Raw genomic sequence first — 127,094 nt, forward strand, 5'->3', positions numbered from 1 at the left:
GTGTCGAGCAAACAGGAGAAACAACAACTACTACTACTTCACAGAGTTCAGTGATCCTGTCAAGATTACAGTGAGAGGTATGTCATGATTTTCCTCTACTTTGATTACATTGTAATCATAATTTTAATTTTTTATTTCAGCTGGAAACTCCTGGAAATTTGTACAAATTATTTTGATAGATGTTTATTTTCTGTACAAATAATTTTTCATTTGGGATCAACAGCAAAACCCAAACTGACTGTGAGAGTGAATCCTCAGAGCTCCGTCTACACTGGAGACACCGTCACTCTGAGCTGTGAGCTGCAGCAGGAGACTGGATGGGAGTTTCACTGGTACAAAAATAATCAGCTGTTACAGAATCTGAGCAGTGAACAAGAGAACACACTTAAAGTGACAGTGGATAATGCAGGAGAAACAGAGTACCGGTGTCGAGCAAACAGGATAAACAACAACTACTACTACTTCACAGAGTTCAGTGATCCTGTCAAGATTACAGTGAGAGGTATGTCATGATTTTTTCCTCTCCTTTGATTACGTTTGTTAGAGGTGTTATAATATTGCTTAATTATATTGTAATAATTGTAAATATTGCTTTATAATATATAGTTATTTCCTGTTTTTGTTATGTTCACATTAATCATAAAACACATATATTTCAAAGTATTTATCTTTTGTGGCTGGTGACATCCACTGCAACATTTTAAAAACATTTTATTTAATAAACAAAAACAAACAAACAACAAATATATTGATGATGAAAAATAGGTTGTTGATGATATGACTGTTTAAAGCTGCTATAATGTAAATGAGAACAAGAACTGCTTTGGCAGACATTCCTCAACAATAACCAAGGTTAAGTTGTGATCACATAACCCAGTGATCAAATTATAACTCTTGATTATCCTTTCAGGTTTGTTTGTGAATATTAGGTCTATCTGTGTCCTAGAGGTTTTAGCAATTCTTGTGGGTCCTTTAATTATCTGATTTTAAAAAATGCTTCTCTACAATAGTTTTCAGTTTTTTCCTCTTTAGTTTATCCTCCCAGTTAAAATTAAAATCACCCATAAGGATTATTTCTTTGTTATGGATACATTCCTTTAAAATATCTGCAAGTTGTTTATAAAATATATAATTTGCAGCGGGAGGTCTATACACACCTATGATATTAAATGACATTTGAGGAGATAAAATTATTTTTAGCTCTACGAGCTCCAAGTCATTGACGGAGTTAAACACAAGACGTTCACAATTATTATCACTTGTATTACACTTGTACCTGCCTCCAGCCCCATAATGTGACAAGAACAGGAACTAACTTGTTTTGCAGGCATTTCACAACAGTAACTGTTAATATAAATGGTTGAAAATTACACTGTGTCATTCAATAAATAATTAAACTGTAATCATTGGCACATGCTGTTAAAAATAATCGGGAAACAGTAAGTCTATAACAGTGTTAGACAGAGTGTTTTATTACTTAAACTATGTTAAAAGAAGAAAAAAATACACAATATACAGTACATCAAAAACCAGAAGTGAATGTGTGAGACATGTAAGAAATTATTTTCACAAATTGTTATAAAGTGTTAAGGATTAAATACAACTCTACTGTAATGAAAAAAACCTGCCCTATGCTGTAATTATAATTAGAAACTTTTCATTTCAGCTGGAAACTCTTGGAAATTTGTACAGTTTTTTGATAGATGTTTATTTTCTGTCCAAATAATTTTTCATTTCATACCAACAGGAAAACCCAAACTGACTGTGAGAGTGAATCCTCAGAGCTCCGTCTACACTGGAGACACCGTCACTCTGAGCTGTGAGCTGCAGCAGGAGACTGGATGGGAGTTTCACTGGTACAAAAATAATCAGTTACAGAATCTGAACAGTGAACAAGAGAACACACTTAAAGTGACAGTCGATAATGCAGGAGAAACAGAGTACCGGTGTCGGGCAAACAGGATAAACAACAGCTACTACTACTTCACAGAGTTCAGTGATCCTGTCAAGATTACAGTGAGAGGTATGTCATGACTTTTTCCTCTACTCTGATTACATTGTAATCATAATAATAATTTTTAAATTCAGCTGTAAACTCCTGGAAATTTGTACAAATTATTTTGATAGGTGTTTATTTTCTGTACAAATAATTTTTCATTTGGGATCAACAGCAAAACCCAAACTGACTGTGAGAGTGAATCCTCAGAGCTCCGTCTACACTGGAGACACCGTCACTCTGAGCTGTGAGCTGCAGCAGGAGACTGGATGGGAGTTTCACTGGTACAAAAATAATCAGCTGTTACAGAATCTTAGCAGAAAACAAGCAAACACACTTAAAGTGACAGTGGATAATGCAGGAGAAACAGAGTACCGGTGTCGGGCAAACAGGATAAACAACAACTACTACAACTTCACAGAGTTCAGTGATCCTGTCAAGATTACAGTGAGAGGTATGTTCAGATTTGATTACATTGTAATCATAATTATAATTTTTAATTTCAGCTGGAAACTCCTGGAAATTTGCACAAATTATTTTGATAGGTGTTTATTTTTTGTACAAATAATTTTTCATTTGGGATCAACAGCAAAACCCAAACCGACTGTGAGAGTGAATCCTCAGAGCTCCGTCTACACTGGAGACACCGTCACTCTGAGCTGTGAGCTGCAGCAGGAGACTGGATGGGGGTTTCTCTGGTACAGAAATAATCAGTTACAGAATCTGAGCAGTGAACAAGAGAACACACTTAAAGTGACAGTCGATAATGCAGGAGAAACAGAGTACCGGTGTCGGGCAAACAGGATAAACAACAACTACTACTACTTCACAGAGTTCAGTGATCCTGTCAATATTACAGTGAGAGGTATGTCATGACTTTTTTCTCTCCTTTGATTACGTTTGTTAGAGGTGTTATAATATTGCTTAATTATATTGTAATAATTGTAAATATTGCTTTATAATATATAGTTATTTCCTGTTTTTGTTATGTTCACATTAATCGTAAAACACATATATTTCAAAGTATTTATCTTTTGTGGCTGGTGACATCCACTGCAACATTTTAAAAACATTTTATTTAATAAACAAAAACAAACAACAAATATATTTATGCATTAAAGGAGTGAGAAAAATAGGTTGTTGATGATATGACTGTTTATAGCTGCTATAATGTAAGTGAGAACAAGAACTGCTTTTGCAGACATTCCTCAACAATAAATGTAACAATAAATGGATAGAAAGTACAGTAACTCAGCATAATTAGTATTTGTAACTATTAGTCAGTTCTTAGTTAGTCTTTGGTAGTGATACAGGGCTGTATAAAATTGTAAAATGTTTCTGTAAGATATCATGACTGCTGACAGATGATAGTTACACTGACTGTATCAGGTGAGTGTGTGAGGATTTCTGGAGACACATGAAAATTAGAGTCAGTTAGACATTAATGAAAAGCTTTATATTGTGAATTAAATAATTCTAGAAAATAAATATTTTGTATTTTCTGTGTAACAGAGAGACCACCGGCAGTACTGAGTGTATCTCCACAGAGCTGGCTGACTGAAGGAGACTCAGTGACTCTAAGCTGTGAGGTTACAGACTCCTCTACAGACTGGACATTCAGCTGGTACACAGTTGTTCCCTACAGAGACGGCTTAACTGGAATAAATAATAATGGTGGCTATAGCGTGTATGTGGAGCTCCTCTCAGACAGCAGCAGAGGATCTGGAGGCAAATACACTCTCAGTCCTGCTGCTCTTAATCACACAGGAGTTTATATGTGCAGAGGAGAGAGAGGAGAACCAGCCCTTCACTCACAGTACAGCAATCCACAGCCACTATGGATCACTGGTGAGGAAAATTAACTGTTGTGTTGAAGTGTAGAATAGAAAAGTGTGACTGTAACATAATATTAATGCAGCATTTATTTATCAATGTGTATAAGGGTTGATAAAGAGTCCTTAGTGCTGGTAGAGGATTATTGTCATGATTTTCCTTGTGATCCCCTGTAATTTTGTGATGTCTCCACTCCTTGTCATTGGGTAAGTATCCTGGATAACACAAAGGACTCAGGAGATAGTTGAGGATCTTTGTATAGAGGGATTTTATTTTATAAGTCAGAGCAGGTAAACATTGTGGATGTAACCATGTACATGGAGTGTCTCCAGAAAATGTTTTCTAAAGAGATATGAATAGGAGGTGCACTGTTCTGAGATTTTTTTCTTTTTCTTTTTTTTCCATGCTTGCCAACAATGCAAGAATATGGAAACTTCAGGTTTAAAATACAGATACAGCAATAGCTTATAATAACTCTGATATTTACTGTATATTTTACAGGTTTTTTTTTTAAATAAACTCTAGTACTAGAAGCAGATAATTGTAATAGATGAAATGTATTATAAAATATTTGCTCATATTTCCTGCTGACTCAAGGTTGGATCCACACACATGGAGTTTTTAAGAACAAGTCACAGGAAATGAGAACCAAAACAGTCACAAAATAATAGGCACAGGAACAAGTGTACCCCCAGTCACAGAAAAAAAACAGCGATATGTAAAAGATCTGTAACAGTCACAAAATTATGAACACGCACACAGTATTGTAACATGCACACAGACACCGCAGATAACCCAAACAGTACGCAAAAACAGTCACACATGCAAGGGTACTTCAGAAGCAATTCAGGAATATCAGAAGTAAACACAGTCAAAAATCAGAAAAATATTGTTCAATAAGCACAGCTTAGCAGAGCATATACCTCACAACGAGCAACTAAAACCAAGGGACATAAAAAGGATGAGAAACAAACACAACAGGTACACAAACTGAGAAATCTGGTGACTGAGGACGTGGGAGTGCTGATGGTTGCTGGAAGTTGGAGTCTGTGGTCCATGTTTGTCATCTCTGATCAATTCAGGGCCATAATGTTACATGCTGTGACACCCTGTTAATTCTGCAAGCAAAATACCTGAACATATATTTATAGTATAAAATAAATCATAATCCAGTACAGTCTCATTTGACTGATCTAACTGACTAATCATTTACAGTACAATCCTGTAAAATACCAGAGATTTTTGCTGCAAAATAAATATCACTTTACAGTTATTTCCTTGTGTTCTGCTCATTATTTTGAATGATTCATTTTTATTAACATGGCTCTTTTCTGTGTTTAAGGTGAATCTCCTCCAGTCTCTCTGATCATCAATCCCAGCAGAACTCAACACTTTACTAATGACTCTCTCTCACTGAGCTGTGAGGACCAGAGTAACTCTACTGGATGGACAGTGAGACGATACACACACAGTGAGAGAGTGTTAGATTGTTCACACTGGGGATCAGTTACAGGATCTACATGTAACATCAGCTTCCTCTCCACATCCTACACTGGAGTTTACTGGTGTGAGTCTGAATCTGGAGAAAACAGTAATCCTGTCCACATCACAGTGCATGGTGAGTCTTCATGTAGTGTGTTTAATGTTAAAGGAAAAGGAAAATGTTCTTAGGATTGAATACATGTACAGTATCTCACAAAAATTAGTACACCCCTCACATTTTTGTAAATATTTTAGTAATCTTTTCAAGTGACAACACTGAAGAAATGACCCTCTGCTCCAGTGTAAAGTAGTGAGTGTACAGCCTTTATAACAGTGTAAATTTGCTGTCCCCTCAAAATAACTCAACACACAGCCATTAATGTCTAAACCGTTGGCAACAAAAGTGACTACACCCCTAAGTGGAAATGTCCAAACTGGGTCCAAAGTATCAATATTTTGTGTGGCCACCATTATTTTCCAGCACTGCATTAACCCTCTTAGGCATGGAGTTCACCAGAGCTTCACAGGTTGCCACTGGAGTCCTCTTCCACTCCTGCATGATGACATCACACACTTGTCTTTGTACTCCTCACCTGGTTGCCGCCACACACACTTGACACCATCTGAACCAAATAAGTTTATCTTGGTCTCATCGGACCACAGGACATGGTTCCAGTAATCCGTGTCCTTAGTCTGCTTATCTTCAGCAAACTGTATGCAAGCTTTCTATGCTTTGTTGAGCATCATCTTTAGTAGAGGCTTCCTTCTGGGAGACAGCCATGCAGACCAATTTGATGCAGTGTGCGGTGTATGGTCTGAGCACTGACAGGCTGATCCCCCATCCCTTCAACCTGTGCAGCAATGCTGACAGCACTCATACATCTATTTCCCAAAGACAACCTCTGGAAATGACACTGAGCACGTGCACTCAACTTCTTTGGTGGACCATGGCGAGGCCTGTTCTGAGTGGAACCTGTCCTGTAAAACCACTGTATTGCCCACCATGCTGAAGCTCAGTTTCAGGGTCTTGGCAATCTTCTTATAGCCTAGGCCATCTTTATGTAGAGCAATAATTCTTTTTTTCAGATCCTCAGAGAGTTCTTTGCCATGAGGTGCCATGTTGAACTTCCAGTGACCAGTATGAGAGGGTGTGAGAGCGATAACACCAAATTTAACACACCTGCTCCCCATTCACACCTGAGACCTTGTAACACTAACGAGTCACATGACACCAGGGAGGGTAAATGGCTAATTGGACCCATTTTGGACGTTTCCACTTAGGGGTGTAGTCACTTTAGTTGCCAACAGTTTAGACATTAATGGCTGTGTGTTGAGTTATTTTGAGGGGACAGTAAATTTACACTGTTATACAGGCTGGACACTCACTACTTTACATTGGAGCAGAGTGTCATTTCTTCAGTGTTGTCACATGAAAAGTGTGAGATCTTTTGTGAGATACTGTATGTTAGTAGTAGACATTAGTTTTACTAGTACCAGTAAATGAGCATGGAATCTATTCAGTAGTCAATATTCATATATATCTGTACTGATGCATCCATAATTCAGTTGAATATTTTCTCATGAGGTGGCTTAGTGGTTAGCATGTTCGTCTCACACCTCCAGTGTCTGGGGTTCGAGTCTCACTCCCCCTCACTGTGTGTGTGGATTTTGCATGTTCTCCCCGTGCTTGGTGGGTTTCCTCCCACAGTCCAATGGCATGCTTCTAGGCTGATTGGAGTCTCTAAATTGCCCATAGTGTGTGTGTGTGCCCTGTGATGGGTTGGCAGTCTGTCCAACAACTCTCAGTCAAATGTGAGAAACCTTTTTAATAAATAATTTTTATTCGATTTTGTTTTTAATAACAAATATTTTATGTTTAATTGCTGAAATTCTGCTCTTTTTTCTCTTTAATCTCAGGTCCTAGTTCCAGTGGAACATTCAATGTTGTTATATTAGTACTGGCTGGGAGTTTGGGATTTTTGTTCATCGCTTTACTGATCTTATTGATCCTGCTGTTGTCCAACAAAAGAAAAAAAGGTCAGATAACTGCTTTATGTTATGTAGTATATAATGAGTGACAGGTAGCTTTATTTTGTTTCAGACATTTCCTCTTGCATTAGGAGATTTAACTATAGATTAACTCTATACAGTAAAGTACAGAAGTGTCTTGTAGAGATTAACACACTGCACTGTGTTCAGGTGAAGCTGCAGCTGAGAACAATAAAGCCACTTACACACAGGTGAAAAAGAAAAAGAAGACAAACAGGAACAATGGTAGAGTATTTTTAATGATTCAACATTGAATATATTAATAAATAAAGTCAGCAAATAACACGAAGTCTTCAGCACATAATTTCTTGCATCCACGCATCTGAGGTCATAATCTAGAGACTGATAATGACTGAAGTTGATTTATGACTGATGTATAAAAAAGCTAAAGATCATTGACTAGTTTTGTTTTTTAGCTTCTGCAGGAGCTGATGCTGATGTGACTTATGCTGAGATCCAAATAAAACCAAAGAAAAAAGCAAAGAGAATAAAAGGTAGAGCAAAATGATGTTTTGTCATGTTTTATAATAACGTCCCATTACAGCACATCCCAAAGTGGTTTAAAACAGCAGCTTCCTGTTTAATATTACAGCATGTACAGTATAAACAGTCATTCCCTTACCAGCCTCCTGAAGTGAATAAGACAAAATCTGCTGTCTGTCCTGTTACCGAGCATAAAGTCCTCTGTCTTGAAGATTGTCCCATGTCAGAAAATGTCCTGAATGTAACACAGTGCTCACACTGGAGACTCATTCTATAAATGTTAAATAAACTTCTTACACAAAAGTCCATATTACATGTTTATTGAATAATATCAACACATCCCCCTAAAGAAATTATAAGCTATTAGAACAAGCGCATTAATATAAACCTGATTTTCAGCTGCATTACTGTCAGAGCTGCTGTTATAGAAAATTAATCAACACCTTCTGACCAATCAGAATCCAGAATTAAACACTGCTCTAGTCTAAAGTATTATAACTGTGTATGATTTAATATCTAGATCATATTCTTTGTAATAATTTAAATGACTGTAATAATTCAGGAGATTAATTCATGATATCTGATTTCCACTAGAAAAGGCCAGTGTGGCTGATGATACTGTCTATTCAGCAGTGAAGCACAACATGGAGGTAAGACTCATGACATTTACAGCATAAATATTAAAAGACAAACCAAACACCATGAAGTAAGGAAGATTTGTAAAGCTGCATTAGGGAGATATTGTCACAGAATCTGTAAGAGTTCATCTATGTTTGTTTTGGAAGCTGTCTAGATAACTTTCCATCATTTCAGTCTACATGAACAGTTATGACATAGTTAACTATGAACATATAAATTACTGACATGAATAGTAACAGGAAATATCAGGAGAAATGGATTTATTGTCTCTTTCTTTCTCTCTGCAGTGAGCCATGTGTCTGTTCTGATGAAGCTACAGTTATCAGACAGATAGAAGGGAAACCTATAGATAGATAGATAGATAGATAGATAGATAGATAGATAGATAGATAGATAGATAGATAGATAGATAGATAGATAGATAGCTTTAAAAATCTCAATGGAAAATTCATACATTAAAGCTGCAGCAAAAGAATAGCATATGCTATATGAAATCGTCAAGAGTAATATAATAATGTAATCTGTAATATTATAAATATTAATAAAAATAAAATAAATATAACTGTATACACCAGTGTTAGTTGCAACAACAGATATGCAGCACAGTAGATATGATCATCCACAATCAGTGTAATAATCTGCATCAGTGTAATTATATAGTGATTAGCAGCAGTGCAGTAAACAGAATCCCACCAACAGAAGCCCAATGCACTTATTTAAGGAACAGACACAATAACATCCTGGTACAGTGATGAACTATTCTCCTGTACCGGTCCTTGCTGCAGCTGTTTGACCAATAAGTCATGGAGGGGATGTGATGCATTGTCCAGGATGGACATTAGTTTGTTTAGTGTTTTCTTTTCCACGATCAAATCAAAACAGTTGAGGGAGCATCCCAGTACAGAGCCAGTCTTCTTTATCAGTGTGTTCAGCTTCCTTGCTTCTCCGGCTCTAATGCTGCCTCCCCAGCATAATGCTGCAAAGAAGACAGCACTCACAACATCAGACTGGTAGAAGATCTCCAACATCTTACTGCAAACATTAAAGCATCTGATCTTCCTCAGAAAGTACAGTCTACTCATCCCCTTCCTGTACACAGCAGTAGAGTCTACTCATCCCCTTCCTGTACACAGCACTAGAGTCCACTCCTCCCCTTCCTGTACACAGCAGTAGAGTCTACTCTTCCCCTTCCTGTACACAGCAGTAGAGTCTACTCATCCCCTTCCTGTACACAGCAGTAGAGTCTACTCTTCCCCTTCCTGTACACAGCAGTAGAGTCTACTCATCCCCTTCCTGTACACAGCAGTAGAGTCTACTCATCCCCTTCCTGAACACAGCAGTAGAGTCTACTCATCCCCTTCCTGTACACAGCAGTAGAGTCTACTCATCCCCTTCCTGTACACAGCAGTAGAGTCTACTCATCCCCTTTCTGTATGCAGGAATATTTTTATTAATTTTTTACTTAATAACTTTTTTATTCTTTTTATACTCATTCTGTATATATACATGTGGCACATTTGCATATTTTAAAGCATTTAATTATATATAAGCATTATAATGCATATAATTCTTAATAAATATAATTTTATTAATGCACTTTTAACTGGATACATGCTATACAAATACAAGAAAAATAAGGTCAGAAACGAGAGTCTAAAATACAGATTTTTCTGTTACTCATAAACTAATTCCACTGAAAGTACATTAATTTATGTTTGTGGCTCATTTACATATTTTAATAAAAATGATTATTTTTCTTTTACTCATATACTTACACTTCAGTGCTTTTGGTTGGTTTTTGGAAACGTGAGTGAAGTCTGTAAGGCCGTCACTGTTTTCTAACAGAAAGTAAGTTAATCTTGTTGATGTACAAAACTTCACTGATGAACGAATTAAGATGAAAGTAAAGTTAACTGAGATGAAGAATTATTTACTTTTTTTGGCTCTGCAATATGCAGTCCTGGATCAGTGATGATGTCATATGATCTGTTGTTCTGCTTGTACACACACACACACACACACACACACACAAACACCTTCTGTTGCTTTTGAAAATTTTCTCTTTCTATATTATAAACATTTTTATTGTTCATATTTTTGTCTTTACAAATGACCTGATGCTTTGTAACTCATCTCACTGTGTTCATAAATGTCCTGATATGACTTTGTTTGTAGCTTAAATAATGTGTGTATTAAAGTTTTATGCATGCACAATACCTATTTTAATAAAGCATTGGAAATGGAATACAGATATTATGCATTCACAAAATCTCTGAAAATAAATCTGTGTACATGAGCTGGAAGAACATTATTCTAACTATCAATATATGGATTTAAAGACACGCCCACATTTCCATATATGGTACAAAGAAAAGTTTTTATCTTAACTTATTATTGTCCTTGCAGTTTACAGGGAAAATCTTGAGTGGATTTGGGGGAGATTCTGCTCCTTCTTGTACTTCTTGATTGCATTTTTATTATAATGTTTCTATTTAGTCTAAGTCATGTAGCTCACAAAAAAAAAAAAAATCAATAAAGAGGAGCAAATGTACATGATGAATTTACTCTAATGCTCTTAGACCTTGGCTAATCTTAATTACTCAGAAGGGTTTGCTGTGATTAAACCAGGAATCCACTAATTTAGAAATAATTCAAGGTTAGGGTTAGGGTAAGTTAAGACTGCTGAAAAACCACATTGAGTCTTCTGTGGAGTCCCAAATGTATAAATAGTCCCAGATGTATTATGGACTGTATAAAATACAGAAATCGTGAAATGTCCATAAACAATTATTAAACAAAGTGTGAAAATACTGCCTTTATAAATACGTTGCTTTCATGCGCGTGTCACTTCCGGCAGCACTGCACGAGCTCCCGGCGCCATCTAGCGGCTGTGTGCGGGACAACATTAAGATCTCAGCTATTTAAATAAGTTTGATAAAATATTCCTTTTCCACCTGCTGGTCTATAGATACAGAAAACCTGAGACATGTCTTTGTAATAGAGAGATCGGTGGATGTCTGGAACTGTGTTTACAGTGTGTTACTATTGATGTTTAAAGTAAAGAAGAGAGAACATTTATTTATTATTCCAAACATCAACATAAATCAGATTTGAACATAAAGTGTCATCTGATTTAAATGAATATTAAGTGATTATTAAACTTCAATATATCCATCAGATATTATTTCAGAAAAGCACAGCTGTATATAGGATTTATCTCCTTCCTGATACTGACTTATGACTGATAACTGATTTAATCTCTGTCTAAACTATAAACTATTTGTCCTGTTTCCTCTCAGACAAAGGAATCGATTCTACATTGCATTTATTTCTATAATCATTCATTTCCAGCACACTATAAACGCATGGCTTAGAAGTAAACAACAAACAACAAGTAGTTTAAAGAAACTTATAGGGGTAGTAGGTGTTTTTTTTATTATTTGTCCTGATCATTCTGAGGTTTATTATAAACACTTGTAGGGTTTGTGTCTGCACACACAATCATTAGTAGATCACGTAACCATAACATGTTCATTACAGAAATACTTGATAGCAGAAAAGTAACTTTTGTGTTTTATTCACTTTTCCTGATAAATCTCTGAACCACTCAAAGCACACAGCTTACCCACAGCATGTCCCATTAAACCTGCTGTGAGAAACCCCGGATTTCACTCCAATATACCATCATTCAACAGATAGAGGGCGCTGTGCACATTTATGGAGGAACTTAACAGGTACATTTAACATGTAACTTATTTACATATGCCTTATTGGGGTGTAATAAAAAAAGAAGAAATTTTCATGTGTGTGGGGATTAAAAACACTTTTTACCCTTTCCCACTTACATCAGGAATAGTACTATATGTATTAAAATAGTGAAATTATGTAAACTGTATAAAAAGATAAATCTGCCATTAAGCTATTAGTAATCCACGAGCTAAATCGTAAAACCATCAAAAACACACACAAAACATCTGTGAGAGTTAACACACCTGTACAGGTGTAGCAGAAAGGTGGAGGTCAATAAATGGAGGTCATTTGATTGTTCCTATTATAATAAAAAGTTATAATCTGCTGCAGGGACGAGACACACACTGAGAGCAGGTGAATATAACACATTTCAGCACATCAATATGGTGAAGTTAAAACTCTAGCCTTATACAAACATACACATTAAAACTGTCAGAAAGCCTGTCATAGGAACTAATGTTGTTTCCATACGTTCCAGTTTCAGTGTAGCGCACAGGAAGACAGGACTGTAAATGATCGTCTATGGTCATTATTAATGTTCTGTGTAATGTGTTTGTGTATTAATGTGAGTACACACCTGTCTATTCATCTGATATGTATTGTTGATGCAGATTTTTCCTGCTTTTTAAAGACTGCATTAGCATGCAGGATGTGAAGGAGCAAATCACTGGTTGGATCCCAGCCAACAGCAACAAGGTGGAGCCCATGTGGGCCCCATATGGGCTTGAAACATGGGTCCCAGATGGGTTTGTCCGTGGGTTCCATGTGGGCCCCATCTAAATTAGCCCATATGAATCCCACATATATTCTGACTTTGTGAAGCCCATGTGGTATATACAAGGGCCCATTATAAGTTTATCAGTGGGTACTGGACTGGCCCCACATGGGTGTGTGTGTGTGTGTGTATGTGTTTTGAGGCATCTTACCTGGACAGTATAATTATTTATATTCAAACAGTTTTGTGCTTAACTTATTTTTAATTTACCTGTGATTTTTACATTCTGGTGCTATCCCAAACATATTTTTTATATGTTACATATAACATATATAAGTGATAAAAGTAACGTCAGGATTTTACTTTGGTAAATGTCTAAATGTAAGAGTCTATAAAGAAAAAACATGAAAATGGTGAAATTTTTAAAAATCAGAAATCAAAATGCTGTAAAGGTTCTGTATATCAAATACTTTATTATCATCTTTATTATCTGACACATTCAATCAAAATTTTCAGGCTTTTGTAAAATGTTGAACATCAACATTAACAGTAAAAATAAAAGCCTAAATTAGATCTGTTCATCATATAAAGTCATAATGACTTTTCAGAAGACTTGGATTAAACTGCTGGATTCATTCTGATTCATTTTTGATCTCTTTACAAATATTCTGAAGCATCAGAATTTTGGGGGAATAAACTTTCAACAGAGGGACATAAATCTTGCAGATATCATTAAAAATAACTTAATTTGTGATCCAAAGATGAACGAAAGTCTTAAGGGTTTGGAAAGACATGAGGGTGAGTCAGTGATGACAGAATGTTCATTTTTGGGTGAACTGCCCCTTTTTTAGAAACATCGGTGCTCTTTTAATTGAACTACACACCCTGACAAAAGTCTTGTCGCCTATACAAGTTGTGGGAACAACAAGTAATAACTTGACTTCTAGTTGATCTTTTGGAATCAGAATTGGCTTATATGAAAGGCAAAGGCCTCGAGATTACATTTATTTTACCAAAATAAAATCTTATCATGCCGTGATTTTTAATTATTTAATTAGTACAGAAAGGCCAGACTTTACTTAGACAAAAGTCTTGTCACTTAACAGAAATAATGTACAGTACAGAACATAAAGTCATGGTGCAGTGGAAAGTGTAATCTAAGAGGCCTTTGCCTTTCATATAAGCCACTTCTGATTCCAAAAGATCAACTAGAAGTCAAGTTATTATTTGTTGTTCCTACAACTTGGATAGGCGACAAGACTTTTGTCAGGCTTTTGCACAGTGGGTACATGCATTAAAAGGGGAAATATCAAAAGGACAAGAGTGACAATTTGGGTGTACTGAAAGTGATCACAGCAATGTCCACTGATGGCAACAAGAAAACTAACTCTTCATCTAAACTATATAAGGACAAAAGTGACAGTTTGGGTGTAATGAAACAGATCATAGCAATGTCCAGTGATGTCCAAAGGGACAATGACTCTCCCTTTAAACTATATTTCTATATCATTTTATATATAGAGAGAGTCACCCAGGAAAAAATGTCTACTTTTTCTTTTCCTGAAGTGTATATACATTTTTGGTTGACGCTGTATATATGAATTGTGAAAATGAAGCCATATTGTAAAGAAATTAAAATAAAGGGGAAAGAGCCTCTAGTGGACATAGTCTAGTACTGCAGGAGTCAGGCCAAAACCATGTCCAGTCAATGGTCTTATAAATGTAAAAATGTATTGTGAGCCGTTAGAGTGTCACAAAATCATGAAACTAAGCAGAATTACTTTGAATAACCAGTTGTTCTTTCTATCTAAAAATTTTTAAAACATTAGGGCTTTCCACTGTTAAGATATAAGAACATTAATTTTTTTCATGTCCTCACAATAGCAACATCATTCAAAATATCATAAATTCCTTCACAATTTCACATCAGCCATGTCCTGACATTATTCTGACTGATTTTCAACCAAATCAGGTGAAAGTAAGGGAAAAGATTAGAGATTTCTAAAAGTGGCACACTTCCTGCTGCCAGTTGGTGGCACTATGAGTGACACTCACAGTAGTCATGTCCATGTGATCAGCTTTCCTCTCTTAACATAAATTTGAGGTTTGATGTACATGACACAATATACACCGAAGTTATTAGCCACTTCCTGTTTCCTTTTATTCACTATAAGTTTAAGGGCTCCTCACGGCTGAACCGTTCGAGATATCAAAAATCCCTTATTAACTTTAGATCCTCAATGTCTTCAGATCATATTGGACCCTGTTTGGTCAAAATCATACAAATCCCCTAAGAGGAGTATATCAAATTCCATTGGGTGCGTTTTTCAAACATCCCAAAATAACTGACTTCCTGTTAAGCAGATCCCATGACAGGTGGATGAACGTCATTTAGCTCAATGAGACCTAAATGTATACCGGCTCTCATGCATATACGTCTAAGTGTATATGAGCTGTGCAGCTATATTTCTGACAAAGTTCCAGGGGGCGCTGTGACAGCCCTGTGCCACATCCGGGGACCAGCCACACTGGACTTTCTCTTAAACATTTACACTCTCTATGTGAAATATTTTGGAACATTAGGCCTTTCCACTCGTAAGACATGAGAAGATTCATTTTCTTCTATTATGTTCTCATGTAAATCATCGCCATAGTAACACGATTCAAGGTATCAAATATTCCTTCACAGTTTCACATCAGCCATGTCTTGTCATTAACCTGACTGATTTTGAACCAAATCAGGTGAAAGTAAGGGAGAAAATATTAGAGATTTCAGAAAGTGACACACTTCCTGCTGCCAGTTGGTGGCGCTATGACCGAGACTCACAGTTGTCATATCAGTGTGATCAGCATTCAATGCTTAACATAATCCTGAGGTTTCATGTAGATCACTTAATGTACACAGAAGTTATAAGCCACTTCCTGTTTCGTTTAATTCGCCATAAATTTAAGGGCTTCTCATGGCTGAACCGTTTGAGAAATCAAAAATCCCTTCGCAATTTTGCATTATCAATGTCTTGAGATCATATTAGACTGGGTTTGGTGGTGATTGTATCAATGTCTTGAGATCATATTAGACTGGGTTTGGTGGTGACTGTATCAATGTCTTGAGATCATATTAGCCTGGGTTTGGTGGTGACTGTATCAATGTCTTGAGATCATATTAGACTGGGTTTGGTGGTGACTGTATCAATGTCTTGAGATCATATTAGACTGGGTTTGGTGGTGATTGTATCAATGTCTTGAGATCATATTAGCCTGGGTTTGGTGGTGATTGTATCAATGTCTTGAGATCATATTAGCCTGGGTTTGGTGGTGATTGTATCAATGTCTTGAGATCATATTAGCCTGGGTTTGGTGGCGGTTGTATCAATGTCTTGAGATCATATTAGCCTGGGTTTGGTGGTGATTGTATCAATGTCTTGAGATCATATTAGCCTGGGTTTGGTGGTGGTTGTATCAATGTCTTGAGATCATATTAGCCTGGGTTTGGTGGCGGTTGTATCAATGACTTGAGATCATATTAGCCTGGGTTGTATCAATTCCCTAGGAGGAGTATTTCAAATTCCATTGGGTGCGTTATGCTTTTTATTCTTCTTTGTACTTTAGGCACTGCTGTATTCCAGTAGTCGTTGCTTTTTATTTCCGTTTTGAGTCATTTGTTTTTTATACAGTTGGACTGTAATTAACTTCACAATTTTTAGTTAAACAAGATTTAATTAAAGTCTTTTTTTTTATTTTTTATTTTGCTCCCATCGACCACTGTCAATTTCCAAAAACAGCAGTCAGGTTAAAACCCAGCTAAAGAGAAACACTTGTGTTCTGGTGTATTCTTCCCTGTGTACATCTGGTTACATGTGTAAAACATATGACTGCTTCAGCAGATTGTTCCTGCTTTTTAAAGACTGCATTATCGTGCAGGATGTGAAGGAGCAAATCATTGGTTGGATGTATTGAAGAATCCACCCCTTACTAGTCAGGATTAAAACCATACAGCAGTTACCACTAGAGGGAGTCAAAGACATTTTAGTTTCACTTTTCAATCACTGACCACCACATACTGAGTTACTGTAGCCTTCCTGTCAGCTCCAAGCAGTCTGACCATTCTCCTCTGACCTCTCTCACCAACAAGGCTTTCTTTTTGTTTGTGTGATCTCTATAGACTGGTGTGTGTGTGTGTGTGTGATATTTTGCCTATTTACAACACTGTTACTCGGTGTGTTATTCTTTAATATAAATGATTTTAAAAAAAATAGCTTAAATTAAATTAAATTTAAATTAAATTAGCTTAGGTACACTATAACAGCAATATAAACATTATGCTATGACATTATGCCATGCCTTGAGGGGTCAGGGCTGTTCTGGTGGCACAAGGGGACATACACAGTATTAGGCAGGTGGTTTTAATGTTGTGGCTGATTAGTGTACATGTGTTCACTCTCTCTCTCTCTCTCTCTCTCTCTCTCTCTCTCTCTCTCTCTCTCTCTCTCTCTCTAAATTCAACTAAATTGAATTCAAATGAGCTTTCTGGCATGATAAATTGTACAGTGTATTGCCAAAGCATTTATAAGGGTCAGGAATGAAACCTGAACAAAGAACAAATGATAACATAAAATGTGAAGAAAAAAAAATAGTGGTGTGTGGGTGGGTCTCTTTTACTCTCTCATTCTGTCTCTCTCTCTCTCTGTCTCTCTCTCTTTCTCACAGGAAGTGGTAAAATGCTAAAGCTTTAACACACACCACTGCTCTGTCAGTCAGTCAGTCATTAGAGGGACAGGATGGAGCTCAGTCCACTCTCTGTGATGCTCTGTGAGTAAATGTTCTCTTTGTGTCTTCATTAGAGTGAGTGGTGGGGTATAAAGTTGTTAAGAGTACAAGTAGAGCAAGTTTAAAACACAGGGTTTAAATTATCTAATGAGTGTAAATGAGTCTGTATTGTGGGAATTTGTACCTGATGGTCTTCTTCTGGTGGTGTTTCCTGTATACAGAAAAGTTTTAGCAATACCATGTTAATGTTAAATAGAAATTGTTAGTAAATGCCTTATAACCATTAACCATAATTTCCATTTTTGTTACTCTTATGATCTGTGCAGGAAACAACTCAGTACAGCAAGTTCACTTAATACATATTAATACCAAACTAATGCACAGGCCTTTCTTAAATAATCCCTAATCATTATTTACTAATTACCACAATTATATTTTATGTTAGAAATAAGAGTAATAATGTGCAGAAACAAATACTTCTCATTAGTCCTGCACACACACAGAGCAGTGACAGTGTTAGAGGTCTGAGAGCAGAGAGCAGGTCGCTGGTGCAAATGTAGCTATTAAGAAGCGGATGTGTGAAAAAAGGGAGGGTGGTGTGTGAAGATGGATGTGTGAAAGCAATAACTATCTTTTTAACTCTTGATAATGTCTGTAAATGTAATTAAACATCACTGAACCCTTTTAAACCGAAAGCTGTCCAAACTGAAAAACAAAGAAATTATCTTATAATCTACAGTAACATTTTTGTTACTATTATGGTCTGTACTGGAAGCATCTCAGTGCAATGAGTTCTTTGTAATACACACTAACTTCAAACTATTATCTTGTTTTATTTACTTATTTGTGTCAAATCTATCAAAGAATTATGCAGAAATAAACACTTCCCAATAGCCTTGTACACTGACACACACAGGGCAGTGACAGTTTTATAGGCCTGATGACAGAGACATGTCCGCAGTTGTGGTTTAACTTCTTTTTAATTCAGTGCTGTGTATTCAGCAGTGAAGAATTGGAGGAGGTGTGAAGATGAAAATATTTGCAGGTTGCATGCATTCAAGTTGTTGATGCCATATTCTGAGTCTACCACCTGCATCATGCAGTAAAATCAAGATGCATTAGATCAGATGTCCAGTTTACAAATGGTCAGTTTGGGTGAGCCTGTGTCTACTCTGGGCTTGGATTCCTTTTCTTGTCTGACAGGAGTGAGCTTCTGCTGTTGTGGCCTATCCAAATCAATTCAGTTTTAATGGACATCATTTCAAAGCAGCTTTACAGAATATAAGAAAAATAGAACAAAATGTTCAAGATTTAATATTAGACTTACTTTTATTTGTATTTATCCCTAATGAGCAAGCCTGAGCCATCTGTCCACCTCAAAGTTCCATATTTTGTACATTATGAGATGTGTTTCTGCTTAAAGTGTGTCTGTTTGAGATATGCTGTATTTGACTATAGGTTGCAACATCCAGCCTCTTACTAGGAAAATTAATAGAAACCCCCATTCCAGTAGTTTATCTTGTTATGACTGAATTGTTACATGCATAATAATAAATCAACCTAACAATAAATCATCCTAAGTGAACCAGAATTTTACCAAAACCATGCAACTACAGTCCAAAAATTGCAGTAAGCCAAATGATAAAAGTTATGTTTTCACTAAACCTATAACACACAACTTTATTATTAATCTGCTGCATAGCCCAGCTGTTAGTAAAAACAGTTTCAGCAGACAGTAAAGTAGGAATAATTTTATGATTCATGAATATCAGCTTCACTTCACTTCACTTCACTTCACTTCACTCTAACACACTGTTTAAGATATCCCACAAACAACTGACTGTTTTCATATATTCCAAAAATAATGTTTTAATGTTCTAATGTACTAAAAGTGAGAAATGTTAAATAAAATAAAGAGTAAACTAAAAATTTAAGTTAACATGAAATATGAGGTATAATACTTTTTAAAAATAATAATTAAACAATAATAAATATTGTGCTAGCTATGCAAATTTAACTAGCACAATAAAATATAACGTAAAAATAACAGAATAAACGCATAAACAGCGCCCTCTGCTAGGCATGCTATATCATCACAGATCATGAAATGCAGAGCTCAACACACACATACACACACACACACACACACACACACACACACACACACACACACACAGGACTTTGGTTTAATATCTGCTTCATATTTGGTTATTTTGTGCAATAAAGTGAAAATTAACCTATTAATTATTTAGAGGTTAAAATGTTAAAACCTATTTATTATTTAGAGAGGTACAGATTTCCTAAATAAGATTTAATCTTGTGGGTTCTACGTGTCTAAAATTTGCTGTTTTCATTACCACATTACCATATTTTACATATTCATGTTCTGTTTCTGTTTTGTTCTTAGTGCTGATTTCACTTATACCAGTGGCCCAGGCTCAAGGTGATTTATATATAGTTTATCTTTTATATTGTCTGCAGATTTTATTTTTTTTGGTGCTGAGAAGGTTGTGTACAATTTATTAATTTGTTCCTTGTTTATTAATGCAGTTTTTATATTTCTAATCAATGGATGGCTGCAACATCAGATTTAAATAAATAGTTTTACACTCAAATAGTTTTATGCTGCTTAAATGTCTTAATATATTAAATATAAAACAGAAAGTTTAATGACTGCAGCACAAGAGAGCAACTGACATAACTAGTGCTAAATAAAATGCTCCACGATGCCCCTGATTTCTTAATATTAAGCAGGTTACACATATCAAGAATCAAGTATCAAGTATCAGTATAAAGAAGTAACAAAAACATGTACTCATACTCACTCTATCCAAGATGGCGCCAGTGAGGTTGGCCGCCGTCACGACTGCTCCAACCCCTTTTTCTTTGTTGTTGTTTTTTAAGTTAACCTATGTGTTTAATGGCATCTGTTTAATGGTGAACAGTAGCTGGTGCAACAGCGCAAGCATTGTTCCTCTCACATGCTCCTGCACACCCAACCTGGAACTACTGACCATCAAATGTCATCCTTTTTACCTTCCTCGGGAGTTTACACCGGTCATAGTCAGCGCCATTTATATTCTGCCTCAGGCGGACATGGACACTGCTTTATGCGAGCTGTATGAAGCACTCACACAGCACCAGATTCAGCACCGGGAGGCTGTGCTTATTGTGGTGGGGGACTTTAACAGCGCCAACCTCAAACGCACAGCGCCAAACTTTTATCAGCACATCAGCTGCCCCACCAGGGGTGAAAGGACACTGGACCACTGCTACACAACAGTTAAAGACGGCTACAAGGCACAATCTCACCCACCGTTTGGGAAATCCGACCACGCCACCATCTTCCTCATGCCAAAATATAAACAACGGCTCAAGCAGAAAGTTCTGGCTCAGAGGGAGGTTTCACGTTGGACGGACCTACAGGATGCTCTGGATGATGCAGACTGGGACATGTTCTGGTGCAGCTCTGATGACATCGATGTGTTTACGGAAGCGGTTGTGAGATTCATCGGGAAACTAGCAGATGATACTGTGCAGAAAAACACCATCAGAACGTTTCCCAGTCAGAAGCCATGGGTGGATAAGACCATCCGCGGCGCTCTGAGATCTCACACCACTGCCTACAATGCGAGACTTGCTTTGGGTGACATGACCTCATTCAAGGCTGCGTCATACAACGTGTGGAAAGCGGTGAAGGAGGTGAAGCAACACTACGGGAGGAAAGTGGAGTCACAGCTCCAACAGAGTGACTCTAGGAGCCCGTGGCAGGGATAAAGGACAAGAACAGACTTTAAAGCACCAACATCCAGTAAGATGAATGCGGAAGTGTCTCTGGCAGACGAAGTGAACACCTTCTACGCTCACTTCGAGGCTGAAGCTAACGACGCTAAAGCTAATGCTACAGCTAATGCTAATGGCTGTAGACAGGAAGAGAATGCCAACACCAATGCGTTCATCATCTCTGAGCATGACATGAGGAGAGCCTTCAGGAGAGTGAACACCAGGAAAGCAGCAGGACCAGACGGAATCTCAGGTCAAATCCTCAGAGCCTGCGTTGACCAGCTAGCACCAGTGTTCACAGACACATTCAACCTCTCCTTAACCCAATCGGCAACCCCCACGTGCTTCAAAGAGTCCATCATTGTTCCTGTCTCGAAGAAACCCCATCCTGCTTCCCTCAACGACTACCGCCCTATAGCCATGACCTCAGTAGTGATGAAGTGCTTTGAGCAGCTGGTCAGATACTTCATCATCGCTTCACTACCAGACACCCTGGATCTATTACAATTCGCCTACTGCCTGAACCGCTCAACCGACGATGCCATTTCCCACGTCCTTCACACATCACTCACTCACCTGGACACTAGGAAGGGGAATTATGTTAGAATGCTGTTTGTTGACTACAGTTCAGTGTTTAACACTATAATCCCCTCCACACTCACCACCAAGCTGGAGCACCTGGGGCTCAGCCCATCTCTTTGTCAGTGGATCTCCAATTTCCTAACTGGTAGACCACAGGCAGTAAGGATGGGCAGACATGTCTAAGCCTCACTCACCCTCAGCACTGGAGCCCCCCAGGGTTGTGTTCTGAGCCCCCTGCTGTACTCTTTGTACACATATGCCTGCATGGCCACTACCAACTCCACCAACATTATCAAGTTTGCTGACGACACTATTGTGGTTGGATTGATCTTCAACAACAATGAGACAGCCTACCTGGATGAGATTAAGACTCTGGAGAACTGGTGCCAGAGGAACCTCCACTTTAACGTCAGCAAGACTAAGGAGCTGATAGTGGACTTCAGCAAAAAGCAGGAGAGGAACTACCAGACCCCTGTGATCAACAACAGCCCAGAGTGGACAGCTTCAGATACCTTGGTGTTCACATCACGCAGGAACTGTCATGGTCCTGCCACATCAACACTGTGGTGAAGAAGGCCCGATAGCATCTCTTCAACCTCAGATGCTTGAGAGACTTTAGACTGCCTGCTAAGGTGCTAAGGAACTTTTATTCCTGCACCATAGATAGCATCCTGATGGGAAACATCCCCACCTGGTTTGCGAACAGCACCATGCAGGACAGATGAGTTCTTCAGAGGGTGGTGCGATTAGCTGAGCGCATCATCCATACCAAGCTCCCTGACCTGCACTCAATCTACAACAAGCAGTGCTGGACCAAGGCCAGGAAGATCGTGAAGGACCTCAGCCACCCCAACAATGGACTTTTCTCACTGTTGAGGTCAGGGAAGCGCTTCTGCTCCCTGAAGGCCAACACTGAGAGACTGAGGAGAAGCTTCTTCCCGCAGGCTATACGGTCTCTCAATCAGAACCTCACATAGGACTCAACTGATTAGACCTACTATGCTCCTACACACGTGTTGGAATGCCAACCGACCACAGCCGACATTTGCACATTACAGGACTGTGGCACACAATAAACACACAAATGTACATTTGCACATTTCAAGACTGTGAACACAATACAAACACATAAACATACATGTTGCACAGTCTGCTCCTGTTTACATACAAAGAGGACTTATGCACATTTGCACTTTAAAGATGGACAATACCATTGCTCTCATCACCTCATCACCTTATTCCACTTCGTGACCACCCCGTACTGCTGCTGTCTGCACCTTGGACACCTTGGACACTATTGCAGACTACACACTTCACTTTATATAATTTTGCAAAATTTTGTACTGCTACTGTCTGCACCTTGGACACTATTGCACACTACACACTATTCACTTTAAATAATTTTATATAATTTTGCACAGTTATTGTATTTTACACTTCCTATATATATATATTCTATTTAATATACATATTCTATATGCATATATATCATAGCTTACTTTATTTATATTTATTATATTTTATTCTATTTTTATTCTGTTTTATTTTTTACCTACTGTGAACTTGTTGTTTTTATATTTTATATTTCGTATTTTTAGTATCATTCGTATTCTTATATTTTGTATTTTTATATTTTGCCCTTGTCTTTTTTTTCTGTCCTTATTCCTTTTCCTTTTCCTTTTTCAAGGGTCAAAACAGTCGTGTCAGCATTTCACTGCATATCATACTGTGTACGATTATGTACGTGACTAATTAAATTTGAATTTGAATTCACTCTAAACATGATATTAGTAGTGTAGACTTGGGAATGACTTTATGTAAGGTTTATTAACAACAGAATGTTTTATAGGGAGTCCTAAAGCTGTGGTGTCCATAATCCCTGATACACACGTGTTCATTGGAGAGACTGTTACTCTCAGATGTGACATACAGGGAGGAGGAGACACTCAGTGGACATACAGATGGAAGAAAAATAATTACAGATTCACAGAGGGAGGAGAGAGATTCTCCACAGACAGCACAATGCAGGAGTTCAAAATCTCGTCTGTTAATGACTCTGACAGTGGTACCTACACCTGCAGAGGACATGGGAGAGACTCTCAGAGCTCAGAGATCAGTGATGCTGTTACACTGACTGTATCAGGTGAGTCTGTGAATGTTTTTATTTTCTTATGTTTAATTTTATTATGTTCTTATTTAATATGTTAACATTATATTTTAGGGTTCAGGTTTCAAGCTGTCAGTAACTGAGTCCTCATTTCTTTAATGTTGACTTTCACTTCCCTGTCTAGTAGACACCAATTTCTTTCAAAAGTATCAACATCATGTTTGTTTCTTTTTCAGTAGCATCTGGGTTTTAAATTAAATTTGTAGTGTAATTGTTGTGGGTCAATTTGATTAAAAGAACACAGTGAACAATAAGAAAGAAGGTTGTAAATCTCACCTTGTGTTGGCTCTGCCATTATCTGATATATTAGAAGATAATTTGAGGCATTGGAATTATAAGGTTTTATCTAAGAATCAGCATCATCCACATGAGTCTCTGTCTCATCAACTGAGGTAGAAATCCCTCACAGTATTTAAATATGAGCCTCATTATTTCTTCACTTGACTTATGTCTGTTCTCAGTAACACTGCTGAGGAAATAATCCCTGATTCATTTCTGTCCTGTTGGCTATATTTCTAGTTATTAATGTGTTTGGTGTTTGTGACCATGGAAATAAAGGGGAGTGGTAACCCAGGATGCACTGAAAGGAGGGGGTGAGCCCAGTGGAAGAGTGAATGAGTCAGTTCTGTGCATATTCTGTCCATGGGAGGAATTCACTCCATGTGTGTTGTTTCCAGCTACATTAGGATTAGAGTGGACCAGTTGCTCTACTTGCCCACATGATTGAGGGTGGTAGCTAGAGGTGAGGCTGATGTTAATGTTAAGGTGACCACAGAAGGTCCTCCACACTAAAGATGTAAACTGTGCCTCTTGGTCCAAGCAATGTCCTCCAGAAGACCATATATCCTAATTATGGTTGGAATAGGACCTCAGCTGTCTTCTTGGCTGTGGGCATCCCTTTCAGGGGAATGAGGTGGCATGACTTGTAGAAGTGGCAGGGGCAGCTAGCATGGTGTACAGGTTTGAGAGCATCAGCCTTGGTGTTTCAGTGGCTGGGTGGAATGTGACAGTGAGCTGGAAACTGGTGAAAAACAAGGCCCATCTGGCTTGATGGGGATTTAGTGTCCTAGTGTGTTTAATGTATTTTAAATATGTATGATGTCAATGACATGAAATGGTGTTCTACTTTCTCAAGCTAATACTGCCACTCCTCCAGTGTGGCCTTAATAGACAATAGTCCCTTGTTTCCCACATCGTAATTTGCTTTTGCCAGGGTTAGTGTGCATGAGAAATACACACACAGAAACAGTTTACACAGGGTGCCATGATGGGTGCCTGCAGTTGGACATGTCAACCTTGACTACTAAAGGTCAGGCTGTTTCAGCACAGGGGTGGTGGTGAATCATTCCTTGAGGTTGTCAACACAGCCTTGCACAGCCTTGTTCCCCTGGAGCTTTTTGGGTTTCCCCCTTATCAGTGAAGTCAGTGAAGTGGTGACAATGGTATAGCTCCAAATTAATATTTGTTGAAAGATCACAAACCACAGGAAATGCTGCTGTTCCTTGATGGTAGTGGGCTCTGGCCAGTGGGTGACTGCATTTACCTTATTTTGGTCAATCTCCATCTCCTGGGAGCTGATGATGTAGCCCAGAAACAATGTGGAAATATGTCTATGTTCCAGGGCAGATAGGACTTATACTTATTGAGTTTAGGCCCCAGTGGTCAATGCACGGGCGTAGACCACTATGCTTTTTCTCAATTTTTTCTAAAAGTCTTCTGTTATCTGCAAAAATTGTGTGAGCCCTCCTCCCTGTTTTAATGATGATGTTATGCATAGGAGCATCGCAGACATTTTGACCACCACTATCTAAACTGAATCAAATCCTTAAAAAAAGTCAGACTTAGCTAGAGAGATTTGAAATATTTTCAGACCTTCTTTGACATGGAGGCGGGGTTAGAATTCATATGTGGATATTCATTAGTAAATCCACAGAAGAATAAGCAAGTAATTCAATATGGTAGACGAGAAATATAGTCGGAGAAGACAGGCACAAAATCGTAAATACCAGAGACAGTCAGAGTAGTAAACAAATACAAAACACAATATCCAAACTCATCACCAGTAAAGCACCAAGGTAAATAACATGGAAAAAAGGTCAATAACAAGGAAAGCAAACGATAATCAATGGCTTGGAAATGCAGCAATAATTAACAATACTTTGCACTGTAAGTACTGTGAGCATGGCTTATAAAGTCTGTGAACCCAAAAGTGACTCTGAGGGTGGAGCCGCTCAATATTTGGGCAATGGCTCTCTCTGGTGGTTTGGTGATGGTGGTGCAGATGGTGATGCTACAGAACCCTCCTCTCTAGGGACACCTCCAGGTGTTCTTCTCCTTGGGCATCCTTTCCTTCTAGGTGCGGGTCTGTTGGGATGTGTTTGATGGAACTCCCTTATAAGTGAGTGATCTAGAATGTCCTCCGACCACACCCAAAACCTTTCCTCTGGGGGATTAGCCCTTCCAGTCTACTAGATACTGGAGATGTCTTCCTCTTCTCCGGGAGTCAAGAATGATATGCACCAAATAAGCTTGCCAACCCCTCAATTTCCAAAGGTGGAGGCGGTGGGGGAGGTGACATTATTAGCATCTGTTGTGGAGTGAACTGGTTTAAGGAGGGATGCATGGAATGTGGGGGAGATACAGTATGTTAGAGGTAGCTGGAGGTGATAAGAAACTGGGTTTACCTGGCGTATAATTTTAAATAGTCCTATGAACCTTAGGCTCAGTTTGTTGCAGGGTAACTTTAATCAGATTCTTAGTGGATAGCCATATGAGCTGACCTGGATGGTACTGCAGGTGGGAGCATTGGTGGCAATTTGCCTGTGTCTCCTGCCACCTGACTGACGTCTGAAGTCATACATGGGCTCCCATACTTCCCTGCTGCACTGGAACCATTCGTCTACCACCGGTACATCAAATGGATCTCCTGACCATGGGAACAGAGGGGACTGGTAGCCCATAATGCACTAAAACATCATGAGATCCGTGGGTGATTGTGTCAAAGAGTTCTGTGTGTACTTTGCCCATGGTAGGAACTCATTCCACCTGTGTTGCTCCTGGCTGCAGTGGGTCCGTAGGCAGCATCCCAGCTCCTGAATAAGGCATTCTGCCTGCCCGTCCCACTGTGGATGATAGCCTGATGTCAAGCTTATGTTGATGTTTAAGCTGTTGCAGAAGGCTCTCCACACCCTTGATGTGAAATGTACCCCGTTGTCTTACACAATGTCAAAATGGTATTCCATAGACACAAAATACATGGTTGACGAGTTCTTTAGTTACTTCCATTGCTGTGTGGAGGCCCTTAAGGAGTATCAGCTTGCATGATCTGAAGAATCAGTTGACTTCTACCAAAACTGAGGTATAGCCCTGGGAAGTGGGGAGGTCAGTGACCAGGGTCCAGTGCAACATGTGACCAGGGTCACTGTGTTATGGGTAGGGGCTTGAGCAGACCTGCCGAGATTCTGGATTGAGCGCAGACTGTGCATGCTTGCACAAATTTCCTGACATCTGCTGAGAGTGTGGGCCACCAGAATGTGCTTTGTACCAGGCTGGTGGTCCTGTTTATGCCCAGGTGTCTGGAACTAGGAGTTGTGTGTAGCCTTGGAATAGTCCTCATTCTCAGACTTGTCGGTACAAGGAGATGCAAGGTACAAGGTTCCTGGCTCTTATTGATAAGGGCATCAGCTTTTCTGTTCTTTGTTCCGGGTTGGTACATTACCGTGAAGTTAAATCTTGTGAAAAACAGTGCCCACTGGGGCTGGCGAGGGTTATTTTGCATACTTGATGTATTCCAAATTCTGCAGGACGGTGATTACTAGGAATTTCCAGCGTGCCCAATTTTCTAACTTTGACCTTGGTATTGTTCATCTCCACCCCTTCTTCGCTGATCATGTACCCCAGGAAGGTAATTGTTGTTTGGTGGAAGGGACACTTCTCAGCTTTTATAAAGAGTTGCTGCTTGAGTAAATGGGATAACACTTTATGGACATGGGTTATGTGCTGTTTAATAATGTTGGAATAGATTAAGATATCGTCAATGTATGCAATCACATACACATTTAAAAAGTCTCTAAAGATTTCTGTGATGAGTGATTGGAATACTTCTGGAGCATTAGTCAACCCATACGGCATAACTAAGTATTCATAGTGTCCACACATGGTCATAAATGGCGTCTTCCATTCACTCTCCTCTCAGATCTGTATGAGGTGATATGCACTCTTGCCATATATGCCATCTATGCCATCTTTTTTCTGAACGAAGAAAAATCCTGCTGCAGCCAGAGATGTGGAGGGTTGTTTAAAACTGGCAGAGAGAGCCTTTTCAACATAGTCCTCCATGACGTAAGTTTCTGGGAAAGAGAGAGGGTAAATAATGCTTTTGGGGGGTGTAGTATTGAAGCGGAGTTTGATGGCCCAGTACCATGGCCTGTGTGGCGGGAGCCTCCTGGTTGGATGCCTCCTGGAGGTCCTGGGGAACATGGTCCTCTTGGGTAGGAGCAGGGTTCTCTATTGATGTGGCATGCAAGGAAAACATGGAGGTTTGGAACAGTTGGCAGTAAATAATATTAACTGCCAAACCGGAATCTATCAGGGTTGAGCATTACTTATCTGAACTGGTAACATCAGATTAAATGGACAAGGATTGAGGCTCACCTTAGTAGCCCATGAGGATGTTTCTGGACAGGTATGGCAACGGTGTCCTACGGTGTCCACAGTAGAAACATAACTGGAGCCTCAGCCGATGTTGGTGTTCCTTGTTAGAGGCTTGGGGGTAGGTTCTCTGTGACACAAGAGAACAAGTTGACTGTCTGGAGTCCTCGTACAGATTGCCCAGGAGGATGGTTAGTGTGAAATACTGAGAGAGAGAGAGAGAGAGAGAGATCTCCTGATCCTGCTTTAAGACCCACCTTGTTCCATCTGCTCTGAACAGCCAGGGTTCATAATTTAACAAAATACTCAGCTACAGATTAAGACCATTGACAAAGCTGGAGTAATTGCATGGAGATGTCTTTTCCTCTCACAGGATACTCAGAAACTTTGTGCACTAGCTTAGAGAAATGGCTGAACAAAGTTCAAACATGATTGTCTGATTCCCAAACTGCTGTAGCCCAATCCAGAGATCTCCTGGTGAAGACATTTATGTATTGTCGTAGAATCCTCTTGGTAAGTGTCTGGTTGGTGAGTGAAAAAAATACCTTTCACTGGTGTAGTAAACTCTTACACTGGTCAGCCGCTGGCGGAGCATGCAAGGCCTGGGGTAAACAGGAATTAGCAGCCTGTAGCATGGCTAGCAGGCCATTAGTGCCTTGGCCTGGTGTGCAACCAAAGACTGTAATTCTGTGATATCCTCTGGATTCACGTCAGGTGAAGTATTCTGTGATGTGGAGGCGGGGATAGAATCCACATGCAGATATTTATTAGTAAATCCGCAGAAGAATAAGCAAGTAAGAAATCACAATCGTAAATACCAGAAAGACAGTCAGCATGGTAAACAAAAACAATCCAAAAAACAGTACCAAATAATATCCAAACTCAGCAACGGTAATGCACAGAAACAAGCTCAATAACACAGAGAGCAAATGATAATCAATGGCTTGGAATTGCAGCAATAACTAACAATACTTCACAATGATAGTAGTGTGAGCATGGCTTATAAAGTCTGTGAACCCCGAAGTGATTGTGAGGGTCAAGCCGCTCAATATTCGGGCAAAGGCTCTCTCTGGCGGTTTGCTGAGGGTGAAACAGATGGTGATGCCACACCTGCATTTATCCCTGTCTTTCTCATAAAGTGGTTCGGTACACAACAAAGCAAGATTAGAAAGTAACCTATTAGAAATCAGACATGTTAAAGCCTGTTTGGCTGTTTTCTAGAATTTTTCTAGTCCACACAGATATACATTAATTAGTATATTTATAGTATTACCTAAATGAAAAAAAAAAACATTTGCAATATTTCAACTGACATGTGCAGTGACCCTCTAAAGGAAGATAAATAATGAACTATCAACTGTGTGTCTTTTCTGTGACTTTAAGATGAAAAACTCCAAAGTGTAAAGTCAAGGCTTCACCGTCATTTCTTTGCTCATTTTTTAATACAATGCATATATATACACTACCAGTCAAAAGTTTGGACACATCTTCTAATTCCATGGTCTTTCTTGATGTTTATTTCTTTCTACATTCTAAAACAATGCTGAAGGCGGCCAAAATACACAATAATGTCCTTTGAACAGTTGATATTGAGATATGTCTGCTACCGACGCTCTGTAAAGTCGTCATAACGGTTGAGGTGCTGTTAATTGGTGATTTCTGAGGCTGGTAACTCTAAATGAACTTCCCCTCTGTGCAGCAGAGGTAAATTTTGGTCTTGTTTTCCTGGGATGGTCTTCATGTGAGCCAGTTTCATCATGGTGCTTGATGGGTTTTGCAAATGCACTTGACAATACTGTTCTTGCAAGAACTATTCCAGAACTCCTGACCTTCGTGTCTTAAAATAACAACTGACTGTTTTTTGTTGTCATTACATATGTATTACTTAAGTCATATTTCATAGTCATTATTTCATAGTTTTGAAATCTCCAGTATTGGTCTAGAATGTAGAAAATAAATCCCTAAACAAAAAACATTGAATTAAAAGGTGTGACTTTTGACTGGTAGTATACATACTGAATTTTTATAGATACAACCATACAACTGTAACATCTTATATCAAATGTTAAATATAAATGTTTGTTTTAGACACAAAGCATCTGTTAGACACAGTGAATCTACTGCTTATTTATAAAGTAAAATGCAACTCTGAAATGTTCATTTCATACCAACAGCAAAACCCAAACCGACTGTGAGAGTGAATCCTCAGAGCTTCGTCTACACTGGAGACACCGTCACTCTGAGCTGTGAGCTGCAGCAGGGGACTGGATGGGGGTTTCAGTGGAACAAAAATAATCAGCGATTATGGAACCTGCACAGTGAACAAGAAAACACACTTAAAGTGACAGTCGATAATGCAGGAGAAACAGAGTACCAGTGTCGAGCAGACAGGAGAAACTACTACACCTACTATTTCTTTGGCTACTACTATTCCACAGAATTCAGTGATCCTGTCAAGATTACAGTGAAAGGTATATCATGATTTTTTTGTCTTTTCAACACAGGTTTGGTAGTAGAGGAAAGAAAAAATATTTTAGTTCATTTTTGTTCCAAAATGTTCAACATAATCTTGAAAAACTTATATTTAAATGAATTTGTCATTTGTGGCATGTGAGATCCAATGCAAATATTTAAAAACTTAAAAACTAAAAATTTTATTTAAAAAAAATTAAAAATAGATGTAAAGCTATAACTTTGTAATTATTACTCAGTTCTTAGTTGGTCTTTTGTAGTTTAACAGGGCTGTATAAAATTGTAAAATGACTGCTGACAGATTATAGTTACACTGACTGTAATAGGTGAGTGTGAGGATTTCTGGATACAAATGATATTGTACATTTAGATATTCATAAAAACCTGTGTATTGAATAAAAACAAATAAAAAATAATAATTGTATTTCCTGTGTAACAGAGAGACCACAAGCAGTACTGAGTGTATCTCCACAGAGCTGGCTGACTGAAGGAGACTCAGTGACTCTAAGCTGTGAGGTTACAGACTCCTCTACAGACTGGACATTCAGCTGGTACACAGTTGTTCCCTACAGAGACGGCTTAACTGGAATAAATAATAATGGTGGCTATAGCGTGTATGTGGAGCTCCTCTCAGACAGCAGCAGAGGATCTGGAGGCAACTACACTCTCAGTCCTGCTGCTCTTAAACACACAGGAGTTTATATGTGCAGAGGAGAGAGAGGAGAACCAGCCCTTCACTCACAGTACAGCAATCCACAGCCACTATGGATCACTGGTGAGGAAAATTAACTGTTAAAGTGTAAAATATATATATTAACCTAGCATTAGTCCCACGCAATTGCAGCGTCCGACATTTTGTAGCAGATCATTCGATCTGCATGATTTGGCACAGGTTTTACACCAGATGCCCTTCCTGTCGCAACCCTCCCATTTTTATCCAGGCTTGGGACTGGCACTGAGAGTCAACTCTTTAGTGGCTGGGCTGGTGCCCTGCCCAGGAATCGAACCCAGGCCGTGGGAAAGAGAGTGCAGGATCCTGCTGCTGGACCACCCAGAGACCTTAAAGTGTAGAATATAAAAGTGTGAATGTAAGATCAGATTAATGCAACATTTATTTGTTCATATGTATAAGGTAGTTAAAGAGCCCTAAGTTCTGGTAGAGGATAATTTTCATGATTTTCCTTGTGTTCTCCTGAATTTTTTGATGTCTCCACCCCTTGTTATTGAGAATTTTTTCTGATACAGATTATGCCATTGTATCCCACTACTTCAAACCATGGCACTGCTCTAATAGACGAATCATTTTGAACAAATATTTTGCTGTTATAAATAATGCACTTATCCTGCTTATCTCTTAGTCATTTCATCGTGGTCTGCCTCATTATATTGCAAGTTTCCTTTTTATCTTTTTTATTTATATGGCTCTTTTCTGTTTTTAAGGTGAATCTCCTCCAGTCTCTCTGATCATCAAACCCAGCAGGACTCAACACTTTACTAAAGACTCTCTTTCACTTAGCTGTGAGGACCAGAGTAACTCTACTGGATGGACAGTGAGACGATACACACACAGTGAGAGAGTGTTAGATTGTTCACACTGGGGATCAGTTACAGGATCTACATGTAACATCAGCTTCCTCTCCACATCCTACACTGGAGTTTACTGGTGTGAGTCTGAATCTGGAGAAAACAGTAATCCTGTCCACATCACAGTGCATGGTGAGTCTTCATGTAGTGTGTGTAATGTTAAAGGAAAAGAAAAATGTTCTGAGTATGAATACATGTATGCTAGTAGTAGATACCAGTTTAACTAGTACCAGTAAATGTGCATGGAATCAAATCATTATTCAATATTCATATATATCTATCCTGATATATTCATAATTCAGTTGAATGTTTTCTCATGAGCTAGTGTATGCAGTTTTCTGCAGACTTGAATTAAATACCTGCAGACTCCACAGGTTTAGAGGGTTTTAAGTTATATACAGATAAATTAGAGCACTTTTATTTATTATCTACAGACACATCATAGTGTGTGGATTTCCTTGTTTGTGATTTTCTGTGTTCTAGATGGTGATGTGATCCTGGAGAGTCCTGTCCATCCTGTGACTGAGGGACATCCTCTGACTCTACGCTGTTTATATCACAACCCAAACCCCTCAAACCTCCGAGCTGATTTCTATAAAGATGGATCAGTTCTCCAGAACCAGACTACAGGAGAGATGATCATCCAAACTGTCTCAAAGTCAGATGAAGGTTTCTACCACTGTAAACACCCAGAGAGAGGAGAGTCACCCAAAAGCTGGATCTCAGTCACACGTGAGAAATCATTTGAAAATGTATTTTTATTTTCTTTTCAATAACAGATATTCTATGTTTAATTGGTGATATTCTGCTCTTTTTCTCTCCTCCATCTCAGGTCATAGATCCAGTGGTTTAACAGTAGGACTGGTTGTGGGTTTGGGATTTTTTTTCATCGCTTTACTGATCTTAGTGATCCTGCTGTGGTCCTGCAAAAGAAAAAAAGGTCTAATAACTGCTTTAGCTGTTTTATGTAGAATATAACCAGAAGTTCTAAAAAATAAAGCACATTTTGATGCAGTGGCAGACTGGGACAATAATTCAGGCCAGGAATTTGACTCAATCCCAGGCTACCTTTGTTGCTGCCATCACGGCCACCCTATTCATGTAATCCACCAGACTGTTAATCTTGTAGGCTAACCCTATTAGTTGATGTAACAGGTACCAGACCAATTATAAATGAATAAATAGGCTTAAATGAACCCTCAAAATCTCACTAGGAATACATCATCTATACTACCACACCACAAATATAAAATTGGCTTACACTTTTAAAAAAGGGATAAAAAGAAATACACATATATATATATATATATTATGTATTTCCAGTGATCATGTACGGTATATCAAAAGTATCAGAAACACAAACACAAACTTAACAAAACCTACGACAGTGTACCAGATAACAATGTTCACTCAGTGGAATAAAAACAGACCAGTAAGAGTAAACAATAAGTGATTAGCACTAGTAAATGAATCAAAATCTGTGGACTAAGGACGGGCAAAATAATCAAATAGATTATCAGAGACTTTCACTGTCTCTTTCATCTTTCCCTGAATCTCTCCCTCTCTCTCTCTGCACATCTTGTTGCTCTGTAATAGGAAATAAACACGTTCAGTAATCTATACTTATATTAATTTTGCAGCCATTAACTGTTATTCTAGAGCATATTCAAGTGCACACTCTTAAGTCACTCTCGCGGTACTTTGACGTTATATACTAGCTCGGTCTGCGTGGCGCCACTTCAAGTCAAGGTGATTGCTGCAAGGCGGCAGGCCAGAATGACCGCCAGGCCACCGGGAAATGTCCCGGTGCTCCCGATGGCCATTCCCCCCGTTTTGATGCATTACATAATCATGGACAATAACTAAAGGTTTTCTTGATGAATTCATAACTAAAAGTGTTGATGAAAAGATCTTATTTGGAATATTTCATTATTATAAAGGAATAAAGTCAATATTATTCTGTGAGATATCATCCTGATTACAGTGCAAGAAACAGTTTAAATACAGTGTAGACTCTGAAGTAAATAATAATTATTTACACATACTAAATATAGAAATATTAACTGTAATGTAACAAATACTACATAGTCATATTACACATCAATATTTTTATAAACACATAACATGCTATAAAGTGATATTTAGAGCAAAATTCTATTTTAAGAAAAAGCAAAATAATATGACTGAAGTGCTAATGCAAGTTAAGAGCAAATTCAGTGTAATGAAAATATAAATTTCTAACAAAAAAATCGAATAGTTTTGAATACTATTTAAATCCAAAGATATCCTATATTTAAATCCTATATATCATGTTACACATATTGTTATTGCATTCATAATTAATATTTGTTTTTTGTTTTTTTATTTCTATTGTATAGGTGACCTTTTGTACACACTCTGTTTATTATGCTGTAATCAGGCCTGTGTAAAATAGAAATATAAAATGTTTTGGTCACTATTTACACAATGTTCAGATGTAGAATCTCTCTCTCTGTAGAAAAGCAGCAGAAAACCAATCAGACATCAGATCAGAATCAGATCCGGTCAGGAGCTGAAGACTCTCATTCAGGACACACACCACTTCAGGCTGGTCAGACACTGTCTCAATGACTGTTTATATCTACATTCGTTCTTCTAAAATCTTTTTAGTTTTTTTTTTTTTGTATTGTTCTGAGGACTTCTTTAAATTGTTTTCTGTAGAAAGTGCTATCTATGCCAATGTGGATGATGTGACTATCTATGCCAATGAGTTGTGCAGGAGTGGAAAAGGTAACTTTATTTCATTCCAGACATTTCCTCTTACATTAGGAGATTTAACTATAGATTAACTCTATACAGTAAAGTACAGAAGTGTCTTGTAGAGACTAAAACAGGTCTCAAAGAAAAAGAAGGCAAACAGGAACAATGGTATAGTGTTTTTAATGCTGGGACATTTCATGGTTACATTTAAAAACAAAATAAGCAAATAACAATTCTGTCTTCAGCACATTTAATCATTTGTTATATTAACAATCTGCATCCAAGCATCTGATAAGCTACAATTTAGATCAGACGAGTCAGTTCTAGCACTATTCTATATGTATTCTATCACTAATCATTAAAAACTTATCACACACTGTTAAGATACCACATGCTGAATGATAAATGAAGATCTACTCTAAAAAAGCAGCTAGGTGTCAGTGTAGTTTTGGCAAGAGACTGATAATGACTGATGTATATGTTGATGAGTTATGGAAATTTAGATCCTGTTATCATTTGTGTTACAGCACATACAGTATAAACAGTCATTCCCTCACCAGACTTTTTTCTCTTAAAGTGAATAATACAAAATCTGTTATCTCTCCTGTTACCGAGCATAAAGTCCTCTGTCATGAAAATTTTCCCATGTCAGAAAATGTCACAGTGCTAACACTGGAGACTCCTTCCATAAATGTTAAATTAATGTATTTTAGTTATGTATGATTTCATATCTAGATCATTTTCTGTGTAATAATTTAAATTGGACTGAAGTTGAAATATTTCAGGAGATTAATTCATGATATCTGATTTCCACTAGAAAAGGCCAGTGTGACTGATGATACTGTCTACACAGAGCTAAAGCGCAACATGGAGGTAAGACTAATGACATTTACAGCATAAATCTTAAAAGACAAACCAAACACCATGGAGTAAGAAAGATTTTAAAAAGGTGCCTTAAGTAGATTTTGTTATCTAGCAGTTACAGTATCCATGTACACAAAACCCAGCTCACAGAATCTGTAAGAGTTCATCCATGTTTGTTTGGAAGCTGTCTAGATAATTTTCCATCATCCCAGTCTACTTGGACAGTTATGGCAGAGTTAACTATAAACAAAATACTGACACAGAAAATTACCTGAATAACTGATTTGTTTCCTCGGTCACTGATTCCACAAGTTAACTAGTTTCTAACATCAGTGACAGCAATATCAGGAGAAATGTATTTATGAATGTATTTATTGTCTCTTTCTTTCTCTCTGCAGTGAGCCATGTGTCTGTTCTGATGAAGCTACAGTTATCAAACAGATAGAAGGAAAACCTATAGATAGATAGATAGATAGATAGATAGATAGATAGATAGATAGATAGATAGATAGATTTTACACATTAATTTACACATTATAGCTGCAGAAAAAGAATAATATATGTTTAATATTATAAGAAATGATCAAGAGGAATAAAATATTCTATATTTGCTATATTGTCTATATAATATTATAAATTAAAATAATTGCATACATCAGTGCAAGTAGTAACAAGAGATATGTAGCAAGGTAGATATGACAATAAGCCACAATAATCTGCATCAGTGTAATTATATAGTGATTAGCAGCAGTGCAGTAAACAGAATCCCACCAACAGAAGCCCAATGCACTTATTTAAGGAACAGACACAATAACATCCTGGTACAGTGATGAACTATTCTCCTGTACCGGTCCTTGCTGCAGCTGTTTGACCAATAAGTCATGGAGGGGATGTGATGCATTGTCCAGGATGGACATTAGTTTGTTTAGTGTCTTCTTTTCCACGATCAAATCAAAACAGTTGAGGGAGCATCCCAGTACAGAGCCAGTCTTCTTTATCAGTGTGTTCAGCTTCCTTGCTTCTCCGGCTCTAATGCTGCCTCCCCAGCATAATGCTGCAAAGAAGACAGCACTCACAACATCAGACTGGTAGAAGATCTCCAACATCTTACTGCAAACATTAAAGCATCTGATCTTCCTCAGAAAGTACAGTCTACTCATCCCCTTCCTGTACACAGCAGTAGAGTCTACTCATCCCCTTCCTGTACACAGCAGTAGAGTCTACTCATCCCCTTCCTGTACACAGCAGTAGAGTCTACTCATCCCCTTCCTGTACACAGCAGTAGAGTCTACTCATCCACTTCCTGTACACAGCAGTAGAGTCTACTCATCCACTTCCTGTACACAGCAGTAGAGTCTACTTCTTGTTGATGTACAAAACTTCACTGATGAACGAATTAAGATGAAAGTAAAGTTAACTGAGATGAAGAATTATTTACTTTTATTTGATTCTGCTGTATGCAGTCCTGGATCAGTGATGATGTCATATGATCTGTTGTTCTGCTTGTACACACACACACACTTGCTTTTTCAAAATTTTAATTGTTCATATTTTTGTCTTTACAAATGACCTGATGCTTTGTAACTCATCTCACTGTGTTCATAAATGTCCTGATATGACTTTGTTTGTAGCTTAAATAATGTTTGTATTAAAGTTTTATGCATGCACAATACCTATTTTAATAAAGCATTGGAAATGGAATACAGATATTATGCATTCACAAAATCTCTGAAAGTAAATCAGTGTACATGAGCTGGAAGAACATTATTCTAATTATCAATATATGGATTTGAAGACACGCCCACATTTCCTTATATGGTATGAAGAACAGGTTTTATCTTAACTTGTTATTGTCCTTGTAGTTCTCTGGGAAATTATTGAGCACTCCTCTAATGCTGTTGCTCTGAGGCTGAATGTTCTGGTGGACTTGGGGGAGCAGCTGCTCCTTCTTGTACTTCTTGATTGCATAATCATCATAATGCTTCTATGTTTTTAAGTCATGTAGCTGACAGAAAAAAATCAGCAAGAGGAAACAAATTCATGTGATGAATTTACTCTGGTGTTCCTAGACCTTAGTTAGTCCTGATGATCACTCATAAGGGTTTGCTGTGATTAAACCAGGAATCTACAAAAGTTAAATTTTTAGGGTGTTTAGACTGCTAGAAAAAAAACATGGAGTGAGGGCTCTGGAGGCTGAATCCCATCTGTATAAGTAATGGATGAGTGGATACTGGATAATTAGTCCATAAGTGACATTCTGAGTCCGGAGTATGATTTCCATTAAGACATTATTTATTGTATAAAGACAAGAAGAAATAACGAAGGAAAGATAAAGAAATCATGAAATGTCCTTAAACAATGCAACTACAAAATACTGTGTTATTAAATTTAATTCATTAAAATTAAATATATTTAAGTTTAAAAATAAATTTATTTAATGCATATGCCGCTACCGGCAGCATTGCACGAGGTCACAGCGCCATCTAGCGGCTGTGTGCAGGACAAGCTTAGCATCTCTATTTAAAGAAGTTTATAATAAAATAAAATAATCACTTTCCACCTGATACCTAGAGATACAGAGCACCCGAGACACATCTTTATAAAATAGAGATCGGTGGATGTCTGAAACTGTCATGTTTACAGTGCGTTACTATTGATGTTTAAAGTAAAGAACAGAGAATATTATAAAGTGACATCTAATTGAAATGAATGTTGTTTAAGTGATTATTAAACTGAAGGTTGTTCAGTGATAATGTATAATTTAATAAATTATGTATAAATCTATGTGGATAATATCAGGATTAAAACCATACAGCAGTTACCACTAGAGGGAGTCAAAGGCATTTTAGTTTCACTTTTTAGTCACTGACCACCACATACTGAGTTACACAGAGAAACAGCTTTTACAGTGAGAGTCTTAACAGTCTTGATGCGAAAAATAAGACTGTCCAGTGTTGACGTCCATGGTCATTGTGGACATCTTTCCAACGGCTTATAACTTCAGACTCATTTTAGATGTCAGTTATACTGCTTCTGGACCAAATAAACATTCTCACACTGCATTCAGTTAAAACTCACTTTTGTTTCAATGTACTTTCAATTTGTACTTGCAAAGCAACTCTACAGACACTGTGTGTATAAAACAATGAACAAAAAAAACAATCCTCTTGCTGTGAGATTTAATACACACACACAAACACACACACACACACACATATATACACACATGTATACATACATATACAATAATGCATACAGTACCAGTTAAAAGTTTGGAATTTGGACACACCTTCTCCTTCAGTGAATTTTTCTTTATTTTTATTATTTTCAACATTGTATATTAATACTTCAAACTATAAAAGAACACATGAATTATGTAGCAAACAAAAACAGTGTTCAACACTTTTAGATTTTCTAAAGTAGCTGACAGCTTGGCACACTCATTGCATTCTCTCATCAGATTCACAGCGTAGTCACCTGGCAGGGTTTTTAATTCACAGGTGTGTCTTCATGAATACATTTGTGACATTTCTTGCCTTCTTACTGTGTTTAGAGCATCAGTTATCTTGAGAAGAGGGAGGGTGTGTACAGAGTCTATAGCCCTATTAGTGCTACTACAACTACTGTACAAAATGTTATGGCAAGAAAGATTCAGTTAAATAAAGAGAAAAGACGGTCCATCATTACTTTAAGAAATGAAGGTCAGTCAATCTGAAAAATCTCAAGAACGTTGAATGTATCCCTCTTAGTGCAGTCACCAAAACCAGCAAATGCTATAATGAAACTGGCTCTCATGAGGACAGTCCAAGGAAAGGAAGACCAAGAGCTACCTCTGCTACCAAGAAGAAGTTTATTAGAATTACCAGCCTCAGAAACTGCCGAAATACAGCACCTCAGTTTACAGCCCACATAAATGCTTCTTGGGGATCAAGTAGCAGACATATTTAAACCTCCACTGTTCAGAGAAGACTGTAGGAGTCAGTCCATCATGGTTGTATTATGGCAAAGAAACTATTACTTCGGAAGAACCACATGCAGAAGAGACTTGCTTGGGCCAAGAAACACAAGGTCTGGACATAAGATCAGTGGAGAACCCTCCTTTAGTCTGATGAGTCCAAGTTTGAGATTTTTGATTCTAACCACCATATCTTTGTTAGACGTAGAGAGGGTGAACAGACAATTCCTGAATATGTGAAGCATGGGGGAGGAGGTGTGATGGTATGGGGGTGATTTGCTGGTGACACTGTTGGTGACTTAGTCAAAATTGAGGGCACAATTAACCAGCATGGCTACCACAGCATTTTGCAGTGACATGCCATCCCATCTGGTTTGCTTTTAGTGAGGCCATCATTTGTTTTTCAGTAGGACAATAACAACAAACATACCACTAGATAAGAGGTATTTGTCCAAGAAAGGGAGTGATGAACTGCTGCATCAGATGACCTGAGCTCCACACTCACCTGATCTAAACCCAACTGAGGTGGTTTGTGATGAGTTGGACCAGAGAGTGAAGGAAGAGCAGCCAACAAGTCCTCAACACCTCTGAGAATTCTTTCAAGATTGTTGGAAAACCAATCCAGGAGACTACCTGAGTCTGGCTGAGAGAATGCCAAGAGTGTACAAAGCTGCAATCAAAGCAAAAGGTGGCTACTTTAAAGAATCAAAAATATTAAAAAACATATTCTGGGTTATTTAACACGTTTTTGTTGACTACATAATTTCATAATTGTACTGTCAATTTCAGTATCTTCAGGATTAAAATACAATGCTGAATACAGTGAAGAGGAAAATAAACATTGAACAAGAAGGTGTGTTAAAAGTTTTGACTAGTAGTGTATAAATATTTACACAAAATCTGTATTTTGTCAGAGGAGCACATTCAACTCAGAACAAAAGAGACAAAAACTAATGTTCAGGAAATCTTAATGTTTAATTAATGTTTATTTAATTACAAAGTGAATCGGTAGAGAATGATGGTGTGTGTGTGTGTGTGTGTGTGTGTGTGTGAATAGTATTATAACTGAATAGTCCAGTATACTTAAATACTCAAGCCAAAGGGTGAATGTCATACGAGACTGCTGTAAAGATTCTTCTCCTGTCCTTCATCAAGGTCCTTGAAAACTTTCAAGTCTCTACACTAGCTGATCTCTGTGGATAAAGACAAACCAATATGGAGCACATGTAGTGATGAAGAAACACTAAAGGAATATTTATCTTGATAGAGCAATGACATGACATGAGTTTATGAGTAATGTAAATCATAAGACTACACACTCCCACCATATGAACAGTAATTACACTGCTTTACACACAGATAAACATGTTTCCAACATCACACACCTGATGGTCTACTGCTTGTGGATGTCCTCCTCCTCACCTGTGTCCTCTTCAGCCTCACTGTCTGGTGCTTCTGACTTTACTTCCTGTTCTGTGCCCTTACTTTAATAACCTTCCACTAACAAATCCTCTGGCTTTCCGTCCACTTTCTCTTGCTGTTTCTCTTCCTTTTCTGATGCATCTGTCTTGACATCTGGATCATCAAGCACTGCCTCATCATTCTTTTTATTTTTGTGGAGAAAAGGACATAATTTCCACTTTTCTGTTCATGTAGAGCAAAAATGCACACCATTTCACCCCGAACATTAACTTAATACCGTTGTTAGCTTACCTGCGAGCTAATTTGTGTTAGCGGTAGCCTTTGCGTTTACATTTGATATTTATGAAGTGAAACCGAAACTAAATTTATAGCATAACATCAGCTAACCTGCTTGTAACGTGCTAGCTAGCTAACCTGTTAGCTCGACGTGTTAGTTGCCTAGCGCTTAGTTATTTAGACAAAGCTTGTTCAGTCTCTTCTGCTAACGTTACAGTTGTGAGGATTTTCTTCTGCTGTGGCAGTTTTCAAAAGTAATGCCGGTGTTGTGTCCAACTCTGTTTGGGGATCTGTTTCCCCCTAGCCCCGCCCCCGGACATACTTTCTTCCAGAAGTCTACAATATAAAGCTAACACTAAGTACATTTATAATCGGAACTTAGTTGATCTTACCTTAAGTGTCTTCAACTATCTGGATGAGTTGTGACTTTTGTCTTGCTGTAACACGGTCCTGACAAGAGCAGAACATCACATGGACTACAAGCAGGAGACTCGAGCATGGAGGGGAACCGCTGCTTGATCTAAACTGCGCATGCGCGATTTTTTGGACAGCTAGGTACGGCAACTCCACTTGGACAAACTCGCTAAGTGGTAGAAATTTTTTTTTTAGGTATGTTTACATTTGCTGCCTATTTATTTCCTCCCAAATTCAGTGAATAAACGTTTTGTGAACAATTGCCATAGCATCAAACTATTTGCCCAGTACCCAGTAACAGCAATATAACCATATGGCATCTATGGAACTAAATTGACTGTTCACATGTTAAATTCCTGCCCCTGTCTTACACATCCCCAGACATTCAAAAAACTCCTGCCCAGATGTTTGAATATTGAACTGCATATCTACATACAAGAGGGGTTATAGCCAGACATTGTGGTGGGTCTTTTTGTCTGTCTCTCTGTCTCTGTCTCTGTCTCTGTCTCTGTCTCTGTCTCTGTCTCTGTCTCTCTCTCTCTCTACTAGATCACAGGAAGTGGTAAAGTGGTAAGGCTTTAACACACACCTCTGCTCTGTCAGTCAGTCAGTCATTAGAGGGACAGGATGGAGCTCAGTCCACTCTCTGTGATGCTCTGTGAGTAAATGTTCTCTTTGTGTCTTCATTAGAGTGAGTGGTGGGGTATAAAGTTGTTCATCTGCAGTCTGAATGTCCTGAGTGATGATCTTATTGTGTGATTAGGACATTGTGTGTACTTCAGCATGACTGCTCAGGTGGATCAGTGTCTCCATATCTGTTATGAGAAGGGTTTAGTTTGATGTGTAACTACTCTCAGTAACTATGATAGTTCAACAGGTAAGAGTACAAGTAGATTAAAACACAGGGTTAAATTGAAATCTGTACCTGATGGTCGTTTTCTGGTGTTGTTTCCTGTATACAGAAAGCTTTTTACAAAACATTGTTAGCATCAACAAGACTTACTGAGAAATGACTTATAACCTACATTTCCATTTTTGTTATTATTATGGTATGTACAGGGAAATATGTTCACTCTAATACACATTAATACAAAACTAACACACAGCACATTAAAACAAATAATAATCACACAATAACTTTAAACTAATTATTAATAAGTTTTATTTCCATGTTAAAAATAAGAGTAACAATTGTGTAGAAACAAACAGTTAGTCCTGCACACACAGAGCAGTGACTGTGTTAGAGGCCTGAGAACAGAGAGCAGGTCGCGGATGTGGTTTATTTTCATGTAGTGGTGGAAATTTAGTTGTTAAAGGGGGAGGGGGGGTGAAGATAGATGTGTGATAACAACAAACTTTTTATTTTTTAACTGTTGATAAGGGGATCAATTGAACTCCATCAGCATTTGAAGCTAGAGTCTCCACAGCTAAGTCAGTTAGAGACAAAACAACGATTCAGACTGATAAGATTTTAGAACATACCTTCACTGGCCATTTTATTAGGAATACATTAGGAATACTATTACTGTTTGGATTATTTATTCACATTGAGAATAAAATACACCATTTGAATAGTAATCCATGATTCACTGTATGAGTAATAATTCATCATCCACAGCAACATTTTCATGGTCACAAGCTGCAGTGGTCACACATGCCAGGAATACTGTCCATATGAGGCATAATTGTTTTACTACTTTTTTAGTTTTACAACTTATTTGCACTACTTCACCCGCTGTTATAATGTTTCAACCGCTGCTAAGTTTACTTCTTATCTGCACTACTTCAACTGCTGCTACTGCATTTTTGCACAATCCACATTGTCATGTTGCTATATATATGTTAACAAACATATATGTAATTAGATACATGGTTTTTACAGTTTCTCAAGTTTGCATATCACCTTTGTTCCCCTTTGTTTCATTGCGCATATTTTTTCAGCGTTATGTGTCCTGCCTTGTGTTGCTGGGTTTTTTTTTTGTACTTCCTGTTTTTTGCATGTCTTGTCTTTGCACTGTTTGCACCTGATTGCACGTTACACTTTATGTAGCCAGGACAAACTTCTGTCCTAGCTCTGTATTGTTGTTTCTGTTAGTAACTATATGTTGTTTATTGTCTACTGTATGTAGCACCAGGGTACTGGAGAAACGTTGTTTCATTTCACTATGTACTGCGTCAGCTATATGTGGTTGAAATGACAATAAAAGCATCTTGGCTTGAATTGATTTAATTAAATAAAATGAAGTTATGAGTGGGGAATGCTCATGAAGCAGATTGTGTTATCTCTTCAAAAAAATTTAACAAGAATATATTGAGGTGCTCAGGATCACAAGTGATTTTATTCATGTGAGAAAAACCTAAAAATATAGGAGCTGTGTTGTGTCTCACAGAATCATTAATCCATCTACAGGAAACACTTTATTCTAGTTATGGTTGTTGTGAATCTGAAGCCTTGTCCTGGAGACACCCAGGAGCACATCAAGGCCATCCACATTCAGGAAGAAATGTGAAACTTCAAACAGAGAAAATACTTTATAACCACAGTAACATTATTGTTACTATTATGGTCTTTACTGTGAAGAATCTCAGTGCAATATTCATTCTAATACACATTAACATCAAATTTGTCTAATATTATTTACTTATTTGTGTGAAATCTATCAAAGCATTATACAGAAATAAACACTTCTCATTAGTCTTGTACACTGATACACACAGAGCAATGACAGATTTAGAAGAGTGAGAACAAGACAAGGTGACAGTTGTGGTTTAGCTCGTGTTGTCTTTTTTTTTAATTCAGTGCTGTGTGTTCAGCAGTGAAGAAGGGGAGGAGGTGTGAAGCTGTACATATTTGCTTGTTGCATGCATTTAAGTTGTTGATGCTAAATTCTGTGGCTACCATATGCATCATGTAGTAAAAATCAAGGTGCCTTTGACCAGATGTCCAATTTTAAAATGGTCACTTTGGATGAGCTTGTGTCCAATCTGGGCTTGAATTCCTTTTCTTGTCTGACAGGAGCGATCTGCTGTTGTGGTTTATTCACTTCAAAGTTCTATGTTTTGTCCATTCTGAGATGCATTTCTGCTTAAAGTGTGTCTGCATTTTACTATGTTGTAACTTCCAGCCTCTTATCAGGAAAAGCAATAGAAACCCATTTCCTGTAGTTAAAAGGCCTCTTCTTATGATTGAATTCCTATATGTGTAATACATTAAATTACACTCAGTGAAACAAAATTTTAGCAAAACCATGCAACATTGATAAAATAAGTTTTCATTTCCAAACCAATAACCCCCTTCAAAAAATGGATTAGTCCATTATTTGTCCATTATTTGTGTAATGATCCTATTTGAGTTGCCAGTTCATTCTACATGTTTAATAGATGTCTCATGTTTTCTTGGATGCAGGCCTGACCTCATATGACTTGCTGGTATCTGCTGCAAATGTCTTGATGCCAGATACCACAAAACACCTTCATAGGTCTTGTGGAGTTCATGCTTTGAGGGTTCAGAGCTTTACTGCCACAAGGGGGATACACACAATATTAGGCAGGTGGTTATGGCTGATTAGTTTACAAATCTCCATCCTTCCTCTTTTTCTCTTTTGCTCTCTCTCTCTCTGTGAGAACACAGGAAGTGGTAAAGTGGTAAGGCTTTAACACACGCCTCTGCTGTGTCAGTCAGTCAGTCATTAGAGGGACAGGATGGAGCTCAGTCCACTCTCTGTGATGCTCTGTGAGTAAATGTTCTCTTTGTGTCTTCATTAGAGTGAGTGGTGGGGTATAAAGTTGTTCATCTGCAGTCTGAATGTCCTGAGTGATGATCTTATTGTGTGATTAGGACATTGTGTGTACTTCAGCAGGACTGTTCAGGTGGATCAGTGTCTCCATATCTGTTATGAGAAGGGTTTAGTTTGATGTGTATCTACTCTCAGTAACTATGATAGTTCAACAGGTAAGAGTAGAAGTAGAGCGTGTTTAAAACACAGGGTTTAAATCATCTTATAAGATTAAGAGTCTGTATTGTTGGGATCTTCACCCAGTGTTTTCTGTATACAGAAAGGTTTTAATAAACTCAAAAGCCTTATAATTTCCAGAAATACTTTTGATACTATTATGGTCTGTGCCTGGAAACATCTCAATACAGCAGGTTCAGTCTAATACACACTAATACCAAGTGCAATCAGGGATCAATATTTACCAATTACCATTAATTATTCTTTCAGTGCTAAAAATAAGATCAATAATTGTGCAGAAACAAACACTTCTCATTAGTCCTGTACACACAGAGCAGTGACCATGTTAGAGGCCTGAGAGCAAAGAGCAGGTCACAGATGTGGTTTATTATCTATTTTCATGTAGTGGTAGAAATTCAGCTGTAAAAAAGTGGAGGAGGTGTGAAGATGGATGTGCAATAACTAACTTTTAAACTGCTGATAATGTGGGTAAATTTAAATACACTGACATCATTGAACTCGTTACAGCCAAAAACTGTCCAAACTGAAAATGACCATTTGAAGCTAGAGTCTCCACAGCCAGTCGGAGACAAACAAATTATTCAGTATGATAAGATTTCAGAGCATACCCTCACTGGCCACTTCATTAATAGGAATGCTCCACTCCAGATTTTTCCAGCCGATATCATCTACAGATTCTTTGTCATTGCGTTCGGCTGATATCTACCCTGATGTTCAGGCTTTCTATAAATTAAATGTAAGCTTTTTTTGACTGTTAGACTTAACCTCTTTTTTCATACAAAGTAATGCCACAGATGGGGAGTCAAAACTGGATCAAGAAACTTTACACAGTGTGTTTTTTATTGTTTGGTGTTTTTTTTTTAGCATAGCTGTAATTGATGGCTAATCTGAGAGCTAGTAGCCATTGGTTGTTTTTAGTATTCACCATATGTCTTGCGGTGGCTCTCTCAGGTAGGCCACAAGAACGGACTCAAGTGCAGGACGCCAGACAGGAGTTAGGTAAGGAAGTTTAATAAGGGCAAAAGGGGAAACACAGTTCCAGCTAGCAGTGGGTGGCAGGCAGCATATAAACACAATATCCCAGAGAGCAAAAGGTGCACAAAGTAGCTGAATCTCCAATACTTGCACAGAAGTCCTAAATCCATAGAAGTAGCTGAATTTACACACAGTATTCCACATGTGGGGCAAAAATCCAAAGTACATACACAAATATTTGCATTCAGAAGAGTTCAGAAAAATCCACAGTATGCAGTGAAACCAAGTAGCAAAGTTTATTGGCTATAATCCATGCTAGTGGCAACCATACCAGGCAAGAGATATATGGAACATACAGAGGGCAAAAATCCAAATGGGCAAAATCGGAGAAGCAAAAACTGGAAAACAGTCAAACGTCATCTGGAAGATTAGCTCGGAAAAGTATCCACAATTCGGGGGAAACAATGTAGCAAGGTTTATGAGCTAAATTCAAGAAACATACCAGGCAAAAATATACAGAACATCCATGGGGAAAATATCCAAAGAAGATAAATCAGAGTGGCAAAACCAGGAAAACAGGCATGGATCAAAAACAAGGAAAAAGGCTAGAGTGAAATACGGCGGGATGACTCACAGAGACTCAGGGAAACTGTTGAGACCATCTGGCAGTGAGCGAGAGATGGGAGCATCCTTAAATAGCGTAAAAGAGTTTAAGAAGAAAGCATCTGACCTGGAAGTGCATGATCCAAGCTGGCAGATGACCTGGAAGTGCTTGCCACAACAGGACAGGGTGAGGTGAAATGTGACAGGCTTGTGCAGAATCAGGTTTTTCGTATTAAATCCTTTGGCCAACATTTATCCATGTGATATGTCTTTTTAGACGGCAAATGGAAAATTTTCCCTTGTTTCTCGAGAGGTCATAGCAACTCCTGGTGTTGATCTGACTGTGCCACTAAACTTTGATATCATCATATGTACATCCTTACATGTTACGTAATCAACTTGTGATCTTTTAGAAAAGAAATAGCCTTTATTTGTCACATATACATTACAGCACAGTGAAATTCTTTCTTCGCATATCTTTGGAGGTTGGGGTCAGAGTGCAGGGTCAGCCATGATACAGTGCCCCTGGAGCAGAGAGGGTTAAGGGCCTTGCTCAAGGGCCCAACAGGGGCAACTTGGTGGTGCTGGGGCTTGAACCCTCCATCTTCCAGTCAATGACCCAGAGCCTTAACCACTTGAGCCACCACCGATCTGTGGCTGATAGATCAGAGCATCCCTATTTAGTAAGAAATATTATATTACTAGAACTGTCAGGATGGTTGTACATGTCCCTGTCAGAACACTAGGGGGCTTTCTGGCATTGTGTTTTCTGTGTCATGTAGTTTGTTTTGTTTTGTGTTTTCACGTGTTTGCCCTGCCTAATTCTTATTAATTCTTATACCGGTTGTGTTGCATTTGCTTTTTGTTTTGCTGGGTCCTCGTCGTAATAAACACTTACACAGAAAACAACAGGGAGGAAACACAACAACAGCAACACAAAACAGATAAGGCACATAATGAGGACAAAAAACAAATGCAACACAACCAGTATAAATAGGGAAAATACCCTACTAAATACTATTTGTTATGAAGATGCCCTCTATCACAATAGTCACGTCTACCAGATCGTCCTCAGCCATGGGATTATGGATCACAAGCAACTTCATGGTTGAATGCTTGACTCCAATAATGTCTAACCACATGCTGTAAATGAGAAAATTGTTAGTCCATGATGTCTATAAACACCTTGTGTAGATCAATCATTTTGTAACTTACCGGAGAGACTTGGAAGAGCTCTTGTTAGGTCTCCCCTAGGTCCTCAGTGAGACAGCAGACCACTGCATCCCTTTTTTTCTCAATACTCTGAGACTGTAAGGAGATGCATTTTAATGACCAGCCTTGGTTCTACAATTGAGTGTTTGCACTTTTGAGACAAAAGTTAAACACAAACCTACCTCATTTACTGTGTTTCAATATGTCCAACCATTTTAATGTTGTGAAGCTACATATTTTGCACAGCCAATTAATTTGTAATAATGTAGCACTCCCACTGCCATAATATTCCTCAATTTAGAGTTTCCTAATATTCCTACCACTATCATAATATTCCTCAGTTTTTCAGTGTTGAGTTTAGATGAGTTTACCTAAACAGTCAAAGGCAGGCAAATTCACCTCATGCAGACAAATGAGTCCAAATCATACAGATAGGAAAGTCCAATTCCTACGGACAGACACATTCACACTGGTATATACATTTAAAATTGTAACACTTCATTTAACATTTCAACAAAACATTATAATAATTCTTTATTATAGACACACATATGGCATTGACCGAATCATAATTCATGGCTGTACTTCTTAAAGTCAGTCATATAAATGTCACAAAAGGAAAATGTTTACAGAATTTAGAAATTAGCGACAACCACAAATTGTATGATAGATAAAATTAAATAACTTGCCGTTTGCTTTCATGATATGATAGATAGCATGTTAGAAGGGTATCTTACTTTCCGCCCAGAAGCTTAACAAATGTAGTCCACTTCCACAGTCCCAGTGTGATCATCTGGTTTTATATACCTATAACATTTACAGGTTTGGAAAGAGGAGACTGGAGGAAGACTGGATGAGCTCAACGAAAAGTATAAATTTTTTAATTAAAACTTTTCAGTTTTATTTTCGATTTTCACACAAAGCACACATACAGCTCTCAGCTTTCACTTCTCCCAACTTTTGTTGTTGACTATATAAGAGACCACTGCCACATCTCCAGATTTGAACCCTATTGAAAACCTCTGGAATGTCATCAAGTGGAAGATGGATGGTCACAAACCTTCAAGCAAAGCTGAGCTGTTTGCTTTTTTGCAAAAAGAGTGGTATAAGGTTGGTATAAAGTGGTATAAACCCAACAGCAATGTGAGAAACTGGTGGAGAGCATGGAGCCAAAACACATGCAAATCGGGGTTATTCCACCAAATACTGATTTCTTAATGTTATTTAGCCGAAGCATTAACCCAATTTGTTTACAAATTATTTGCATTTTGTTTTATTTGAGTTATTAAAGCTCTGCAAATACTGCATGATCTTGGGTTATTTTGATGTGTTGTCATTTCCTTTAAATATACACTCTAAATAACAATAGTTATATATTGAATTTTTTGGAGAAATATTGTCAGCAGTTCACAAAAAATGAAACAAAACTGTTCATCTCACCAATACATGAACCTGTAAGAAACAAATATAAGAAAAGTATTATTTTGCAGTGGTCTCTTATTTTTTCCAGAGCTGTAAGAGAGTAAAAGTTATTAATAGGATAAGCCACAGGTGCATGATCTCAACCATTTACCTTCCTCAGCTCATTTCTCCATTCACAAAACGGTGCTCAACCACACCCCCACTTCCACAGTCCCAGATCAAATATTATTCCTCTTCAGTAATAATAATAATCGGCTGCTTATTTGATAAAGTGAAATAAAGACCTTATGAGCACAACAGTGACCTTTGTATAAATCATTGTAGCTTTTGTTTATTTATTATTTAGAGAGATTAAAATGTATTTCTTACAGATGGTAGTTTAGATTTCCTGAATAACATTTAATCTTGTGGGGTATGGGTGCCTAAAATGTGCTGTTTTCATTAACAGACTGAATATTTTCATGTTCTGTTTCTGTTTCCTTTTTAGTGCTGATTTCACTTATACCAGTGTCCCAGGCTCAAGGTGATTTATATATAGTTTATCCTTTATATTGTCTGCATATCTGATTTGTTTTGGAGCTGAGAGGTTTGTGTAAAATGTGTAAATTTGTGCCTTGTTTATAAATGCAGTTTTTCTAGCTCAAATCAAAGGAAGTAACATGAACTCTTTTAATATTTTATGTTTTATATAGATTAGTTTTCTGCTCTTAGTAAATTCACCCAGTTATTTACTTTGCCTTAAGATAAGGCTGGGATGACCAACAAACCCTCAGATGTCAATAGATACTGTAGTTTTACACTCATAATTTTACACTGCTTAAATGTCTTAACATATTAAATATAAAACTGCACAAGTTTAATGACAGCAGCACAAGAGAGTAACTGACATAACTAGTGCTAAATAAAATGCTCCATGATGCCCCTGATTTCTTAATATTAAGCAGGTTACACATATCAGTATCAACAAGTAACAAAAACATGTACTCATACTCACTCTAAACATGATATTAGTAGTGTAGACTTGGGAATGACTTTATGTAAGGTTTATTAATAACAGAATGTTTTATAGGGAGTCCTAAAGCTGTGGTGTCCATAACGCCTGATACACATGTGTTCATTGGAGAGATTGTTACTCTCAGATGTGACATACGGGGAGGAGGAGACACTCAGTGGACCTACAGCTGGGAGAAAAATAATAACAGAGCCTTCACAGACAGCACAAAGCAGGAGTTCATATTCCAGTCTGTTAAACACTCCGTCAGTGGTACCTACACCTGCAGAGGACATGGGAGAGACTCTCAAAGCTCAGAGATCAGTGATGCTGTTACACTGACTGTATCAGGTGAGTCTGTGGGTGTTTTTATTTTTATTTAATATTTTAACATTATTTTTAATTTTTTTCAACACAAGAATGATCATAATCATGTCTTTCTCAGTAACATCTAGGTTTTATATTAAGATTGAAGTATAATTGTGGTGAGTCAGTCTGATTAATAGAACAAAGTGAACATTAAAAAAGAAAATCTCACCTTGTGTTGGCTCTGCCATTATTTGATTTATCATAAGATACTTTGAGGCAATTGGAATATTAAAATCTTGAGCGATTTTCAGAAAATATTTTTACAAAATCTTTCAGATTTTGAGAGATTTTGATAATCAGCATCATCCACATCAGTCTCTGTCTCATTACCTGATGTAGAAATCCCTCACAGCATTTAAATACGAGCCTCATTATCTTCTCTTCACTTGACTAATGTCTCTTTACACAAACACCACTAGGGAAATAATCCCTGATTCACTTCAGTGCTGTTGGTTATATTTCCATTTATTAATGTCTTCATCTCAGTGTATAACTTTGTCTGCTAAACTGAATTGATTAGACTTGTCAATTTCTATTTAACTGTCCAAAATTTGTGCTGTGTTAAAATGGCTCAGTACACAACAAGGCAAGATTATGTCTCTTTTGTGTCTTTAAGGCAAATGAAAAAGTCCTCTGGGATGGTTTTATTTATCATAATTTTGCCCATTATTAAGCAAATGCAGATATGTTCAAATGGTGGTGCATGATTTGTGCAGGATCCATGAAATAAAGTCAGCAAATACAGTGATTCTACACTTCAATCCAATTATAAGTTTTGTTGCATAGAAAATGTACTAAATACCAGCCGTGTAAGAAAACATACAACTATAACATTTATAGTGACTCAGCTGTGAGGGCAGAACACAGACACACCAGAGACAAGGATTGTGAATAAAAAGTTTCAATTTTATTGAATAAATACAGCTTATATACTGAGTGAAGGTGAGAAAATAAAGTGTCAGCAATTATCTTGGTCAGTGAAGTGCTCAGTTATTTGCACTGTTTGGCAGTGAGGACCAGTAATGAGGCAGTACTCAGGAGATTGGTGAGGAGCTTCATCTACCTCAGCGGTTTTGCAAATGAGAATCATAAACGCTGGTTAGTTCGTGTGCCAATCGATCCCTTACTTCCTTGGAAGCACCGCAACCCATGCAGCTCTTTCTTTCTCCAGGAGGATGTACAAATGAAGCCTCTGTTCTGATTGGTCAGTAAATTCTTGGCGCGCTTCTGCTGCCCCGCTCACCGGTCATGTGCTTCTTAGCTGTCCACAACATCGAGAGTGCTGAACTAGTGCTGTCCTTTCAGCACCTGGGCAGCAGTAGCACAAGGAGCGATAAAATGCCACTGATATGCAGTAGTGCAGGCTCTGCCGTCACACATTTTAAATTAAATGTTAAATATTAATGTTTGTTTTACACACAAAACATCTGTTAGACACAGATATTCTAAAAAGCAGCTCTGACTCCTTCATCATTTCATACCAACAGCAAAACCCAAAGCGACTGTGAGAGTGAATCCTCAGAGCTCTGTCTACACTGGAGACACCGTCACTCTGAGCTGTGAGCTGCAGCATGGAACTGGATGGGGGTTTCTCTGGCACAGAAATAAACAGCGGTTACAGAATCTGAACAGTGAACAAGAGAACACACTTAAAGTGACAGTCGATAATGCAGGAGAAACAGAGTACAAGTGTAAGGCACGCAGAGGAAACTACACAAAGCACGGCTACTATTACACAGAGCTCAGTGATCTTGTCAAGATTAAAGCGAGAGGTATGCCATGATTTATCTATCTATCTATCTATCTATCTATCTATCTATCTATCTATCTATCTATCTATCTATCTATCTATCTATCTATCTATCTATCTATCTATCTATCTATCTATCTATCTATCTATCTATCTATCTATCTATCTAAGAGAGAAATGTAACGGATATTTGGGACACGTCTTGTCTCCACCCGTCATTGGTTGTTGTTCTAATGTGTCTGGATTACACTCACCTTTTTTCAGTTTCACCCTTGATTTGTCTGTATTACCCCTGTGTGTTTATTCTGCCACAGCGCTGATCTAGTGTTTGTTTTTTGCTTCATTTCTGTGACAGTCTTATATAGATTCTTTATGCTAGGTTAATAAATGAACTTCTACATTTGTATCTGCCTCCAGTCCCATAATGTGACAAGAGCAGGAAGTAAACTTGTTTTGCAGACATTCCACAACAGTAAATGTGACTATAAATGGATGAAAAGTACAGTGTGTCATTCATTAATAAATTTAATTGTAATCATTGGCACATGCTGTTATGGGAAAGTAATCTGTACTTCAGGGTTCAGTACATACAAAACCAGAAGTCATCAATCTGATAGAAATGTAAGAAAATATCTTCACTTCATTACAGTATAAACACAACTATTTTGTTTATGTCTGCAAACTGTTGGTGAAAACTGTTAAGCACAAATATACTGTAATTAAAATTATACAATATTACACAAACCTGTCCCATGCTGCAATATATATATATATATTTGTTTAATGATTTTTCATTTCATTTACATTTACATTTCTGGCATTTGGTAGACACGGTTATCCAGAGCTTTGATTTCATTTACCTGTTGGAACTATATAAACTATAGCGTATGTGAGTCATACTGAAACTGTTTTATTAATGAAGCCTTATTTTTTAAGGGGTGGGGGAGTATGGCTATGCAGTTTAGATCTATAGTTACACTGATCTAACTACACATTATTAATATTTTATCCATAGTTAAAATTTGTCACTATTACTCCATCCATAGTTGGGCTTCTGTAGTTAAACAGGGCTGTGTAAAATTGTGCTTGTGTAAGAAACCATGATGCCTCATGCTCATCTACAATTGTGGCTGCTTCTTTTTTACTGCACAACCCTGTTCTATTTTCTTCTACCAGTGACATAATTACATGTGCAAATCATCAGTCCCATAAAGATTACAGCCTAGACTGTCCAGTAGAGTTTAACTGGATCTAGATGTAGTGTTAATATTAAATCAAACATTTAAGAGTTAAAGTTAACAGATCTCACAGTTTATGAAGATGAAACGTACACTATATTGCCAAAAGTATTCGCTCACCTGCCTTGACTCGCATATGAACTTAAGTGACACCCCATTCCTAATCCATAGGATTCAATATGACGTCGGTCCACCCTTTGCAGCTATAACAGCTTCAACTCTTCTGGGAAGGCTGTCCACAAGGTTTAGGAGTGTGTTTATGGGAATTTTTGACCATTCTTCCAGAAGCGCATTTGTGAGGTCACACACTGATGTTGGACGAGAAGGCCTGGCTCTCAGTCTCCGCTCTAATTCATCCCAAAGGTGTTCTATCGGGTTGAGGTCAGGACTCTGTGCAGGCCAGTCAAGTTCATCCACACCAGACTCTGTCATCCATGTCTTTATGGACCTTGCTTTGGTCACTGGTGCACAGTCATGTTGGAAGAGGAAGGGGCCAGCTCCAAACTGTTCCCACAAAGTTGGGAGCATGGAATTGTCCAAAATGTCTTGGTATGCTGAAGCATTCAGAGTTCCTTTCACTGGAACTAAGGGGCCAAGCCCAGCTCCTGAAAAACAACCCCACACCATAATCCCCCCTCCACCAAACTTTACACTTGGCACAATGCAGTCAGACAAGTACCGTTCTCCTGGCAACCGCCAAACCCAGACTCGTCCATCAGATTGCCAGATGGAGAAGCGCGATTCGTCACTCCAGAGAACGCGTCTCCACTGCTCTAGAGTCCAGTGGCGGCGTGCTTTACACCACTGCATCCGACGCTTTGCATTGCACTTGGTGATGTATGGCTTGGATGCAGCTGCTCGGCCATGGAAACCCATTCCATGAAGCTCTCTGCGCACTGTTCTTGAGCTAATCTGAAGGCCACATGAAGTTTGGAGGTCTGTAGCGATTGACTCTGCAGAAAGTTGGCGACCTCTTCGCACTATGCGCCTCAGCATCCGCTGACCCCGCTCTGTCAGTTTACGTGGCCTACCACTTCGTGGCTGAGTTGCTGTCGTTCCCAAACACTTCCACGTTCTTATAATACAGCTGACAGTTGACTGTGGAATATTTAGGAGCGAGGAAATTTCACGACTGGATTTGTTGCACAGGTGGCATCCTATCACAGTTCCACGCTGGAATTCACTGAGCTCCTGAGAGCGACCCATTCTTTCACAAATGTTTGTAAAAACAGTCTGCATGCCTAGGTGATTGATTTTATACACCTGTGGCCATGGAAGTGATTGGAACACCTGATTCTGATTATTTGGATGGGTGAGCGAATACTTTTGGCAATATAGTGTATCTGTAAATTAGCTGATAGGGTTAATAAGTAGAAACTATTCCACTATTCCTATATTATCACTGTAAACCCTGACAACAAATTCATCTTGACAATTTAGATGCTGTATTATTTTTCCACAGCAAGACCTAAACCAGTGGCATCCATAAATCCTGATAATCAGGTGTTGAGTGGAGAGACCGTCACTCTGAGATGTGACATACAGGATGAAAGTGTCTCTAGCTGGCAGTACAGCTGGTATAAAGATGCTTCACACAGTCCCGTCAGTAGTGGACAGGTGTACAGAATCAGTGGTGTTGAAGTGACCCACACAGGTAAATACACCTGTAGAGGAGCAGAGAGAGGAGGTTCACGCTCCTCACACTCCAGTGATGCTGTTACACTGACTGTATCAGGTGAGTGTGAAAATGTGCAATTAGACATTCATGAAAAGCTTCTTACTGTGTATCAAATGAATCTAGAAAAAATCATCTTGTACTTCCTGATTAACAGAGAGACCACGGGCAGTACTGAGTGTATCTCCACAGAGCTGGCTGACTGAAGGAGACTCAGTGACCCTAAGCTGTGAGGTTACAGACTCCTCTACAGACTGGACATTCAGCTGGTACACAGTTGTTCCCTACAGAGACGGCTTAACTGGAATAAATAATAATGGTGGCTATAGCGTGTATGTGGAGCTCCTCTCAGACAGCAGCAGAGGATCTGGAGGCAAATACACTCTCAGTCCTGCTGCTCTTAAACACACAGGAGTTTATATGTGCAGAGGAGAGAGAGGAGAACCAGCCCTTCACTCACAGTACAGCAATCCACAGCCACTATGGATCACTGGTGAGGAAAATTAACTGTTGTGTTGAAGTGTAGAATAGAAAAGTGTGAATGTAAGATCAGATTAATGCAGCTATTATTTTATGTATACATCAGTTAAATAGTCCTCAGTGCTGGTAGAGGATTATTTTCAGGATGTTCTTCGTGTTCCCCTGTATGTTTTCTGATGTCTCCACCCCTTGTCATTGGCTATTTTTTCTTGTTAACATACAGAAAACAAAAATTAAATATACAGTCAATTCCTTTGTTCTGCCTTATTATATTGCATATTTTCTCTTTATTTGTCATTTACATGGCTCTTTTCTGTGTTTAAGGTGAATCTCCTCCAGTCTCTCTGATCATCAATCCCAGCAGAACTCAACACTTTACTAAAGACTCTCTCTCACTGAGCTGTGAGGACCAGAGTAACTCTACTGGATGGACAGTGAGGCGATACACACACAGTGAGAGAGTGTTAGATTGTTCACACTGGGGATCAGTTACAGGATCTACATGTAACATCAGCTTCCTCTCCACATCCTACACTGGAGTTTACTGGTGTGAGTCTGAATCTGGAGAAAACAGTAATCCTGTCCACATCACAGTGCATGGTGAGTCTTCATGTAGTGTGTTTAATGTTAAAGGAAAAGAGAAATGTTCTGAGTATGAATACATGTATGTTAGTAGTAGACATTAGTTTTACTAGTACCAGTAAATAAGCATGGAATTGAATCAATACTCAATAATCATGTATATCTGTACTGATGTATCCATAATTCAGTTGAATTTTTTCTCATGAGCTAGTGTAGGCAGTTTTCTACAGACTTGAATTAAATACCTGCAGACTCCACAGGTTTAGAGGGTTTTAAGTTATATACAGATAAATGCGAGAACTTTTATTTATTATCTACAGACACATCATAGTGTGTGGATTTCCTTCTTTGTGATGTTCTGTGTTCTAGATGGTGATGTGATCCTGGAGAGTCCTGTCCATCCTGTGACTGAGGGACATCCTCTGACTCTACGCTGTTTATATCACAACCCAAATCCCTCAAACCTCCGAGCTGATTTCTATAAAGATGGATCAGTTCTCCAGAACCAGACTACAGGAGAGATGATCATCCAAACTGTCTCAAAGTCAGATGAAGGTTTCTACCACTGTAAACACCCAGAGAGAGGAGAGTCACCCAAAAGCTGGATCTCAGTCAGACGTGAGAAATCATTTAAATATTAATTTAAATACAACTGTTATTTAATGGGTGAAAATGAATTCATTTGTACTGCAGATTGAGCTAAAACATACAAACAGTTCAGCATGAATAAACCATGATCATTATTTTATTCTGCTTCAGGTCCATCAGGTGTAGAAGCTCCATTCTCAGTGCTCATGCTGATCTGTAGTGTGGTGACGGTCTCTCCGTATCTGCTGGTGACCATCATTCTGCTGCTCATATGTTACAGAGCTCGAGGTAAGAACTCTTTCAGTAAGTCTCTACACTTCACATAATGAGCATCATGACTTTAATTATTGTGAGAAAAACATTGACAGGAGCTACTGGGACAGTTCCTTGCCAGACCACCAGAGGAGTGAGCCAAAGTTCATCTATAAAAAGAGGATGCATTTACTGAAAAAATAGTGTCAGAGTTTCTTTGTTGTTTATGGTTTTGTGTTGATTTTAAATAATTCTGATTTCTCATTTTAATATCCTGCTGTTATTTTCTCAGTATCTTATAGACACCCTCACTGTTCTGAATGGATTTGTTTAGCTAAAGCCTGTAAACCTCCTCATGAGGTGAAAGTGATCATGTGTGTAGTGTTCAATAAGCCCTACATCCAGCTTTGTATGCAATATAAAAACAAGTTTATTGACTGTTATCTGAAATATGGAGTGAAATATGGTGTTGAACTAATATTGTGTTTTCTCAGTATTAGTTCTACCTCTACTGTATTTGTACTGCTGTGTTTTATTTTATTTCTTTGTAAGATTTTCTCTAGTTAAATAATGAGAAGTAGACTTAAAATGTAATGTAGTCATTTATTAGATTTTTCAGCTGTGTGAACTTTAATTGTAGTTGTTTGAGGAGATTTATGGATGAAATGTTTGATCAATTAAATAAATACATCATTATCAGTTCACTGCTGCTATATTGTTGTCTTTTCATTGTCTCATAATGTTTCTTGTCTCCTGCTGTAACATTATTAATCCCATGGAGGAAATTCCAAAGTTTTATCTTAAAGACAGATAACTCGATCCTGCAGTATTATTCAGTGTCAGTAGAGGATCTCAGTGCAGTAAAGGTCAGGAGTAAATGAGGAATCAAACAGAAGTGTTATTACTCTTTCTGCATGTCTACACACTGGTACACTGATGTACAGGACTAACACAACACTGAAAACCAATCAGGAAATCAACATAACTAGGTGTCTGCAGTGAAGAACACACACTTCCTCTAAGGAAAAACTAACATGAAAATAATTCTTGATTATTTTACTGTATTAATTAACATTAAATCCTGTTTGTTACTCTGAGACCATGCTACACCGACAGCAGCCAGCAGAGGGCAGCAGTGGTGCACACAGTGATAGCAGGAGAACAAATTACAGACTTCTCCAGGATGATTAACCTGGATTTCCTGAACCTGTCCAGCAGTATACTTAAGACCAGACTTTGACACAGCCCTTTGCTACACCTTTGTAGAGGAGTGACAGATATGTTATGTTGGTGAAGACTCTCTGTACAAGAATGATGACTCAGCTGTAATAAAATATCAGAACAAGGATGTTTATTTACAGTGTCTGTGATGTACAAATAGTCCAAAAGTGAACCACAATATCTTAATATATAATAAAAAAGAGAATAATATACACCTTCCAAACAGAGATCTGTTATGAGCCAATCAGAAAAGATTTGTGTAGGGAAGAGACTGGTGTGAGAATAATGTGCTCCAGAACTGTGTAGAGTGTTGAAAAGTGCTGAAATGAGTTAAAATAAGGATTTCTTTGAGAATATTTCCATGTATCCAGTTACTAAACCATAAGTAAAGACTTTAGACTCGTTGTTACGAGCGGACGTCATTAACTGGGACTCCAGGTCACTGGTGTTTAGTCAAGTAGCTTTTATTGTCATTTGAAGCACATACAGCTGGTACAGTACACAGTAACATGAAACAACGTTCCTCCAGGACCATGGTGCTACATAAAACACACAACTACAGGAGACAACACAGAACTAAGTTCACTACACAGACCTACACAGTACTACATAAAGTGCATGTGTGTAAACAGTGCAAGACAGTACAGTACAGTACAATAACTGACCAGGGACAGTGCAGCACTGACCACTACACAGTTTTGTAATGAATAAAGTGCAATAGTAAAATGCTGTGGATGTAAACACAATACACAGTTAACAGAAAAACAGATCATTGCGTTTTGTTATAGTGCAAATTGTCCAAAAATTATGAAAACAATCAAAATTAACTCACGCTGCAGTCGATAACAAACAAATAAATACCAATCCCTCTCTCTCTCACTGCTGCATGATTAAGGAGATCTGAAGCATGTTGTTTGATCATTTCCTCGGCTGTGTCTTTGCTCCATTTCATTACTGCAGCTGCAAAAGAGGATATTTCATAAATGTAAACAATAATAAACATTTTGCAATGCTACTGTACATGTCTGGTCCTGAAACACTTCCAGTGTCGTCATTTTTAAATCACAGATCTTTTTTCCATGTACAGATCACAGAGATATAGCCACAAACTCGTATATACACTGATCAGGTATAACATGGTGAGCAGTGAGAGGTGAAGTGAATAAGACTGATGATCTCCTCATCATGGCACCTGTTAGTGGGGGGGATATATTAGGCAGCAAGTGAACATTTTGTCCTCAAAGTGGATGTTAGAAGCAGGAGAAATGGACAGGATTTAAGCGAATTTGACCAAAAGGGCCAAATTGTGATGGCTAGACCGCTGGATCAGAGCATCTCCAAAACTACAGCTCTTGGGGTGTTCCTGGTCTGCAGTGGTCAGTATCTATCAAAAGTAAGGCTGAAACGATTCCTCGAGTAACTTGACTAATTCGAATACAAAAAAAAACCACTGAGGCAAATTAGTTGCCTCGAAACTTTTAGTCCATTTATTGTAGCTACACTACAATTCATTTCACACTAAAACAGACAGAAAACTCTGTAGAGTGTGATTACTGTAAGACTGAACTGGTGTACCACAGCACTACAAGGTCCATACTTCAACATCTCAACACGGTGAAGTTAGTGTGATATTCGGATATTAGACATCCGGAAGCGGTATTTTAGGGACCGTCGACAAATAAAAATCAGTGAAGACATATTTTGGGATAACAAGAGGTGTACCTCGTGGAGGTTTCCGGTTAGATTATTTTGGTACTAGTTTTGGGTCACATGACCTAGAAGGTATTGAAGTGATAGTGATTTTTTTTTAATTAAAAAACAAATAATTCCAAATTACTATCTATTAAGTTATTATTAATAAATTAACAAAAGCAGCATGCAATGACGCATGGCATATGTAAATTTAAGAAGAAATTAGGGCACGTAGCCAGGTAAGTAACAAGTACCACATTTCAGTCGTACAGAAATTTGTAGACGGTCCCTAAAATACCGCTTCTGAATGTCTGTCTAATGTCCGAATATCAAACTAACTTCACCGTGTTAATCTCTCATTCACACACAGTCCCCGCTTTAAGCCCACGGAGTAGACACAAGCTTCACACTTCACTTAGATCAATATGAACGTTCACAAATTAAGGCCGGTATAAATGTATGTGGATTGTAGGTACATGTAGTGACTATTTAAGATCATAAATCAGTATGGTGGCTAGTTATGATGTCCCTAATTTAGCCACGTTTTGTGAAAGCCTAAGCGTCATTCATTTTGATAGCCTCACTCTCTCTCTCTGTCACACACACACACACACCAGTATGTAGAGAGACATTTAAGAGGGTTTATTCAACAAATAACTAATTTCATGTTACAGAAAAATGTGTTAAGTAATTTGATGTGTATGGACTCTTGTTCTTCTTCCAAGTTTCCTTCCTGTCCACTAATTTTTGCCTCTTACAAAAACCACAAAGTCTTCCAGGAGGACAGTAAAGGCTTATGTCCTGCTTGAGCTGTAGTTAGACTGAAACATCAAAATTAGGCTGGACAACATAAATGCAATGTTTAGGTATTATTATTATTAGTATTTTGTTTTAGGTTGTACTATTTTTAGCTTCTTTTGAAGTAATTAAGTGTTTTTTATTTATATATTTGTATTTGCATTTTGAATGACAATTAGATGCACTAAATAGGTTTAGATTTTATTTTCATTTTTGTAAACAGGAAACAACTTAGTTGTTCATTTTAAGAGACCTGTCTTATTTTCTCTTACATATTTAGTATTCCTCTTTAATAAAGAAAAAGTACTTTTTATCCGATTACTTGATTAATCGATGGAATAATCGGTAGAATACTCGATTACTAAAATAATCGATATCTGTAGCCCTAATCAAAAGTGGAACAGGGAAAAGGAAGGAACAGTGGTGAACCGGCGACAGGGTCATGGGCGGTCAAGGCTCATTGATGCACGTGGGGAGAGAAGGCTGACCCGTGTGATCCGATCCAACAGACGAGCTACTGTTCCTCAAACTGCTGAAGAAGTTAATGCTGGTTCTGATAGAAAGGGGTCAGAATACACAGTGCATCACAGTTTGTTGTGTATGGGGATGCATGGCCACAGACCAGTCAGGGTGCCCATGCTGACCCCTGTGCACCACTGAACGCATCCAACAATGAGCATCAGATCTCGACCACGGAGCAATGGAAGAAGGTGTCCTGGTCAGATGAATCACATTTTCTTTTACATCACATGGATGGGAAGGTGTGTGTGCGTTGCTTACCTGGGGAACACATAGCACCAGGATGCACTATGGGAAAAGTAAAGCCAGCGGTGGTCAGTGCAGATACATCCACACGTGTATATCAGGGCTGGACATTAACGCTTGTCTGGGGCACGTGGTTTAATTTCATACTAATGTCATAAGTACCATGGAATATTTTCCAATATTTAACAAGAGTAGTTTTGCAGTGTAAATACATTCATGTACTGCTAATTCATCTCCAGATTTCTCACTTCACTGCTGAAATCCAGGAATCACCTTGTGGGTTTTTTTTTTGGAATCTAAAGACTTTTCTTAGTTAGTTCCAGGTTTAAGAGAGAATCCAAACACTGAACAACACAGTCTTAATTTGAATGTTGATATTTTTAATCACATGATAAATAAATGATATCAGTATCAATTAGTACTGGTCCTGACTGACTCACCCGAGTTAAATGATCCGATTCCGCATATTAACTCATGATTCATGAGTCCGAGGTCTAAATTAACCCCATTCTTATTTTTTTGTGAAACAATTCAGAACATTATATATTATACTTTAACATTAATGCAGTTATTAAACATATCAGAGAAAAAAGAAGTTAGAAAGAAACAAATGAACAAATGTGCTTCCAGGGGAACGAGAGAGACAGAGAGAGAGAGAAAATTCAGCTGATTCTCAGTGGACTCGTGGAGTCGGGTTATAGACCGATTCAGCTGATTCTCAGTGGACTCGTGGAGTCGGGTTATAGACCGATTCAGCTGATTCTCAGTGGACTCGTGGAGTCGGGTTATAGACCGATTCAGCTGATTCTCAGTGGACTCGTGGAGTCGGGTTATAGACCGATTCAGCTGATTCTCAGTGGACTCGTGGAGTCGGGTTATAGACCGATTCAGCTGATTCTCAGTGGACCCGTGGAGTCGGGTTATAGACTGATTCAGCTGATTCTCAGTGGACTCGTGGAGTCGGGTTATAGACCGATTCAGCTGAGAATCTTACGTTTAGTCTCAGCACCTCCAAAGTGCATGATTCTTAAATGCTGATTAATAGATAATATTAAGTTATAGTTATACTTTTTGCAAATTTAGCATTTTTGTTCAGTATTTAAGATATTTATTTTTATTCCATTTGGATACTTTTACTTTTAACATATTTCATTTTTGGTTAATATAACTGATTTGCACATTTTTATATTTGTGATAAAGTTTTCTGTGTGTGTGTGTGTGTGTGTGTGTGTGTGGCACTGGTATGGTAAGTCTTGATTCTTTACTCATTAAATTATTATAGTGTATAATCACCTGCATTAATCCCACCATTCAATCACTATATATATTTCCCAGCATGATTAGAGTTTGTACAGGAAACGAGGGCTATTAAAGAATCACTGAATCACTGATTCGATTCATTTCAGTGAGTGACTCAACGAGACCCGAGTCTTTAAAAAGAATCGTTTTTACTACCGCTAGTCCGCAACAACTAACCGGAAACCTCCAAGCACCAAACACGTCACTTCCGTAAACCCAATAATAACCGTTTAAATAGTCTCTATGTGTAAAAACACCTGTATTCATACACCAAGTCCACATATTAGTATAAAATATCAAGGTTTGAATCCCTTGTACACAACTGTACTCTAACCTGCTGCGACACGCTGCTCTGACCAAAAGAGGACAAAATTAAAACATCTATCCAACAGCTAGCTTTGTCCCATCATGGTAACTAGCTACCGTTAGCTAAACGCTGGTTTCAGTCAGAGTTAGCGTTAGGAGCTAACCGGGCATTACTTTAGAAAACTGCCATAGCAGAAGAAAATATTCCCAACTGTAACGGTGCCGTTAGCTCGTTTCTGCTTGATTTAACATGACCGTCATGTAGGACGGCTAACGTGCTAGCTAGCTAACCTAGCACCAACATTTGTAGCTAGCTAACATTAGCCCTAATGCTAGCTCGACGTGTTAGTTGCCTAGCGCTTAGTTATTTAGACAAAGCTTGTTCAGTCTCTTCTGCTAACGTTACAGTTGTGAGGATTTTCTTCTGCTGTGGCAGTTTTCAAAAGTAATGCCGGTGTTGTGTCCAACTCTGTTTGGGGATCTGTTTCCCCCTAGCCCCGCCCCCGGACATACTTTCTTCCAGAAGTCTACAATATAAAGCTAACACTAAGTACATTTATAATCGGAACTTAGTTGATCTTACCTTAAGTGTCTTCAACTATCTGGATGAGTTGTGACTTTTGTCTTGCTGTAACACGGTCCTGACAAGAGCAGAACATCACATGGACTACAAGCAGGAGACTCGAGCATGGAGGGGAACCGCTGTCTGATCTGAACTGCGCATGCGCGAGGGACCGCTATATACGGCAATTCTACTTTCACGAACTCGATAGTTATGATTACATTTTCATAGGAGGATGGCATTGACTAGGTTTTTATTTTTTAATTTAGTTTTTGAAAGATTCAAGAACAATTGTCAAAGAATCAAACAACTTGGACAGTACACTATAACAGCAATATGAACATTATGCTATGACAGACAACCACACACCACAACTGACAATAACAATATTTGAAATAAATTGATTGTTCATATTTCTAATTCATGCACCTGTTGTACTCGTCCCTAGACATAAAAACAAATAAAAAAACTCCTATCCAGACAGTCAAATACCAAACCAATTATCTACACTCAAGAGGGGACATAGTCAGACATTGTGGTGGGTGTGTCTCTCTCTCTCTCTCTCTCTCTCTCTCTCTCGCTCTCTCTCTCTCTCTCTATTAGAAAACAGGAAGTGGTAAAGTGCTAAAGCTTTAACTCACACTTCTGCTCTGTCAGTCAGTCAGTCATTAGAGGGACAGGATGGAGCTCAGTCCACTCTCTGTGATGCTCTGTGAGTAAATGTTCTCTTTGTGTCTTCATTAGAGTGAGTGGTGGGGTATAAAGTTGTTCATCTGCAGTCTGAATGTCCTGAGTGATGATCTTATTGTGTGATTAGGACATTGTGTGTACTTCAGCATGACTGCTCAGGTGTATTGTGTATTGTTGGAATCTGTACCTGATGGTCATCTTCTGCTGGTGTTTGCTGTATACAGAAAGGTTTTAACAAAACCATGTTAGCTTTAACTAGACTAGAGAAAATGCGTTATAACCTACATTTCCATTTTTATTACTATTATAGTCTGTGCAGGAAAACATGTTCACTCTAATACACACTAATTCCAAACTAATGACCAGACCATTTTTAAAAAATAATCACAAATCTTTATTATTTTTATGTTAAAAATAAGGGCAATAATTGTGCAGAAACAAACACTTCTCATTAGTCCTGTACACACAGAGCAGTGACCATGTTAGAGGCCTGAGAGCAGAGAGCAGGGAGCGGATGTGGTTTATTTTCTATTTTCTTTTAGTCATGCGATTTCAGCTGTGAAACAGAGGAGGAGGTGTGAAGATGGACGTGTGAAAGCAACAACTAACTTTTAAATGTTGATAACAGATAGATTTAACTCCACTGACATCATCAAACTCTTTTAAAGTCAAAAGCAGTCAGTTGGAGACAAAACAACTATTCAGAGTGATAAGATGTAAGAAGATGCCATCACTGGCCATTTTATTAGGAACGCTATACTATCACTGTTACTGGGATATAAATAAATATTCTTATTTAAAAGGTTAGGAGATTTCATACTTTTTGCTATTCATCATCATGTGAAGCAATTTTTCAGATAGGAAGCTACAGTGGTCGTCTATGCCAGGAATATTGTTTATACAATTAATGATAATGAATTTATAAGTTATCTTTAGAAAAATTGTAAAAAGAACATATTGCGGTGCTCAGGTTTGCTCAGGACTACTAGTGATGCTCCCCAAAATGAGAAGAACCTAAAAACATGCAAGCTGTGCTGTGATCAACTCATATAATCATTAAACAATCTTCAGGGTTCATTTCATTTTATTTATGGTTAATGAATCTGAAGTCTGTCCTGGGGACATTAACATGTGAAACTTTGAAGCATCTCAGTGACCTTTTAAGATGAAAATATTTGCACATTGCATGCATTTAAGTTGTTGATGTGATGCTTATTTCTGAGCCTATAACCTGCATCATGCAGTAAAAATTAAGATGCATTAGACCCATTGTCCAGTTTTCAAATTGTCAATTTGTGTGAGGCTGTGTCCAGTCTGGGCTTTGCTTCCTTTTCTTGTCTGACAGCAGTGATCTTCTGCGGTTGTGGTCTATCCAAAGTTCCATATTTTCTGCATTCTGAGATTCTTTTATTCAGTGCTCTTTTGAGGAGCAGAGGTACTAGCATGTGGTAGTGAAGCGGAAGGTTCCAGAAGGACAAAGACAGAACTTAACTTACTGCCCTGAACATGCCCCATGATACTCAACCTGAGCTCCACGAGGGTGAGGAGCGCTTGCTGCCACCTGATTGATTGATAGTGTTAGAGGCCTGCGGTGGGCCGTCAGGGCCAGCAAGGCCTTCTCTACTGGCCTAAACAGCAGTGATCTGAATCACTGACTTGCATTTTAATATATTTAATATATTTTTCCATGAATGTGTATTAAATTATTCCCGATATTCTATTCTCTACATTTCATAGCTTTTCTCTCGTTGTGCTGCTCCCAGTAGTGTATATTTATGATAAGAGTATTTATCCGATCATATTTCAGCCAGTGGCTGACATCATGTGTTGCCAGGGTGAAAGAAATCTGCCTTAAGGCCTTCAGAATCAATAGTGCAGACGCCCGGAGCTTAAAATAAGTGGCAATGAAATTGTTACATTAACCAATAAGATTTCGAGTTGGCGTCACTGGGGCCATCTAGCAGGCATACGATTACGTCAGCAATTTCCCGTCCTTTGATTGGATAACTGGAGTAGTCAGAGGCAGTGAACCGCACAAACTAAATAAAGTATATATATTTTAACTCACATCTGTATGGCTGACAGAGGAGAAGAAATTGATTTGGTCACAGACATCCTTACAAATGCATTTTCAAGGTAGACTGTAATAAAATGGACTATTCCTTGTGAGGTGTGAAATACTGTAGCCTAATTTCTTTTTTACTTTGCTATTTAATGATTGAATAGTATCTATTGTCGTAGCGTCATAATGATGGTATAGAGGTGGATTAATTCAGGAAGGACACCAGTGAAGGCCTAGGTGTGAAATGCACGGCCCACCACTGGAGGCCTGAGAGGGCAGAGAGCAGGTCACTGGTGCAAATTCACCCGTGAAGAAGGGTGTCTGGGGGGTGAGGGAGGTGAAGTGTGAAGATGTACGTGTGAAAGCAGTCGTTAACTTTTAACTTCTGATAATGTGCTTAAATTTAACTCCACTGACATCACTGAAATCTTTAAAGACACACTGAAAATCACCATTTACAGTCAGAGACACAGCAGAGTCAGCTGGAGACAAACCAGTTGTTCAGTGTGATAATATTTCTGATCATACCCTCACTGGCCACTTTATTAGGGTTATTATTATCTATTATCCTATTACTGGAACACTATACTATTATCATTACTGGTTATATTATATATGGGCAATAAGGATACTATGATACTATTACAAAAGAATACACAATATGAATAATGAGTCTTATTTAAAAATTCAGGTTTCGTCATTTTTGCTACTCATCATCCTCAGAAACTTTTTCCTGGTCAGAAGCTGCAGTACTCGCCTATAGAATGAATTTAAGTTGGGAATGCTGGTGCAGCAGGTTGTGTTATCTCTAAAAAGAAAGTGTAAAAAGAATATATTGTGGTGCTCAGGTTTGCTCTGGACCACTAGTGATGTTCCTCACATGAGAAGAAGGTGCTGTGCTGTGATCAACTTCAGGAAACATTTTATACTGGTTAAGGTAACATTTTTGTTATGGTCTGTACTGTGAAGCATCTCAGTGTAATAAGTTCATTCTAATACACACTAACGTCAAACTATTGTCTAGTCTTATTTGGGTCAAATTTATCAAAGAATTATTCAAAAATTAACACTTCTCATTAGCCTTTTACACTGACACACACAGGGCAGTGACAGTTGTGGTTTAGCTTCTTTTTCTCTGTTCAGCAGTGAAGAAGGGGAGGAGGTGTGAAGCTGGATGTGTTAAAGCAATAACTGACTTCTCAAGATGAAAATATTTGCATGTTGCATGCATTCAATATGTTTATGACATCTTGTCCAGTTCTTCTTCTTTCGGCTTTTCCCTTCAGGGGTCGCCACAGCGAATCATCTCTCTCCACCTATCCCTATCTTCTGCATCCTCAACACTTGCACCCACTAGCTTTATATCCTCGTTTATTACATCCATATACCTCCTCTTTGAATTCCTCTTTGCCTCCTGCTTGGCACTAGCAATTCCACTGCTGCCTCTCCTAGACACTTCCAGACCTCCACCTGGATGTCGTCAGGACCAACTGCCTTTCCACTTTTTATCCTCTTCAAAGCCTTCCTGACTTCATCTACTTTCTGTTCCACAGAGTTCACCCCTTCTACTCTTTTTTTCAATCTCATTTTACTCGTTCATCAGCTCTTAATGTACTCCTTCCATCTCCTCTGTACACTCTCCTCACTTATGAGCACCTTTCCATCTCTATCCTTAATAACTCTAACTTGCTGCACATCCTTCCCATCTTGATCCCTCTGCCTAGCTAACCTGTACAAGTCCTTCTCTCCTTCTCTAGTGTCTAACCTAGTGTACAACTCATCATACGCCTTCTGCTTGGCCTTAGACACCTCCCTCTTCACTCTGCGCTGTAACTTGTATACCTGTCTATTCTCTTCCTCTGAATACTATCCTGAACTTCCTCATTCCACCACCAAGTCTCCTTATCTTCTTTCCTCCCTCCAGATGACACACCCAGCATCTTTCTTCCTGTCTCCCTGATCACTGCTGTAGTTTCCCAGTCATCTGGCAGCACTACCTGACCACCCAGAGCCTGCCTCAACTTCTGTCTAAATTCCTCACAACATTCCTCCTTTTTCAGCTTCCACCACTTGGTTTTCTTCTCTATCTCTATCTTTGACCTCTTCTTCTTACAGACCATCAAAGTCATCCTACACACCACCATCCTATGCTGTCTGGCTACACTCTCTCCCACTACCACTTTACAGTCACTAATCTCTTTCAGATTGCCTCTTCTACACAGTTGTTTATGACAAATTCTGAGGCTGCCACCTGCATCATGCAGTAAAAATCAAGATGCATTAGACCAGATGTCCAGTATTCAAATGGTCAGTTTGGGTGAGCCTGTGTCCACTTTGGGCTTGGATTCCTTTTCCTGTCTGACAGGAGTGATCTTCTGCTGTTGTAGTCAAATCGCCTCAAAGTTCCATGTTTTGTGCATTCTGAGATTCTTCTTAAAGAGGCTGTATGACATATGCTGCATTCAGGAGGCTGGGTGGAAGGCAAAAAAAGTGGTCTTTTATTCAGTGCACTTTTGGGTAAAGGGCAGCGGAGGGATAGAAGGCACATTGAGGAGCAGAGGTGCTAGCATGCAGGCAAAAATAGAACTTGACCGCCCGAGCATGATAAGCCCCATGATATTCTCACTGTAGCTCCAACAGGAGAAGAAGCTCTTGCTGCCTGACTGGCTGCCTGTTTGGCTCTCTTCTGCCACCCTGTCCTGCAGCCTCGCTAACTCCTGCTTTCCTCAGTGAGGCTGTTGAAATTGTTCTGTTCTTTCAGCACTCATGCAGTAGAGAGGAGCATTTTTCTGCTGCTTGTGGGCAGCGGTGTGGGCACGGCCTTCACTATATAGAAAGGTTTAAACAAAACCATGTGAACATTAACTAAAAATTCAGAGAAAATGTCTTATAACCTACATTTCCATTTTTGTTACTATTATGGTCTGTACAGAGATGTTCACTATAATACACCTTAATACTAAACTAATGCACAGAACATTTTTTAAAAAAATGAATCACAAGCCATGAATTACAAATGATCAGTAATTATTATTTCCATGTGAAAAATAAGAACAATATTTTTATGCAGAAACAAGCACTTCTCATTAGTCCTGTACACACAGTACACACAGTGATAGTGTTAGAGGTTGTGTTAAAAAGAAATTGTAAAAAGAATATATTGGGGTGATCAGGTTTGCTCTGGAACACTAGTGATGTTCCTCACATGAGAAGATAGCACTGTTCTGTGATCCACTTCAGGAAACTTTTAATGCTGGTTATGGTTGCAGGAACTCTAGAGCTTATACTGGAGAATATACTTTATAACCTACAGTAATATGTTTGTCACTATTATGGTCTGTACTGTGAAGCACCTCAGTGTGATAATGTCATTCTAATACACACTGTTGTTTAGTTTTATTCACTTATTTGGGTCAAATTTATCAAAGAATTCTGCAGAATAAACACTTCTAATTAGCCTTTTATACTGACACACACAGGGCAGTGACAGCTTTAGAGGCCAGAGATTGGCGGTTGTGGTTTAGCTTCTTTTTTTATCTGTTCAACAGTAAAGAATGCTGAGCCCCATGATATTCACCCAGAAGCTCAAGGAGGGTGAGGAGCTCTTGCCACTGCCTGATTGGCTCTCTCCTTACGCCCTGTCCTGCAGCCTCACTAACTAATTCACACTAATTCACACTAATACCAAACTATTGTCTAGTTTTATTTACTAATTTGAGGCAAATTTATCAAAGATTTATGCAGAAATAAACACTTCTCATTAACCTTATACTCTGACACACACAGGGCAGTGACAGTTTTAGAGGCCTGAGGACAGAAACAAGTTGGCAGTTGTGGTCTAGCTTCTTTTTTCTCTGTTCAGCAGTGAGGAAGGGGAGGAGGTGTGAAGCTGCATGTGTTAAAGCACTAACTGACTTTTCAAGATGAAAATATTTGCATGTTGCATGCATTCAAGATTTTTATGATAAATTCGGAGCCTACCACCTGCATCATGCAGTAAAAATCCAGATGCATTAGACCAGATGTCGAGTTTTCAAATTGTCAGTTTGGGTGAGTCTGTGTCCACTCTGGGCTTGGATTCCTTTCCTTGTCTGACAGGATCCTTGGTGGAGATCATCAAGAGCACCAATTTGAGAGCGTCCTGAGCAGCTGCATCACTGCCTGGTTTGGGAACTGCATCGTCTTGGATCGCAAGACCCTTCAGCAGATAGTGAGGACAGCTGAAATGATAATAAGAGTTTCTCTTCCCTCTATCACAGACATTTACACTGCACGCTGCATCTGCAAAGCTAACAGCATTGTGGCTGACCCCACACACCCCTCACACACACTCTTACACACCCCACACACCCCTCACACACACTCTTACACACCCCACACTCCCCTCACACACACTCTTACACACCCCTCACACACACTCTTCACCCTCCTGCCATCTGGAAAGAGGTACCGGACCATTCGGACCCTCACAACCAGACTGTGTAACAGTTTCTTTCCTCAAGCCATCAGGGTCCTCAACACCCAGGACTGAACTGTTCTACACTCTCACACACACAAACCCAGGACTGAACTGTTCTACACTCTCACACACACAAACCCAGGACTGAACTGTTCTACACTCTCTCACACACACAAACCCAGGACTGAACTGTTCTACACTCTCACACACACACACCCAGGACTGAACTGTTCTACACTCTCACACACACAAACCCAGGACTGAACTGTTCTACACTCTCTCACACACACACACTTAGGACTGAACTGTTCTACACTCTCTCACACACACACACTCAGGACTGAACTGTTCTACACTCTCTCTCACACACACACTTAGGACTGAACTGTTCTACACTCTCTCACACACACACACTCAGGACTGAACTGTTCTACACTCTCTCACACACACACACTTAGGACTGAACTGTTCTACACTCTCTCACACACACACTCAGGACTGAACTGTTCTACACTCTCTCACACACACACACTCAGGACTGAACTGTTCTACACTCTCTCACACACACACACTCAGGACTGAACTGTTCTACACTCTCTCACTCACACACACACTCAGGACTGAACTGTTCTACACTCTCTCACACACACACACCCAGGACTGAACTGTTCTACACTCTCTCACACACACACACTTAGGACTGAGCTGTTCTACACTCACACACACACACACACACACACACACACTCAGGACTGAACTGTTCTACACTCTCTCACACACACACACTTAGGACTGAACTGTTCTACACTCTCACACACACACACACACACACACACTTAGGACTGAACTGTTCTACACTCTCACACACACACACACACACACACACTTAGGACTGAACTGTTCTACACTCTCACACACACACACACACACACACACACACTCAGGACTGAACTGTTCTACACTCTCTCACACACACACACTTAGGACTGAGCTGTTCTACACTCACACACACACACACACACACACACACACTCAGGACTGAACTGTTCTACACTCTCTCACACACACACACTTAGGACTGAACTGTTCTACACTCTCACACACACACACACACACACACACTTAGGACTGAACTGTTCTACACTCTCACACACACACACACACACACACACTTAGGACTGAACTGTTCTACACTCTCACACACACACACACACACACACTCAGGACTGAACTGTTCTACACTCTCACACACACACACACACACACACACACACACTCAGGACTGAACTGTTCTATACTCTCTCTCTCACACACACACACACACACACACACTCAGGACTGAACTGTTCTACACTCTCACACACACACACACACTTAGGACTGAACTGTTCTACACTCTCTCACACACACACACTTAGGACTGAACTGTTCTACACTCTCTCACACACACACACCCAGGACTGAACTGTTCTACACTCTCTCACACACACACACACACACACACACACACACTCAGGACTGAACTGTTCTACACTCTCTCACACACACACACACACACACACACACACACACACTCAGGACTGAACTGTATACAACTCTCTGTCTCTCACACACATCACTCTCTTTCTTGACTGTGTGGATGCACACACACACACACACACACTCAGGACTGAACTGTTCTACACACTCTCTCTCACACACACACACACACACACACACACACACACACACACATAATTTATATTGTTCATTACTTATTGCACTACCTCCACCTGTCATCTGCTGCTATAGTTGTATTTATGTTTATTTCTATTTGCTGTTGTATTTTTGCACAATATTTTTTTTTACATCATTTCATTTTATCTTATTTTATTTCACTTACATTCCATTACACATGTTCTTTTCTTTCTTTTCGGCACGAAGTGTCCTGTGTTCTTTTGTGTTGTCTTTCTTGTATTTATTGTCTTTTGCACTGTCTTGTCTATGCTCTGTTTGCACCTAGCTGCACACTGTGCACTTTACGTGGCTAAGACAAACTTCTGTCCTAGCTCTGTGGTGTTTGTTGTTTTGTGTTGAACTCTTTGTTGTTGTATGTTTATGTAGCACCAGGTCCTGGAGAAATGTTGTTTCATTTCACTATGTACTGCGTCAGCTATATGTGCTTGAAATAACAATAAAGCTTCTTGAATCTTGAATCTTGAGGAGTGATCTTCTGCTGTTGTGGTCTATCTGACTCAAAGTTCCATGTTTTGTACATTCTGAGATTCTGCTTAAAGAGTGGCTGTTTGAGATATGCTGCATGCAGGAGGCTGGGTGGAGTGCAAAAACAATGTTTTTTTATTCAGTGCACTTTTGGCCTAAGGGTAGTGGAGTGAACTGCACCTGCTCCATGATACTCTCACTGAATCTCCAGGAGGCAGAGGAGCTCTTGCCCCTGCCTGTTTGTCTCTCTTCTGCTGCCCCGCCATGCAGCCTCACTAACTCTTTAATACCAAACTAATGCACAGCACATTTTCAAAAAAATAATCACAAATCCTGATTTACTAAACATGACTAGTTATTATCTCCATGTTAAAAATAAGGGCAATAATTGTGCAGAAACAAACACTTCTCATTAGTCCTGTCCACAGACAGAGCAGTGACACTCTTAGGGGCCTGAGAGCAGAGAGCAGTTTGAGGATTTGGTTTATTTTCTATTTTAATGCAGTGGTGCAAATTCAGCTGTGAAGAAGTGGAGGAGGTGTGAAGATGGACGTGTGAAAGCAATCAATAACTTTTAACTTTTTAACTGTTGATAATGTGGATAAATTTAATACCACTGACATAACTGACAATCCTTTAAAGTCATAACTTGTATATATAGGCATTGAGGATAAAATACACCATATGAATTATTATTCACCCATTCAGTTTACTGGTTCTTCCCTCTCGAGGACCATGTGGAGGATCATGTGGAAATCCAGTGGAGGCTTGTGGTGCATTCCCATAAGTGCCAAAGATAAGGAGGCACTGTGTGAAATATATGGGGCTATGAGCTGCAGAGTGCTGACCCTGATGGACTGTTTATTATCGCCAGAGACTTCATATATTTCTCTTCTAATGAATGAGTATCAAAAACCTAACCTAAACCTAACCATAAACTGAAGCCTAACCCCACACTGTCTATCTCTGTATGGAGGGGAACCACTGGTCAATTTCTCCCACTACGGAGTCTTTTGGTGATCCAGAACTCACCTGTAAGTGAGAAAGGAAAAGGGGTCTGATATTATAAGCTAGAAGGTCAGTGATGAGTTGGGTCACTGTCCTCATTCACTGTTTTACCCAGGTGTATATTTGGTGCTGATATCCAGGTAGAAATGTCATCTGTCATTAGCTCCAACCTCACTTTCAAGTAAAGTTTCTAAGATGAATTAGGTGAATTAGGATTCCTTCAGTCCATTCTTCCCTCAGTGTCCATAACTCAAAGTTCTGTTGTCCACAGTTTACTCTTCATGTTGTCTGGTGTCCAACATACCTCCAGACCATCCCTAAAACAAGATTCTTAACCTAAAACAACCTATAAATTGGTCCTCTGTCCTAATGGACTCTTTTAATTCTCTCTCTTTGTGATGTTACTGACTTTAGTTATTATAATGGACTTTCCATAACCAGCCGCAAAATATCACCTACAGTGCAAAAACTGCAATAAGCCAATGGATAAAAATGACATTTTCACTAAACCTTTAAAACATAACTACATATGTTACTAATCCTCTGTATGACCCAGTGGTCAATAATTTTGTAGCAGCAATTTTATGATTCATCATTAATCAGCATCAAACACTCAAACACACTTTTTCATATATCTGAACAAGCAGACTAATATTCCAAAATACAACAAAGCAAAACAAAGAAAATGGAAAATGATAATTAATAAATAAATAAATAAATAAATAAATAAATAAATAAATAGGGCTGATTGTCTGAAGTTTCGTATTAAAAATGAAATTTAAGTGCACATGAATTAAGACTTATAATTAAAAAAAAAAATACTAAAACATTATTTGGCAATTATGCAAATTTAGTTAGCACATAAAAAAATTAATGAATAGAATTTTAATTGGCCCTAAAATAATAAAATAATGCTGGTTTTATTTGTACTGATCAAGTGAATCTTAATCCACTGACTACAAGATGCATTACATTTAAGAAAGGCACCTGAGCTAGCCTCTATTTGTCTCCACATTCACACACATCTTCTAAAAAGAAAAAGAACAGCACCGTCTGCTGGGTCTCCTGTAGCATCACAGATCAGGAAATACAGAAGTCGATACACACACACACACACACACACACACACAAACACACATACACACACACACACACATACACACACACACACACACACACACACACATACACACACACACACACACACAAACACACATACACACAAACACACATACATCCACACACACACACACACACACACACACACTCTCATATACAAGCCAGAAACACTCTGGCCATTCTACTCAGACCTCTCTCAGCAGGGCATTTATCTTTTCTGCATTAGTTCATTAATTTTCTGTAATTAATGAACTAATGCATAACTATTATTTTTAACTTATTTTAAAATAATCACTAATCATTTTATTATTTACTAATTATCAATAATTATTATTTTCATATTAAATATAAGTGCAATAATTGTTTCTGGGAGCCGTTCTCTGGTGCAAATTCAGCTGTGAAGAAGCGAGGTGTGAAGTTGGTGTGAAGAACTTCTATCTTTACTGGTCACTTTATTAGGAACACTTTACTGGAACACTATACTCTTACTATTACTGGGTATATTATACTATGACTATACTGTTATTGTACATTCTACCACATCCCAAAGGTTGTGATCAGATTCAGATCTGGTGACTGTGGAGGCCACTGAAATACACTGAACTCATTGTTTTCTTCATGGCATGAGTTTGCAAGGACTTTGTGCTTTGTTATATGGTGCAGTATAACGCTGGAGTTAGCTGTAAATTTTGTTCATAAATGGATCAAACTTCAAACAATGTCTGACTGGTATTAAGGGATGAAAAGTGTATCAAGAAAACATTCCTAGACCGCCACGAGCAGCCTGAACTGTTCACATGCAGGTTGGTGTCATGGATTCATGCTGTAGACACTAAATCCTGATCATCTACATCATGGTACAGAAATCATGATTCATCAGACCAGACATTCTGTTTCTAATCTTCAATTCTACAATTTCCATCAGCCACTTAGACAAGCTCATACTGAACCATTACTATCACAGTGCAGGTGTAAGATAAATAGATTAGCCTGTAATTAACTGAGCGCTTAAGTACAGAAATGATGATATTAGTTAGAATTGCAGAATTTTCTCCTTCATGGTCCTGACTTTAGGTGGACAGGAGATAAACAGTAAAGTGGAACCACTAAATGAGAAAATGGACCAGAATCTCTTACTCCAACAAGAGAGTACAGACCTTTAATAACATCCAACTTATTAACATATTTATGTCATGTTCTGTTTCTGTTTCCTTTTTAGTGCTGATTTCACTTATACCAGTGGCCCAGGCTCAAGGTGATTTATATATAGTTTATCCTTTATATTGTCTGGAGATTTGCAGTTAAGTTTGTAAATGCAGTTTATAAATGCAGTAAATTGTTTTATTGTCAAAAGATTTTATGCTGCTTAAATGTCAAATATAAAACAGCACAAGTAGTACTAAATAAAATGCTCCATGATGCCCCTGGTTTCTTAATATTAAGCAGGTTACACATATCAGTATCAACAAGTAACAAAAACATGTACTCATACTCACTCTAAACATGATATTAGTAGTGTAGACTTGGGAATGACTTTATGTAAGGTTTATTAATAACAGAATGTTTTATAGGGAGTCCTAAAGCTGTGGTGTCCATAAAGCCTGATACACATGTGTTCATTGGAGAGATTGTTACTGTTAGATGTGACATACAGGGAGGAGGAGACACTCAGGGGACTTACAGCTGGAAGCTAATTAATAGTGAAAATGGAAGAGAGAGATTCTCCACAGACAACACAAAGCAGGTCGTCAAAATCCAGTCTGTTAAAGACAGTGGTACCTACACCTGCAGTATAAAGGGGAGAGACTCTCAGAGCTCAGAGATCAGTGATGCTGTTACACTGACTGTATCAGGTGAGTGTGTGTGTGTTTATTTCTTATTTAATATGTTAACATTATTTATTAGGATTCAGATTTTCCTAGAAGACATTGAAATTATAAGGTTTAATCTGAAAATTCAGTACTTTTGAGAGTTTTTGATGATCAGCATCATCCACATCAGTCTCTGTCTCATCACCTGAGGTAGAAATCCCTCACAGCATTTAAATACATGCCTCATTATCTTCTCTTTACTTGACTGATGTCTGTTTACACAAACACCACTGTGGAAATGATCCCTGATTCACTTCTGTTCTGTTGGCTATATTTCTATTAATGTATTTGAATTAAGTCATTTAAATATTTAATAACTTGTAAAATTTTATAAAATGTATAAGCACTCCCCTGTTTTAATGATGATGTGATGCACAGGAGCATCCAGTTGTAGAAATTTCTAATGAATTTTTCTAGTCTGCTTCATATACATTCATTAACTAGCATAATAATAGAATTACTTAGATTTTTTTTAAAAAAGCCAAAAGTCAGATAGAATAAACTTTCAAATATCTGAACTGTCATGTGAAGTGATCCTCTAAACGGAGATAAATAATAAATAATTAATAATAATAATAATAATAATAATAATAATAATAATAATAATAATAATAATAAATAAACTCTCAACTGTGTGTCTCTTCTGTGTCTTTAAGGAGAATGAAAAAGTCCTCTGTCATGGTTTTACTATATGAATAATATTTTTGATCATTTGAATCATTTTAGGGAATTGCAGATATGTTCAGATGGTGGTGAGAATACATAAAATAAAATCTAAAAAACACAAAACACTTCAATTCAATCATGAACTTTGTTCCATAGAAAATAAACTGACTACCAGCCGTGTAAGAAAACATACAACTGTAACATCTGGTATCAAATATTAAATATAAATGTTTGTTTTAGACACAAAGCATCTGTTAGACACAGTGAATCTACTGCTTATGTTGTAAAGTGAAAAGCAGCTCTGACTCCTTCATCATTTCATACCAACAGCAAAACCCAAAGCGACTGTGAGAGTGAATCCTCAGAGCTCCGTCTACACTGGAGACACCGTCACTCTGAGCTGTGAGCTGCAGCAGGGGACTGGATGGGTGTTTGACTGGTACAAAAAAAATCAGAAACAGAATCTGAACAGTGAACAAGAGAACACACTTAAAGTGACAGTCGATAATGCAGGAGAAACAGAATACCAGTGTCGGGCATCTAGGCTGAACTTCGACGACTACGGTGACACTCGCTACTACTACACAGACCTCAGTGATCCGGTCAAGATTACTGTGAGCGGTATGTCATGATTTTTTCCTCTTTTTGGCACGGAAGGGGTAAGAAAAAATATTGCTTAATTATTGCACTTCCTTTTTTTTCCAGAATGTTCAAGATTATCTTGAAATACATGTTCAAAAGTATTTAAACGTATTTCCATCGGCCAGCACAGCGCCGCTTTAAGTCGAACACACCTATACACACACTCACACACCACGTGACTAACATACACACCTATACACACACTCACACACCACGTGACTAACATACACACCTATACACACACTCACACACCACGTGACTAACATACACACCTATACACACTCACACACCACGTGACTAACATACACACCTATACACACACTCACACACCACGTGACTAACATACACACCTATACACACACTCACACACCACGTGACTAACATACACACCTATACACACACTCACACACCACGTGACTAACATACACACCTATACACACACTCACACACCACGTGACTAACATACACACCTATACACACACTCACACACCACGTGACTAACATACACACCTATACACACACTCACACACCACGTGACTAACATACACACCTATACACACACTCACACACCACGTGACTAACATACACACCTATACACACACTCACACACCACGTGACTAACATACACACCTATACACACACTCACACACCACGTGACTAACATACACACCTATACACACACTCACACACCACGTGACTAACATACACACCTATACACACTCACACACCACGTGACTAACATACACACCTATACACACTCACACACCACGTGACTAACATACACACCTATACACACACTCACACACCACGTGACTAACATACACACCTATACACACTCACACACCACGTGACTAACATACACACCTATACACACACTCACACACCACGTGACTAACATACACACCTATACACACACTCACACACCACGTGACTAACATACACACCTATACACACACTCACACACCACGTGACTAACAAACACACCTATACACACACTCACACACCACGTGACTAACATACACACCTATACACACTCACACACCACGTGACTAACATACACACCTATACACACTCGCACACCACGTGACTAACATACACACCTATACACACACTCGCACACCACGTGACTAACATACACACCTATACACACACACACACACCACGTGACTAACATACACACCTATACACACACTCACACACCACGTGACTAACATACACACCTATACACACTCACACACCGCGTGACTAACATACACACCTATACACACTCACACACCACGTGACTAACATACACACCTATACACACACTCACACACCACGTGACTAACATACACACCTATACACACACTCACACACCACGTGACTAACACACACACCTATACACACACACACTCACACACCACGTGACTAACATACACACTTATACACGCACACTCACACACCACGTGACTAACACACACACCTATACACACACACACTCACACACCATGTGACTAAAATACACACCTATACACACTCACACACCATGTGACTAACATACACACCTATACACACACTCACACACCACGTGACTAACATACACACCTATACACACACTCACACACCACGTGACTAACATACACACCTATACACACACTCACACACCACGTGACTAACATACACACCTATACACACTCACACACCACGTGACTAACATACACACCTATACACACTCACACACCACGTGACTAACATACACACCTATACACACACTCACACACCACGTGACTAACATACACACCTATACACACACTCACACACCACGTGACTAACATACACACCTATACACACACACTCACACACCACATGACTAACATACACACCTATACACACACTCACACACCACGTGACTAACATACACACCTATACACACACTCACACACCACGTGACTAACATACACACCTATACACACACTCACACACCACGTGACTAACATACACACCTATACACACACTCACACACCACGTGACTAACATACACACCTATACACACACTCACACACCACGTGACTAACATACACACCTATACACACACTCACACACCACGTGACTAACATACACACCTATACACACACTCACACACCACGTGACTAACATACACACCTATACACACTCACACACCACGTGACTAACATACACACCTATACACACACTCACACACCACGTGACTAACATACACACCTATACACACACTCACACACCACGTGACTAACATACACACCTATACACACACTCACACACCACGTGACTAACATACACACCTATACACACACTCACACACCACGTGACTAACATACACACCTATACACACACTCACACACCACGTGACTAACATACACACCTATACACACACTCACACACCACGTGACTAACATACACACCTATACACACTCACACACCATGTGACTAACATACACACCTATACACACTCACACACCACGTGACTAACACACACCTATACACACACTCACACACCATGTAACTAACATACACACCTATACACACACTCACACACCACGTGACTAACATACACACCTATACACACACACTCACACACCACGTGACTAACATACACACCTATACACACTCACACACCATGTGACTAACATACACACCTATACACACACTCACACACCACGTGACTAACATACACACCTATACACACACACTCACACACCATGTGACTAAAATACACACCTATACACACTCACACACCATGTGACTAACATACACACCTATACACACACACTCACACACCATGTAACTAACATACACACCTATACACACACTCACACACCACGTGACTAACATACACACCTATACACACACACTCACACACCATGTGACTAACATACACACCTATACACACACTCACACACCACGTGACTAACATACACACCTATACACACACACTCACACACCATGTGACTAACATACACACCTATACACACACTCACACACCATGTGACTAACATACACACCTATACACACTCACACACCACGTGACTAACATACACACCTATACACACACTCACACACCACGTGACTAACATACACACCTATACACACACACTCACACACCACGTGACTAACATACACACCTATACACACACTCACACACCATGTGACTAACATACACACCTATACACACACTCACACACCACGTGACTAACATACACACCTATACACACACACTCACACACCACGTGACTAACATACACACCTATACACACTCACACACCATGTGACTAACATACACACCTATACACACACACTCACACACCATGTAACTAACATACACACCTATACACACTCACACACCATGTAACTAACATACACACCTATACACACACACTCACACACCACGTGACTAACATACACACCTATACACACTCACACACCAAGTGACTAACATACACACCTACACACACTCACACACCATGTGACTAACATACACACCTATACACACACACACAGCATGTGACTAACATACACACCTATACACACTCACACACCACGTGACTAACACACACCTATACACACACTCACACACCACGTGACTAACATACACACCTATACACACACACTCACACACCATGTAACTAACATACACACCTATACACACACTCACACACCACGTGACTAACATACACACCTATACACACACACTCACACACCATGTAACTAACATACACACCTATACACACACACTCACACACCACGTGACTAACATACACACCTATACACACTCACACACCACGTGACTAACATACACACCTATACACACACACTCACACACCATGTAACTAACATACACACCTATACACACACTCACACACCACGTGACTAACATACACACCTATACACACACACTCACACACCATGTAACTAACATACACACCTATACACACACTCACACACCACGTGACTAACATACACACCTATACACACACACTCACACACCATGTAACTAACATACACACCTATACACACACTCACACACCATGTAACTAACATACACACCTATACACACACACTCACACACCATGTGACTAACATACACACCTATACACACACACTCACACACCATGTAACTAACATACACACCTATACACACACACTCACACACCATGTAACTAACATACACACCTATACACACACTCACACACCACGTGACTAACATACACACCTATACACACACTCACACACCACGTGACTAACATACACACCTATACACACACTCACACACCATGTGACTAACATACACAAATATACACACACTCACACACCATGTGACTAACATACACACCTATACACACACTCACACACCACGTGACTAACATACACACCTATACACACACTCACACACCATGTGACTAACATACACACCTATACATACTCACACACCACGTGACTAACATACACACCTATACACACACTCACACACCACGTGACTAACATACACACCTATACACACACTCACACACCATGTGACTGACATACACAAATATACACACACTCACACACCATGTGACTAACATACACACCTATACATACTCACACACCACGTGACTAACATACACACCTATACACACACTCACACACCACGTGACTAACATACACACCTATACACACACTCACACACCACGTGACTAACATACACACCTATACACACACTCACACACCATGTGACTAACATACACACCTATACACACACTCACACACCACGTGACTAACATACACACCTATACACACACTCACACACCACGTGACTAACATACACACCTATACACACACACTCACACACCATGTGACTAACATACACACCTATACACACACTCACACACCACGTGACTAACATACACACCTATACACACACACTCACACACCATGTGACTAACATACACACCTATACACACACACTCACACACCACGTGACTAACATACACACCTATACACACACACTCACACACCATGTGACTAACATACACACCTATACACACACTCACACACCACGTGACTAACATACACACCTATACACACTCACACACCACGTGACTAACATACACACCTATACACACACACTCACACACCATGTGACTAAAATACACACCTATACACACTCACACACCATGTGACTAACATACACACCTATACACACACTCACACACCACGTGACTAACATACACACCTATACACACTCACACACCACGTGACTAACATACACACCTATACACACACTCACACACCACGTGACTAACATACACACCTATACACACACACTCACACACCATGTAACTAACATACACACCTATACACACACACTCACACACCATGTAACTAACATACACACCTATACACACTCACACACCATGTGACTAACATACACACCTATACACACTCACACACCACGTGCCTAACATACACACCTATACACACTCACACAGCATGTGACTAACATACACACCTATACACACACTCACACACCACGTGACTAACACACACCTATACACACACTCACACACCATGTAACTAACATACACACTTATACACACACTCACACACCACGTGACTAACACACACCTATACACACACTCACACACCATGTAACTAACATACACACTTATACACACACTCACACACCATGTAACTAACATACACACCTATACACACTCACACACCACGTGACTAACATACACACCTATACACACTCACACACCATGTGACTAAAACACGTTACAGCCCTTGAGCACAACAGCAACAAAACAAAATCTGTCAGAAATCACAACAATCTTATTATTCAGATAAAATTCTAACTTTTAACTTTTAATGTTAACACAGTTTATAAAAGTCGGCTAATAAATGTATTTTGTGTTAAAACGGAGGTCCACTGTCTCTGATTCTGAAAACCCCTGACATATAGGACCCTTTAGAATATTATTCCATACCCAATATGTAGAAAAACCTTAAATTAAATCATCCTAAAGATAGATGTCAATAAAATCTAAACTGTTAAAGCACTAAGACATTACAGTCTGAACATCATGACTTTCTATTATTCAACTAATGCAGTATTTAAGTTAAAATACAGACATGACTTAGGGGAACAATGGACCAGAACAGACTCCATCATTCAGCTGTTCTGTCTATTAATAAAGGAATTCTCAGCACTAGAAATACTAGTATGGAAACTGACCGTTTTACTCAAGTCCAGTCTCGGAGATACTCTCTGATGATTCCACCCTCAAAGAAATAGGATAGAAAAGTCACCAAGAACATGAAGTAGACAAGATACAAGCAGCAGGAGAGATGAGAGAATGAGAGATGAGAGAACAATAAGAGAAGAGAAGAGAAGAGAAGAGAAGAGAAGAGAAGAGAAGAGAAGAGAAGAGAAGAGAAGAGAAGAGAAGAGAAGAGAAGAGAAGAGAAGAGAAGAGAAGAGAGGCTGTAAAAAATAAATAAACAAACAAAGAATAATCCATACAGTAGTGCAGCATAAATGAGGAATGAAATGAGGTGCAGTATAATATAGATTATTGTAAAATAATAATAATAATAAAGGATCTGCATGACACTGCTCCACACACAAGCTGTAACAGAGATAATATTGCATGGTATACCTGTGAGAGAGAAAATGTAATGAATTTAATGAACTCCATTTTTAGTAGAAAGACTCTGAAATGATGGGAGGAGTCAGAAAAAAGATTGAATGAAATTTTCTAAAGTTGCATACTGTTTGTGTTCATTATTAAACAATATTACATAAAAATACTCTTACAAAACGTGTTATTCTTGCTTAGCCCCTCTCCCTAATTAGCCCCTGATGTTTCAGGCTCCGCCCCTGATGTTTTCAAATCCTAGAAACGCCCCTGGGTCCAGCTGTAGCAGTCCAATCAGTAGTCCAACACCTTATCCACTAATGACCACATCCCACATGAAGTGACCACATTAAGAATCATACTTACAAAATGTAAAATAATATGAATAAATAAATAAATAAATAAATAAATAAATAATGTAAAGTTTTAATGGCAAAATTAATTAATTAATGACAAAAACAAAAAGAACACATAGCTAATACCTGGTTAATCTCCTCCACCAGGTTACAAAGAATCAAGGGATTCCTCTTCTGCATTAATTTCAAAGATGAAAAGTATTTACATAATTCCTTTGAAAAACATAGAAGTTTATTTCATTTTCAGACATCTGTTCTGCACAACGCACCGTACAACCTCTTTCTGCATTAATGTCTCCCTCGTTTTGTTAAACCGTATTTGTATATATGTGTATTTGTTTGTTTCTATGTGTTATTGTTCTAGTCCCCGTACACCACGTTTTTCTTTTTACACTGTGTTACGTGTTTCAACTACAGCACACACACACACACACACACACACACACACACATCAACCAATGTTTTTAAGCCCTTGTTTTCCTTATTCGCTACATTCCTCCTGCTTCTCTCCTTCTTTCCCACTATTCCCTTGGCTTCAGTACATGTATAAAACTCATAAATTTGTGTACAGTTTATGGAGAATCGCAGAATTTTTCGGCAGTCTGAGTAGAAATGTTAAAGCCCCCCTAAAAATGGCCTAGTGATGCCCATGCATCTGTAATCATCTGTTCTGAAAGCATCATCTGTGAGTGTTTGGAACCTCATGCTATATGTTGTGGTATAATTTCAGTAGCCATGTCTCTGGAAAATGGTAAATCAGGCATCAATGTCCAAATCGGTATTCGACCAGACTTTAGGAGCGAATTAAGGTCGAAAACCGAGGTACCACTGTATTATCATTAATGCATCAATTAATAACACAGTGCTTACACCTGTTAACATATATGGCCCAAACAATGAACATCCATCTGTTATTCATAACCTATTTTCTCTATTATGTGACTCAACAAACATCATCAATGCTCGTGACTTCAACACTGTTATAAACCCCAAAATCGACCACTCAGGTTCCTCTGATAACACAAGAAATTGGCACTCTTCTGAAATAATAAAACAATATATGTATCACCATGGACTCAATGACAGTTGGAGAATAAATAACCCCACGTCTAGAGAATACACTTACTGTTCCCCACTCCATCAGACTTTTTCCCAAATTGATCTTTTCCTCATTAGCAACTCATTCACCCAACATGTAACTGAAACCATAATTCATCATTAATCATAATCAGTGACCATGCCCCTATATCCCTCACACTAAACATCCACACTCATATTAAACCCTGCACAATAAATAAACTTTTATAAAATGCAATTTGAGAGTATTATACACAGAAAAACCCAAATGATCATTCAACAACTTAAATATGAACAGTTCCAGTATAGCAACAGAACAGGTAAATACACTATATTGCCAAAAGTATTCGCTCACCCATCCAAATAATCAGAATCAGGTGTTCCAATCACTTCCATGGCCACAGGTGTATAAAATCAAGCACCTAGGCATGCAGACTGTTTTTACAAACATTTGTGAAAGAATGGGTCGCTCTCAGGAGCTCAGTGAATTCCAGCGTGGAACTGTGATAGGATGCCACCTGTGCAACAAATCCAGTCGTGAAATTTCCTCGCTCCTAAATATTCCACAGTCAACTGTCAGCTGTATTATAAGAACGTGGAAGTGTTTGGGAACAACAGCAACTCAGCCACGAAGTGGTAGGCCACGTAAACTGACCGAGGGGGGTCAGCGGATGCTGAGGCGCATAGTGCGAAGAGGTCGCCAACTTTCTGCAGAGTCAATCGCTACAGACCTCCAAACTTCATGTGGCCTTCAGATTAGCTCAAGAACAGTGCGCAGAGAGCTTCATGGAATGGGTTTCCATGGCCGAGCAGCTGCATCCAAGCCATACATCACCAAGTCCAATACAAAGCGTCGGATGCAGTGGTGTAAAGCACGCCGCCACTGGACTCTAGAGCAGTGGAGACGCGTTCTCTGGAGTGACGAATCGCGCTTCTCCATCTGGCAATCTGATGGACGAGTCTGGGTTTGGCGGTTGCCAGGAGAACGGTACTTGTCTGACTGCATTGTGCCAAGTGTAAAGTTTGGTGGAGGGGGGATTATGGTGTGGGGTTGTTTTTCAGGAGCTGGGCTTGGCCCCTTAGTTCCAGTGAAAGGAACTCTGAATGCTTCAGCATACCAAGACATTTTGGACAATTCCATGCTCCCAACTTTGTGGGAACAGTTTGGAGCTGGCCCCTTCCTCTTCCAACATGACTGTGCACCAGTGCACAAAGCAAGGTCCATAAAGACATGGATGACAGAGTCTGGTGTGGAGGAACTTGACTGGCCTGCACAGAGTCCTGACCTCAACCCGATAGAACACCTTTGGGATGAATTAGAGCGGAGACTGAGAGCCAGGCCTTCTCGTCCAACATCAGTGTGTGACCTCACAAATGCGCTTCTGGAAGAATGGTCAAAAATTCCCATAAACACACTCCTAAACCTTGTGGACAGCCTTCCCAGAAGAATTGAAGCTGTTATAGCTGCAAAGGGTGGACCAACGTCATATTGAACCCTATGGATTAAGAATGGGATGTCACTTAAGTTCATATGCGAGTCAAGGCAGGTGAGCGAATACTTTTGGCAATATAGTGTATATAGCAAATCAACTACAACATAAAAAATAAAGCAATTATTCCATCCATAATAAACTCTACATGTGAAATGTTCCACAATTCACAGGATATTAATGCTGTATTTCAAAACTTCTACAGTGACCTATACTCCTCTGATCACAGTGTTATTCAGTCAGATATAGACCTCTTTCTAAACAACCTTAAACTGCCAACACTATCCCAAGAACATGAACTCCATAAAGCACTAAATAAAATGCCCAATAACAAATCACCTGGACCCGGTGGTTAATCCACCCAGACCAAACAGGATTCATCAAAAACTGGAACCCCTCAGACAATGTCTGCAGACTAGGGGGCAAGGATCGGGTGGGGCAAGCACACGTGCAAACACAACATAAAGAAAAACACATGGAACATAAAGAAACCCTGTCAGACCGCCCTCTGGTGTTCAGGCAGGGAACTGTCCAGCAGTCCATGACATGCACTTCACCAAGGGTCACAATAATCACAAATGGGGTCACCTCACAGAGTTTCACACTTCATCTGGGAACCAGACAAGGATGCCCATTCTCCCCATCCTTATTTGTCATCTTTATAGAACCACTAGCAGCAGCCATACAGCAAAACATCAAAATTAAAGGAATTCAGGATACAAATTAACAACATAAAATAAATCTTCATGCATACTTTTACAGGACCCCTACAATTCACTAAAGGAAACATTTAACATTATTAACTCATTTTCCAAAATATCAAACTACACTATAAACTTGATTAAATCAACTACACTCCCACTATCTGAGCAGGTTTGGGATTCTGCAGCTCAGGAATCCCCCCTCCCATTTCATATAGGCAACATTAAAATATTTAGGTATTAATATTTCCCAAAGGCTGTCAGAGCTTTTTAATCTCAACTACACTCCTCTGTTAAAAAAAGACAGAAGAGGATCTCAGACATTGGACCAACCTTCCACTTTCACTCATTGGATGAGTCGCCACAGTTAAAATGAAGATTTCAGCACAAATAAACTACCTGTTTTCAATGATTCCCACAACTCCCACGAAAAATTGGTTTAAACCACCTGACTCACTAACATCTCTTTTTTACTGGAAAAACAAGAAACCTAAAATTTCTCCATCTACATTACAACAGAAAAAATCACAAGGTGGCCTTGAAGCACCAAATTTTCAACACTACTTTCTAGCAACACAACTACAATACTTAGTCAGATGGATTCAAAAGGATAATTTCAACAACTCATGGATAGACCTAGAACAAAATCAATGTAAATGTATTTCAGTCGCTGTCACTTTCATGCTGTAATAAATAAAAACAATTAACTATTTCATGAATATTTCATCAACTCTGACAGCATGGTGGAAAGCTCACAAGATTACCAAATTAACAGTAACACTATGTAGATACACCCCTATCTGGCACAATCCTGACTTTCTACTACACAATACCCCAGTCTACTTTCCAACATGGCACCATAAAGGAATCACCCACCTTCACCACCTATCTGAGAATAACCAATTTCTATCATTTAAGACACTAATGGAGAAGTATGGAGTTGGGGGAGAACAGTTCCTCCAATACCAACAACTCAAATCCATAATTAAATAGAAAATTAATATAACTAATATCCCACTACAGCCTTCCAAATTAACTGATGAGATTATGAACATCACAAGCTCATAGAAACTACTATCTAAACTCTATAAAATAACATCCAATAAAGGCACTATGACAACAATCCCAATGGCAAAATGGGAAAAAGATCTTACTTTCTCCCCCAACTCCAACTTTTGGATAGAAATCTCTAACAATATATTCTCTATGACCAGCAACACAAATTAACAACTCATACAATACAAGACTATCCACAGAATCCATGTCACCCAAACTAAAATGTTTAAAATGGGTTTAACCGACACAGACACCTGTTCACAGTGCACCTCAGGTACCATAGACAATTACTTCCACTCCACTTGGGCATGTAAACCAGTTCACTCCCTCTGGGTAGAGGTAACAGAGAAACTCTCCACCATCCTGAGCTGCAGAATCCCCACATCCCCATCTCTCTGTTTGCTCGGAAACATCTCAGAAGGTGACTATCTCCCAGTTAAATACAGAAACCCACTAAAGAAAATCATTCTTCTTAACTGGAAAACTAAAAACTTATTACATATCAGTCACTAGATTAATCTTCTTACAGAACACATAACTATAGAAAAAATAACTGCTACATACCATACAAAAGCCACATACATCCCCACACACATCCCTGCAAATTCCTAAAAACAAACTAATATATTTATTTATTAATTTATTTAATTATTTGTACTTATCTACCATTAGTATCACCTGTCACTATCATCTAAACAAAAGGGTTTTTTGTTCGTTTGTTTGTTTAATTTATTATTGGAACAGGAGGGGTTTCAGTGTTGGCCACAACTGCATTTCTCGACAGTGTTGCCCAAATAAACAAGCTCCCTCCTTAGGGTTGGGGAGTGGTTTAGGAGGGTAACAAGTGATGGGCCAGCCCTCACCTGTAGGGGTTGAGAGCGACTCAGAGTGGGAGAATGTTGGTCAGGCTCAACCAAAGAAATGAAAAAAGGTAACCTATACCTAGCTGGACCACCCTGGAGCCCCCTTGAATAAACACCAAGAAAAAAAAAATTATAAGGTGAGGGCAGGCTAAATTTGAGTTATATATTTACGTCCTTTATTTATTTATTTATTTATTTATTTATTTATTTATTTATTTATTTATTTTCCCCTTTCTTCCTGTATTCTTTTGTCCCTCTTGCTCTCCTTCCTTTTATTATTATTATTATTATTATTATTATTATTATTATTATTATTATTATTATTATTATTATTGTTTTTTTCTCTTTCTGTGTCCTCCCTCTTTGCTACCTCCTTTCTCTTTTCCAGAAACAACCCCTCCACTCATTACCACGGTGTGCTTATGCAAACAAACACACACACTGTACACTGGTAACTCAAGTCCTGTCTTCTCATCATTTGTTCTTCTATTTGTTGTTTTGTTTGTCTGCAATGTACTGTATTTTGTTGTGAAATTAAAAAAATCTAAAGAAATCTAAGAAAAAAAAACAAAAAACAACAACCCAAAAAAATTTTAAAAGAAGAATAATTACACTGATTGCTATGTCATCTTTTACAATAATGCCAACAATCACTTTTTTCTTTTTTTTTGCAAAAGCATAGAGATTTCTAAATTTAGGAAATAACCAGTAATGTGAATCTTTTCAAAGTGTACAGGCAAATCTATATCAGAATAAATGTTTCAAAAAGGATATATACATAGGCCTAATTATGGTATTGTGAAAATTTGAGCTAGTGAGATCATGTTCACATTCACCAGAAGCTCTGGAATATGAGGAGAAACATTACTATGATGTAAATTGTATGGCATTTGAACTAGATTGTGGGATTGTTTTAATAACACTGTCTTACAGTGCCCATTATTTAAATTGTGAACAAAAAGATTGATAAGATATTTCCAGTTTTATCTAAAAGGTGCATTTACTTTGGTAAAATAAATATTTGCTCTTATATAACACATATCTACAATTCCATAATTGGGTGTTATGGGTAGAGAAATTACTAATATTATCCATGTGTGTTTATTCTTCCACATCCCTGATCTAGTGTTTGTTTTTGCTTTGTTTCTGTGTCACATTTTTTATAGTTTATTTTTCTCTGTGAATAAATGAACTGAAAAAAAAAAACAAAAACATGAAATTGTACAAAACCTGCCCTATGCTGTAATCATAATTATAATTTTTCATTTCAGCTGGAAACTCTTGGAAATTTAATTAAAAAATAAATATTTTATTTTCTGTCCAAATAAATTTTCATTTCATACCAACAGGAAAACCCAAACTGACTGTGAGAGTGAATCCTCAGAGCTCCGTCTACACTGGAGACACCGTCACTCTGAGCTGTGAGCTGCAGCAGGAGACTGGATGGGAGTTTCACTGGTACAGAAATAATCAGTTACAGAATCTGAGCAGAAAACAAGCAAACACACTTAAAGTGACAGTGGATAATGCAGGAGAAACAGAGTACCGGTGTCGAGCAAACAGGAGAAACAACAACTACTACTACTTCACAGAGTTCAGTGATCCTGTCAAGATTACAGTGAGAGGTATGTCATGATTTTCCTCTACTTTGATTACATTGTAATCATAATTTTAATTTTTTATTTCAGCTGGAAACTCCTGGAAATTTGTACAAATTATTTTGATAGATGTTTATTTTCTGTACAAATAATTTTTCATTTGGGATCAACAGCAAAACCCAAACTGACTGTGAGAGTGAATCCTCAGAGCTCCGTCTACACTGGAGACACCGTCACTCTGAGCTGTGAGCTGCAGCAGGAGACTGGATGGGAGTTTCACTGGTACAAAAATAATCAGCTGTTACAGAATCTGAGCAGTGAACAAGAGAACACACTTAAAGTGACAGTGGATAATGCAGGAGAAACAGAGTACCGGTGTCGAGCAAACAGGATAAACAACAACTACTACTACTTCACAGAGTTCAGTGATCCTGTCAAGATTACAGTGAGAGGTATGTCATGATTTTTTCCTCTCCTTTGATTACGTTTGTTAGAGGTGTTATAATATTGCTTAATTATATTGTAATAATTGTAAATATTGCTTTATAATATATAGTTATTTCCTGTTTTTGTTATGTTCACATTAATCATAAAACACATATATTTCAAAGTATTTATCTTTTGTGGCTGGTGACATCCACTGCAACATTTTAAAAACATTTTATTTAATAAACAAAAACAAACAAACAACAAATATATTGATGATGAAAAATAGGTTGTTGATGATATGACTGTTTAAAGCTGCTATAATGTAAATGAGAACAAGAACTGCTTTGGCAGACATTCCTCAACAATAACCAAGGTTAAGTTGTGATCACATAACCCAGTGATCAAATTATAACTCTTGATTATCCTTTCAGGTTTGTTTGTGAATATTAGGTCTATCTGTGTCCTAGAGGTTTTAGCAATTCTTGTGGGTCCTTTAATTATCTGATTTTAAAAAATGCTTCTCTACAATAGTTTTCAGTTTTTTCCTCTTTAGTTTATCCTCCCAGTTAAAATTAAAATCACCCATAAGGATTATTTCTTTGTTATGGATACATTCCTTTAAAATATCTGCAAGTTGTTTATAAAATATATAATTTGCAGCGGGAGGTCTATACACACCTATGATATTAAATGACATTTGAGGAGATAAAATTATTTTTAGCTCTACGAGCTCCAAGTCATTGACGGAGTTAAACACAAGACGTTCACAATTATTATCACTTGTATTACACTTGTACCTGCCTCCAGCCCCATAATGTGACAAGAACAGGAACTAACTTGTTTTGCAGGCATTTCACAACAGTAACTGTTAATATAAATGGTTGAAAATTACACTGTGTCATTCAATAAATAATTAAACTGTAATCATTGGCACATGCTGTTAAAAATAATCGGGAAACAGTAAGTCTATAACAGTGTTAGACAGAGTGTTTTATTACTTAAACTATGTTAAAAGAAGAAAAAAAAAATACACAATATACAGTACATCAAAAACCAGAAGTGAATGTGTGAGACATGTAAGAAATTATTTTCACAAATTGTTATAAAGTGTTAAGGATTAAATACAACTCTACTGTAATGAAAAAAACCTGCCCTATGCTGTAATTATAATTAGAAACTTTTCATTTCAGCTGGAAACTCTTGGAAATTTGTACAGTTTTTTGATAGATGTTTATTTTCTGTCCAAATAATTTTTCATTTCATACCAACAGGAAAACCCAAACTGACTGTGAGAGTGAATCCTCAGAGCTCCGTCTACACTGGAGACACCGTCACTCTGAGCTGTGAGCTGCAGCAGGAGACTGGATGGGAGTTTCACTGGTACAAAAATAATCAGTTACAGAATCTGAACAGTGAACAAGAGAACACACTTAAAGTGACAGTCGATAATGCAGGAGAAACAGAGTACCGGTGTCGGGCAAACAGGATAAACAACAGCTACTACTACTTCACAGAGTTCAGTGATCCTGTCAAGATTACAGTGAGAGGTATGTCATGACTTTTTCCTCTACTCTGATTACATTGTAATCATAATAATAATTTTTAAATTCAGCTGTAAACTCCTGGAAATTTGTACAAATTATTTTGATAGGTGTTTATTTTCTGTACAAATAATTTTTCATTTGGGATCAACAGCAAAACCCAAACTGACTGTGAGAGTGAATCCTCAGAGCTCCGTCTACACTGGAGACACCGTCACTCTGAGCTGTGAGCTGCAGCAGGAGACTGGATGGGAGTTTCACTGGTACAAAAATAATCAGCTGTTACAGAATCTTAGCAGAAAACAAGCAAACACACTTAACGTGACAGTGGATAATGCAGGAGAAACAGAGTACCGGTGTTGGGCAAACAGGATAAACAACAACTACTACAACTTCACAGAGTTCAGTGATCCTGTCAAGATTACAGTGAGAGGTATGTTCAGATTTGATTACATTGTAATCATAATTATAATTTTTAATTTCAGCTGGAAACTCCTGGAAATTTGCACAAATTATTTTGATAGGTGTTTATTTTTTGTACAAATAATTTTTCATTTGGGATCAACAGCAAAACCCAAACCGACTGTGAGAGTGAATCCTCAGAGCTCCGTCTACACTGGAGACACCGTCACTCTGAGCTGTGAGCTGCAGCAGGAGACTGGATGGGGGTTTCGCTGGTACAGAAATAATCAGTTACAGAATCTGAGCAGGGAACAAGAGAACACACTTAAAGTGACAGTCGATAATGCAGGAGAAACAGAGTACCGGTGTCGGGCAAACAGGAGAAACAACAACTACTACTACTTCACAGAGTTCAGTGATCCTGTCAATATTACAGTGAGAGGTATGTCATGATTTTTTTCTCTCCTTTGATTACGTTTGTTAGAGGTGTTATAATATTGCTTAATTATATTGTAATAATTGTAAATATTGCTTTATAATATATAGTTATTTCCTGTTTTTGTTATGTTCACATTAATCGTAAAACACATATATTTCAAAGTATTTATCTTTTGTGGCTGGTGACATCCACTGCAACATTTTAAAAACATTTTATTTAATAAACAAAAACAAACAACAAATATATTTATGCATTAAAGGAGTGAGAAAAATAGGTTGTTGATGATATGACTGTTTATAGCTGCTATAATGTAAGTGAGAACAAGAACTGCTTTTGCAGACATTCCTCAACAATAAATGTAACAATAAATGGATAGAAAGTACAGTAACTCAGCATAATTAGTATTTGTAACTATTAGTCAGTTCTTAGTTAGTCTTTGGTAGTGATACAGGGCTGTATAAAATTGTAAAATGTTTCTGTAAGATATCATGACTGCTGACAGATGATAGTTACACTGACTGTATCAGGTGAGTGTGTGAGGATTTCTGGAGACACATGAAAATTAGAGTCAGTTAGACATTAATGAAAAGCTTTATATTGTGAATTAAATAATTCTAGAAAATAAATATTTTGTATTTTCTGTGTAACAGAGAGACCACAGGCAGTAGTGAGTGTATCTCCACAGAGCTGGCTGACTGAAGGAGACTCAGTGACTCTAAGCTGTGAGGTTACAGACTCCTCTACAGACTGGACATTCAGCTGGTACACAGTTGTTCCCTACAGAGACGGCTTAACTGGAATAAATAATAATGGTGGCTATAGCGTGTATGTGGAGCTCCTCTCAGACAGCAGCAGAGGATCTGGAGGCAAATACACTCTCAGTCCTGCTGCTCTTAAACACACAGGAGTTTATATGTGCAGAGGAGAGAGAGGAGAACCAGCCCTTCACTCACAGTACAGCAATCCACAGCCACTATGGATCACTGGTGAGGAAAATTAACTGTTGTGTTGAAGTGTAGAATAGAAAAGTGTGACTGTAACATAATATTAATGCAGCATTTATTTATCAATGTGTATAAGGGTTGATAAAGAGTCCTTAGTGCTGGTAGAGGATTATTGTCATGATTTTCCTTGTGATCCCCTGTAATTTTGTGATGTCTCCACTCCTTGTCATTGGGTAAGTATCCTGGATAACACAAAGGACTCAGGAGATAGTTGAGGATCTTTGTATAGAGGGATTTTATTTTATAAGTCAGAGCAGGTAAACATTGTGGATGTAACCATGTACATGGAGTGCCTCCAGAAAATGTTTTCTAAAGAGATATGAATAGGAGTGTGCACTGTTCTGAGATTTTTTTCTTTTTTCTTTTTTTTTCCATGCTTGCCAACAATGCAAGAATATGGAAACTTCAGGTTTAAAATACAGATACAGCAATAGCTTATAATAACTCTGATATTTACTGTATATTTTACAGGTTTTTTTTTTAAATAAACTCTAGTACTAGAAGCAGATAATTGTAATAGATGAAATGTATTATAAAATATTTGCTCATATTTCCTGCTGACTCAAGGTTGGATCCACACACATGGAGTTTTTAAGAACAAGTCACAGGAAATGAGAACCAAAACAGTCACAAAATAATAGGCACAGGAACAAGTGTACCCCCAGTCACAGAAAAAAAACAGCGATATGTAAAAGATCTGTAACAGTCACAAAATTATGAACACGCACACAGTATTGTAACATGCACACAGACACCGCAGATAACCCAAACAGTACGCAAAAACAGTCACACATGCAAGGGTACTTCAGAAGCAATTCAGGAATATCAGAAGTAAACACAGTCAAAAATCAGAAAAATATTGTTCAATAAGCACAGCTTAGCAGAGCATATACCTCACAACGAGCAACTAAAACCAAGGGACATAAAAAGGATGAGAAACAAACACAACAGGTACACATACTGAGAAATCTGGTGACTGAGGACGTGGGAGTGCTGATGGTTGCTGGAAGTTGGAGTCTGTGGTCCATGTTTGTCATCTCTGATCAATTCAGGGCCATAATGTTACATGCTGTGACACCCTGTTAATTCTGCAAGCAAAATACCTGAACATATATTTATAGTATAAAATAAATCATAATCCAGTACAGTCTCATTTGACTGATCTAACTGACTAATCATTTACAGTACAATCCTGTAAAATACCAGAGATTTTTGCTGCAAAATAAATATCACTTTACGGTTATTTCCTTGTGTTCTGCTCATTATTTTGAATGATTCATTTTTATTAACATGGCTCTTTTCTGTGTTTAAGGTGAATCTCCTCCAGTCTCTCTGATCATCAATCCCAGCAGAACTCAACACTTTACTAATGACTCTCTCTCACTGAGCTGTGAGGACCAGAGTAACTCTACTGGATGGACAGTGAGACGATACACACACAGTGAGAGAGTGTTAGATTGTTCACACTGGGGATCAGTTACAGGATCTACATGTAACATCAGCTTCCTCTCCACATCCTACACTGGAGTTTACTGGTGTGAGTCTGAATCTGGAGAAAACAGTAATCCTGTCCACATCACAGTGCATGGTGAGTCTTCATGTAGTGTGTTTAATGTTAAAGGAAAAGGAAAATGTTCTTAGGATTGAATACATGTACAGTATCTCACAAAAATTAGTACACCCCTCACATTTTTGTAAATATTTTAGTATATCTTTTCAAGTGACAACACTGAAGAAATGACCCTCTGCTCCAATGTAAAGTAGTGAGTGTACAGCCTGTATAACAGTGTAAATTTGCTGTCCCCTCAAAATAACTCAACACACAGCCATTAATGTCTAAACCGTTGGCAACAAAAGTGAGTGCACTCCTAAGTGGAAACGTCCAAACTGGGTCCAAAGTATCAATATTTTGTGTGGCCACCATTATTTTCCAGCACTGCATTAACCCTCTTGGGCAAGGAGTTCACCAGAGCTTCACAGGTTGCCACTGGAGTCCTCTTCCACTCCTGCATGATGACATCACACACTTGTCTTTGTACTCCTCACCTGGTTGCCGCCACACACGCTTGACACCATCTGAACCAAATAAGTTTATCTTGGTCTCATCGGACCACAGGACATGGTTCCAGTAATCCATGTCCTTAGTCTGCTTATCTTCAGCAAACTGTATGCAAGCTTTCTATGCTTTGTTGAGCATCATCTTTAGTAGAGGCTTCCTTCTGGGAGACAGCCATGCAGACCAATTTGATGCAGTGTGCGGTGTATGGTCTGAGCACTGACAGGCTGATCCCCCATCCCTTCAACCTGTGCAGCAATGCTGACAGCACTCATACATCTATTTCCCAAAGACAACCTCTGGAAATGACACTGAGCACGTGCACTCAACTTCTTTGGTGGACCATGGCGAGGCCTGTTCTGAGTGGAACCTGTCCTGTAAAACCACTGTATTGCCCACCATGCTGCAGCTCAGTTTCAGGGTCTTGGCAATCTTCTTATAGCCTAGGCCATCTTTATGTAGAGCAACAATTCTTTTTTTCAGATCCTCAGAGAGTTCTTTGCCATGAGGTGCCATGTTGAACTTCCAGTGACCAGTATGAGAGACTGTGAGAGTGATAACACCAAATTTAACACACCTGCTCCCCATTCACACCTGAGACCTTGTAACACTAACGAGTCACATGACACCAGGGAGGGTAAATGGCTAATTGGACCCATTTTGGACGTTTCCACTTAGGGGTGTAGTCACTTTAGTTGCCAACAGTTTAGACATTAATGGCTGTGTGTTGAGTTATTTTGAGGGGACAGCAAATTTACACTGTTATACAGGCTGGACACTCACTACTTTACATTGGAGCAGAGTGTCATTTCTTCAGTGTTGTCACATGAAAAGATGTGAGGGGTGTACTCACTTTTGTGAGATACTGTATGTTAGTAGTAGACATTAGTTTTACTAGTACCAGTAAATGAGCATGGAATCTATTCAGTAGTCAATATTCATATATATCTGTACTGATGCATCCGTAATTCAGTTGAATATTTTCTCATGAGGTGGCTTAGTGGTTAGCATGTTCGTCTCACACCTCCAGTGTCTGGGGTTCGAGTCTCACTCCCCCTCACTGTGTGTGTGGAGTTTGCATGTTCTCCCCGTGCTTGGTGGGTTTCCTCCCACAGTCCAATGGCATGCTTCTAGGCTGATTGGAGTCTCTAAATTGCCCATAGTGTGTGTGTGCCCTGTGATGGGTTGGCAGTCTGTCCAACAACTCTCAGTCAGATGTGAGAAGCCTTTTTAATAAATAATTTTTATTCGTTTTTGTTTTTAATAACAAATATTTTATGTTTAATTGCTGAAATTCTGCTCTTTTTTCTCTTTAATCTCAGGTCCTAGTTCCAGTGGAGCATTCAATGTTGTTATATTAGTACTGGCTGGGAGTTTGGGATTTTTGTTCATCGCTTTACTGATCTTATTGATCCTGCTGTTGTCCAACAAAAGAAAAAAAGGTCAGATAACTGCTTTAGCTATGTTATGTAGTATATAATGAGTGACAGGTAGCTTTATTTTGTTTCAGACATTTCCTCTTGCATTAGGAGATTTAACTATAGATTAACTCTATACAGTAAAGTACAGAAGTGTCTTGTAGAGATTAACACACTGCACTGTGTTCAGGTGAAGCTGCAGCTGAGAACAATAAAGCCACTTACACACAGGTGAAAAAGAAAAAGAAGACAAACAGGAACAATGGTAGAGTATTTTTAATGATTCAACATTGAATATATTAATAAATAAATTCAGCAAATAACACTTGAAGTCTTCAGCACATAATTTCTTATATGAACAAATTGCATCCACGCATCTGAGGTCATAATCTAGAGACTGATAATGACTGAAGTTGATTTATGACTGATGTATAAAAAAGCTAAAGATCATTGACTAGTTTTGTTTTTTAGCTTCTGCAGGAGCTGATGCTGATGTGACTTATGCTGAGATCCAAATAAAACCAAAGAAAAAAGCAAAGAGAATAAAAGGTAGAGCAAAATGATGTTTTATCATGTTTTATAATGATGTCCCATTACAGCACATCCCAAAGTGGTTTAAAACAGCAGCTTCCTGTTTAATATTACAGCATGTACAGTATAAACAGTCATTCCCTTACCAGCCTCCTGAAGTGAATAAGACAAAATCTGATATCTGTCCTGTTACCGAGCATAAAGTCCTCTGTCTTGAAGATTTTCCTGTGTCAGAAAATGTCCTGAATGTAACACAGTGCTCACACTGGAGACTCCTTCTATAAATGTTAAATAAACTTCTTACACAAAAGTCCAAATTACATGTTTATTGAATAATATCAACACATCCCCCTAAAGAAATTATAAGCTATTAGAACAAGCGCATTAATATAAACCTGATTTTCAGCTGCATTACTGTCAGAGCTGCTGTTATAGAAAATTAATCAACACCTTCTGACCAATCAGAATTCAGAATTAAACACTGCTCTAGTCTAAAGTATTATAATTGTGTATGATTTAATATCTAGATCATATTCTTTGTAATAATTTAAATGACTGTAATAATTCAGGAGATTAATTCACGATATCTGATTTCCACTAGAAAAGGCCAGTGTGGCTGATGATACTGTCTATTCAGCAGTGAAGCACAACATGGAGGTAAGACTCATGACATTTACAGCATAAATATTAAAAGACAAACCAAACACCATGAAGTAAGAAAGATTTTAAAAGCTGCATTAGAGAGATATTGTCACAGAATCTGTAAGAATTTGGAAGCTGTCTAGATAACTTTCCATCATTTCAGTCTACAAGAACAAATATGACATAGTTAACTATGAACATATAAATTACTGACATGTATAGTAACAGGAAATATCAGGAGAAATGTATTTATACATGTGTTTATTGTCTCTTTCTTTCTCTCTGCAGTGAGCCATGTGTCTGTTCTGATGAAGCTACAGTTATCAAACAGATAGAAGGAAAACCTATAGATAGATAGATAGATAGATAGATAGATAGATAGATAGATAGATAGATAGATAGATAGATAGATAGATAGATAGATAGATAGATAGATAGCGTTAAAAATCTCAATGGAAAATGCATACATTAAAGCTGCAGCAAAAGAATAGCATATGCTATATGAAATCGTCAAGAGTAATATAATAATGTAATCTGTAATATAATAAACATTAATAAAAATAAAATAAATATAACTGTATACACCAGTGTTAGTTGCAACAACTGATATGCAGCAAAGTAGATATGATCATCCACAATAATCTGCATCAGTGTAATTATATAGTGATTAGCAGCAGTGCAGTAAACAGAATCCCACCAACAGAAGCCCAATGCACTTATTTAAGGAACAGACACAATAACATCCTGGTACAGTGATGAACTATTCTCCTGTACCGGTCCTTGCTGCAGCTGTTTGACCAATAAGTCATGGAGGGGATGTGATGCATTGTCCAGGATGGACATTAGTTTGTTTAGTGACTTCTTTTCCACGATCACATCAAAACAGTTGAGGGAGCATCCCAGTACAGAGCCAGTCTTCTTTATCAGTGTGTTCAGCTTCCTTGCTTCTCCGGCTCTAATGCTGCCTCCCCAGCATAATGCTGCAAAGAAGACAGCACTCACAACATCAGACTGGTAGAAGATCTCCAACATCTTACTGCAAACATTAAAGCATCTGAGCTTCCTCAGAAAGCACAGTCTACTCATCCCCTTCCTGTACACAGCAGTAGAGTCTACTCATCCCCTTCCTGTACACAGCAGTAGAGTCTACTCATCCCCTTCCTGTACACAACAGTAGAGTCTACTCATCCCCTTCCTGTACACAACAGTAGAGTCTACTCATCCCCTTCCTATACACAGCAGTAGAGTCTACTCATCCCCTTCCTGTACACAGCAGTAGAGTCTACTCATCCCCTTCCTATACACAGCAGTAGAGTCTACTCATCCCCTTCCTGTACACAGCAGTAGAGTCTACTCATCCCCTTCCTGTACACAGCAGTAGAGTCTACTCATCCCCTTCCTGTACACAGCACTAGAGTCTACTCATCCCCTTCCTGTACACAGCACTAGAGTCTACTCATCCCCTTCCTGTACACAGCAGTAGAGTCTACTCATCCCCTTCCTGTACACAGCACTAGAGTCCACTCCTCCCCTTCCTGCACACAGCAGTAGAGTCTACTCTTCCCCTTCCTGTACACAGCACTAGAGTCCACTCCTCCCCTTCCTGTACACAGCAGTAGAGTCTACTCATCCCCTTCCTGTACACAGCAGTAGAGTCTACTCATCCCCTTCCTGTACACAGCAGTAGAGTCTACTCATCCCCTTTCTGTATACAGCAGTAGAGTCTACTTATCCCCTTCCTGTACACAGCAGTAGAGTCTACTCATCCCCTTCCTGTACACAGCAGTAGAGTCTACTCATCCCCTTCCTGTACACAGCAGTAGAGTCTATTCATCCCCTTCCTGTACACAGCAGTAGAGTCTACTCATCCCCTTCCTGTACACAGGAGTAGAGTCTACTCATCCCCTTCCTGTACACAGGAGTAGAGTCTACTCATCCCCTTCCTGTACACAGGAGTAGAGTCTACTCATCCCCTTTCTGTATGCAGGAATATTTTTATTAATTTTTTACTTAATAACTTTTTTATTCTTTTTATACTCATTCTGTATATATACATGTGGCACATTTGCATATTTTAAAGCATTTAATTATATATAAGCATTATAATGCATATAATTCTTAATAAATATAATTGTATTAATGCACTTTCACCTGGATACATGCTATACAAGTACAAGAAAAATAAGGTCAGAAACGAGAGTCTAAAATACAGATTTTTCTGTTACTCATATACTAATTCCAGTGAAAGTACATTAATTTATGTTTGTGGCTCATTTACATATTTTAATAAAAATGATTATTTTTCTTTTACTCATATACTTACACTTCAGTGCTTTTGGTTGGTTTTTGGAAACGTGAGTGAAGTCTGTAAGGCCGTCACTGATTTCTAACAGAAAGTAAGTTAATCTTGTTGATGTACAAAACTTCACTGATGAACGAATTAAGATGAAAGTAAAGTTAACTGAGATGAAGAATTATTTACTTTTTTTGGCTCTGCAATATGCAGTTCTGGATCAGTGATGATGTCATATGATCTGTTGTTCTGCTTGTACACACACACACACACACACACACACACACACACACACACACAAACACCTTCTGTTGCTTTTGAAAATTTTCTCTTTCTATATTATAAACATTTTTATTGTTCAAATTTTTGTCTTTACAAATGACCTGATGCTTTGTAACTCATCTCACTGTGTTCATAATGTTCTGATATGACTTTGTTTGTAGCTTAAATAATGTGTGTATTAAAGTTTTATGCATGCACAATACCTATTTTAATAAAGCATTGGAAATGGAATACAGATATTATGCATTCACAAAATCTCTGAAAGTAAATCTGTGTACATGAGCTGGAAGAACATTATTCTAACTATCAATATATGGATTTAAAGACACGCCCACATTTCCATATATGGTACAAAGAAAAGTTTTTATCTTAACTTATTATTGTCCTTGCAGTTTACAGGGAAAATCTTGAGTGGATTTGGGGGAGATTCTGCTCCTTCTTGTACTTCTTGATTGCATTTTTATTATAATGTTTCTATTTAGTCTAAGTCATGTAGCTCACAAAAAAAAAAAAATCAATAAAGAGGAGCAAATGTACATGATGAATTTACTCTAATGCTCTTAGACCTTGGCTAATCTTGATATTTACTCAGAAGGGTTTGCTGTGATTAAACCAGGAATCCACCAATTTAGAAATAATTCAAGGTTAGGGTTAGGGTAAGTTAAGACTGCTGAAAAACCACATTGAGTCTTCTGTGGAGTCCCAAATGTATAAATAGTCCCAGATGCATTATGGACTGTATAAATACAGAAATCGTGAAATGTCCATAAACAATTATTAAACAAAGTGTGAAAATACTGCCTTTATAAATACGTTGCTTTCATGCACGTGTCACTTCCGGCAGCACTGCACGAGCTCCCGGCGCCATCTAGCGGCTGTGTGCGGGACAACATTAACATCTCAGCTATTTAAATAAGTTTGATAAATATTCCTTTTCCACCTGCTGGTCTATAGATACAGAAAACCTGAGACATGTCTTTGTAATAGAGAGATCGGTGGATGTCTGGAACTGTGTTTACAGTGTGTTACTATTGATGTTTAAAGTAAAGAAGAGAGAACATTTATTTATTATTCTAAACATCAACATAAATCAGATTTGAACATAAAGTGTCATCTGATTTAAATGAATGTTAAGTGATTATTAAACTTCAATATATCCATCAGATATTATTTCAGGAAAGCACAGCTGTATATAGGATTTATCTCCTTCCTGATACTGACTTATGACTGATAACTGATTTAATCTCTGTCTAAACTATAAACTATTTGTCCTGTTTCCTCTCAGACAAAGGAATCGATTCTACATTGCATTTATTTCTATAATCATTCATTTCCAGCACACTATAAACGCATGGCTTAGAAGTAAACAACAAACAACAAGTAGTTTAAAGAAACTTATAGGGGTAGTAGGTGTTTTTTTTATTATTTGTCCTGATCATTCTGAGGTTTATTATAAACACTTGTAGGGTTTGTGTCTGCACACACAATCATTAGTAGATCACGTAACCATAACGTGTTCATTACAGAAATACTTGATAGCAGAAAAGTAACTTTTGTGTTTTATTCACTTTTCCTGATAAATCTCTGAACCACTCAAAGCACACAGCTTACCCACAGCATGTCCCATTAAACCTGCTGTGAGAAACCCCGGATTTCACTCCAATATACCATCATTCAACAGATAGAGGGCGCTGTGCACATTTATGTAGGAACTTTACAGGTACATTTAACATGTAACTTATTTACATATGCCTTATTGGGGTGTAATAAAAAACACTTTTTACCCTTTCCCACTTACATCAGGAATAGTACTATATGTATTAAAATAGTGAAATTATGTAAACTGTATAAAAAGATAAATCCTCCATTAAGCTATTAGTAATCCACGAGCTAAATCGTAAAACCATCAAAAACACACACAAAACATCTGTGAGAGTTAACACACCTGTACAGGTGTAGCAGAAAGGTGGAGGTCAATAAATGGACTCATTTGATTGTTCCTATTATAATAAAGAGAAGTTATAATCTGCTGCACGGACGAGACACACACTGAGAGCAGGTGAATATAACACATTTCAACACATCAATATGGTGAAGTTAAAACTCTAGCCTTATACAAACATACACATTAAAACTGTCAGAAAGCCTGTCATAGGAACTAATGTTGTTTCCATACGTTCCAGTTTCAGTGTAGCGCACAGGAAGACAGGACTGTAAATGATCGTCTATGGTCATTATTAATGTTCTGTGTAATGTGTTTGTGTATTAATGTGAGTACACACCTGTCTATTCATCTGATATGTATTGTTGATGCAGATTTTTCCTGCTTTTTAAAGACTGCATTAGCATGCAGGATGTGAAGGAGCAAATCACTGGTTGGATCCCAGCCAACAGCAACAAGGTGGAGCCCATGTGGGCCCCATATGGGCTTGAAACATGGGTCCCAGATGGGTTTGTCCGTGGGTTCCATGTGGGCCCCATCTAAATTAGCCCATATGAATCCCACATATATTCTGACTTTGTGAAGCCCATGTGGTATATACAAGGGCCCATTATAAGTTTATCAGTGGGTACTGGACTGGCCCCACATGGGTGTGTGTGTGTGTGTGTATGTGTTTTGAGGCATCTTACCTGGACAGTATAATTATTTATATTCAAACAGTTTTGTGCTTAACTTATTTTTAATTTACCTGTGATTTTTACATTCTGGTGCTATCCCAAACATATTTTTTATATGTTACATATAACATATATAAGTGATAAAAGTAACGTCAGGATTTTACTTTGGTAAATGTCTAAATGTAAGAGTCTATAAAGAAAAAACATGAAAATGGTGAAATTTTTAAAAATCAGAAATCAAAATGCTGTAAAGGTTCTGTATATCAAATACTTTATTATCATCTTTATTATCTGACACATTCAATCAAAATTTTCAGGCTTTTGTAAAATGTTGAACATCAACATTAACAGTAAAAATAAAAGCCTAAATTAGATCTGTTCATCATATAAAGTCATAATGACTTTTCAGAAGACTTGGATTAAACTGCTGGATTCATTCTGATTCATTTTTGATCTCTTTACAAATATTCTGAAGCATCAGAATTTTGGGGGAATAAACTTTCAACAGAGGGACATAAATCTTGCAGATATCATTAAAAATAACTTAATTTGTGATCCAAAGATGAACGAAAGTCTTAAGGGTTTGGAAAGACATGAGGGTGAGTCAGTGATGACAGAATGTTCATTTTTGGGTGAACTGCCCCTTTTTAGAAACATCGGTGCTCTTTTAATTGAACTACACACCCTGACAAAAGTCTTGTCGCCTATACAAGTTGTGGGAACAACAAGTAATAACTTGACTTCTAGTTGATCTTTTGGAATCAGAAGTGGCTTATATGAAAGGCAAAGGCCTCGAGATTACATTTATTTTACCAAAATAAAATCTTATCATGCCGTGATTTTTAATTATTTAATTAGTACAGAAAGGCCAGACTTTACTTAGACAAAAGTCTTGTCACTTAACAGAAATAATGTACAGTACAGAACATAAAGTCATGGTGCAGTGGAAAGTGTAATCTAAGAGGCCTTTGCCTTTCATATAAGCCACTTCTGATTCCAAAAGATCAACTAGAAGTCAAGTTATTATTTGTTGTTCCTACAACTTGGATAGGCGACAAGACTTTTGTCAGGGTGTGTACACTAACAATGTAGAAGAACAAAAAAATTAAAATAAAAATAAAAAAAATATATAGCTGCAAGCAGCAATGATGGGCCCTCGCACTATGGGCCATCACTACACGGTGCCATCGCCGCCCAGGCGCACCAGACACAGTGAGCACAGTGGGTACATGCATTAAAAGGGGAAATATCAAAAGGACAAGAGTGACAATTTGGGTGTACTGAAAGTGATCACAGCAATGTCCACTGATGGCAACAAGAAAACTAACTCTTCATCTAAACTATATAAGGACAAAAGTGACAGTTTGGGTGTAATGAAACAGATCATAGCAATGTCCAATGATGTCCAAAGGGACAATGACTCTCCCTCTAAACTATATTTCTATATCATTTTATATATAGAGAGAGTCACCCAGGAAAAAATGTCTACTTTTTCTTTTCCTGAAGTGTATATACATTTTTGGTTGACGCTGTATATATGAATTGTGAAAATGAAGCCATATTGTAAAGAAATTAAAATAAAGGGGAAAGAGCCTCTAGTGGACATAGTCTAGTACTGCAGGAGTCAGGCCAAAACCATGTCCAGTCAATGGTCTTATAAATGTAAAAATTTATTGTGAGCCGTTAGAGTGTCACAAAATCATGAAACTAAGCAGAATTACTTTGAATAACCAGTTGTTCTTTCTATCTAAAAATTTTTAAAACATTAGGGCTTTCCACTGTTAAGATATAAGAACATTAATTTTTTTCATGTCCTCACAATAGCAACATCATTCAAAATATCATAAATTCCTTCACAATTTCACATCAGCCATGTCCTGACATTATTCTGACTGATTTTCAACCAAATCAGGTGAAAGTAAGGGAAAAGATTAGAGATTTCTAAAAGTGGCACACTTCCTGCTGCCAGTTGGTGGCACTATGAGTGACACTCACAGTAGTCATGTCCATGTGATCAGCTTTCCTCTCTTAACATAAATTTGAGGTTTGATGTACATGACACAATATACACCGAAGTTATTAGCCACTTCCTGTTTCCTTTTATTCACTATAAGTTTAAGGGCTCCTCACGGCTGAACCGTTCGAGATATCAAAAATCCCTTATTAACTTTAGATCCTCAATGTCTTCAGATCATATTGGACCCTGTTTGGTCAAAATCATACAAATCCCCTAAGAGGAGTATATCAAATTCCATTGGGTGCGTTTTTCAAACATCCCAAAATAACTGACTTCCTGTTAAGCAGATCCCATGACAGGTGGATGAACGTCATTTAGCTCAATGAGACCTAAATGTATACCGGCTCTCATGCATATACGTCTAAGTGTATATGAGCTGTGCAGCTATATTTCTGACAAAGTTCCAGGGGGCGCTGTGACAGCCCTGTGCCACATCCGGGGACCAGCCACACTGGACTTTCTCTTAAACATTTACACTCTCTATGTGAAATATTTTGGAACATTAGGCCTTTCCACTCGTAAGACATGAGAAGATTCATTTTCTTCTATTATGTTCTCATGTAAATCATCGCCATAGTAACACGATTCAAGGTATCAAATATTCCTTCACAGTTTCACATCAGCCATGTCTTGTCATTAACCTGACTGATTTTGAACCAAATCAGGTGAAAGTAAGGGAGAAAATATTAGAGATTTCAGAAAGTGACACACTTCCTGCTGCCAGTTGGTGGCGCTATGACCGAGACTCACAGTTGTCATATCAGTGTGATCAGCTTTCAATGCTTAACATAATCCTGAGGTTTCATGTAGATCACTTAATGTACACAGAAGTTATAAGCCACTTCCTGTTTCGTTTAATTCGCCATAAATTTAAGGGCTTCTCATGGCTGAACCGTTTGAGAAATCAAAAATCCCTTCGCAATTTTGCATTATCAATGTCTTGAGATCATATTAGCCTGGGTTTGGTGGTGACTGTATCAATGTCTTGAGATCATATTAGCCTGGGTTTGGTGGTGACTGTATCAATGTCTTGAGATCATATTAGCCTGGGTTTGGTGGTGATTGTATCAATGTCTTGAGATCATATTAGCCTGGGTTTGGTGGTGACTGTATCAATGTCTTGAGATCATATTAGCCTGGGTTTGGTGGTGATTGTATCAATGTCTTGAGATCATATTAGCCTGGGTTTGGTGGTGACTGTATCAATGTCTTGAGATCATATTAGCCTGGGTTTGGTGGTGACTGTATCAATGTCTTGAGATCATATTAGACTGGGTTTGGTGGTGATTGTATCAATGTCTTGAGATCATATTAGCCTGGGTTTGGTGGTGACTGTATCAATGTCTTGAGATCATATTAGACTGGGTTTGGTGGTGATTGTATCAATGTCTTGAGATCATATTAGACTGGGTTTGGTGGTGATTGTATCAATGTCTTGAGATCATATTAGCCTGGGTTTGGTGGTGATTGTATCAATGTCTTGAGATCATATTAGCCTGGGTTTGGTGGTGACTGTATCAATGTCTTGAGATCATATTAGCCTGGGTTTGGTGGTGACTGTATCAATGTCTTGAGATCATATTAGCCTGGGTTTGGTGGTGATTGTATCAATGTCTTGAGATCATATTAGACTGGGTTTGGTGGGGGTTGTATCAATGTCTTGAGATCATATTAGCCTGGGTTTGGTGGCGGTTGTATCAATGTCTTGAGATCATATTAGCCTGGGTTTGGTGGTGATTGTATCAATGTCTTGAGATCATATTAGCCTGGGTTTGGTGGTGGTTGTATCAATGTCTTGAGATCATATTAGTCTGGGTTTGGTGGCGGTTGTATCAATGTCTTGAGATCATATTAGCCTGGGTTTGGTGGCGGTTGTATCAATGTCTTGAGATCATATTAGCCTGGGTTTGGTGGTGATTGTATCAATGTCTTGAGATCATATTAGCCTGGGTTTGGTGGCGGTTGTATCAATGACTTGAGATCATATTAGCCTGGGTTGTATCAATTCCCTAGGAGGAGTATTTCAAATTCCATTGGGTGCGTTATGCTTTTTATTCTTCTTTGTACTTTAGGCACTGCTGTATTCCAGTAGTCGTTGCTTTTTATTTCCGTTTTGAGTCATTTGTTTTTTATACAGTTGGACTGTAATTAACTTCACAATTTTTAGTTAAACAAGATTTAATTAAAGTCTTTTTTTTTATTTTTTATTTTGCTCCCATCGACCACTGTCAATTTCCAAAAACAGCAGTCAGGTTAAAACCCAGCTAAAGAGAAACACTTGTGTTCTGGTGTATTCTTCCCTGTGTACATCTGGTTACATGTGTAAAACATATGACTGCTTCAGCAGATTGTTCCTGCTTTTTAAAGACTGCATTATCGTGCAGGATGTGAAGGAGCAAATCATTGGTTGGATGTATTGAAGAATCCACCCCTTACTAGTCAGGATTAAAACCATACAGCAGTTACCACTAGAGGGAGTCAAAGACATTTTAGTTTCACTTTTCAATCACTGACCACCACATACTGAGTTACTGTAGCCTTCCTGTCAGCTCCAAGCAGTCTGACCATTCTCCTCTGACCTCTCTCACCAACAAGGCTTTCTTTTTGTTTGTGTGATCTCTATAGACTGGTGTGTGTGTGTGTGTGTGATATTTTGCCTATTTACAACACTGTTACTCGGTGTGTTATTCTTTAATATAAATGATTTTAAAAAAAATAGCTTAAATTAAATTAAATTTAAATTAAATTAGCTTAGGTACACTATAACAGCAATATAAACATTATGCTATGACATTATGCCATGCCTTGAGGGGTCAGGGCTGTTCTGGTGGCACAAGGGGACATACACAGTATTAGGCAGGTGGATTTAATGTTGTGGCTGATTAGTGTACATGTGTTCACTCTCTCTCTCTCTCTCTCTCTCTCTAAATTCAACTAAATTGAATTCAAATGAGCTTTCTGGCATGATAAATTGTACAGTGTATTGCCAAAGCATTTATAAGGGTCAGGAATGAAACCTGAACAAAGAACAAATGATAACATAAAATGTGAAGAAAAAAAAATAGTGGTGTGTGGGTGGGTCTCTTTTACTCTCTCATTCTGTCTCTCTCTCTCTCTGTCTCTCTCTCTTTCTCACAGGAAGTGGTAAAATGCTAAAGCTTTAACACACACCACTGCTCTGTCAGTCAGTCAGTCATTAGAGGGACAGGATGGAGCTCAGTCCACTCTCTGTGATGCTCTGTGAGTAAATGTTCTCTTTGTGTCTTCATTAGAGTGAGTGGTGGGGTATAAAGTTGTTAAGAGTACAAGTAGAGCAAGTATAAACAGGGTTTAAATTATCTAATGAGTGTAAATGAGTCTGTATTGTGGGAATTTGTACCTGATGGTCTTCTTCTGGTGGTGTTTCCTGTATACAGAAAAGTTTTAGCAATACCATGTTAATGTTAAATAGAAATTGTTAGTAAATGCCTTATAACCATTAACCATAATTTCCATTTTTGTTACTCTTATGATCTGTGCAGGAAACAACTCAGTACAGCAAGTTCACTTAATACATATTAATACCAAACTAATGCACAGGCCTTTCTTAAATAATCCCTAATCATTATTTACTAATTACCACAATTATATTTTATGTTAGAAATAAGAGTAATAATGTGCAGAAACAAATACTTCTCATTAGTCCTGCACACACACAGAGCAGTGACAGTGTTAGAGGTCTGAGAGCAGAGAGCAGGTCGCTGGTGCAAATGTAGCTATTAAGAAGCGGATGTGTGAAAAAAGGGAGGGTGGTGTGTGAAGATGGATGTGTGAAAGCAATAACTATCTTTTTAACTCTTGATAATGTCTGTAAATGTAATTAAACATCACTGAACCCTTTTAAACCGAAAGCTGTCCAAACTGAAAAACAAAGAAATTATCTTATAATCTACAGTAACATTTTTGTTACTATTATGGTCTGTACTGGAAGCATCTCAGTGCAATGAGTTCTTTGTAATACACACTAACTTCAAACTATTATCTTGTTTTATTTACTTATTTGTGTCAAATCTATCAAAGAATTATGCAGAAATAAACACTTCCCAATAGCCTTGTACACTGACACACACAGGGCAGTGACAGTTTTATAGGCCTGATGACAGAGACATGTCCGCAGTTGTGGTTTAACTTCTTTTTAATTCAGTGCTGTGTATTCAGCAGTGAAGAATTGGAGGAGGTGTGAAGATGAAAATATTTGCAGGTTGCATGCATTCAAGTTGTTGATGCCATATTCTGAGTCTACCACCTGCATCATGCAGTAAAATCAAGATGCATTAGATCAGATGTCCAGTTTACAAATGGTCAGTTTGGGTGAGCCTGTGTCTACTCTGGGCTTGGATTCCTTTTCTTGTCTGACAGGAGTGAGCTTCTGCTGTTGTGGCCTATCCAAATCAATTCAGTTTTAATGGACATCATTTCAAAGCAGCTTTACAGAATATAAGAAAAATAGAACAAAATGTTCAAGATTTAATATTAGACTTACTTTTATTTGTATTTATCCCTAATGAGCAAGCCTGAGCCATCTGTCCACCTCAAAGTTCCATATTTTGTACATTATGAGATGTGTTTCTGCTTAAAGTGTGTCTGTTTGAGATATGCTGTATTTGACTATAGGTTGCAACATCCAGCCTCTTACTAGGAAAATTAATAGAAACCCCCATTCCAGTAGTTTATCTTGTTATGACTGAATTGTTACATGCATAATAATAAATCAACCTAACAATAAATCATCCTAAGTGAACCAGAATTTTACCAAAACCATGCAACTACAGTCCAAAAATTGCAGTAAGCCAAATGATAAAAGTTATGTTTTCACTAAACCTATAACACACAACTTTATTATTAATCTGCTGCATAGCCCAGCTGTTAGTAAAAACAGTTTCAGCAGACAGTAAAGTAGGAATAATTTTATGATTCATGAATATCAGCTTCACTTCACTTCACTTCACTTCACTTCACTCTAACACACTGTTTAAGATATCCCACAAACAACTGACTGTTTTCATATATTCCAAAAATAATGTTTTAATGTTCTAATGTACTAAAAGTGAGAAATGTTAAATAAAATAAAGAGTAAACTAAAAATTTAAGTTAACATGAAATATGAGGTATAATACTTTTTAAAAATAATAATTAAACAATAATAAATATTGTGCTAGCTATGCAAATTTAACTAGCACAATAAAATATAACGTAAAAATAACAGAATAAACGCATAAACAGCGCCCTCTGCTAGGCATGCTATATCATCACAGATCATGAAATGCAGAGCTCAACACACACATACACACACACACACACACACACACACAGGACTTTGGTTTAATATCTGCTTCATATTTGGTTATTTTGTGCAATAAAGTGAAAATTAACCTATTAATTATTTAGAGGTTAAAATGTTAAAACCTATTTATTATTTAGAGAGGTACAGATTTCCTAAATAAGATTTAATCTTGTGGGTTCTACGTGTCTAAAATTTGCTGTTTTCATTACCACATTACCATATTTTACATATTCATGTTCTGTTTCTGTTTTGTTCTTAGTGCTGATTTCACTTATACCAGTGGCCCAGGCTCAAGGTGATTTATATATAGTTTATCTTTTATATTGTCTGCAGATTTTATTTTTTTTGGTGCTGAGAAGGTTGTGTACAATTTATTAATTTGTTCCTTGTTTATTAATGCAGTTTTTATATTTCTAATCAATGGATGGCTGCAACATCAGATTTAAATAAATAGTTTTACACTCAAATAGTTTTATGCTGCTTAAATGTCTTAATATATTAAATATAAAACAGAAAGTTTAATGACTGCAGCACAAGAGAGCAACTGACATAACTAGTGCTAAATAAAATGCTCCACGATGCCCCTGATTTCTTAATATTAAGCAGGTTACACATATCAAGAATCAAGTATCAAGTATCAGTATAAAGAAGTAACAAAAACATGTACTCATACTCACTCTATCCAAGATGGCGCCAGTGAGGTTGGCCGCCGTCACGACTGCTCCAACCCCTTTTTCTTTGTTGTTGTTTTTTAAGTTAACCTATGTGTTTAATGGCATCTGTTTAATGGTGAACAGTAGCTGGTGCAACAGCGCAAGCATTGTTCCTCTCACATGCTCCTGCACACCCAACCTGGAACTACTGACCATCAAATGTCATCCTTTTTACCTTCCTCGGGAGTTTACACCGGTCATAGTCAGCGCCATTTATATTCTGCCTCAGGCAGACATGGACACTGCTTTATGCGAGCTGTATGAAGCACTCACACAGCACCAGATTCAGCACCGGGAGGCTGTGCTTATTGTGGTGGGGGACTTTAACAGCGCCAACCTCAAACGCACAGCGCCAAACTTTTATCAGCACATCAGCTGCCCCACCAGGGGTGAAAGGACACTGGACCACTGCTACACAACAGTTAAAGACTGTTAAGCAGAAAGTTCTGGCTCAGAGGGAGGTTTCACGTTGGACGGACCTACAGGATGCTCTGGATGATGCAGACTGGGACATGTTCTGGTGCAGCTCTGATGACATCGATGTGTTTACGGAAGCGGTTGTGAGATTCATCGGGAAACTAGCAGATGATACTGTGCAGAAAAACACCATCAGAACGTTTCCCAGTCAGAAGCCATGGGTGGATAAGACCATCCGCGGCGCTCTGAGATCTCACACCACTGCCTACAATGCGAGACTTGCTTTGGGTGACATGACCTCATTCAAGGCTGCGTCATACAACGTGTGGAAAGCGGTGAAGGAGGTGAAGCAACACTACGGGAGGAAAGTGGAGTCACAGCTCCAACAGAGTGACTCTAGGAGCCCGTGGCAGGGATAAAGGACAAGAACAGACTTTAAAGCACCAACATCCAGTAAGATGAATGCGGAAGTGTCTCTGGCAGACGAAGTGAACACCTTCTACGCTCACTTCGAGGCTGAAGCTAACGACGCTAAAGCTAATGCTACAGCTAATGCTAATGGCTGTAGACAGGAAGAGAATGCCAACACCAATGCGTTCATCATCTCTGAGCATGACATGAGGAGAGCCTTCAGGAGAGTGAACACCAGGAAAGCAGCAGGACCAGACGGAATCTCAGGTCAAATCCTCAGAGCCTGCGTTGACCAGCTAGCACCAGTGTTCACAGACACATTCAACCTCTCCTTAACCCAATCGGCAATCCCCACGTGCTTCAAAGAGTCCATCATTGTTCCTGTCCCGAAGAAACCCCATCCTGCTTCCCTCAACGACTACCGCCCTATAGCCATGACCTCAGTAGTAATGAAGTGCTTTGAGCAGCTGGTCAGATACTTCATCATCGCTTCACTACCAGACACCCTGGATCTATTACAATTCGCCTACTGCCTGAACCGCTCAACCGACGATGCCATTTCCCACGTCCTTCACACATCACTCACTCACCTGGACACTAGGAAGGGGAATTATGTTAGAATGCTGTTTGTTGACTACAGTTCAGTGTTTAACACTATAATCCCCTCCACACTCACCACCAAGCTGGAGCACCTGGGGCTCAGCCCATCTCTTTGTCAGTGGATCTCCAATTTCCTAACTGGTAGACCACAGGCAGTAAGGATGGGCAGACATGTCTAAGCCTCACTCACCCTCAGCACTGGAGCCCCCCAGGGTTGTGTTCTGAGCCCCCTGCTGTACTCTTTGTACACATATGCCTGCATGGCCACTACCAACTCCACCAACATGATCAAGTTTGCTGACGACACTATTGTGGTTGGATTGATCTTCAACAACAATGAGACAGCCTACCTGGATGAGATTAAGACTCTGGAGAACTGGTGCCAGAGGAACCTCCACTTTAACGTCAGCAAGACTAAGGAGCTGATAGTGGACTTCAGCAAAAAGCAGGAGAGGAACTACCAGACCCCTGTGATCAACAACAGCCCAGAGTGGACAGCTTCAGATACCTTGGTGTTCACATCACGCAGGAACTGTCATGGTCCTGCCACATCAACACTGTGGTGAAGAAGGCCCGATAGCATCTCTTCAACCTCAGATGCTTGAGAGACTTTAGACTGCCTGCTAAGGTGCTAAGGAACTTTTATTCCTGCACCATAGATAGCATCCTGATGGGAAACATCCCCACCTGGTTTGCGAACAGCACCATGCAGGACAGATGAGTTCTTCAGAGGGTGGTGCGATTAGCTGAGCGCATCATCCATACCAAGCTCCCTGACCTGCACTCAATCTACAACAAGCAGTGCTGGACCAAGGCCAGGAAGATCGTGAAGGACCTCAGCCACCCCAACAATGGACTTTTCTCACTGTTGAGGTCAGGGAAGCGCTTCTGCTCCCTGAAGGCCAACACTGAGAGACTGAGGAGAAGCTTCTTCCCGCAGGCTATACGGTCTCTCAATCAGAACCTCACATAGGACTCAACTGATTAGACCTACTATGCTCCTACACACGTGTTGGAATGCCAACCGACCACAGCCGACATTTGCACATTACAGGACTGTGGCACACAATAAACACACAAATGTACATTTGCACATTTCAAGACTGTGAACACAATACAAACACATAAACATACATGTTGCACAGTCTGCTCCTGTTTACATACAAAGAGGACTTATGCACATTTGCACTTTAAAGATGGACAATACCATTGCTCTCATCACCTCATCACCTTATTCCACTTCGTGACCACCCCGTACTGCTGCTGTCTGCACCTTGGACACCTTGGACACTATTGCAGACTACACACTTCACTTTATATAATTTTGCAAAATTTTGTACTGCTACTGTCTGCACCTTGGACACTATTGCACACTACACACTATTCACTTTAAATAATTTTATATAATTTTGCACAGTTATTGTATTTTACACTTCCTATATATATATTCTATTTAATATACATATTCTATATGCATATATATCATAGCTTACTTTATTTATATTTATTATATTTTATTCTATTTTTATTCTGTTTTATTTTTTACCTACTGTGAACTTGTTGTTTTTATATTTTATATTTCGTATTTTTAGTATCATTCGTATTCTTATATTTTGTATTTTTATATTTTGCCCTTGTCTTTTTTTTCTGTCCTTATTCCTTTTCCTTTTCCTTTTTCAAGGGTCAAAACAGTCGTGTAAGCATTTCACTGCATATCATACTGTGTACGATTATGTACGTGACTAATTAAATTTGAATTTGAATTCACTCTAAACATGATATTAGTAGTGTAGACTTGGGAATGACTTTATGTAAGGTTTATTAACAACAGAATGTTTTATAGGGAGTCCTAAAGCTGTGGTGTCCATAATCCCTGATACACACGTGTTCATTGGAGAGACTGTTACTCTCAGATGTGACATACAGGGAGGAGGAGACACTCAGTGGACATACAGATGGAAGAAAAATAATTACAGATTCACAGAGGGAGGAGAGAGATTCTCCACAGACAGCACAATGCAGGAGTTCAAAATCTCGTCTGTTAATGACTCTGACAGTGGTACCTACACCTGCAGAGGACATGGGAGAGACTCTCAGAGCTCAGAGATCAGTGATGCTGTTACACTGACTGTATCAGGTGAGTCTGTGAATGTTTTTATTTTCTTATGTTTAATTTTATTATGTTCTTATTTAATATGTTAACATTATATTTTAGGGTTCAGGTTTCAAGCTGTCAGTAACTGAGTCCTCATTTCTTTAATGTTGACTTTCACTTCCCTGTCTAGTAGACACCAATTTCTTTCAAAAGTATCAACATCATGTTTGTTTCTTTTTCAGTAGCATCTGGGTTTTAAATTAAATTTGTAGTGTAATTGTTGTGGGTCAATTTGATTAAAAGAACACAGTGAACAATAAGAAAGAAGGTTGTAAATCTCACCTTGTGTTGGCTCTGCCATTATCTGATATATTAGAAGATAATTTGAGGCATTGGAATTATAAGGTTTTATCTAAGAATCAGCATCATCCACATGAGTCTCTGTCTCATCACCTGAGGTAGAAATCCCTCACAGTATTTAAATATGAGCCTCATTATTTCTTCACTTGACTTATGTCTGTTCTCAGTAACACTGCTGAGGAAATAATCCCTGATTCATTTCTGTCCTGTTGGCTATATTTCTAGTTATTAATGTGTTTGGTGTTTGTGACCATGGAAATAAAGGGGAGTGGTAACCCAGGATGCACTGAAAGGAGGGGGTGAGCCCAGTGGAAGAGTGAATGAGTCAGTTCTGTGCATATTCTGTCCATGGGAGGAATTCACTCCATGTGTGTTGTTTCCAGCTACATTAGGATTAGAGTGGACCAGTTGCTCTACTTGCCCACATGATTGAGGGTGGTAGCTAGAGGTGAGGCTGATGTTAATGTTAAGGTGACCACAGAAGGTCCTCCACACTAAAGATGTAAACTGTGCCTCTTGGTCCAAGCAATGTCCTCCAGAAGACCATATATCCTAATTATGGTTGGAATAGGACCTCAGCTGTCTTCTTGGCTGTGGGCATCCCTTTCAGGGGAATGAGGTGGCATGACTTGTAGAAGTGGCAGGGGCAGCTAGCATGGTGTACAGGTTTGAGAGCATCAGCCTTGGTGTTTCAGTGGCTGGGTGGAATGTGACAGTGAGCTGGAAACTGGTGAAAAACAAGGCCCATCTGGCTTGATGGGGATTTAGTGTCCTAGTGTGTTTAATGTATTTTAAATATGTATGATGTCAATGACATGAAATGGTGTTCTACTTTCTCAAGCTAATACTGCCACTCCTCCAGTGTGGCCTTAATAGACGATAGTCCCTTGTTTCCCACATCGTAATTTGCTTTTGCCAGGGTTAGTGTGCATGAGAAATACACACACAGAAACAGTTTACACAGGGTGCCATGATGGGTGCCTGCAGTTGGACATGTCAACCTTGACTACTAAAGGTCAGGCTGTTTCAGCACAGGGGTGGTGGTGAATCATTCCTTGAGGTTGTCAACACAGCCTTGCACAGCCTTGTTCCCCTGGAGCTTTTTGGGTTTCCCCCTTATCAGTGAAGTCAGTGAAGTGGTGACAATGGTATAGCTCCAAATTAATATTTGTTGAAAGATCACAAACCACAGGAAATGCTGCTGTTCCTTGATGGTAGTGGGCTCTGGCCAGTGGGTGACTGCATTTACCTTATTTTGGTCAATCTCCATCTCCTGGGAGCTGATGATGTAGCCCAGAAACAATGTGGAAATATGTCTATGTTCCAGGGCAGATAGGACTTATACTTATTGAGTTTAGGCCCCAGTGGTCAATGCACGGGCGTAGACCACTATGCTTTTTCTCAATTTTTTCTAAAAGTCTTCTGTTATCTGCAAAAATTGTGTGAGCCCTCCTCCCTGTTTTAATGATGATGTTATGCATAGGAGCATCGCAGACATTTTGACCACCACTATCTAAACTGAATCAAATCCTTAAAAAAAGTCAGACTTAGCTAGAGAGATTTGAAATATTTTCAGACCTTCTTTGACATGGAGGCGGGGTTAGAATTCATATGTGGATATTCATTAGTAAATCCACAGAAGAATAAGCAAGTAATTCAATATGGTAGACGAGAAATATAGTCGGAGAAGACAGGCACAAAATCGTAAATACCAGAGACAGTCAGAGTAGTAAACAAATACAAAACACAATATCCAAACTCATCACCAGTAAAGCACCAAGGTAAATAACACGGAAAAAAGGTCAATAACAAGGAAAGCAAACGATAATCAATGGCTTGGAAATGCAGCAATAATTAACAATACTTTGCACTGTAAGTACTGTGAGCATGGCTTATAAAGTCTGTGAACCCAAAAGTGACTCTGAGGGTGGAGCCGCTCAATATTTGGGCAATGGCTCTCTCTGGTGGTTTGGTGATGGTGGTGCAGATGGTGATGCTACAGAACCCTCCTCTCTAGGGACACCTCCAGGTGTTCTTCTCCTTGGGCATCCTTTCCTTCTAGGTGCGGGTCTGTTGGGATGTGTTTGATGGAACTCCCTTATAAGTGAGTGATCTAGAATGTCCTCCGACCACACCCAAAACCTTTCCTCTGGGGGATTAGCCCTTCCAGTCTACTAGATACTGGAGATGTCTTCCTCTTCTCCGGGAGTCAAGAATGATATGCACCAAATAAGCTTGCCAACCCCTCAATTTCCAAAGGTGGAGGCGGTGGGGGAGGTGACATTATTAGCATCTGTTGTGGAGTGAACTGGTTTAAGGAGGGATGCATGGAATGTGGGGGAGATACAGTATGTTAGAGGTAGCTGGAGGTGATAAGAAACTGGGTTTACCTGGCGTATAATTTTAAATAGTCCTATGAACCTTAGGCTCAGTTTGTTGCAGGGTAACTTTAATCAGATTCTTAGTGGATAGCCATATGAGCTGACCTGGATGGTACTGCAGGTGGGAGCATTGGTGGCAATTTGCCTGTGTCTCCTGCCACCTGACTGACGTCTGAAGTCATACATGGGCTCCCATACTTCCCTGCTGCACTGGAACCATTCGTCTACCACCGGTACATCAAATGGATCTCCTGACCATGGGAACAGAGGGGACTGGTAGCCCATAATGCACTAAAACATCATGAGATCCGTGGGTGATTGTGTCAAAGAGTTCTGTGTGTACTTTGCCCATGGTAGGAACTCATTCCACCTGTGTTGCTCCTGGCTGCAGTGAGCCCGTAGGCAGCATCCCAGCTCCTGAATAAGGCATTCTGCCTGCCCGTCCCACTGTGGATGATAGCCTGATGTCAAGCTTATGTTGATGTTTAAGCTGTTGCAGAAGGCTCTCCACACCCTTGATGTGAAATGTACCCCGCTGTCTTACACAATGTCAAAATGGTATTCCATAGACACAAAATACATGGTTGACGAGTTCTTTAGTTACTTCCATTGCTGTGTGGAGGCCCTTAAGGAGTATCAGCTTGCATGATCTGAAGAATCAGTCGACTTCTACCAAAACTGAGGTATAGCCCTGGGAAGTGGGGAGGTCAGTGACCAGGGTCCAGTGCAACATGTGACCAGGGTCACTGTGTTATGGGTAGGGGCTTGAGCAGACCTGCCGAGATTCTGGATTGAGCGCAGACTGTGCATGCTTGCACAAATTTCCTGACATCTGCTGAGAGTGTGGGCCACCAGAATGTGCTTTGTACCAGGCTGGTGGTCCTGTTTATGCCCAGGTGTCTGGAACTAGGAGCTGTGTGTAGCCTTGGAATAGTCCTCATTCTCAGACTTGTCGGTACAAGGAGATGCAAGGTACAAGGTTCCTGGCTCTTATTGATAAGGGCATCAGCTTTTCTGTTCTTTGTTCCGGGTTGGTACATTACCGTGAAGTTAAATCTTGTGAAAAACAGTGCCCACTGGGGCTGGCGAGGGTTATTTTGCATACTTGATGTATTCCAAATTCTGCAGGACGGTGATTACTAGGAATTTCCAGCGTGCCCAATTTTCTAACTTTGACCTTGGTATTGTTCATCTCCACCCCTTCTTCGCTGATCATGTACCCCAGGAAGGTAATTGTTGTTTGGTGGAAGGGACACTTCTCAGCTTTTATAAAGAGTTGTTGCTTGAGTAAATGGGATAACACTTTATGGACATGGGTTATGTGCTGTTTAATAATGTTGGAATAGATTAAGATATCGTCAATGTATGCAATCACATACACATTTAAAAAGTCTCTAAAGATTTCTGTGATGAGTGATTGGAATACTTCTGGAGCATTAGTCAACCCATACGGCATAACTAAGTATTCATAGTGTCCACACATGGTCATAAATGGCGTCTTCCATTCACTCTCCTCTCAGATCTGTATGAGGTGATATGCACTCTTGCCATATATGCCATCTATGCCATCTTTTTTCTGAAAGAAGAAAAATCCTGCTGCAGCCAGAGATGTGGAGGGTTGTTTAAAACTGGCAGAGAGAGCCTTTTCAACATAGTCCTCCATGACGTAAGTTTCTGGGAAAGAGAGAGGGTAAATAATGCTTTTGGGGGGTGTAGTATTGAAGCGGAGTTTGATGGCCCAGTACCATGGCCTGTGTGGTGGGAGCCTCCTGGTTGGATGCCTCCTGGAGGTCCTGGGGAACATGGTCCTCTTGGGTAGGAGCAGGGTTCTCTATTGATGTGGCATGCAAGGAAAACATGGAGGTTTGGAACAGTTGGCAGTAAATAATATTAACTGCCAAACCGGAATCTATCAGGGTTGAGCATTACTTATCTGAACTGGTAACATCAGATTAAATGGACAAGGATTGAGGCTCACCTTAGTAGCCCATGAGGATGTTTCTGGACAGGTATGGCAACGGTGTCCTACGGTGTCCACAGTAGAAACATAACTGGAGCCTCAGCCGATGTTGGTGTTCCTTGTTAGAGGCTTGGGGGTAGGTTCTCTGTGACACAAGAGAACAAGTTGACTGTCTGGAGTCCTCGTACAGATTGCCCAGGAGGATGGTTAGTGTGAAATACTGAGAGAGAGAGAGAGAGAGAGAGAGATCTCCTGATCCTGCTTTAAGACCCACCTTGTTCCATCTGCTCTGAACAGCCAGGGTTCATAATTTAACAAAATACTCAGCTACAGATTAAGACCATTGACAAAGCTGGAGTAATTGCATGGAGATGTCTTTTCCTCTCACAGGATACTCAGAAACTTTGTGCACTAGCTTAGAGAAATGGCTGAACAAAGTTCAAACATGATTGTCTGATTCCCAAACTGCTGTAGCCCAATCCAGAGATCTCCTGGTGAAGACATTTATGTATTGTCGTAGAATCCTGTTGGTAAGTGTCTGGTTGGTGAGTGAAAAAAATACCTTTCACTGGTGTAGTAAACTCTTACACTGGTCAGCCGCTGGCGGAGCATGCAAGGCCTGGGGTAAACAGGAATTAGCAGCCTGTAGCATGGCTAGCAGGCCATTAGTGCCTTGGCCTGGTGTGCAACCAAAGACTGTAATTCTGTGATATCCTCTGGATTCACGTCAGGTGAAGTATTCTGTGATGTGGAGGCGGGGATAGAATCCACATGCAGATATTTATTAGTAAATCCGCAGAAGAATAAGCAAGTAAGAAATCACAATCGTAAATACCAGAAAGACAGTCAGCATGGTAAACAAAAACAATCCAAAAAACAGTACCAAATAATATCCAAACTCAGCAACGGTAATGCACAGAAACAAGCTCAATAACACAGAGAGCAAATGATAATCAATGGCTTGGAATTGCTGTCTTATCCCTGTCTTTCTCATAAAGTGGTTCGGTACACAACAAAGCAAGATTAGAAAGTAACCTATTAGAAATCAGACATGTTAAAGCCTGTTTGGCTGTTTTCTAGAATTTTTCTAGTCCACACAGATATACATTAATTAGTATATTTATAGTATTACCTAAATGAAAAAAAAAAACATTTGCAATATTTCAACTGACATGTGCAGTGACCCTCTAAAGGAAGATAAATAATGAACTATCAACTGTGTGTCTTTTCTGTGACTTTAAGATGAAAAACTCCAAAGTGTAAAGTCAAGGCTTCACCGTCATTTCTTTGCTCATTTTTTAATACAATGCATATATATACACTACCAGTCAAAAGTTTGGACACATCTTCTAATTCCATGGTCTTTCTTGATGTTTATTTCTTTCTACATTCTAAAACAATGCTGAAGGCGGCCAAAATACACAATAATGTCCTTTGAACAGTTGATATTGAGATATGTCTGCTACCGACGCTCTGTAAAGTCGTCATAACGGTTGAGGTGCTGTTAATTGGTGATTTCTGAGGCTGGTAACTCTAAATGAACTTCCCCTCTGTGCAGCAGAGGTAAATTTTGGTCTTGTTTTCCTGGGATGGTCTTCATGTGAGCCAGTTTCATCATGGTGCTTGATGGGTTTTGCAAATGCACTTGACAATACTGTTCTTGCAAGAACTATTCCAGAACACCTGACCTTCGTGTCTTAAAATAACAACTGACTGTTTTTTGTTGTCATTACATATGTATTACTTAAGTCATATTTCATAGTCATTATTTCATAGTTTTGAAATCTCCAGTATTGGTCTAGAATGTAGAAAATAAATCCCTAAACAAAAAACATTGAATTAAAAGGTGTGACTTTTGACTGGTAGTATACATACTGAATTTTTATAGATACAACCATACAACTGTAACATCTTATATCAAATGTTAAATATAAATGTTTGTTTTAGACACAAAGCATCTGTTAGACACAGTGAATCTACTGCTTATTTATAAAGTAAAATGCAACTCTGAAATGTTCATTTCATACCAACAGCAAAACCCAAACCGACTGTGAGAGTGAATCCTCAGAGCTTCGTCTACACTGGAGACACCGTCACTCTGAGCTGTGAGCTGCAGCAGGGGACTGGATGGGGGTTTCAGTGGAACAAAAATAATCAGCGATTATGGAACCTGCACAGTGAACAAGAAAACACACTTAAAGTGACAGTCGATAATGCAGGAGAAACAGAGTACCAGTGTCGAGCAGACAGGAGAAACTACTACACCTACTATTTCTTTGGCTACTACTATTCCACAGAATTCAGTGATCCTGTCAAGATTACAGTGAAAGGTATATCATGATTTTTTTGTCTTTTCAACACAGGTTTGGTAGTAGAGGAAAGAAAAAATATTTTAGTTCATTTTTGTTCCAAAATGTTCAACATAATCTTGAAAAACTTATATTTAAATGAATTTGTCATTTGTGGCATGTGAGATCCAATGCAAATATTTAAAAACTTAAAAACTAAAAATTTTATTAAAAAAAAATTATTAAAAAAAAATTAAAAATAGATGTAAAGCTATAACTTTGTAATTATTACTCAGTTCTTAGTTGGTCTTTTGTAGTTTAACAGGGCTGTATAAAATTGTAAAATGACTGCTGACAGATTATAGTTACACTGACTGTAATAGGTGAGTGTGAGGATTTCTGGGTACAAATGATATTGTACATTTAGATATTCATAAAAACCTGTGTATTGAATAAAAACAAATAAAAAATAATAATTGTATTTCCTGTGTAACAGAGAGACCACAAGCAGTACTGAGTGTATCTCCACAGAGCTGGCTGACTGAAGGAGACTCAGTGACTCTAAGCTGTGAGGTTACAGACTCCTCTACAGACTGGACATTCAGCTGGTACACAGTTGTTCCCTACAGAGACGGCTTAACTGGAATAAATAATAATGGTGGTTATAGCGTGTATGTGGAGCTCCTCTCAGACAGCAGCAGAGGATCTGGAGGCAACTACACTCTCAGTCCTGCTGCTCTTAATCACACAGGAGTTTATATGTGCAGAGGAGAGAGAGGAGAACCAGCCCTTCACTCACAGTACAGCAATCCACAGCCACTATGGATCACTGGTGAGGAAAATTAACTGTTAAAGTGTAAAATATATATATTAACCTAGCATTAGTCCCACGCAATTGCAGCGTCCGACATTTTGTAGCAGATCATTCGATCTGCATGATTTGGCACAGGTTTTACACCAGATGCCCTTCCTGTCGCAACCCTCCCATTTTTATCCAGG

At 38.6% G+C, this 127,094-nt stretch overlaps 1 protein-coding gene across 1 annotated transcript; it reads left to right on the forward strand.

Moving 5' to 3' along the window:
* Window positions 1-17,725: 17,725 nt before the first annotated feature.
* Window positions 17,726-59,973, forward strand: LOC131356298 (Fc receptor-like protein 5). Its single transcript, XM_058395199.1, has 13 exons — window positions 17,726-17,756; window positions 20,122-20,157; window positions 23,929-24,222; window positions 31,808-32,143; window positions 32,809-33,084; window positions 33,436-33,684; window positions 51,296-51,331; window positions 51,878-52,150; window positions 57,636-57,911; window positions 58,263-58,511; window positions 58,653-58,769; window positions 59,026-59,107; window positions 59,832-59,973. The coding sequence occupies exons 1-13, from the start codon at window positions 17,726-17,728 to the stop codon at window positions 59,971-59,973; spliced, it is 2,397 nt and encodes a 798-aa protein (XP_058251182.1).
* Window positions 59,974-127,094: the final 67,121 nt, after the last annotated feature.

The sequence above is a fragment of the Hemibagrus wyckioides genome, linkage group LG07 (genome assembly GCF_019097595.1).
Source record: "Hemibagrus wyckioides isolate EC202008001 linkage group LG07, SWU_Hwy_1.0, whole genome shotgun sequence".
In the NCBI taxonomy this organism is placed as follows: domain Eukaryota; kingdom Metazoa; phylum Chordata; class Actinopteri; order Siluriformes; family Bagridae; genus Hemibagrus; species Hemibagrus wyckioides.

Excerpts from the sequence above, each read along its gene's own strand:
- LOC131356298 (XM_058395199.1), top strand. The coding sequence starts at position 17,726 with ATGGAGCTCAGTCCACTCTCTGTGATGCTCT. Across the intron at positions 52,151-57,635 it reads TGTTACACTGACTGTATCAG|GTGAATCTCCTCCAGTCTCT; the intron begins GTGAGTCTGTGG and ends TCTGTGTTTAAG. Across the intron at positions 58,770-59,025 it reads CATATGTTACAGAGCTCGAG|TATCTTATAGACACCCTCAC; the intron begins GTAAGAACTCTT and ends TTATTTTCTCAG.